General features: G+C 35.4%; 2 protein-coding genes across 2 annotated transcripts; both read right to left on the bottom strand.

The window, feature by feature from the left end:
- Window positions 1-31,898: 31,898 nt before the first annotated feature.
- LOC100714344 (large ribosomal subunit protein eL21-like) lies at window positions 31,899-32,631 on the bottom strand. The gene has a single exon (XM_063229334.1). The coding sequence runs from the start codon at window positions 32,610-32,612 to the stop codon at window positions 32,136-32,138; it is 477 nt and encodes a 158-aa protein (XP_063085404.1). The 5' UTR covers window positions 32,613-32,631; the 3' UTR covers window positions 31,899-32,135.
- Window positions 32,632-69,983: 37,352 nt separating this feature from the next.
- LOC100719924 (vomeronasal type-2 receptor 116-like) lies at window positions 69,984-125,776 on the bottom strand. The gene is made up of 7 exons (XM_013158428.2): window positions 125,611-125,776; window positions 94,846-95,002; window positions 82,369-82,657; window positions 81,185-81,991; window positions 80,172-80,399; window positions 79,705-79,828; window positions 69,984-70,900 (listed from the first exon to the last, which is right to left on the bottom strand). Exons 1-7 carry the CDS (start codon window positions 125,774-125,776, stop codon window positions 69,984-69,986), a joined length of 2,688 nt encoding a protein of 895 aa, XP_013013882.2.
- Between the last annotated feature and the right edge of the window lie 18,403 nt (window positions 125,777-144,179).

The following is a 144,179-nucleotide window of genomic DNA, read 5'->3' as shown; positions in this document are numbered from 1 at the left end:
ACTGAGATTGTATCATCCTCCAGACAAAAAGGCTACCATTGGGAAAGCAAATCAGAATACTCTGGCAAGCCTTCTTATTGTTTATGGGAGTGTAAACTGGAACAATAGGGAAACTGGTATGGACATTCCTTAGAAATCTAAACGTAGAAATTATGTTTAACTGCATTATAACTTTCTGAGTATCTTCTCAACAGGGTTACAGACAACTTCAACCTATATTTATAGCCACAAAATTGAGGATTGCTAAATATATCTAAAAGGATATGTCTATCAACAGTTGAATGGATAAAGAAAACAAAATATTTAAACAAAATATTTTACTACTCTGCTGTAAAGAACGATAAAATAGAGTAATTTGTAGAAAAAAGGATGGACCTTAAGACCATGCTATTAAGTAAAGTAAATCAGGCATATTAGCTTAAAATAATTTCTCCAAAGTGCAAAACTGGATATAAAGTGAGAAATAAAACACGGGGAACAGGAATGGTTAGGAGAAAGAAAATAGATATAGATAGATAGATAGATAGATAGATAGATAGATAGATGATAGATAGATAGATAGATAGATAGATAGATAGATAGATAAAATTGAAAAGGGGAAGGGGACAGTGAAGACAGAATGGAGATGTGTTATTTCTTTGGACTCACTCCCCACAACAAATGTAATCACTGTGTACAGAGAGCACATACTATAAAATTAAAATTAAAAAATAAGCATTTTTTATTTTGAAATAAAAAAATAAAATTATAAACAATTTCCCAGCCCAAGTGACTGAAATTAGAAAATTGAAGGTGGAATTATCTAAATATTGCTATTATGCTCAACATAAATGAAATAGACTGTCCAACACATTCTGAATCTGAAAGGTTTTACAGATCAGTCACTTTATAAATGACAGAAGAGTAATTGAACATGGTGGTGCACTTCTGTAATCCTGGCTCTGATCTGGGGGCTGAAGCAGGGTTATTGCAAGTCAGCTGGGACAGTTTTACACTGACAAGTGTCTGTAGTAAAATTTTAAATAAAAAGGCCAGTGATAAAGTTCAAATGAAGACCTGAGTTTCCATCATACTACTGAAAAAAGTGTACCTGCTAGTAATTAATTTTTAAAATTAATTATTCTTACAATTTAGATAGAGAAAATGATCAAATTCACCATAAAGAATTTGAACCTGTATGTGATGTATTGTGATCCTTTCCCCACTGTGGTCACGTATATGTGATATATTGTGATCCTTTTTCCCCCAACATTCTCCCCTCTATGCAATCCCTCTTCTCTTCCTTATTAACAAAGTTTTGTTTTGATTTATCCATCTTTCATTTTTAAATTTTATCTTCTTTCCTTGATTGAAAGCAAACATATAGAACACAATTAGAGTACATTTTCTATAAAGTTCTCATTGGCTTGCTGTTAATACTGAAAAGAGTATTTGAGCAAAGATGTATCCTGGAGTCACTACAAAAATTAATGTTTTTTAAAAATTATCTTCACATTTCTGCAAGGAGGAAAACAATTTGCTTTTCAAACATGGACAGAGTTTCGTGTTCTCAGGTAATTAATGAGAGACATTTAACCTCACCAGTATTATCTTTCTACAAGAACAAATCTTTCAAATCTTGCAATCCCAGTTGACTTGCAATCACCCTGCTTCAGCCCCCAGATCAGAGCCAGGATTACAGAAGTGCACCACCATGTTCAATTACTCTTCTGTCATTTATAAAGTGACTGATCTGTAAAACCTTTCAGATTCAGAATGTGTTGGACAGTCTATTTCAGCTATGTTGAGCATAATAGCAATATTTAGATAATTCCACCTTCAGTTTTCTAATTTCAGTCACTTGGGCTGGGAAATTGTTTATAATTTTATTTTTTTATTTCAAAATAAAAATGCTTATTTTTTAATTTTAAACAAATCTTTCTACACATTCATCTAATCGGGGCACAGAATGTATTGGAAAGTTTAAACTAGTTGATTTTATTACTGGAATATGTAAATGTTTATACACACATAGCATTGTATCACAGAAAATTTAAAATTAATATTTGCTAACTACAGAAGATGCTAAAGATAAAACAAAACATAAATCTTTTAAATGCAAAACTAGGTCTCACATAAAGAAAATGTCCATAAATCACAATGGTAGTGGATGAGGGCAGGCACACAGGGCTTATTCTCCTTCCAGGGAAGAATTGCATAGCAAATACTGCTATCCCTTCCTGAAAATCCTGTGATAGGAAAATTGTGGAAGTCTTTCACAGTTGACTGGGGTGATGTCCTTTGGATATTGTGGGGTGAAATTTCGTATGTTTTATATTCATGACTACATTATTTTCATTTTTTTTTCTCACTAGAGCAAAATAAGACAGATTAAGAGCTGCATAGTCAGGTACAAGAGAACTCAAAGCAAGAGCTCCCACCTGTGTTCTCCAGTGAAATCATGAATGATTCTCATTTCTCCCAGCATGAGTATGTGTTATTACACACAAAACATTGCCCATTGGGAAGACTTCCCTAAGCTGTGTGTCCAAGGAGTGTTGTGATGGTGGTGATTGTAGAGGTGGTTGTGTCCATTTTGAGAGGCTTGGTTATGTAGACGTTTGGAGTAAACACACAGCTGGCAGTGATCTCTGACAAGCTAGCACTAAAGTCTTTAACCTTTGGCCCTTGGTCTTTGCTCTTGTTCATATGTTTTTTAGGATAAATATTCCTAAGAACCTAGGTACCAAGAGCATTTTGAATAAAGTAGTGATCAAGGTAGTATTTCTGTGTTTCTGATGATATCAGTGTTATTTAGTATCATTTTGGAGATTCTTAGCCATAAAATAAATATTCATTAAAATATCAAGAAAAGAAGAATTTACTGGACTAACACACATTAATGTTTCATAAAGCAGAATATTGTCCAACTTAAAAATCCATGGAATATTTGATAAAACAAGAAGCCTACCAACAAAAAAAATGTATGAACAGACCAAAATTTAAATACATGTGAATAGTTAGAGTTTCCAATATAAATGTGCTATCTTACAGGATTTTGGCTGCACAGCATTTAACAAATTTTATAACACTGTAGGGAGATAAGAAGTCAGTGTTTATTTTATTTTATTTTTTTACTTTAAAGAGATTAAGACAAAACAGGACATAACAGAGATCAGAACAGAACAATGTAAGCAATACAGTATTTCACCACAAGACAAGCTGTAATTAACAGTAACTACCACAATGTCTCTTTCTTTGAAATAGTTGAGTATAACTTCATACACAATAGTATCAAACATAACAATACAGCATAATACAAGAGAATGAGAGTATTACAAATAATAGAAGGAAAACCAATGGCTACTATATTATCCCATTTTCCATAGAAAATTTTGATGTATTTTCACATGTAATTCAATCCAATAAGCTACAACATGATACAGTCAATGGAAACAGAAGAGCAAGAGCCTGGCAGGACTTCAGAGTAAGATGATATTATATCAGTACTTGTTACTATAATGACTTCTTTCCCTCAACTTAGTGTTCATACCATCACAGATAATGAAATCAGAAAACCAGGACAAACCCATTACAACTGCAATCATTATAAGGCTTCAAAATTATGTAATGGGGAATCATGATTACCATAAAATCTTATGTACAGTTACTATTTCTTACACTAGGGAAACTATATGGTACTTATACATGTGAGTTGATTTATTTCACTTATGAGTATGATCTCAAGTTGTGCCCATTTATTAGTAAATATCTCAATGTGATCAGTCTTTATAGCTGAGTAGTACTGCATTGTATAAAATTACTACAAATTTTTTTATCCATTCCTCAATTGATATAGACTAGGTTGTCTCCAAGATCAGGCCATTACAAACTGTGCTGCTACAAACATGGATGCCTATATGTCACTGTGGTGTGATGTTTTCAGTACTTATGGGAATATGCCCAGAAGTGGAATAGCTTAGTCGAAGAAGACTTCCAATCCCAGTTTTGTAAGGAATCTCCAGACTGACCTCCACAGTGGTTGCACTAGTCTACACTCCCACCAACAGTGCAGGAGAGTTCCTTTTTCCCCACATCCTCTGCAGCATTTGTTGGTAGTTTTCTTGATCCTGGCCATTCTTTCTCGGGGGAGATGTAATCTTAGTGTTGTTTTAATTTGCATTTATATAATGACTAACGATGATGAACATTTGCTGATTTCTCTAGGTCTCTGAGGTATGTTGGTGCTATTTTCCTTGAGGTTGCATTGAATCTGTATAGCAATTTTGGGAGAATGACAATTTTCACAATATTTACTCTTCTGATCCACAACCAAGGAATGTCTTTCCATTTTCTGAGATTTTCTTTGATTTCTTTCTTCAGTGTATTATAGTTTTCCCTGCATAGATTTTTTACTTCTTTCATGAGATTAATTCACAAGTATTTCATTTTTTTTAGATGCCAGTGTGAAGGGTGTGGCTTCTCTTATTTCACTCTCCATAATTTTCTTGTTAGTGTAGACAAATGCTACTGATTTTTGAGCATTGATTTCATATCCAGCTACATTGCTGAATTTATTTATTATGTCTAGGAGTCTTTCAATGGAGTTTTGGGGGCCTTCTATGTAGAGTATCACATCACCTGCAAATAGTGATAATTGATCTCCGTCTTTTTCTATCTTTACTTCTTTTATCTATCTCTCTTGTATAATTGCTCTGGCTAGTACTTCCAGTACTATATTAAATAGGAGTGATGATAAGTGACATCCTTGTCTTGTGCTTGATTTTAAGGAAAGGCTGTCAGTTTTTGGCCATGTAATATGATGGTGGCATTTGGTTTGTGATAGATAGCCTTTAGAGGTAAAGACCATCTATTCCAATTTTCTCTAAGGTTCTTAGGATGAATGAGTGTTGGAATTTATCAAAAGCTTTTTCTGCATCTATAGAAATGATCATGTGATTCTTACTTTTGGCTTTCTTGATATGGTGGATCACATTTATTGATTTACATATATTGAACCATTCCTGCATGCCTAGGATGAATCCCACTTGGTCATGGTGTATAATCTTCTTGATGATTTGCTACATCTTATATGCCAATATTTTATTGAGGATTTGTCCATCTGTGTCCATTAGGGAGACTGGACTGTAGTTCTCTTTTTTGGTTGGGTCTTTCTCAGGTTTTGGTACTAGAGTAATCTTTGTTTCCAAGAATGAGTTAGGAATAATTGCTTTCCTTTAAATTTCATTGAAGAGATCAAGGAATGTCACCATTAAGTCTTCTTTGTATTCTTGTAAAATTCTGTGGTGAATCCATCTGGGCCTGGGCTCTTCTTTGTAGGTAAAAACTTAATTACATTTTCAATTTCCTTGAGAGAAATTGGGTTATTCATCAGTGTTACATCTTCTTGACCCAGCTTTGGTACTTCATATATTTCTAAGAATCTGTCTATTTCCTCTGTGTTAACAAACCTATGAAAGCAGAGGTTTTTGAAACAGGTTTTGATGATCTTCTGTATTTCCACAGTTTCTGTAGTGACTTCACCTTATTCATTCCTTGTTGCATGAATTTGAGCTTTTTCTTTCCTTTTTAAAATTAGGTTGACTAGGGGCTTATCAATTTTATTTAATCTTTCAAAGAACCAACTCTTTGATTCATTGATTCTTTGGATTGTTTTCTTAGTTCTATTGCATTAATTTCCACTCTGATTTTATAATTTCCTCCCTTCTTTTGGCTTTGGTCCTGACTTGCTCCTGTTTTTCTAGACATTTGAGGTGTAATATCAGGTTGTTTATTTGTATTCATTCTGCTTTCCTGATGTGGGAACTCAGTGCAATAAATTTTCCTGTGAGGACTGCTTTCATTGCATCTCACAGATTCTGGTAAGTTGTATTTGTATTTTAATTTGCTTGTAGGTATTGTTTAACTTCTTTAATTTCCCATGTGACTCACTGATTGCTCAAGAGTGTGTAATTCAATTTCCATTTGTTTGTGGAGTTTTTGCTGTTTCTTTTATTATTAATTTCTAGTTTCATGATGCTATGATGTGATAATATGCATGGGATAATTTCAGCTCTTTTGCATTTATTTAAATATGTTTTGTGGGTTAGTATTTGGTCCTTTTTAGAGAATGTCCCATGTACCGCTTAGAAGGTATATTCAATGTTGGATGGAACACTCTGTATATGTCTGTCAAGTCCATTTGTTCACAAGTGTAAATCAGTTCTGTTATTTCTTTGCTGATATTCTGTCTAGTTGATCTGTCCCTTGTCAATCGTGGGTTAAGGTCTACTGTTACAATTGTGTTATTGTTAATGTGATCTTGCATTTCTATTAATACTTGCTTTGTATAACTGGGTGCTCTGGAAATTGGTGCATATATATTTAAGATAGTTTTTTCTTCCTTTTGGAGTTTTCCCCTAACCAGTATGTAGTGACCTTCTTTACCCCTTCTGATCATTATTGGCTTGAAGTTCACATTGTCTTCAAATAGAGTGGCCACCCCCCTTTTTTGGGGTGTTCCCATTGCAGGAAATATTGTTTTCCATCATTTGACTTTCAGTCTGTGAGTATCTTTTGGGTTAGATTGGTTTCTTGTAGATAACATATGGTTGGGTTTTGTTTCTTGATTAATTCTGCCAGTCTATTTCTTTTAATTGGTGAATTGAGACCATTTACATTAATGGTTGTGACTATTATATATTGGATTATTTTTGATATGTTACCTTTTTGCTCTTGCATCTTTATCTTTCCATTCTGTCTAGTTGTCTGCCTTGTTTATTGTTTTTTTCCTATGTGCATTTAAACTGTCTTTCAGTATTCTTTGCAGGGTTGGTTTGGTGATCATGAAGTTCTTCAGCTGTTCTTTCTCATGGAAGTATCTTATTTCTCCATCCATTTAGAAGGACTGTTTTGCAGGATACATCAGTCTAGTTTGAAATTCACTTTCCTTTAGGATATGAAATACTTCACTCCATTCTCTTCTTGACTTCACTGTTTGTGTTGAGAAGTCTGCTGTGATTCTGATAGGCTTTCCTTTATAGGTGATCTGTCTCTTCTAACAGCTTTTAATATTCTATTTTATGTTGGATTTCTGGGATGGTAATTATAATATGTCTGGGTGTAGTTTTATTTTGGTTATAGCTATTTGGAGTTCTATATGCTTCACTAATCCTAATGTCAATTTCCATTCTCATGTTTGAGACATTTTCAGCTATTACTGCCATAAATAGTCTCTTGATATCATTTGTGTTGTCCCCTTCTTTTTCATTTATCCCTATCAATCTTATGTTAGTTTTTCTTTGAGTCATCTTGCAGCTGTTGGGTTGTTATTTCCTGATTCCTTGTTATTTTTAAGAGATCTTTCCTTTCCTGTTCACTAGCTGCAATCTTGTCTTTGAAATCTGAAATTCTGTCTTCACTTTTGAGGTGGTTTTGGCAACTTTCAGTGTAATTTTTGATTTCCTGTATATCTCTTTGAATTTGCTTTATGTATTCTCTTTGTTTCTTATGTTTTTTTGTTCAGTGACTCTTTTTGTTTTGTTTCTCTGATTTTTAAACTGTGTCTGCTTTAGATATGTCCAGCCTCTCTGTCATTACTTTTATCATTTCTTCTTCTACTTTGGGATATATTTTCTTCTATGTACATGGCTCCTAGGCTTTCTTGGGATGGGATGGATTTTTTAGATTGCATTTTGGTCTTTTGTTTTGTCATTTGGCTGTATTTCCATGTTTCAAGTGTTGTTCCAAAACTTCCCCTGAACGTGTTGGGAATTGTCTCTTATGTCCTGGGCTCCTGGGACTCCTCTTATAACAAAGCTCTGTCCTTGGGCAGTGAGGCCCCTGGATTAATGGAAGGTTACCATGCAGGTTTCAGGTAGGCTCAAAGCCTCCTTAAGCTGCACAGTTCCCCCCTCTAGCAGCAAAGCTCCCTGGACCGAAAGAAGGCCACTAGGCATGGTCCAGGCAGGCCCAAATTCCCCTAAGCCCAATTTAGTGTGGTGGCAAGCTGAGAAGGCCCCAACCACCCTGAGCAAGGATCTCAAACTCTTCCAAGGATTGGATGTTGTGTAGGCATCTACCTCCTTGTTTGGCAAAGCTCCCCAGGCTGAAAAAAGGTGACCTGCATGGCCTTGGTAGGCCTCAATACAGGGTTACTCCCTCCTCCAGGTGGTGACAGTAGTGCCAGTGCTCTCTGGGCCAAGAGAAGGTCACCAGCAAGGCTCAAGCATGCCCCCATGGGTCAGCTCGGCTCCATCTTACAGGCCGGGCAGCTGCAGCATGCTCTACTGACCGAGAGAAATTCACCAGCAAGGCCCAAGCCAGCTCCCCGTGGCTCAGTTCAGCTCCCTCCTCCAGGTGACGGCTGAAGTCGGTGTTTAAATGCCACAGTGAATAAGTGAGAGGGGAATGAGAAAGGAAGAAGACAAAAAGTAAAAAAACAAAATAGAAAGATTAAAGCAAAGGTTTATAAATAAAAAGGGGAAGAGGAGTTGAAGGAAGGAAGAAGAGTGGAAAAATATAAAGAATCAAGATATGTCAGTTACAGTTGTATATTCCCTATGATTATTATTCTCATTTTACATATCCAAAATGTGCTAACATAATTAATAAAAATTTGCTTTTAAAGAAACATAATGTTCCAGTAAGACATATCAGCATCAGTGTATTTCACATGTATTAACCCTAAAAATTCTGTCAAACTCGCCACTACTCTAAAAATAGAAAGTGAGTTTTTCTATGTTAAACACCAAAACTTTAAAAGCAATATCTATAGAAGTAATTCTTAAAAATAATAAAATGATAATTTAGAAATATAAGACACATCATTTAATGTAGTATGATAAACAGATAAAATGGAAAAGTAAGACACAATAATGCAACAAGGTAGGAGAAAATGAGCTATAGGCAATTTTTATATTCATTTACATATGTATAAACATGTATACTGATTATAGCACAGAGATCATATAACAAATCACAAATAGATATGGTATTTATATGCAAAGAGTTCTGAAAATCACAGTTACATTTATGCAAAACAAATTGAGAGGTACTAAATAATTCTTGGATTAATATACTTATTTGTACACTTACACATTGGAAGCATGGTAAAGAAGAACAAAACTGTCAAAAGATAAATGACTTTTGATAATTGAAATTTCTGCTTATTTCAGGTTTAAAATGATATATGAAAAATATATAAAATGATCCCAATAAAGCATTTTAAACTATAAGACATGGTCAACTATTTTATCCTTGCACAAACATCTGAAATAATTTTGAAGTAATAAAAAGGCTTCATTTTAATGTATGTGCTAAAATATGCTGTGTATGAAATATGGTTTAGAGCAGTATAGAAATGTACATCCAACTTCATAGGTACCTATAAGTGGGTACAGAAAGTAATATATTTTTTGAAATATTTTAGTTATTAGAATCATGGCATCTCTGAATACATGGACCATAACCTCCTAGAAAATATTAAACTTATTTTTTGCAATACATTGTTGATATACAGAGAAAATATTTATGCCATTTTTTTCAAAATTTATTTTGCTTTTGCTTTTGGCGGAAATAAAAATTGTCTCATGTTTCCTTTAATACTTCTTCCTAGTGGGTAAGTCAGCCTGGTAATGAAAAGCTTTTGGAATTGAAAGGATGATCTTTTCAGTCACAGGCCAGGTTTCTTGTAAGTAGGTATGAACCTGGGCCCACAGAATAGCAGACTGATTCCCTGAGCTGGTGCTAATTGAAAGCAGAGAACAACAGAGAGAGAGAGAGATGGTAGCTTCTCCACTTCTCCCAAAATAGGAATGCACTTTCTGTTCAGCATTCTTGAAATCTGAGGACACTTGCTAGCTAATCAGTTTCTGGTCTTCCATTGCCTTCAGAAAATGCATGACCACAAAGGAGTTCCCAAAGCTAGACTCCCCAGGTTTCTTTCCATATCCTTCACTGTTCTTGTGTTGTCTCTTCATCATGTGCATCCAGGGACCTCCATCCTCCTCACTGGCTATAAAATCCCTTTGGTCGCTGCAGCATTCAGGAGTCACAGCAGGTTCTCCTAAACAGGGAAAAACCCCATTTTAGTGTTGCTTAGCCCAGGCTTGTGTTCTTATTAAATTAAATCCTTATCATTCTCAACAAATATAATGCTTATTTTTTGAAAGCTTTAAAGTCCTTGACAGTAGAGTTCTCTGATCCACCCACTCCATATTCCTATCACTCTATCATTGCCTGAAAAAAAATTCCCCAGCAGATAACAGACTCTCATAGAATATCACATCGGTAAGGACAACATATAACAGAGCTTGGAAAATTATGTAAAAAATTCACGCCTGACACTTACAATATCACCTACCTGTACTGTCTTGTTCTGGAGTCCTGGGTAGAGTGGGTTCTAAAATTCTAGTAATATAAAAGGACTTTGTCTCCAAAGACATGATATCATGGGAAAAAGTATCCAGGAACAAAAGTATCAGTTGGCATTTGTACATGATGATAAATATGGGAAAGATACAGACACCATCCATGGAGTTGAGAGATCAGTATTTCTTACCATTGAGATCCTTGCTTCCAATGACAGGATCATATATGGATGGCTTCAGCATTTGATACAACTAAATCAATAATTTTGTCAGTACCATCCCCATATCACATAGTGGACACAGTAAATCTACTAGTCTTCAGAATCTGCAAAATCCTTTAATTACATCCAGATGCAAGAATAATGTTATAGTATTTGAGAACAGAGAATGCCCATATGTGCATGCGAAGAAGAATCAATCTGGAGGGTGGAAAATCTCATGGATGAATTTTTCCTTATGCTTTACCTGGCATGGTCAGAGAGGCCAGAGATCATGGAGGACACACTGTATAAAGCCATGATATGCACATTATGTGAAAAGGAAACAAATATCTACAGTGGCCCCTGGGAGTAAGTTTATGAATAGAAATGGATGCTCAGTAGTGGTATAAGACATATTAATCACTGTTAAATAAAATTAGAGGGTCAAGGATTGTATCCAGGGCATGCACTATTTCCAATGTATTTTAGTCCTTTATTTTAAAATCTTTTATGCATTCAAAAGTCACATATAATGTTTGATAGATTATCTCTCTGGTTTTATTCTATCTAAAAGAGTTCTCTTTGCTTTTTTGTTTTCCATAAAAAGGAAACAATGATACCAGCCAATGTATGTCAGATTGTATCTTGATGATTCAAATTAAACATAATTTGGCAGGAAAAATCCACAAAGTTGTATATTTTGTACTTTTATCATATTGTTGTATACACTTCATTTCATTTCTTTCTAAGTGATGTTAAATTTGATCACTTTTTAATCCTTATTGCAGAGTTATAAATATGTTTCTTTTCATTTTGGCAAACAGCAAATTACCTGTGAGATGATTATTTGAAGGCATGTGGTTGTTGATTTTTCCAATACCTTTTTAGCAAGTGGTTTTAGTATACATTGATAATCACCACCCAAATCAATTATTACATCAAGAATTGTAAAGTTTCATGATTACCACATATTTTTATATATTTGAATCATTACTTACATTAGGGAAACCATTGTGGTAATAATGATTCCCCATTATGTGGCCTTGAAGCCTTATAAAGTTTTCACTTATTAATTAGAAAGGCTTTATTCTGGGCTTCTTGATATGGAAATATTTGAAGCTATAGTATATGAAGTTTTATCCAAATATTTCAAGGAAAAAGACAGACACTATGGTAACTACTATTAAGTCGGGTTATTTGGTGGTGAAGCACTAGGTTGCTGAAACAGTCATGCTTTGACCTGTATTGTTATATTGTTATGTCCTATTTTATCTCAATCTCTCCCTTATTGTTTAAAAAATTATGTAGTTATTTCTTATGTTTGTTTTAATTAAGGGGAAAAATTAAAAGTTAGGATATATAATAGTAACTCTTTTTGATTTCCTATTAACTTGGTTTGAAGTCCTGTAATACTCCCACGATCTTGTTTTGAGTGATTAGACTCTGTTCCATTCTGTATGATAGTATCAAGTTTGAGGGTATAGGCAACTACTTTGAAGGCAATATGATTCACTAAGATGCCAATTCTGGTTTGACTATTGTCTCCTTTGGAAGTCCTGTAATGTTTACAATGCCTAAGTTTTATTGGTCTTGTTCTCTACTGTTTTGTCCAACTTTATAATATCTAATGAGATAGACAATTATTTTTAAGGAAACAAGAGACAACGTTGATAACCATTGTTGATAACCTTGTACTCTGTTCTACATCATGTGCTATGTCTATCCTTTGTTTTGACTGACAGCTTTGTTTTGCCATATTTGACTTTATTCTCCCCCCCCCAAAAAAGTAATAAGAACTAAGGAGTAATAAAATCCAAAATGTGTAAATTTTGTTGTAAAAAAGAGAGGGGAAAAAAGAGCTCTAATGGATATAACAGCAAGTGTGTTTAGGGGTTTTAAATAGCTGACTATATTAATGTTTTTGGATCATTGAACACAGCTGTTTGCAGTCTCTCTGTTTGAATGTCCACTTTGTATTCTTTGATACTGTGATTTGAGCAACTATTTCCAAGATGATAATATGTAATCTATTAACAGGTGATTGCTTACTGTTATGTTTTTTTTTTCTTTGTAGTTCTGTATTACGTGTACGCTTACACCGCTTTGTTTTGTTTTGTGTTTTTCTCTTTTTCCTCTTAAATAAAATAAAAAAAAGAATTGTAAAGTTTCAAGTTTCTACAATTTATTCTCCATTTATTAACTGAAACTATTTTGTAATAAAAAGTCTTACATTAATTTTATCTTAGCAACATTTTTGAAAAATAATTTACAAACTCAGAAAAATTCTCCAGAAGCTAATATGCTTTTAGTAGTATCACTGCTATAGCATGATTCCTACTATATTAGGGACTTCAGTTGCACTATAAGTCAGACAGCTGCTTGGCACTGGATTCAACATAATGTCTCAGCTCCTGATTCAAAAGAACATCAGTCAGTGTGTTGTGTAGTGGCAGCTCTATTGGGGAAGGAAGAAGGAATGTTCCAGTAAAGTAAAGGGTGATGCATGCCTCAGGTTCTAACCTTGAAAACAATAGGATAAGAATATAAGAATTTATCTTCCCAGTTTCAAAAGGTGAGACAGATTACAAGGAAATTAAAAATAATTCCTGGACAGTACTTCATATATATGGGTGAGATGGACAGGGAAGCAATAGAATGGATGAGGATGAATGAGCAATAGCATAAATGACAGATGCTTAGGTAGTATCTTTCCTGACTCCCAAAAAGACAATGAATCCATGAGAAAGACACTTACAGTAACATGACAGGCTACATTTTAGGCTTTAGTTTAACATTATCAGTGAAGTAAAAATAAATAAAAAGGGAGGGACCTCCCAAATACCACATATCATCATCATCCTTGTACACACTGGTGCTCCTTCTGAGTAGGTAGGGCTGATTTTCAAAACTAAACACTAACAGGGGTTGCTGCAGGAGAAGGAAGACAATGACCATAAGGAGTATCTTAGAGAACATCTGTAGTCTATTCTGAGGGAGGAGAAATCTTCTGTGTTACCCATGTAGACACAAGCATCATGTGTGCATCTACATGAATGTGTTACTGAGGTGGACACAATTACGCCCCTAAATATTTTCAGCAAAGCCTCCCATAGGACCCAGGAGAAATTTACATCCTGGGTTCTGCATTTGAGATCTGGTGACCACGTGAAAAGCACAATTTATAAATTGTATTTGTGCATCATTCTGTCAACCGAGAGGCACCATGACTCATCCAACTCAACTGATAGCAACCTCCCAGAGGGCCACTTCCCTCTGGCAGATTTGCTCCTCAGTCTGTGTGAATAAGCCATCTGGTATGTTATTTATGGATTGCTGTAGAGGTTCATGTTTAGATGTTCACTGAAAGGGTCTAAGACAGCCAAGGCCAGCCGAAAACATCTGTATACTAAGTTTTCCAAAGTAGGAGACAGCCTCATATGACTTGATTTATTGTACCCATCAGTCTGCTCAAGTGTTTGAATTACCATAAGGTTGTTCACATGTTTATTTTTTTGGACTCACTTTGTTTTTCTAATCTAAGATTGACAACAGTTAACTTTCCTCTTAGGATTCCTTTCATAATGTCCCAAGTGTTCTCGTGTGTTGTAAAAGCATTGTCATGAACTTTCAGAAAATTTTAAATGTTTTTCCTAAATTTCTTCTGTAACCAATTGGCTGTGTAAAAGTGTGTTATTAATTTCCAAAATGCTTCTATATTTTCTGTTATTTCATCCAAGATTGATTGATTTCCATTTTCATTACACAGTGGTGTGATAGTACACATGGGGTGATTTTGATTCTTTTTAAATTATATATGCAGATTTTATAGACTACTATGTGATCCAGTTTGGAGAAAGTATTATAGGTTACAGAATAGAATATGTACTCATTGAGGATGGATGGAATATTCTATAGACAACTATCCAAGTTTGTATGTTCAGAGTTTTGGCTTAGTTCTGATATTTCTTTATTTATTTATATTTAGTTAATGTGTCTCTTTATAAAAGTGAGAATTTAAGGTCCTTCTTAATGATTTGATCTTTTATGTACAGTGGTATTGGTTTTATGATGGTAGGAGCTCTAGTATATTGTACATATATATTTGTAAGTGCTATTTATTGTTCTTTACTATTACTTCAGCTAATACATAATGACCTTGTCTCCTTTAATCAGTTTTAATTTGAAGTTTACTGTGCATGAGTTTAAAATTACTATTCCTGTTTGATTTGGGTGTTGTATTCTTCTTTTGATTTCTTGACTGACATTTAGATTGAATAAGTTTATTGAATACAACAGATGATTGCATTCTATTTTGTTATCCAGTCTGCTGCTGATCTCTGTCTTTCACTGGTGAGTTGAGGCCATTAACATTCAGAGAGACTACTGAAATGTGTTATTTGCTATTATTGTACTCTTTCTCTGTTGATGACTTCTTTGCTTTGCTTTGCCTGTCATTTTTGGTTATTTATACATTGACTTTGGTTAGTAGCTTCATTTCACCTGGATTTTTAAATCTATTCATTTGCAATTTTGATTTAGGATTTCCTGAGCACTCTTTTAGTATGTATGCACACATCTCTACATGCAGGTTTTTTCATGAAATTTAATTATTTTCCCATCTATATTAAAGGAAAGTTTTTAAAGGCAAGTTCACATGGATTGAAAAGTGTTTACTCAAACCTAGAAATATTTTATTCAAAATTCTTCTGCACTCTAAGGTTTACATTGAAAAGTCTCAAATATTGCTAATGAGTTTATCTTTATATGTCATTTCATTATTTTTATCTGAAAAGTTTAAACTATCTCTTTTCCTACTGGAAATTTGACATTTATTAAATTGCTGAAGATAGGCCTTGTTGAATTACTTTCTTTATTATAGTTGTTTGGTGTTAGGGAAGTCTCCTTATTTTCAGGTTCAAATCTTTTCTCTCATTTGAGAAGTTTCCTGTGATGAATTCTGTAGACATATTAACATTTCAATCTGTGTCATCTTCTAGTTTTTCTCTGATTCCTATTTTCTCTGTGTTGCTCTACTTAATGTCATCTAGTAGCTGCTGAGTGGTCTTCCTTGTCTCTGTGTATGTTCTTTGTTCCTTCAACTTTTACAGTTGTGTACTCAATTTTAGACAGGGTGCCTGAAATTTTCTATTGTTGCAAGTTATTAATTACATAGTTTTTATTTAAAGTATTTCTGTTTGATATCTTTCAGAGGATTCTATGTCCCTTGTGAATTTTTAATTAATATTTGGAATAGTTGTCATCTTATGCAATTTTTACTTATTTACCCCAAATCCATTTTGGGTATTTTGAGTGATATTGTTGTCAAATTTTGATTCATTTCCTCTTTGAACTCATCTTGTTTCTTCAGCTCTTCTGTAATAACTCAATAGTCATTAGCTCTCCAGTATTTGCTTTCCTCTCTATTTGTGCCCCTTGTTCTTACTTAGCATAATTGGGCGACATTAATTATCTTTTGGGCAACAAAAATCAACTCAAGTCAGCCAGTAATCCCCTACTCTGTCCCTAGAAGGCTGCTGCTCCAGTGATCTGACCCAAAAATACAGGTAGTAAGTGAGCCTGGGAGACTGACACTTTAGACATCTGATCTGTTTTCACCATCTTTGGCTACTCTTCCACTCCTGACCCGTTTCAGACCACATCTCTGCCACTTATCTACCAAAATCCCTTTCTGCCTATGACATGAGCAGGATTTGGCTGCTGTCCACTTCCCCAGTGCCATCTCCTCCTCATCCTTTCAGAATTTAGGAACACAAAACCACTCAACCCACAGTGCATACCTCTTTCCTGTGCTCTAGGTGTCCCACGCCACCTCTTAAAAGTGCCAAATTGTACATTATTCACCAGGTAGCACCACAATTGTATGTAATTATTTATGTAATGGCCACTGGAGTCTAGGCATACTGGGTTGGTTACTTTCAATTTTGGGAAGCCTCATAGCACTCATATTACAAATAGCTTATATGTTTAGTGCTGTTTGCAGTGAAATTGAGTTGGGCTTTTTTTTTTTAAATTGGTACTGGGGATCGAACTCACGACCATGCGCTTGCAAGGCAGGTGCTTATGCCACTGAGCTAAATCCCCAGCCCCATGAAATTTATACATACAATTACTTTCAGTTCTGAAAAGTAAAAGGAGTGCTATGCCATGCAGTCCTCTATGTGTTTCATCTCATCATTTCTGGAGAACAGCCACATAGTTCCATGCAGCAGCTATGAAATGGCATAAATTTCTTCTTGACTTGGGCCTGTAGCTATTGTTGCTGTGGTGTGTCATGAAACTGTGCCAAGGTGGGATCCGTTCCTTTTATTCTGATGTGTGCTGATTTTGATAAACCACTAATTAATTATATAAAAGTATCAAGTCCCCTCAAAAATTACATTTATTTTTAACAAGCATGTTCTAGGTAAAAATCAGATATTCCATTCTTTTTCTAAAGTAGAATTTTCTTTACTTCTACTGTGTAAGAATTTGTACAGTCTTGTAAGAAGTGGCAATCAATTTGTATTCAATTATAAATGAAAAGAACAAATGTCACTTTTTCTCTGCTAGAATGGCATGGAGGGACATTTCATCCCATTTCCATGACTTCTCTACAAAAACAACCTGTTAGGGTATTGGAAATACTAGAATGAAAGCAGTAGTTTTTGTCTTACTTTCCAGTGTGGAATTTATCTTGGTATTCCTGTAATGCAATGTACACCATAAGCTACACACAAAATGTGTCTCTTTTTTCTACATGAAATGAAATTTGTTCTAGTTCAAATGGCTGAGAATGTTTGTGAGTTTCTCCAGAATATTCTAGAAGGATTTCAAGGGAAGTAACTGGGCCCAAGGGTTCTGTTTTAGCAGTAGCTACTTCAGATTTTGTCTTGTTTCACATCTCAGTATCAATTTTTTCTTCTGTAACATCATATTCATGATCCCTACCTACTTCATAGATTTGTGACAACTCAATGAGATGGAATGTAAGAAAGGCCTACAAAGGCTGTGCTTTTGGAGGCAGGACAGACTGGCTCTTCCGATACCAATATGGCACTTCAGGTGCTGTGGAGGAAGTGCCCATTTCTCCTTCTGGACCAGACTTGTAGAGGGTATGTGGCTTTGTGCATTGAGCCCATTTGTGTTTTAGTGCCATAGTGCCCCTATGTATGTAACACAGGGCATAGCCTGTCCATAGCTTGCATCAGTTGTGTGGATAGAGACCAAGTTCTTACAAAGGAGTCTGCTGAATGCCTTTCCCAGACATTTTCAGCTCCTGATTCCCTAGGTTTCAGTGGAGCCAGGCTCCTGCCCACTGTTCTGTGTGAAGTGACAAACTCCTATGTAAAGATTACACTTGTAACTCAGTGTATCTGCCTGATGACTCCCAGGTCATCCTCTTGTTTCTCTTGACAATCCAGGAAATCCAGAAAATGTCCCTCAAATTTCCTCATCTTTTTACCCTTGACATATGGAGTGGAAGACAGGTCTGTTGAGTTAATCAGTGTTTGAAGAAATGGATGCCTTTTACCGTGAGGAAAGTGAAAAGGGTCACCATCCCCTTGGGACAGTTAATTGGGTCACCTTGAATATGAAATGCCTAACAGATTAGATTAGCACAGTCTTGCATGTGTCTGGATGAGGGAAGATTGAAAAACTACCTTGAATGTAGTGGCATCGCCCAGTAGACCTATAACTTTGATGGCATAAAAGCAAAAGAAGGAAGTTTCACTTTTGCTACAGAAGAGGAGAAGGAACTTTGCCCACATTTTGGGCATCCATGTCCGTGCAGACTCTGGAGTCTTCCTGTACAGAACCTCTGCCTCCTAATACATACTCACAATGGATTCTGCAGTGCACAGCAAGTTTTTCAACTTTGAATGGATTCTCTTCAGTCCAGGGTGCAGATGGCCTTTTGCATTTTCTCCCCTTGTATATAATGTTTTATGTTAAATATGTTCTAATATATTAGGCCATTTCCATTTCATTCAGCTGTTTTTACCCATGCATTGTATGGCTCAAGAAAAAGGCCTGTTTTCCACCATTCTTTCTCGTCTCATTTGCATTTTCTTTACTATACTCAAGTTACATTTCTCATTGCTGGGACAAAAAAAAAACCCCTTGGCATCGCAAGTTAAAGAAGGACTTTTATTTAGTTCATAATTTGCATGTATGTTTTTTTTTTATGGGGAGGCAATGGGATCCTAAGTCCATCCAAGATGGCAGTTTGATCCAGCCCGCAGGTCAATCCATGGGGCAACCACCTGGAGGAGGAATGGAGATTAACACAGACAGGGCAAGAGACAAAGAGAGTTGGAGACAAGTTGAGGAAGTCCAATGAAGTCTCGTTTATTGAGGAAGTGGTCACAGCTTTTATAGGGCAAGGGCAGGCCAGTGGGACAGGAAGAGGCTATGTGGTGATCTATGATGGGTCATCATCATGTCTGTGTATGTGACATGAGCAGGAGAGGATCATGGTTGATGTAGGTGCACTATGTGCCCATACAAGGGAGAGGTGGGGAAACAGCAGTGGGGCGGTCGTGCGGCTCCCTACATTTCTTCTCTTTTTATATATTTTTTAATCAGGAGTATGGCAGGCCCTATGAGGACAGCACCTTTCTTGGGTTAAGGACCTCTTTACATGAACCCAACCCAGCCTTACCCATCATGGGCTTGCAGGACATCAGTTGGTCCTGTGCCTGTCTTAGGCAGCCAATGGTGTGGCATGTATGTCCTAGTTGCCTGTCTCTGGCTGCCTGTCCACTGTCTCAGGACAAGTTAGGCCATGTTGTCATATGGGCCACTTGTGGGAATTCTTTCCCAGTAGGTTTGTTGATCTGCCACCTCCAGCTGGTGATAGTGTACCTGAATGGGCTTTGCCATAAACGCATCTATCCAGCTATTAACAAGTGTCATGATCCTCTGAAAAATACAAGGACCCACAGAGAGGAGAAGCAACAAGGAAGCTAGGGGCCCAGGAGGGGCACTAGGTAGAGGAAGAGCCCTCCCCAGAGTGAGGAGAAGGGGTTAGAGGCCATCTGCTGTTTTCTCAATTTGAGCCGCTCTTCAATTTCTTGAAGTTTTCCACGTACGATGCCGGATTGGTTAACATAGAAGCAAAATTTTTCCTGTAAGGCAAGACAAATTCCCCCCTGTTCTGCAGTTAGGAGGTCTAGCCCTCATCTGTTTAGGAGGATCACCTCTACCAATGAATCTAGTTGATCTTGGAGGGTCCGTATGGTGGTGAACAAGGCCCAGACATCTTTTGACAGATGGTTGGAGATCTCAGTGTACTTATCTAGGGCGACACCCAATCCAGCTGTACTGGTGGCTAGTGCCCCAGTGACACCCATTCCTATCAGAAGTGGGACAAGAGCCACCACTTGTTTTTGGCGGCCAGAGATGTAGGTAAACTCTGGTATGGGTATAGGCTCTTGTATGGGAATTATATCAATATCAGGCAAAATGACAGCTAGCATACATATTCTTATGACCAATTGGATGGGAGAAAAGGGTAAGCCAGATTGGCCCCACAGACAAACACTTGTCCTGAGGGGGTCATAAGGGATCAGTATAATAGGTGGTTTGAGAGCAATTGGGGGACATGAGGGGGCCCATATCAATGATGGATGAGTCATTTGCAAAAGGGCCCTGAATACACGGGGCAGATAAATTGGCCATTATCACAATTACCATCCCTTTTTGAGTGGGAAAGGAGTTGTTTTACTGTACACCCCTGTTGTGCAGCAGCCATAGCTAGACCTTGGTGATAAGCAGGTCCTATGTCTGCACACAGGTGTATATAGCTGGATAAATCCTCTTTCTTTTTATGAGTCTGGATTGTGGCTTGGAAAGCTGATGTTACATTTTCATAAGCTAATTTTTTTTTTATCAAGGTGGCATTTGTTTCTGCAGTGCTGAAAGGCGTTCAGCCACCTGTAGGAAGCAGTCAACAAAGTCTGAAAATGGTTTCTCAGGCTTTTGTTTAATTTGGGTAAGGGTGGAAGTCAGTTCACCTCTGGAAGAGAGCCACTTTTAAGCCCTAGTAGCTGCCACATTGACTTGTGCGAAGAGGCCGAGATTATATCTCATTTGGGCCTCTTTTGTATTGAAATCTCCAGTCTCCATAGGGAGGGTCCAAGGGTTTTGTCTAGCAGCATTATCTCTGGCAATATTTTTACATTGGTCAAAAAACTCAGATTTCCATAATAGATAATTACCTCCCAAGAGTGTGGCCTTAGTTTATTTATTGGGAATAATCCAACCCTGGGTCAAAGAGTCTAAGCCTGAGATGGTGAATGTGGCATTGGGACCATTTTGGGTGACTGCTGTTTTTAATTCTTTTAGGGCCACCACTGTAAATGGTGTATGGGTCCTGATGACCTGTGGTGCTGGTGGCGTGGCACCATTTTGCAGCTGTGCAGCACCATCTTGGGGAGGCACATTTGTCTCCATCACTGGAAATGCCATTTTGGGGAAGGGCCTACCCTGATGTGGCAGAAGTTAAGCACGTGCCATTTTAGAAGCTGGCACCATCTTAGAGGTGGCATCCAATTGGCCCATCTATAAAGTTTGGTGTTGCAGAATGAGTCTTTGTTTTTCTTGTTCTAATTGGACCTGTTGTTGCAAGTCATGAATTTCTGACTCTAAGTCAAGAAGCGCGGTTGGTAGAGGGGCTGGACAATTTGGGTGTCTTATCATAGCAAGTGGGTGGTTTTATCAAAATGGGGGCTATGATAGGGTCCGAGTGATATTGGCTGGCTTCTTCTGCTAATTGTTCCCAATTGACCTCTTGTAAAGGAGCGAGGATGGGATATAGAGAGTTGTGGTGGGCCTTCGGTGATAGGGGCTTGGGTGGCGGTGAGCTGCCATTGGAGCTTTTTTAATATATCATTTGCCTCCTTGTCAGAGGGGCAAGAGACTTCAGATTTGTCTCCTGAGGGGAGCAATGTTGGCACAGTGGAAGAACGTAGGGCAGCTTCACCTTGGGTGATTGTTTTATCAATTTGAGGGTCTCGGCAGTGCTGTGTAAGTAGCTCCAAGATTAGGTTACAGTAGGCAAAGGCCGTAACCAGGACCTTTTAGGGCCAAAGATCTGATAGTAATCCTTTAATGCATCTCCTACTCTTACCTTTTTGCATCAATAGAGCCCTCTAAATGGAACCAAGGACAAACCTAATGAATAAATTGAAAATATTGTAATAAATCTTTTTCTTTAGCCTTAATTCTTCTTGTCTTTAACGCCTTACTTAGGCCTCCCACGAAAAGTTTATGATCACTTAATGCTTGACCCATGCCGGAAAAAAAGGGGAAAGGATCACTGTCCACTTACCATGACTTGGGCAGCATGGCAGGCTCCTGCATAGCGTTGGTCACAGAACTCTTAGTTTCCTTTGTATGCACACATCCCTGGATGGCTCCCTCATTGGATCTTCCGTGCCAGATGCCCCACATTGGGTGCCACTTGACCTGGCCCTTGGGTCAATCCATGGGGTAACCACCTGGAGGAGGAACGAGGATTAACACAGTCAGGGCAAGAGACAAAGAGAGACAGAGACAAGTTGAGGAAGGCCAATCAAGTCTTGTTTATTGAGAAAGTGGTTGCAGCTTCTATAGGGCAATGGGGGGGGGCGTGGGACAGAAAGAGGCTATGAGGTGATCTCTGATGGATCCTCATCACATCTGTGTACATGGCGTGAGCAGGAGGGGATCATGGTTGATGTAGGTGCACTATGTGCCCATACAAGGGAGAGGTGGGGAGACAGCTGCGGGGTGGTCATGTGGCTCTTTACAGCAGTTCACTAGAACAAAGTGGCCATGACACAGGGCCTAATCTGGGTTTTATCAATATCCCAAGGGAGAAATACCTCAGGGATGGTAACAAGGAGAGTGATCAGAAACACCTGAATGCTATGAGTGCTTCAGAGTGGTGGGAAATGTGTGACTACCATTACTGCTATAAGCTGGGCTAGGTAGAAGGTCTGAGATCACCTCTGTGATATGCAAAGAGCAAGAAATTCAGAAAGAAAGAGCAATCTGCATAACATAACTGAGGTAGTACCAATAATTTGGGATTGATGCTTCAGTTCTAATGTAAAATCCTTTTTACTCTGGGAAGTCACAGCCCCTTTCTCAAGGCTTGGTCCCAGCCAGCAGTGTGGATAATGATTCTCTATCTTGCCTGGCTCAACCATGTTTTTTGGGGAGTTACTGAGTGGTGAAACAGCATCTGTCACCTTGCTTCAAGGACTACACATCAGCTCTTCAGCTAATCTAATTTATATTGTTTAAAGCTAGTTGGAGGCACAAAGAAATAGTCTAGCCAGCTCTGTATATTTCAGTACATGGTGATAGGGCCAAGAATATCCAAAGTGGAGGTAGTTGTTCTTTTAAGGAGAGGTAAGAAAAGTCACGCTGGTGGTTCCCCACAGTTACTACCAAGGAATATAGAAAGGCAAACAACTTTATTTATGCTGGTGAACTGATGGGACTCTTGGTTCTAAATCATCCGTCCCACCCTGGGGTTGATAAAATATTTATATGTGTTATGATATGTGGGAGTTTTTAAAGAAACCTAGCAGAAAGTGCTAAGAATATTGAAAACAGGACTTTTAATTGTTGGTTATACATTGTCTTGTCATATAGTGCTAAGCGGGTTTGGCTCAGGCAAGTTAATTTGGGACATTTTATCTTATAGTAGGCTAGGGTAAGTGGAAGCAATCAGTTGCTTAAGACTGAGCTTAGTTGTATCTGGGTGATATCTCCATGAAACCTTGAAATGGATTAGCATAACAAGGTGCACTTTGATCTGAGTTACATTTATCCTACATGCTGCAGCTGGCATAGCAATGCCAACCCTAGCTGAGTTTTATCACTTTCTAATTATGGAAACAGGCTGCATCTGCCATTTCTAATCTTTGACTATAGTGGCAAGTTTAAAAGCTTTAACATTTTTAAAATTTACTTAACAGTCACAATTTCCTTTACACTCCCAAAAAGTGACCAGAAGAGATAATATATTCCCATTTTCAAATGAGAAAACAGAGGCCATGGAGTTAACGAGCCTAAAGTCAACCCACTGTGAGCAATGATGACAGATGGGGAACCAAGGTGTATTTGCCCAGTGGGCCTGCTTTGGACCCAGCTGGCTGCATTCATACACTCATCAGGCAAAAGTCACACTGGTAGCAGTTGAATGCGCTCTCTTGACAGAAACAGTTTTGACAATACTCAAGACCTTAAATCAAGGAATTCTTTGTCAGTCAGAGGGCTTGAGATGGAGTTGTGAGACAGGAAGGCAATGAAAGCATCACTGAGAAAAGTAGCTGCCAAGGCTGGATCTTGAAGCCCAGTTCTAGCTTGTATCTAAGAAGGTGACCACAGTGAATAATATTTCTCTTCAAATAGTCCACTTTCAATCTATATAATTGTCGGGAATGATGTCACTAACTGGAAGCTTCTGCACACTACAGTGCAGAAGGCCTAGCACATTCTGGCAACCAGAAGGTGCTTCACAGATATTTCTTTCTTTCTACTCCATTACTCCCACAACCTCTGTTATGCATTCCTCAAAATCTTGTGTTTAGAAGTTGATTACATCATGGAACATTGTATTCAAAATGTCTTTAATGCTTATAAGTAAAACAAACCTTGAGATTATTGCACTTAGACAATTACGAAAATTACCTTTCATTACAAGGACTTTTGAGGCACGGAATCTACTGGAAAACTGGTAGAACTTCATTTGGTGTCTTCTAAGGCTTCTTCATCCTTTGTTATCCAGGTCACTAAATGATTGTAGGAAATTCAAGTGTAAAGTGTCACACCATCTCTTGATGTTAGAGACAAAACTCCATGCCCTTTCCTAGATTAATTGATAAGCAGCTCTCCAGTGGGTCAGGCAGAGTGCATCTTTGTAGCCATTAAATGGTAATCATTGATATAACTGCAAATCCTGCCCTGCTGTCTTAGGAGTGTCTTGTATGATAACTCAGTAAATGATGTGTGTTTGGGAAAGAGGGATTTGTAGATGAAAGGTGTTTCCTGAACTATTCAATGAAACACTAAAGTTATTCTAGTAATATGATAGAGTAGAAAAAACAAAAAAACAGAGAAGCATTGTACCTGTACAATTTATTTAAACAAAACTTCCATTTGACCATTTTAAGATTAAATTTAAGAGATAAATTCCTTATTTACTTGGTATTCATATTATTGAGCTACAGAATCAATGTAGTCACTTGTGTTCATTCATTTTTAATGCTCTCAATGTTTGTATTGTGTATCAAAAACAAGGAACATATAAAATGAGGAAAATTTCTTATATTCATGAATATTTGGTTGCTATTTTTTGATTAATTAAGTTGTTTGAATATTATCATTCATGCTTTATGGGGAAAATAAATGATTGTTTTAAAAACTAAGTTCAATTTTTTGGTATAGTAAGGTAGATTTTCAACTGGAGTTTCTTTCAAAGAGATTTTCTAAGTGGTTCATTCCCACTAGTTATTCCTTGGTGGTCTACTAAACATTTGTCTTTATTCAGACAGTGAATGCATATGACATTTAGATAATTTACATTTCTCTTAAAAATTCAGTTTGAGAGTTCTTTTACAATGGATAATAATTTTTCTGTGTTTCAATATGTCTATAATATTTTAATTGATCAGTCCATCTGTAAAACTTCATTTACAACAATTTATTTTGTAATTAGAATACAAATTATGTGTGTGCTTATTCTTTCAGCCTGAAGTTCATTTTTTATGTTTCTCTTTTGAGACAGGGTGTCACTAGGTAGTTCAGGTTGGATTTGAACTCACTTTGTAGCCCGGACTGGCCTCAAATTTGCAGCAATTCTGTTTCCATAGCCTCCCAACCCCAATCCCAGCAGTGATTTTGAGCATGTGCTAACATACCCTGATAGGAAGCTCATTTTGATGTACTTCATAATACTTAGTAGATTCCCAAAAGTGCTCAGTTTTAACATGGCTTAATTTCTTAGTATGTCTTCACACATTCTGTAACCATCTTGTTTTGATTCTGAAACCCCTCCATTCCTTGCTACAGAATTTTTAGCCTTTCCTTCTGCAGCAGAGATTAAAAACGTCTCCAATTTAGTATCTTTGATATGAAAATAGAAACTAAATTCTTGGGGCTGGGGATTTAGCTCAGCGGCATAAGCACCTGCCTTGCAAGCAGGCAGTCGTGAGTTCGATCCTTGGTACCGATAAAAATGAAAAAGACAAAAAAAAAAAATTAAAAAAAAAAAGAAACTAAATTCTCTTATTTTGTAGAATTTTTTGAAAATTGTCCATTTACTCACTCAGCAGCCATTTTAACAATAATATATTCTGAAGTTTCAGTTTTGTTTTGTTACCTTGATTGGCTTTAAAAGTAACTTGAGGCAACTGGTCAAGCACAGTTCTGAATGTGGCTGGGTGGGCCATGGCAGAGTGATCTGAGTACTTCACCTGGTGTTTATCACCTTCTCTGTGGTACTGATACCATTTTCTGGTTTCTATGCATTATTAATTCATAAACTTTATTCCTCCTTCTCCTTCCACCATAATGTTCCTGCCTTAGAAACAGCACACCATGGACTGAAATAGCTTAAAACATGGGCCAAATTAAACCTCTCCTTTAAATTGTGGCTGCTAGGTATTCAGTGAAGAAAGAAAAATAGGAAATGTAATGTGTGTTTTGAGGCTTTCTGGATTATTTCCTGAAAAACAGTATTGTGTTCTAGCATGGCATTTCTTAATATTTGTATTATGGAAGTTGACTAGAATTCAGTTTGTTGTCATAGTATAAAAGCATAAATAGTTTTAAAATTTTTAAAATTTATACACAAAAAGAATGTGTCATTGCAATTTCACTGCTTTCCTAACAACTTTCAACTTTGCCTACATGTGACAGAATTTATCAGTAGGATTTGTGATGGAAATAATTTTTCTGTGAGGTTATGCATTCAGAGCCTATGATGAGACCAGGCATCAAAGCCTCCTCCCTTGGCCAGGGGATTACACATCAAACAGGAGGCCATTGCAAACCACAGAGATGAAGAACATCAAACTTTGTATTCCTAGTGCCCCACATTGGCTTTTACAGCATCCACAACTGTCGGAAGTAATGATATATTGCTTAACCTATTTAGTCTAGGATATTTTTATTGTCAGTCTCTGTTGACTAAGATTTTCACTCATCCCCCATGAATATAAGAAAGAGCAATCAGAAAGAAAGTTTATGCTAGTGGTTGTGGCACATTCCTATAATCCCAGCATTCAAGAGGCTGAGGAAAGAGGTTCACTGCAAGTTAAAGACCACCCTGGGATTTATTCTGAGTTGAATATGAGATTTTACTTTTTAATTAGGCCCTGTCCCCTCCAAAAAAGAAACAAAATAGTGTGAAAGTAGAAGTTATGCTTTTATCCCTTCAATAGTCATATAAAGAATTATTGTCTCCATAGTTATTTTTTGGTTGATGCAGCACTGTTTCACTGTTAAATAGTACTGCATTGTGCATGCTGAGGAAATAATGGTGCACACGCTGATGGAAATCCTTACATCTGAGGAGTATTCACCCATGACATAAGAAATAAGACAGAAATAAGAATAAGTGTGACAATCATTGCCCTGTTCCATCTGCATTTGTTGTCTTGATTGATGGAATTGTTACCCCAGCTACTTGGAATGCTGAGTGCAGTTTTTTGTTGTAAGCTACGCTGCTGGATGAATCTAGCAGGAAAGAGATGCTATATTCAAGGTAGCATCTCCTACCCAAGGCCTCAACAAAAGCTAATCAAGCAGAATTTAAAAACTTGAGCAAATTACCATATCCTGCAATAATTTCTAAATTGCATCTTGCCTCCTCAATTCCTTTCCTTGCTAGGTTAATCAGTACCACTTCACCTCAGGGGAGGGTAATAGGTCAGGTTATCTGTTGGTCTCATTACCCTATATCTATTCTATTCCACTTTTCTGATTCCCAGAGTATATCACAATAAGTTTCTTCCCTAGTCCTTCAGTATCAGGGAGCCCATTCACATGTAAGAAAACTGCAGTTAGAATCTTATTATAGTGTTAGAAAAATTAATTATTTAATGTGATTATGTGTGGCAGCATGGTCATTAAACAAAGAAATGTAAAAGAAAGGAAGGAAGGGAAAAGACATAAATGAGAAAGGAATAATCCCACAAAAAGTAAATCCCATAATATCAGACAACTAATCACTGGACCTTGTATCAACTTTAGAAAATATATTGTGATTTCACCATCTATAATGTAAAAAATATAGACAGAATAATTCAATAAATCCAAATATTAGCAACAACAGATTTGACTCTCAAAGTACAATGATGCAAATATTACAAATATAATTCATAAAGTCATGTTAAATTATTTCACCAGATCGAAAGGAAACACATACCCAGACACCCACAGTGACACACACACACACATACACACACACACACACACACACACACACACACACACACACATATAGTCCTGTATTGAAATATACAACAGTGATGAAAACATGCAGTTGACTCCAGTGCAATTGGGAAAACATCATAAGCTCCCTGAAATGTCATAGGACACATAATGTTTGAGGAATGTTATTCAAATGATAAAAATACAGTGCATCCTAAGATTGTCCTTCTGTACAGAGCTGAGAATCTCACATTTCTTCTGTGAAGTTGCTCAGATTATCAAGCTCACTTGTTTTGATATCCTAGTTGGATAATATACTAATACACATTGCAACTTACATCTTTGATGGTGTTTCTGTGTTTGGAATTAGGTTTTCTTATATTATCATTCTGTCATCAATCTTGAGAATGCCATCATCAGAAGGAAGATATAAGGCCTTTTATACCTTTACATCTCTCATTTGTCTCCTTGTTACATGGGACAGGTTTTGGCATGTACATTAGTTCTACAGTAAGTGATTGAGCCCAGAAGACTGCAGCACCTTAAGTGATGTATTTTGTGGTCCTTAAGTGGAGAATCCCTTTATCTATGGTCACAGGAACACGGACATGAATTCATCTTTGTGGAAGCTTATTCGTAGGATATCTTCTCTTATATTATATGTTATTTGCTTTGTATGTGTAAGATAACTTAAAATTTAAAGGTTCTGTGCGTGCCAAAAATGGCACCACACAAAATGACTCGAAAATGTAATACTAAAGGGCATTATATCTTTGATTCAAAATTGGCTTTTATCTTTGGTAGTTATCTGATATTTTAAACATAGCTTCATTTCTAAATATAAAATTTTTTGCTTAAGCAAAGCAAAAGTTGAACGATCACACTAGTTTTTGAAATTGTGTGTGTGTATGTGTATGAGTGTGAAAGTTCTGACTAACACAAATTGAAGATGTTGGTGAACATAAAGCATAGTATTTCAATAACATTTTCACAATATGAAAATTTGTTCTAAGTCATGTGACTGGGATCTTTAGAATTATATTATCTAACTAGTTCTACTATGAGCCACATGAATAATATTGTGCCCTATGAATCTAAGAATGAGACCTGATACTAGAAAATTATATCATTCTGCATTAACATATTATCAAGAATATTCAATGTGATTAGCTATGTGTCTGGCATAATTAGATGACATTACTACTTTGAGAAAATTGTGGATTTTATCACTGATGACATCTTTAGTTCTAAGAAAAAAAAAGAACCCTAACACTAAAAGACTCAGACTACATTTTTTACCTTTCATGATAAGGACCTCAGAGATAAGGGATGTGCTGGAATAGAATAGGGACCATTCTTGTGTGAGGTGAAATCATTATGGACCTCACTCTCATGCAGGCTGCCAAGGAATTACATCAAAAGCAGGTATCATATATTACACTCTGATATGAAGCTGAGACCGAAAATTGTATCCTTTCTCAGTTGCACTAAGAAATTCTTCATAGGTCAAGAGATTCTGTAATATCTTAAGTCTTGGTATTAATTGCATATTCTGATACTTTTTTATAGAGTTCTGATTATCTTACTTGATAAATCAAATAAAAGTAAGCATCTGAAACAAATTTTCAGAGGAAGCACTTTTCTTTTATTACTTGGATAGGTTTGTATTCTAAGATGAACAGAAGAAGAAAAAACACTAAAGAAGAAGAATTGTAATCAAGCACAATTGAGACTTCCAGTAATGCATCCTCAGTATTTGGTCAAAATTTCATGTAAAAACATCATATTTTTTGAACTGTAATGCAATTTATGCAGCTTCTATAGGTCCACATGTATTTTATTAAATAAATTTGCTTCTACTTGACCTTTTAAAGGTTAAACATGTAACCTTTATGTTTATAAAGGTTGTATCTTTATAATTGTATATCTTTATGTTAGTTGTAATGATGTGTTATGAAAAAACTCCATGATGGCGTTTCGAAGTTATTCATTTATTTTCAAAGTCCTCCATATTTATGCTATGTAAGACATATAAAAATTAATAATATTGTTGAAATAGTGTTAACTATGCTTCCGTTATTAAAAATAAATGTGTATTGTTTGAATATCCTCCCCCATGTTGACTGAGGGGAAATCATTGTTTAATAATTGGAGTGAAATCATTGGCAAAAACACTGCAACTTTTAACTTTGGGACTTTTCTAAAGACATTTCCTAAATGTGAGAACCAATTTATATGTCAGATAGGCATTTCTGGTTTTCCATACTATCCTTAAAATTTCTTACTGCTCTAACAATTGTGTAAGGCAGCATTTAACTAACTTCATTTATGGTGTTTGAGACATCTTAGTCTTTTTATATATTATGGGGCATTTATTTTACTCTGTTTTTGATATGAAAATAAAATGCACATAATATGTCATTTCAAGTAAACTGTTTATGTATTTCAAAAAATTAATCAAAGTCTGTATGGTGGTGCATGCCTGCAATCCCAGAACTCTGGGAGGCCGAGGAAGGACATTTGTAATTTCTAGCCTATCCTGGAAATTTAGCAATTTAGTGAGAGCCTGTCTCAGAATAAAAATAAAAAAGAGGAATGCACCTCAGTACAGAATTTCTGCATTTATCAATAATGTTGCAAGAAACAGTCCATGTTAATTCTTAATGTAATTTGAAGTAGAAATTCTTTGTATTTTATATATATAGCTAACATTCTTTGGGATCATGTGTTGTTTTAATATGCTTTATAATAATTAACAGATGCTTTAAGTAGATATCATGATCTAATTTGTCAATATTACCTCATTGTCTGTATTCAATAAATTTTGATATTGAAAAAGACACTTTCCATAGTAAAAGAGCTTAAGTCTTGAAAACAAACTGACATTTTTATTTGCCTTTGCTGTGAGAATCTAAATTCAGTTTATTTGGTCTTTCACAGATCCATGCATTCATTCACTGTATAGTCAACTAATATAAACATTTATGTATGAAAATGTTGTCATTTCTCAATTTCTATTCTGAACAATAGGATCTTATGTCTGTTCTTTTTCTTATATCACATCTTAATCAATGAAGTATAACACATTGGTATTGGAATGAAGATAGCTTTAATAAAAACCCATATGTTCTACAAACTTTACAGTGATAAAATTATTCTTTAAGCTGGTTAGTTGTTTCCCTGCTAGTTGTAAGTAGGACTTAGAGGAAATTACAGTTATATGAACTCATGGGTGTGGAACTCATGATGAAAGTACTGTCCTCATAAGTAAAGAAAGATATATAAAAATCCCTGCTCTCTGCTACGAAAAGATAAAGTCAAGAGGGGGCCATGTGAAAACCAAAAAGAGGGGCATAACACTGGTCAGAATTTCAGTCTTGGGACATGGCAATACATACAACTACGAGACATTAACATTTGCTCTAACTAAATTCTAGTCCTTTACTTTAAGGTAAAAGTAATGGTATCTCTGAAGCATGATCCTAGGTTTTAGTATAGAAGCATAACTTTTATGATTCAATAAAGAAAATATATTCATAAGTACAATTAATAAATTATAAAACTGCAGATACTCTAGAAGTTTGGTTCTAAGATTGACAGAATGCTTTCTGCCTTAAATTTTATGTTTTATATTTAAGGCAACAGATTCCAATTTATAATTGTATCAATTTCTACTGTGTTTCATAGCAACATAATCATTAGAGTCTCACAATTTTCTTTTCAAATTTTATTACCAAAGTTCCAGGATATGTTTTTCTTTACATGAGAGGCCCAAGAATTGAAATTATTACTCCTAATTTTTAAACTGTTATTAGAAATTACCATGACAATAAGAAAGCGTTAGTATTCTTTTTTTATTATTATTTTTTATTTTATTTTATTTTATTTTGCTTTAAACAATTTATTTAACTGAAATGACTTCCCTTTATTTAACTGAAGTGACCTTTATTTTATTTTGATATATCTCTGCCCCGTGGTGATCTTTTCCCCACTGGATCTTCAAGCCAATATAAATATTTCATAAATATTCGGCCATTTGGGATAACCTACACAATACCTCAGCAGTATCTTTCAGCAAGAAAAACACCACTGAGTTAAGACCTGACATACACTTAGCCTCCCATTAGGTGCTGAATGGCAGAGCTCCCTCCCCAGTTTATGCCATGAATTCATAGGGAATGGGTTCCAGCAATTCAGGCTCCTTCCCATTGGTCCTCACAAAGTGTGCTTCTCTGGGCGGGGCGGGCTGGCGCTTTAGTTGAACCCAGGTACCTTTCTCTTTGGCTTCCTTCTTTTTCTGATCATTTTCCTTGACACGTTTCAGGAAGCTATCACGACTCTTTGAGTGTTTAATATGCTCAATACGCACATTAATCCTCTTGGCCAGGATCTTGCCCTTAACTTGCTTGTTTACAACAATGCCAACAGCATGCTGGGTAACATTGTAGATTCTTCTTGTTTTGTCATGATAACATTTGTGTGGCATTCCTTTTTGTACAGTACCCATTCCCTTGATGTCTACAATATCACCCTTTTTGTAGATTCGCATGTATGTGGCCAAAGGAACATGCTTTCTAAAAGGCCTAGAGAACATATATCGCGTTCCCCTCCTCTTTCCCTTTGTGTTCGTCATTTTGGCGAATTACTGGAAGATGGCGGTTCCGGCCAAAAGGAAGGAAAGCATTAGTATTCTGCTTTATCCATACACTCCACAGACACAGAGAGATACAAAAAATATTATTCGATAAAGATGGCACTCCATGTACTAATGTACTTAATTAGAAACAGTATATTGAATGAATCTGACATTTCCATATTTTTGCAACATATTTTACTACATCCCAATTTATCACAAATGTTTTTAATCAACAGTATTTTAGAGATAATATTTAATTAAACATGAGAAAAAAGACATTGCTATACTATCATATACCACTTTGACATTATTAACTTCAAACACATGAAGTAATAGAGAAAATAAGAAAAGACAAAGATAGTCTCATGAAACAAGATAGCCTTCAAAATGCCACAAAATGAACTCCAAAAAAGAGAAAATTTAAAGTCTAGTATCTCTATGAATTTATGTTGACAAGGAGGAAGTTACTATTTCCAAGTAATGAGGGCTATTTTTTAGAAAATACTAAGATCTTTAAGTAAAAAATGGAAGTATGTACCTTAAGTCTTCGTAAAAAGGAACAGAAAATGTAAATACTTATTAGTCATTTTAGTGGGGACTAAGAATGGCTAAAAATCTCAGAAAAAATATTAAGAAATAAAGGATCTACACTCCTGATGGAATCTTTGTGGCAATTTTGATGCTACCAAAATAACAATCATACAATTCTGAAAAGTGAATTCAGGACTAAAGAACGCGTTAATTATTGGTCAAAACAACTAGGAATTTTCTAGATGAGAATTAGCAACCCTACAAATGGAAAAAGACCTGAAATTCTTATTCCCATTCAAATAAAGTTGCAAATAAAATTGAGTCACTGTGGATTAAAATAGTTCTGATGAACTGTCTTTATCTAGTCCATGTTCTTTTTAAAAGAATTGCTCATTTATAAAGAAGTAAATTCACAGCTTGCATTACTGGAAAATGAGAAGTGCAGTATCAAAGTAATAGCCTGTTTCTTGTCTAATAAATTGTCTAGCCATCTATTGAATAGTCCATTCCATCCTGAGTACTGTATTTTCTCTAAAGGGGAGAAATATAATTTCTCTCATGCAAGTGGAATGTCACAAATTCCTTCCTTAAAGCTCTTTTTCTGTCACTGCATATCAAATTCAATGCAAATGGATGAAGGATTATATCATTATTGTAAAGGTCAAGGTGACAGCATATAGTGGAATTCTGGACATAATTATTGTTTTAGATAATAGAATTTTCTGAATGGCTATGCACTGTGTATAAGAGAGACAGAAGTTAGGGATGCTGAAATAAACTTCTCAGCAGCTGAAAAAATGGAGTTACAGTACCAGTAATTAGGTCAGAAATGATTACTTGCCTGTAAATATTTGGGGGTTGATGTGACTTTTTAAATAGAAACATTGAATTTAATGTCTAGTAGCACTAATATTTATTGTGCCACTATTGATGAGTCATGATATTAAATGAATTGAGATACACACTACAGGTTAAAAGCATAAAAATATGTTAGGTAAACACAGTGGACGGTTAGAAATATACGTTAAGAATTCAAAGCAGAGTTTATCTCTCGAAAAAAAATTAAACAGTTCTTAGACTGTGAGCGAACACTAAAGATGATTTCAAGATTTATTACAAAGACTGAAGGGAACTATAGGAGAGAAGGAGTATGCACTGAATCTGGAAGCAATGACCATGTTTTCAGGGTGACAGGACAATACAGGCACAGTAGAAAAGACTGAGGCCCAGTCAGTATTGATATAAAATATAAACACTAGAGCATAGGAAAAGATAAGTGAAGAGCATTTCAATAATTGAGAAAATGAGTCACTGTTAATAACATGTAGAAACGGGAAGGAAGAAAAGTTAATTCCTGGGATGAATGTGGCAGAGGAGCTTGGCAGTTCTTTAGGGGAAACACAGATCTGCTGGAGCAAATGCTACTTGGATTGATCTCAGAAGGACACATTATTTCTTTTAGGAAATAGTGTAAACAGTGCACAAATATGAGGTTTGGCCTCATATTTAGAAGTATGTGAAGTTCAGAGTGTTGTTTTATTTTAACTAATACATATCAGTGGCACATATTAGCAGGACTAGTGTCATATTTCCGCCATATGCAAACAATGTGCATTAATCAAATCCACTCTCCTTTTATCTGTCTTGTATCCCAATCTTCCCAGCCTCTAACTGTTACTGTTGTACATTTATGTAAACTTTTTAAATTTCACATATGAAAAATAAAATATATTACTTGTATTTTTCCATGGATTTTATTTTGCTTGATACAAAATCCTCTGGTTCCATTTGGGTTTTTTTTGCAAATAATAGAACTTCATTCTTTTTTCACTTTTCTTTGTTCTTTCTTTAAGATGTATCCAGTGATATTGAACTCACTATCATGCATCTATTGGTCATTTGCACTTTCTGATGAAGAGGTGTCTATTCATTTCAGATGTCTATTTCTTGATTGGTTCTTTATATTTGTGGAAGTTTAAGTTTATGAGGTCTTTATATTTTCTAGATTTTAGTCTGAACTCAGAAGAGTAGTAAGCACACATAGTGCCATTCTGTGGGTTGTCCCACACTTTCTGTGCCCATCAACAGATGAATTAAATTTGATGCATTTTAGGCAAATGAATGAACCTTGAAACCATAATTTTAGATAAAATCTACCAAACACACAATATTACACATCACATTGATTGTCATGTGAAAAACTCAGTGTAAATATGGATTAAAATAATGAATAGATATTAGGAAGTAGGAAGAACATTTTTAACTGGTAAACCAAATAGGAGATGAAGCAGAAAGGAAGGAAGTATAGCAAAAGGGAATTAAATAAAACAACAGAAGTAAAACAGAGTTTTTCAAATCCTGAGGGAGAGAAAGTTAGAGGGAGAATAGAAATAAACAAAAATAGTAGATATGATATATACATGTACATCAGAGACCCTGGGAAAGATCCCAATGTTCTGTTTGGTGATACAATACAAGGTTGCAAAGAAAAATTCATAAACAAGATAAAATGGGGAACTTGGATGGTCAATGCTTGAAACAGCAAAGACCTGACACAGCCAGATGCATCGCATTGATTGTACAAGTTATACAATGGGTTGATGAGGCCACATACAGTTGATACATATAAGATACAGATGCAGACAGACATTATAAAGGAAGGAACTGACATTCTTGCATCAACAACAGAAGAGATCAGGAATAGGTCATGGTTAATGATGGACTCATTTCTCAAAGGAAATAAACTACAGTTTTGGAAAAGGAATTTGAGAAGAGCCACTTGTCCTTGGCTGCCATATGATCTAATATCAGAGACACACAACTTCATGGCCCATAAAACCAGTTTCCCTGTGGTGCTGTGTTGTAGTCAGGGGTTGTACACAGAGAACAACTAGGATTAGGACATGGAGTTCATAATATTTTTATAATGGTCACTGGAAGTTAACACAAGAAAGTGCAGGAAATCTATCCTCAACACCAAAGACAAAGATTATTTAGCCAAGAGGCTAAACCCCATGGCAATGTCCCACGAGAGTCTAGATAAAAAACCCAGAGCTCAGGACAATGCCTCTATGAGTCCAACTGGAGGTCCAGAGCCCATAAAGACTCATGCAAGTCTCTTTTATGGATCCATGCTGGGAAGACCCAAGGGTCAGCAGTAGAAGCCAGAAAGTCTATGCCAGCAGGATGAAGGAACTGTGCTAGTGGGATGAGGGTTCTACACTGGAACCAGCAAGTCACACTCACAACAAAGACTGGGGCTGTCCTGAAAGGCAACAAAGCTCTCCTCAGCGACACAGAGGCCCCATGCTCTTCCTCCAACAAGCACAGTCAGGTACATGCCAGGAAGCAGCATGAAGAGTTCATCCTGGAGAACAAGCAGCACATGTCTTCCCCTCCAGAGCTAGGAAACAATGATCGATGTGAGAACCAAAGCTTCTCCAGGAGAACCAACAGCTCAGACAGCAACTTGTAGAAGAACCCACAATGCCTCCTTAATGCCTCAACCCTCTCAACACCTCCCTTCTTCTCCACCTATTTATCCTGGCAACTCTCTTCAGGTGGAGCATCTTCTCTCAATGCATGCTGATGTAATCTGGCTAGTGTTAAGTTGACCACCAGTTCTCAAACCATGACATGCTGACAGGGAGAAAATGGTTATAGCCCTCCACAGTGCTCTCATGAGTCATGAGGGCTTTGATCTGAATCACTTCTTAAAACAAGCCAATAATGGGATTAACACTTTACTGCCCTCACTGCTTACAGCCTGTTCTGAGTATAATCAACGGGGTGGACTCCTGCACATGTACAAATTCTCTATAATAAATTAAAGCATTAGGTACTAGTAACAGGTCCTAATTTTAAAAAGAAACATGATGTTTACACACGGTGTAATACTACTGTAGCAGAAGGAAAAGTAAACTTCAGTCATTTTGAGGGAAATGGATGCACCTTGATATCACATTCTTAATGAAGTAAATCAGACACTCAAAGTTAAATATTTCATGGTTTCTCTCATATCAAAAAACCACATTATAAATAAAGAACAAAATAAATGGTAGATAATTAGAAGTAGGGAGGCAGGTATTTCTCAAAGGGGAAGAGGGCAAATAGATGGCAGGAGAAAGCAGAGAGGGGGAGAGAATTGGGTTTAAAAGGAATTAAGATGTGTCATATGCAAGTATCAACTCCCCAAGGAGTGTAACCATAGTCTACATGCAACATACTAAACATAGTTTAAAAAGATGAAAACTACAATCAACTAGTAACTGTGTCATTTCTCTGTCAGTCTTCACAGTGATATCACCCTTTTACTGACTTCTCCACAGTCATCTGTATTTTAAGTAACTGTAATTTTACATTTGTGTGCTACTCAGATAATTCAGAATAAAGCAATTCTATGCAAAGATTCTTTTCCTAAAGGAGTAATATTTGCCATTTGTCCTTTAAGTCAAATATTCACAAGTGAGAGAGTTTGGATGCAGACAGACCACTTGGAAGAATATCTTCCAACTCATCATAGCGATGTCCTCCAGCTGACTCAATGGAAGTTGCATTTTCTGCTGACTAAAGGAAAGTCACTTGGGTTTCTGCCTCTAGGCATCATCTCTAGGTATAGCAACTGCATCTGCTACAGTCACCTGTAGACTTAAGGACAACAAGCCTTCAGGCATCCAACTCATGGAGGAGTCAATAAAATACTGCTCCTAGCTTGAGAACATTAGTCACTTCTGAAGTCCTTGTAAGAAAAAACAACTCTATTGTTTGAATATATGAAAACTAGAGTCCTTTTTATGACTTATAATATCCTTACTCATGAAATTAAAATCATAATTATCTCACCACAGAGATCATCTGTCTATGCTAATCTTTGGAGATAAAGTAGTTTATGTTGGACACTAACATTGTCTGAAAGGGATATTGTTTACGAATCAGCAGTCCAATTAATTGCCAAGTTGGGAACTTGAAAGTGTAGCATCTTTTTGCACTATTTGGGTGCTCTAGAGTACAAATGGAATAGTTGCTATCATGCAAGACTGAACCATAAAAACACCACTAAGACAGCCTACAACTTATCAGGAACTAAACTGAGCACATAAACAAGCAAGAAACTGCTCATGTCTTGGTAGTCAGGAATCACAGTGAGAATGGAGGAGCCATATACAAGAATGAACCATTCCAGGTTACACTCCTAGTAACCCTCCTACAATCAGACTCCCCCTCCTAAGAGCACATTTAGCCCCTGAATACATCAATGGATTATTTACTAAAGAGTAGGACCCTTCACCTTTCAAACCCCTGAGTCTCTCATGGGACATTTTAGATCTAACCTGTAAGTTACTTACAGTGGACACTTAGGTCAAACGTGAATGAAACCACATGGAAGAGAATTTTTCTACTGATGAGTTCTCATAAGGCTTCTTTCATCCCTGTTTCTCAAACTGTAAACAAATGGGTTCAACATTTGCAGGATCACAAAATACACCATTGAAGCCACTGTGGTCTTCCTAGGTGAGTTAGTTACTGCAGCATGAACGTACACCTCAATAAGTGTTCTGTAGATTAAGGAGACCAAGGCTTTATATTTTCCTCCTGATGATGGCATCTTGAAAATAGAAGATACAATGCATAAATATAACAAAATGATTCCACAAAGAGGAACACCAGCAAATATGGAAGCTATCAACTCCTTGATATCACATTCTTGATATCCTTGATATCACAACACAACAAGAAGGACAGAGAGGCAGTGTGTCACGATGACTGTACCTCAGCGGGTGGCACATAGTTACAGCAGTCATAGGCTGTAAGTAGGAAATATTCCAGGAACTCTGAAGTTAAGAAAATCCAACCTGTGTGAGGCAGCCTTTGTAAGTGTTGGTCTGACCATGTGTTTTGATGTTCATGAGCATCTTTGGCATTGTAGTTGTGCTTATACAGATATCAGTGAAAGACAGGCTGCAGAGGAAGAAGTACATGGGGGTGTGGAGGTGGAGTCCAGAGGTGACAGCCTGGATGATCAGAAGGTTTCTTAGGACACTGACTAAGTACATGGCCAGGAATAGGCTGAAGATGATGGGTTGTAGTTCTAGATCACTATCAGCCCCAAAAGAAGGATGGTTTGGTTCATAGCTTCCATGTTCTCTGTTCATCTATGAAGGCAAATAAGGAGAGAGATTAGAAATCCATGCAGATAAACTTGAAACTCATATACATCATCCTTGTGAGCCATGCAGTCTGTTCTAGTGCCTAATTCTAACAGATTCTGGGGAAAAATTTGAATCACAGTCTCATTGTAAAGGAACTTCTTCCATTAATGAGATAGGCAGCAAGAATATATATGCATACCAAATAAAATATGAAATTGGAGACACAACAAAAGGAGGCGAGACAGAAAAACAATACATTAGTGTCCAAAAGATGGAGAATTCCTAGAGAAAATTAGAAAATCAGTCTTGCTAGCAGAATTGACCCTGGAAAGCAGAGTTCTTCATTTTCTGGGAAGCAGAAAAGCAGCTATGAGTGCAAAGATTATTTGATGGCACATTAAACTCAAACATTCTGAATTTCATGCTCAAGCCATTTCTTTTTTTGGAATACAACTGTAAATGGAAGAGAAGTGGAGGTGTACTAATTTACCCAATGAGAGCTTCCTGACGGATTTTTTAATCCTCTGTATGTGATACTCCCTTTACAATTTACACTTCACCAACCATACACAACATTGTACATCATAAATCTGTACAATTTTATTTGTGCAAATACAGTTTATTTCTGCAAAGCAATTTGGGCTAAAAAACACATAAGAATATTATCATAATGAGAAATGAACAAAGCAAAATAGCCAGAACAATGATGGGTAAGTGGGACTCTCTCTTCATTTCTCTATATATAAATGAGAAAGAGAGAGAGAGAGAGTGCATCAAAATGTGTGCATCAGTTAAAGGAATATTTGTACAAATGTTTTAATATCAAATTTATTGAGACATCATTAAAATAATACAACATACGTGTGACCTTGACAATTATAAGATGTTATAAAAATGGTAGTCATTCCAGTATGGCAGAACTCTCTTCCTCGCCTGGGGTCCAGGCCGTGGTTCCCTGTCGGGACCAGTGAGTGCAGCTGAGGTGCGGAATCCCATCCCAGTCTGGGGGAACTCTCTTCCTCGCGTGGGGGCCAGGCCATGGTTCCCTGCTGGGACTAGTGACTGGGACTGAGGCATGGAATCCCATCCCAGTCGGGCAGAACTCTCTTCTGCACCTGGGGGCCAGGCCACGGTTTTCTGCTGGGACCAGTGAGTTGGGCCTAAGCATCTAATGCCATCCCAGCCTGAAGGAACTCTCTCCCTTGCCAGGGGGCCAGGCCATAGATTCCTGCTGGGAACAGTGTGTCTGACTGAGCCACAGTATCCCATCCCAGCCTGGTGGACCTCTCTCCCTCACTTGGAACAACACTTGAAGCTCAAAAATATAGGAAAATGACAAAACAAAAGACCAAAATGCAACCTCAAGCATCCAGCACATCCCAAGAAAGACTAGGAGCCATATGCATAGAAGAAAATCCATGCCACATACCTGAAATACCTGAAATAATAGTAACTGAAATAAAGAAGCAACTCTAGGAAGCCTTAAAGGAATTCAAACTAGAAATAATCTCTCAGGTAAAAGAAGAAATTATAAAAGAAATGAAGGAGATGCTAAATATATCTAAAGAAGACACAGTTAAAAAAATTGGAGGAACTAAACAAAAAGATAGAATCCCTGGATGAACAATAAAAGAAACAAATAGAATATATAAAGCAGATGCAAAGAGATATACAAGAAATCAAAAACTCCATCAAAAGTTGTAAAAACCACCTCAATGAATCTGAAGATAGAATTGCAGACCTCAATTACAAGATTGCAGCCAGTGAACGGGAAAGGAAAGATCTTTTAAAAATAACAAGAAATCAGGAAACAACAATTCAACACCTTCAAGATGATGCAAAGAGGAAAAACATAAGGGATAAATGAAAAAGAAGGGGGCAACATAAAGGATGTCAAGAGGATATTTAGAGAAGTAATACCTGAAAACTTCCCAAACAAGAGATTGGAACTGACATGAAGATCAATGAAGCATATAGAACTCCAAATAGCCATAACCAAAATAAATCTACACCCAGACATATAACAATGGCCATCCCAGTAATCAAACAAAAGAATAGAATATTAAAAGCTGTCAGACAGAAAAGACAGGCCACTTATTAAAGAAAACCTATCAGAATCACAGCAGACTTCTTAGCACAAACAATAAAGTCAAGAAGAGCATGGAGTGAAGTATTTCAGATCCTAAAGGAAAATGATTTCCAACCTAGGCTGATGTACCTTGCAAAAATGTCCTTCAAAATTGATGGAGAAATAAGATACTTCCACGACAAAGAACAGCTAGAAAACTTCATGATCATCAAGCCAACCCTGCAAAGAATACTAAAAGACAGCCTAGATACATTTAGGAAAAAACCACTAAACAAAGCAGATAACTAAACAGGACAGAAAGATAAAGATGCAAGAGCAGAAAGATAAAATGTCAAAAATAAACCAGTATACAACAGATCTAACCATTAATGTAAATGGTCTCAATGGACCAATTAAAAGAAACAGACTGGCAGAATGGATTAAAAAACAAAATCCAACCATATGCTTTCTACAATAAACCCATCTAACCCAAAAGGATACTCATAGACTGAAGGTCAAAGGATGGAAAACAATACTTCATGCAACAGGACCCCCCCCCCCCAAAAAAAAGCGGGGGTAGCTATTCTGTTTGCAGACAATGTGAACTACAATAATGATCAGAAGGGATAAAGAAAGTCACTACATACTGGTTAGGGGAAAACTCCAACAGGAAGATATAACTGTCTTAAATATATATGCACCCAGTTATATAAAACAAGTACTAAAAGAAATGGAAAATTATATTAGCAGTAACACAATTCTAGCAGGAGATCTTAACAAACCATTGACACCAATGGACAAATTAACCAGACAGAAAATCAGCAAAGAAATAAAAGAACTAAATGGCACCCATGAACAAATAGACTTAATAGACATATACAGAGTATTCCATCCAACAACAACAGAATACACATTCTTCTCAGCAGTACATGGGTCACTCTGTAAACTAGCCCATATTAATCCACAGAACACATTTAAATAAATGCAAAAGGGTTGAAATTATCCCTTGCATGCTATTGAACCATAGCACTATGAAATTAGAAATTAATGATAAAAGATACTTCAAAAATCCCACAAACACATGGAAACTGAATAACACACCCTTAAGTAACCAGTGGGTCACAGAGGAAATTAAAGAAGAAATTAAACAATACCTACAAACAAATGAAAACACAAATACAACTTACCGGAATCTGTGGAATGCAATGAAAGCTGTCCTCAGAGGAAAATTTATTGCCCTGAGTTCCCACATGAGGAAAACAGAGTGAATACAATAAATAACCTGATGGTGCACCTCAAACATCTAGAAAAAGGAGAGCAAGTCAAGCCCAAAGCCAAAAGAAGAGAAGAAATTATAAAAATCAGAGCAGAAATCAATGCAATAGAGACTAAGCAATCAAAAAAAATCAATGAATCAAAGATTGGTTCTTTGAAAGAATATATAAAATCAACAAGCCTCTAGCCAACCTAATTTAAGAAAGGGAAGAAAAAGCTCAAATTCATGCAATAAGGAATTAAAGAAGTGAAATTAATGCAGACCCTATAGAAACACAGAAGATCATCAACACCTATTTCTAAAACCTCTACTCTCAAAGGTTTGATAACACAGAGGAAATAGATTCCTAGAAGCATACGAAGTACCAAAGCTAGGTCATGAAGAAGTAAAACTACTGCATAACCCAATTTCTATTAATGAAATTGAAAATGTAATTAAATTTTTACCTTCAAAGCAGAGCCCAGGCTCAGACGGATTCACTGCAGAATTCTACAAGAAATACAAAGAAGACCTAATGCCAACACTCCTCAAACTCTTCAATGAATTGAAAGGGAAGCAATCCTTCCTAAATCATTCCTAGAAGCAAATATCACTCAAGTACCAAAACCAGAGAAGGACCCAACTGAAAAAGAGAACTAGAGACCAATCTTCCTAATGAACACAGATGCAAAAATCCTCAGTACAATATTGGCAAATAGGATGTAGCAAATCATCAAGAAGATCATACACGATGACCAAGTGGGATTCATCCCAGGCATGCAGGAATGGTTCAATATACATAAATCAATAAATGTAATACACCATATCAATAGAGCCAAAAGTAAGAATCACATGATCATTTCTATACATGCAGAAAAAGCTTTTGATAAGGTCCAACATATATTTATGATAAGAACCTTGAAGAAAATTGGAATAGATGGTCTCTAACTCAATATCATCAAGGTCTTCTATGACAAACCAACAGCCAATATCATACTAAATGGCCAAAAATTGAAGGCCTTTACTTTAAAATAAGGTACAAGACAAGGATGTCCCTTATCACCACTCCTATTTAAAATAGTACTGGAAATACTGGCCAGACCAATTAGACAAGAGAGAGCAATAAAAGGTGTAAAAATAGGAAAAGAAGAAGTTAAATAATCATTATTTGCAGATGACATGATACTCTATCTAGAAGATCTCCAAAACTGCATTGTAAGACTCATAGGTATAATAAATAAATTCAGTAATGTAGCTGGATACAGAATCAATACTCAAAAATCAATAGCATTTCTATACCCTAACAACAAAGTCACAGAGAGAGAAATAGCAAAGGCCACCCCCTTCACACTAGCAACCAAACTTTAAATATTTAGGAAGTCCTCTCAAGAAAGAAGTGAAAGAACTATACAGGGAAAATTATAATACACTGAAAAATGAAATATAAGATGACCTCAGAAAATGAAAAGACATCTCTTGCTCATGGATAGGAAAAATAAATATTGTGAAAACGGCCATTCTCCCAAAACTTTTATACAGATTCAATGCAACACCGATAAGAATACCATCAACATACATCTTAGATCTCAAGAAATCACTCCTAAAATTCATCTGGAATGAGAAGAAGCCTAGAATAGCAAGGACAGTTCTAAGCAGCAAAGACAAGGCAGGAGTTACCACAGTCCCTGACTTGAAGTTATACTACAAAGCAACTGTAGTAAAATCAACATGGTACAGGAACCAAAACAGAGCCGAAGATCAGTGGAACAAATTAGAACATACAACCACAACTACAAACACACTCAACCACCTTATCTTTGATAAAGGTGCCAAACATGTTCACTGGAAGAACGACAGTCTCTTTAATAAATGATGTTGGAAACACTGGCTTCCATATGCCGATAACTAAAACTAGAACCATGCCTATTACCATGTACTAAAATAAAATCTAAATGGATCAAAGATCTAAATATTAAAACAGAAACACAATCTATTGTAAGACAAATTCACTAAAAACCTTAAAGACATAGGAGTAGGAAGAGAATTCATGAACAGGACTCAAACCACACAGGAAATACTTCCCAAAGTCAATAATTGGGATCGCCTCTTATTAAAAAGTTTCTGCACATCAAAAGAAATCTCCAGCATAGTGAAAAGAAAACTCACAAACTAGGAGAAAATCTTATTGATCTGCCCCTCAGGCAAAGGACTTCTGCCCAAAACATATAAAGAATAAAAAAATCAGACCCCCAAAATTCAAAGACCCCATTCAAAAATGGGCATCTGAGGTGAATAACAATTTTCAGATGAAGAAATACAAACGGCAATTCAATATATGAAAAAATCTTCATCATATTAGTGATTTGAGAAATACAAATTAAAACCTCACTGAGATTTTGTCTCACTCCTGAAAAAATGGCCAAGATCAAGAAAACCAACAACAACAAATGCTAGAGAGGCTGTGGGGGAAAAATGAACTCTCCTGCACTGTCGGTGGGAGTGTAGACTAGTACAACCATTGTGGAGGTCAGTCTGGATATTTCTCAGAAAGCTGGGACTGGAAGCCCCATTTGATCCACCTATTCTACTTCTAGGCATATTCCCAGAAGAACTGAAAGCATCATACTACAGTGATATATGTGCACCCATGTTTATAGCAGCACAATTTGTAGTAGCCAGGTCTTGGAAACAACAGAAGTGTCCATCAGCTGAGGAATGGATAAAAAAGTTGTAGTATAGGTCTGCAGAGGAGGAGCTGGGCAGATCTGGGGTGCCCTCACTGGCCTCTCTGTGTGTCTGGAGGACTCTGGATATCTGCGCCCAGACTGCTGGAGTTCCCTCAGGCTTCCAGGTGCAGTGAAGGAGAGAGGTGGGTTTGAGGCTTCCACATCAGCCTCCCCATTCCCGGCTTCACTTGGAGACCTGCTGAGCTCCCCATAGGTGGGCTGGCCCACACTACCAGCCTAGCCCAGCCTGTTTAGCTGCCGCGCCTGGCCATAGGCCTGCAGAGGAGGAGCTGGGCAGATCTGGGGTGCCCTCACTGGCCTCTTTGCGTGTCTGGAGGACTCTGGATATCTGCACCCAGACTGCTGGAGTTCCCTCAGGCTTCCAGGTGCAGTGAAGGGGAGAGGTGGGTTTGAGGCTTCCACATCAGCCTCCCCATTCCCGGCTTCATTTGGAGACCTGCTGAGCTCCCGATAGGTGGGCTGGCCCACACTACCAGCCTAGCCCAGCCTGTTTAGCTGCCGCGCCTGGCCATTGGTCTGCAGAGGAGGAGCTGGGCAGATTTGGGGTGCCTGCATCAGCCTCTCCATGTGTCTGGAGGACTGTGGATATCTCTGCAACCAGGGAGGGTCCACAGGTTCCTGAAGCACTGTGGCCTGTGGTGAGTACCCTAACCCGGCTGCGATTGAAGAAATGTGGAGCTTCCAAGGGGCAGGTGGGTGCACAGTGTCCCTGAGGCCCAGCTTGTCTGGAACTGCGGAGTTCTGAGCAGGCAGAGGAGGGCCACTGGTTCTGTAGGCCTAATGGCTTGGGGTAGCGTGGCGCCAGAGTCTCAGTAGCTCCAAACATAGAAGGGGATTTTCAACAGATCCTGAGGAAGCTTTCAAATAACACTTGAAACACAGAAATATAGGAAAATGACAAAACGAAAGACCAAATTACAACCTCAAACCTCCAGCCCATCTCAAGAAACCCTAGGAGCGATGTATATAGAAGAAAATATATCCCATCCACCTCATATATCGGACACAATAGCCACTGAAATTGACAAGCAACTCCAGGAAGCTTTAAAGAAATTCAAACTCGAAATAATCTCCCAGATAAAAGAAGAAATGATAAAAGAAATGAAAGAGATTCTAAATATATCTAAAGAAAACACAGATAAAAAATTGGAGGAACTAAACAAAAAGATAGAATCCCTAGACGAGCAATATAAGAAACAAACAGAATACATAATGCAGATGCACAGAGATATACAGGAAATAAAAAACTCCACTGAAAGTTGTAAAAACCGCCTTAATGAAAGTGAAGATAGAATTTCAGACCTTGAAGACAGGATTGCAGCTAGTGAACAGGAAAGGAAAGATCTTTTGAAAATAACAAGGAACCAGGAAACAACAATTCAACAACTGCAAGACGATGCAAAGAAGAATAACATAAGAATGATAGGGATTAATGAAAGAGAGGGAGACAACATGAAGGATGTCAGGAGGATATTTAGAGAAGTAATAGCTGAAAATTTCCCAAGCATGCGATCAGAAACTGACATCAGGATCAGTGAAGCATATAGAACTCCAAACAGTCATAACCAAAATAAAACTACACCCAGACATATAATAATCACCATCGCAGAAATCCAACACAAGAATAGATTATTAAAAGCTGTCAGAGAGAAAAGACAAATCACTTATAAAGGAAAACCTATCAGAATCACAGCAGACTTCTCAGCACAAACGATAAAGTCAAGAAGAGCATGGAGTGAAGTATTCCAGATCCTAAAGCAAAATGCTTTCCAACCAAGACTGATATATCCTGCAAAACTATCATTCAAAATAGATGGTGCAATACGATACTTCCATGACAAAGAACAGCTGAAGAACTTCATGAACACCAAACCAACATTGCAAAAAATATTGAAAGACAGTTTAGATACACAAAGGAAAAAAGCACTAAGCAAAGCAAATAATTAAACAGAACAGAAAGATAAAGATGCAACAGCAGAGAGATAACATTCCTACAATTAACCAGCATCCAACAGTAATAACCATTAATGTAAATGGTCTCAATGCACCAATCAAAAGAAACAGACTAGCAGAATGGATCAAGAAACAAAATCCAACCATATGCTGTTTACAGGAAACCCATCTAACCCAGAAAGATACTCACAGACTGAAAGTCAAAGGATGGAAAACAATTCTTCATGCAGCAGGAATCCAAAAAAAGGCAGGAGTAGCCATTCTGTTTGCAGACAACGTGAACTTTAAACCAACAATGACCATAAAGGACAAAGAAGGTCACTACATACTCGTAAGGGGAAAACTCCAAGAGGAAGAGATAACTATCTTAAATATATATGCACCAAACTCCAGAGCACCCAGTTATATAAAACAATTATTAACAGAAATGAAAACTCAAATTATCAGTAACACAATTGTAACAGGAGACCTTAATACACCACTGACACCAAGGGACAGATCAACCAGACAGAAAATGAGCAAAGAAATAACAGAACTGAATCACACCTGAGAACAAATGGGTTTGATAGATTTATACAGAATGTTCCACCCAACAACATCAGAATACACATTCTTCTCAGCAGTACATGGATCATTTTCTAAAATAGACCATATATTATCTCACAGAACATATTTAAGCAAATGCAAAAGAGTTGAAATCATCCCTTGCATATTATCGGATCATAGCGCCTGAAATTAGAAATTAATGACAAAGGATACTGCAAAAATTCCGCAAACACATGGAAACTAAATAACACACTCTTGAGTAATCAGTGGGTCACAGAAGAAATTAAAGAAGAAATTAAACAATACCTAAAAGAAAATGAAAATGCAGATACAACTTACCGGAATCTGTGGGATGCAATGAAAGCCGTTCTGAGAGGAAAGTTTATTGCACTGAGTTCCCACATCAGGAAAACAGAATGAATACAAATAAATAACTTGATGCTACACCTCAAACAGCTAGAAAAAGAAGAGCAAGTCAAGCCCAAAGCCAAAAGAAGAGAGGAAATTATAAGAATCAGAGCAGAAATCAATGCAATAGAGACTAAGAAAACAATCCAAAGAATCAACGAATCAAAGAGTTGGTTCTTTGAAAGAATAAATAAAATAGATAAGCCCCTAGCCAACCTTATTAAAAAAAGGAAAGAAAAAGCTCAAATTCATGCAATAAGAAATGAAAAAGGAGAAATCACTACAGACCCAATAGAAATACAGAGGATCATCAACACCTATTTCGAAAACCTCTACTCTCAAAAGTTTGATAACACAGAAGAAATAGACAGATTCTTAGAAGCATATGAAGTACCAAAGGTATATCAAGAGGATATAAAACTGTTGAATAACCCAATCTCTGCTAATGAAATTGAGAATGTAATTGGGTCCTTGCCCACCAAGAAGAGCCCAGGCCCAGATGGATTCACTGCAGAATTCTACAAGAAATATAAAGAAGACCTAATGCCGACACTCCTCAAACTATTCAATGAAATTGAAAGGGAAGCAATCCTTCCTAAGTCATTCCTGGAAGCAAATATTACTCTAGTACCAAAACCTGAGAAAGACCCAACTATAAAAGAGAACTATAGACCGATCTCCCTAATGAACACAGATGCAAAAATCCTCAATAAAATATTGGCAAATAGGATCCAGCAAATCATCAAGAAGATTATACACCATGACCAAGTGGGATTCATCCCAGGAATGCAAGGATGGTTCAACATATGCAAATCAATAAATGTAATCCTCCATATCAATAAAGCCAAAAATAAGAATCACATGATCATCTCTATAGATGCAGAAAAAGCCTTCTATAAGGTCCAACACTTATTCATGATAAGAACTTTACAGAAAATTGGAATAAATGGTCTTTACCTCAATATAATAAAGGCCATTTATGACAAACAGCCAGCATCATACTAAATGGCCAAAAATTGAAAGCCTTTACTTTAAAATTGGGTACAAGACAAGGATGTCCTTTATCACCACTCCTATTTAATATAGTACTGGAAGTACTAGCCAGAGCAATTAGGCAAGAAAGAGAAATAAAAGGGGTAAAGATAGGAAAAGAAGAAGTTAAATTATCATTGTTTGCAGATGACATGATACTCTACATAGAAGACCCCCTAAACTCCATTGAAATACTCTTAGATACAATAAATAAATTCAGTAATGTGGCTGGATACAAAATCAATACTCAGAAATCAATAGCATTCCTATACACGAACAACAAAATTACAGAGAGGGAAATAAGAGAAACTGGACTATTCACATTAGCAAGCAAAAAAATGAAATATTTAGGAATTACTCTTATGAAAGAAGTGAAAGACTTATACAGTGAAAATTATAATACACTGAAGGGAGAAATTGAAGATGATCTCAGAAAATGGAAAGACATCCCATGTTCATGGATAGGAAGAACAAACATCGTGAAAATGGCCATTCTCCCAAAACTGTTATACAGATTCAATGCAATCCCAATAGAAATACCATCAACACACCTTATAGATCTAGAGAAATCACTCCTAAATTTCATCTGGAACCAGAAGAGACCTAGAATCGCAAAGGCAATTCTAAGCAGCAAAGACAAAGCAGGAGGCATCACAATCCCTGACTTGAAGTTATACTACAAAGCAACAATAGTAAAATCAACATGGTATTGGAATCAAAACAGAGCTGAAGATCAGTGGAATAGATTAGAAGATACAACCACAACTACGAACACACTCAACCACCTTATTTTTGATAAAGGAGCCAAACAGGTTCACTGGAAGAACGACAGTCTCTTTAATAAATGGTGCTGGAAAAATTGGCTCTCCATTTGCCAAAAACTAAAGCTAGACCCATGTCTATCACCATGTACTAAATTAAAATCTAAATGGGTCAAAGATCTGAATATTAAAACAGAAACACTAAATCTATTGGAAGACAAAATAGGTAGAAACCTTGGAGACATAGGAGTAGGTAAAGAATTCATGAACAGGACTCAAACCGCACAGGAAATACTTCCCAGAATCAATAACTGGGACCACTTCTTATTAAAAAGTTTCTGCATGTCAAAAGAAATCTCCAGCATAGTGAAAAGAAAACCCACAAACTGGGAAAAGATTTTAGTGAACTCTCTCTCAGACAAGGGCCTCTTGTCTAAAACATATAAAGAATTAAAGAAACTCAGACCTCCGAAATTTAAAGATCCAATCCAAAAATGGGCATCTGAGATGAATATGCAATTCTCAGATGAAGAAATGCAAATGGCAAATAAATACATGAAAAAATGCTCATCATCATTGGTCATTAGAGAAATGCAAATTAAAACCACACTGAGATACCATCTCACTCCTGAAAGAATGGCCAGGATCAAGAAAACCGACAACAAATGCTGGAGAGGCTGTGGGGAAAAAGGAACTCTCCTGCACTGCTGGTGGGAGTGTAGACTGGTACAGCCTTTGTGGAGATCTGTCTGGAGATTTCTCAAAAAGTTGGGACTGGAAATCCCATTTATTCCAGCTATTCCACTTCTAGGCATATTCCCAGAAGAACTGAAAGCATCATACCACAGTGATATATGTGCACCTATGTTTATAGCAGCACAATTTGTAATCGCCAGATCTTGGAAACAACCCAAGTGCCCATCAACTGAGGAATGGATAAAAAAGTTGTGGTATTTCTATACAATGGAGTATTATTCAGCTATAAAGAAGGATCACATTGAGATATTTATCAATAAATGGGCGCAGCTTGAGACCATACTCATTAGTGAAATAAATCAATCTCTCTTGTGTGAATACCGAATAGTTTCCCTAATGTAAATAATGATTCAAATATATAAAAATATGTGGTAATCATGATTCCCCATTAGGTGGCCTTGAAGCCTTATAAAGTTTTCACTCATTAATTAGAAAGGCTTTATTCTGGGCTTCTTGATATGAAAATATTTGAAGCTAGAGTATATGAAGTTTTATCCAAATATTTCAAGGAAAAAGACACTATGGTAACTACTATTAAGTCAGGTTATAAGGTGGTGAAGTACTAGGTTGTTGAAACAGTCATGCTGTGACCTCTATTGTTATATTGTTATGTCCTGTTTTATCTCAATCTCCCCCTTATTGTTTCAAAAAAAATTATTTAGTCATTTCTTATGTTTGTCTTAATTAAAGAAAAAATTAAAAAAAATTAGGATATATAAATAGTAACTCTTTTCGATTTCCTATTAACTTGTTTTGAAGTCCTGTAGTACTCCCACGATCTTGTTTTGACTGATTAGACTCTGTTCCATTCTATATGATAGTATCAAGTTTGAAGAAATAGGCAACTACTTTGAAGACAATAAGATTCACTAAGATACCCATTCTGGTTTGACTATTGTCTTCTTTGGAAGTCCTGTAATGTTTACAATGCCTAAGTTTTATTGGTCTTGTTCTCTACTGTTTTGTTCAACTTTATAATATCTAATAAGATAGACAATTCTTTTTAAGGAAACAAGGGACAACGTTGATAACCATTGTTGATAAACTTGTACTCTGTTCTACACCATGTGCTATGTCTATCCTTGGTATTGACTGACAGCTTTGTTTTGCCATATTTGACTGTATTCTCCCCCCCCCCCCCAAAGAAAGTAATAAGCACTAAGGAGTAATAAAATCCAAGATGTGTAAATTTTGTTGTAAAAAAGAGAGGGAAAAAAAAAGAAAAAGAGCTCTAACGGATATAACAGCAAGTGTGTTTGGGGGTGTTAAATAGCTGACTTTATCAATGTTTTTGGAACATTGAACACAGCTGTTTGCAGTCTCCCTGTTTGAATGTCCACCTTGTGTTCTTTGATACTGTGATTTGAGGAACTATTTTCAAGAAGATAGTGTGTAATCTACTAGCAGGTGATTTCTTACTGTTATGTTTTTTTGTTTTGTTTTGTTTTGTTTTGTTTTGTAGTTCTGTATTGCATGTACCCTTACGCCGCTTTGGTTTGTTTTGTGTTTTTCTCTTTTTCCTCTTAAATAAAAAAAAAAAGTTGTAGTATTTTTATACAATGGAGTACTACTCAGCTATAAAGAATGATCATATTGAGATATTTATAAATAAATGGACGCAGCTTGAGACCATACTCATAAGTGAAATAAATCAAACTCACATTTATAAATACCGAATAGTTTCCCTAGTGTAAGAAATGATAAGAATACATAAAAAAATGTTGTAATCATGATTCCCAATCATATTGGTTTGAATCCATATAATGTTTTCACTCATTAATTGCAATGGTTTTAACCCGGGTTAAATTCGATTTTAGTATCGGTGATAGTATGGATAGCTATTTTGAAGAAAACAACACATCATAAATGGTAGTGCTGATTTAATATCATCTTGTCTTGAAGTCCGTTCAAGCTGTTGTACATTTGTTTCTACTGGTTTTAACATGTTGTATCTTACTATATTTTACTATATGCGATAGTACAAACAAAATTTTTTGTACTGCAAAGAGATAATATAGAAACCATTATTCATTTTCTATTAGCTGGTTCTAAATACCCTTAATTCTTTCATTCTCTTGAATGGCTTCACACTGTCTTGATTTGCTTGATGCTATAGTATATGAAGTTATACTCAAATAATTCAAGGAAAGAGGCACTATGGTGACTACTATTATATTAAATTATCTGGTGGTGAAACACAATGATGCATAAATTGTTCAGTTCTGACCTGTGTTATTCTCTTATAATGTCCTCTTTTATCTCAATATCCACCCTTTTTAAAAAATTAATCTATTTTTTCTAATTTTTTCAATTAAGGGAAAACTAAAGTAAAAAAATAGCAAGGTATATTATAGTAACTTTTTTGTCATATTAACCTGTATTGAACCCCAGTATTGCTCTCCCCATCTTTTTCTGTCTGACTTTACTATACTGTATTTTGTTTGATAGTATCAAGTTTGAGGGTACAGGCAACCACTCTGAAGGCAAAAAGATTTTCTATGATGCCCTTATGGTTTGACGATTATCTTCTTTTGAAGTCCTGTAACGTCTCCAGTGTAGGTTTTATATGTCTTGTTTTGTACTGTTTTGATCAATTCTATTATACCTGATGATACAGGCAACTTTTTAAAAAAATAGCAAGAGGTACAATGGTAACCATTTTTGATCATCTGGTATTCTATTTTGGCATCATGTACTGTGCCCATCCTTCTGTTCTAACTGACTCTGTTTAGTCACGTTAGGTTTTATTCTCTTCAATAAAAGTAATAAGAACTGTGGGAGTAAAAAGACCCAAAAAGTGTAATTGTTATTGTAAAAAAGAGAGGAAAGGAAGGTGGTCTAAGGGACGTAACTGCATGTATATTTCGAGTGTAGGATAGAAAACCATATTACTGAGTTTTTGTTGGATCATTGAACGGAACCGTCTGCAATCTCATTGTATGAATGTCCACTTTATATGCTTTAATTTTATAATTTGGACAACTGTTTCTAAAATGACAATATGTATCCTATTATTTGGTGATTTCTTACTGTATACTTTTTTCTTGAATTTCTGTATTACTTGTACCCTTTTACTGCTTTGGTTTTTATTTCCTTTCTTTTTTCTCTTTAAATAAAAAAAATAAAATGGTAGTTATTAGCCTCCAGGCATTTGTAAGCATGGTGAATTGCTGAAGTGCATATATGTTTTTATATTTTATATAAACTGCTGAAGTATTTTCCATATGCAATAATGCATGCACTTTTTGGTCCTCAGAAGGAAATGTTCAGGTAGAACAGCTTAATCACAGGAACAAAGCAGAGAACATTTGTAAATGTATGTATGCAGACAATAATTTCTGTACTGCAACTGCTTCTGGGAATCTTGGTTATTCAGGAAAATAGAGGAGAAAACATATATAAACTACAACAATATTGATTTGATCAGGAAATGTGATATTATATATAAAAATTAAAATTAATAAAGAAGACATGAATCACCAAATCTATTAATGTATATTCTTAAAGAGTTATATGAAAAAGTCTATACCATGGCAACATTTTAAGTACTTTAGAATCTGCCCTGCTATGCATATTAACAGTAAGGATGATGTATAGAGAACAAAAACTTCAGAGAAAAACACAAACTTGGCCCCACAGAAGGAAATAATTCATGGCTTCATTACATTGCTTTATTGTTTATGTGTTTATAGAGGCTAACTAATGCAGCTAGCATAACAAACTTTCAAAAACCAAAATTTTTTTTCATTCTCTGGAGAAATTATTGTGCAATATAAATATCCTCTGACAATTTATATCTTGTTTGGTTCTATTTTTCCACAAAATAAAATCTGCAAATATATCATCTTTTAAAATTTCTAATTAAAAAGGTCCTACTGCATATGTTGTTTATAATTATCATACATAAGTGATTTATTTTTATTAATGTTAATATATTTAGTTCTTTTTGAATTTTGACTATATCTAGAATATTTCACAATATTTCCACTTTGACTGAGAGGTATTATGGTTACTGAATTTCAATCTCTGTAGATACAATTCAGATCCATACCCGGGGGCCCCACCAAGTCCCAGGTGGCAGACCTTTAGATAATAAATGGAATTAAGAACCAAAAGATGAATTCTGCATGCTTATTTTATTGCTTCATTTTGAAAGACTTGAAGTTGGCCTACTAAGACACAACATTCTTAGTTGTAGAAAGAGTGGACACGTGGTCATATGTTGTTGTTACTATTATTACATTGTCTCTGCTTATTCTGTCTAAAATATTGGGTGGCTTCAGAAAGCAGAACATCAGTATTGGGAAGCCTCAAGGAGAGATTCTGCACCTCCAGCTCCTTTCCCAGAGTCCTCCCAGTGCCCTATATATAGAACAAAGTTTTCTATACAGTCAAAGTTTAATGAATTCAAAATCAATTAAAAGACAAGATTATTTTTATGGAACAAATTCTGTATGTGTCAAAGTTATTAGGATGAAATCTCATCTCTAATACTGCATCTAATAACCAAACCTGGAGTTGGTTATTTTAAAAAGTAATTAATTTTTGGTCATTAGAATGAGTCCTAATTCAACACGATGGGAGTCTTTACAAGAAACAGGAAATTAATACACAGACACATACTGAAACCAGTGAAATGACACTAAGAGAAGACAGCCATATTCCAGCCAAGGGGAGACACTTCAACCCTACCTGAAACATGCTCTGGCAATTACAACCCCCTAGAATTGTGAAGAAATAATTTTTTATTATTAGCTGACTTGTTAAATGGTATGTTGTTACAGTATCTCCAGAAACTAAGCCACTGTACTCATTCTCGCATCTCCACCAAAATATTCACATAAATGTTGAAATCTTGTGAGTCACCTTGTTTAAAAATAGCATGTTTTCAGTTAAGAAGAAAATGGTTTCTCTGGTTATGAAGGAGGAACAGGTGAACCGCAGAATAAGAGCTGAATGAGTACCAGTAAAACTAAAAATGAGAATGTCAAGGTGACAGAAACAGACTCATGGGAGGCATTTCTCTCACCATCTTGTACATGTGATGTTCTCACTGCTTTCCATGGTTAAATTCAATCAAAGATCTCTGTTCATCGTCAAATGATTGACTGAGGAAATTGGTTACTTGTAAGTTTCACCCAGAATGAGTGAAACTGGTTGTATAGATAGAATAGCTGGTCTTAGGAAGGGTAGTCTCACCAAATAAACAGGTTGTCTAGATCAAGAAGAAACATCGCTGGGAGAACCAGCAGCTGTAGCTTCCAGACTGGTAAAACTTTTGACTGAAGTTTTCTCTGGATCACTCCTGCAGTCTCTGTACCCCAGGGGGGCTCAATATCCAATGCTCCTCATTAGACCAGAAAGATTATTACTACTCTGATCAAACCAGTGGTTGTCCCTAAAGACCAGCTCCACATAGCAAAGGACTCAAAGAGTTGGGTTTCCTGACTCCTGAGTTCAAGTCTATACCATTCAGTTCTGTCAATTTCTTTTTTCAACTCCATTCACATCCTTTTTACTATAACAGCTTGAAATTTTCTAACCAATCTTAACTTTCCATCTTAGCTTTATATGTTTATTAAATCATACAATGAAACTTAATTTGAGATACAGAAATATAGCTCACATATATATTATACATTTATAAATATAGCTAAAATATATTCTTGTTTTAACAATAGGCTTCTGTCACTGAAATTGCTTGCTTAACAAGGAATCAATACAGTATGTACACAAGGAATAAATGTAGTACGACAATATTCAGAACAAGGAAATGATCAAAGGAACCTCCAACTTTATAACTTTGTGTTATTTATATATCGATTGGATGCAATACTCTGATATACCACAGTACTGTACTTTACAATACAATCAGCAAAAATTATAATCTCTAAACAAGTTATACTGTAAACAAAAGAGATTGAGGTCATGTAAAGAAGATGTATAGAACTGTACAAAAATACAAGTTGCAAGTCTGAAAGATGGGCTGCAAGTATGAAGAGACATTGTAACACATGAGTTGTTAAATGAGAGGTGTTTTTATTTAAAAAGACATTGTGCAGAATTCTTGAAGAAATGAGTGTAGGCAAAGATTTCACAAATAAAACACTATTTCAGGGAGAATACTACAAAGAATCAACAAATGTGATCTCATCTTGTTAAAAAAATAACTTTTACACTGCAAAAACTCAATGGAGTGAAAAGATACTTGGAAAAATATAGCTAGTTGTCCCTCACACAAAAGACTAATGTTGAGAATATATAAAGAAATAAAAGACAAAACCTCCATGTTTAAAGATCTAATTCCAATATTAACATCTGAGATGAATAGACATTTCCCAAATGAAGAAATACAAATGATAAATAAATATTTGAAGACATTGTCAACATAACTGGTCACTTGAGACACATATTAAAGCAACTCTGAGACTGATTCAATATCACCTCATAAAGAATGGATATTATCAAAAATTAAGCAATAACAAATGCTAGAATGGCTGTGGAAACAAAGGAATGCTTCTCCGCTGTTGGTGGGAGTATAGAATGGTACAACCGTTGTGGAAATCAGTGTGAAGCTTTCTCAAATCTCAGATAAGAAGTCCCATTTGATTCATATATTCTATTTCTCAGGTGTCTTCCCAGAAGAACTGAAAATATCATATCACATCAATAGATGTACAGTGATGTTTATAGCAGCACTGTTTATAAGTTAAAACTTGAAAACAATCCAAATGTTCATGAACTGAAGAATAGGTTAGAAAGATTTTTTTGTACATTTTTGGTGTGTTTTTCCTTTTTATCAGTACCAGGGATCAAACTCACGACTGACTGCTTGCAAGACAGGCGCTTATGCCATTGAGCTAAATCTTCAGCACCCAGAAAGATTTTTATTTACACAAAGAAGTATTATTCAGCCCTAAAGAAAGATAAACTTCAGACATTTTTAGGTAAATGGATACACCATAAGACTATAAAGTAAAATGAAACAAATTAGACACAGATGTGTAAATATTGCATTGTCTCCTTGTGTGAGAAACTGAAAGAATAAATGTACAATGCATATTGTGAAACAAGAAAATTGTTCAAAAGGAAATAGAAACTAGGGAGGGGGAAAGGGAAAGAAGAAAGGAAAAGAGTACATGGCAACAAAGTTCTGTAAATAAGGACTGGAAGAGCAACTGAAAGGAAGAGAGGAGACTGTGAAAAACAGAGAAAGAAGAAATATCATGCGTAGGTAGAAATTCCCTATGATGAATGTGATCATCATGCATATTTAATTGTACCAGTATACTTAATAAGATGAACACATAAATAATTAAGAACAGACATTTGATACAATCAAATCACAAGTTTATCAATGTTTCAGTACAACATATTTTGAATATTTTAGTTTATTTGAACTCATATGAACAGGAAGTGAAATTACAGTGATGTCAAGGAACAAATTTTCAGGGCTTTCCCATGTATGCTGAATGAGTTTTGTAAGGTGGATTTCAAAAGGTGTAAAGTTAGAGTTGTACTAGAATTACAGATTATTTTCAACACAGGAATACCAAAGCTCTGACTTTAATTTCTTAAAACTACTAAGTCAATATACTTGCTTGTATTTTCACTCATACTTTTACTTCTGTGTAGTACATGTTAATTTAAAAACAGTGAAACAGCCCCAAACAAAGCCTTTTTAAAAGTCATAATTTGATAGCTTGTTCTGAAACACACATGAAGCTGAACATAATGAAAACATTTTAGTCCCAAGAAAAGAGAACTCTGAAAACATGGTGATGTTCAAGAGCATATATGAAAAGAATAATAGTTTTTAAAACACTTTGTTATATTTAAAGTGCTGATTTCTTCTTAAAGCATGCTGCTTGAGTGCTGACATGATCCATGGACAGCAGTCAGGGCCACCATGAGAGACTACAGAAAGGAGCAGCAAAACTGTCTGGAAGCACTGGAGTCCATACACCCTGACTCCTTCCCAGAAACTCGAGTTGTGACCAATGCTTTCAGTATTATCAGAGAATCCACTTATCTTCACCATTACTGTGAAATCTGAGGCTGAAGGAAATAGTAAAATTGTCCAGATTACCTTCAAGATTATGTACAGTGAAAAATACCCAGATGAAGCTCCTCTTTGTTAAACATTCTCCTATAAGATAATGATGACATAGACATTTTAAAGTTATTAGTGGAGAACCATCATTGAGGTCTTCTGGGACCAGGAGTCCATGTCCAGCAATCTTAAGTCATTTTGGAACTCTCAGTGAGGTCTGCATGGCCGAGAAATCTGCACCCAATGACCTGTAGGCATACAAAAACTTTAGTAAGACCTGCTGGGAGTGGAAGTCCTCCAGAAATGACATGAAGGCATCTGGGAAATTTTAGTGAAGTGTATGGGGATTGAGTCTGCACCCAGTGACCTAAAGTCATCCAGAAACCCTCAGAGAGGTCTACAAGGAAAGGAAGTCCCCTCCCAGTGATCCATCCATACGTGGGAACAATCATTGAGGTCTATGGAGAACTGAAGTCCATTACCAGTGATCCACAGTCATCTGGGATCCCTCAGTAAGGCCCACGGAGGTTGGAAGTCTGCAGAGTGACCTAAAATCATCCAGGAAGCCTCAATGAGGCACACAGGGATTGAGAATCTGTGTCGAAAAACATTCAGTAATTCAGGGGTCTTCGTGAGGCTTCAGAGATTGAGTCTGTACTCAGTGACCCACAGTAATCTGGGAACCTTCAGTGAGAACTCCAGCAACTTGAAGTCCATGCCCAGTAACCTATAGTCACCCAGGAAACCTTGGTGAGGTCCATGAGGAATGGAAGTACACCCATAGTGACCTGCCCACACCTGTGAACCATTTCTTAAACACATAGGGATTCCATGCTTACCTTAGTGCCCTGGGTCATCCAGGCAACCTCAGTGAAACCCACATGGACTAAGGGTCTGCTCCCAGCATCCCATAGTTTTCTTAGTAACCCGAGGGCACTAGAAGTCTGAAAACAGTGAATTGGCTCCACTGAGAACCACCTCTGAGACCCTTAAGACCCTTATTTGTCAATCTATCTGTCTGATTTACATATATTCTTTTTATTTCAAGATTTGTATAGAGATTCACTAAATGTTAAATTGTGCTATTCATAGTGGAAAGTAAACTGTTGCAAAACCTGAAATTCAGCAAGCACAAAAATTTTCCACAAAATAAATTCCTGCGATCCTGAAACATTTTAAAATATAAAAATAATAAGTTTAATACAAGTAAATTGTACACATTATACACTGAGATGTATTGCAGATTGGAAAAAATGTAAATTATGGGTCATTTTCCCTACCTAGAAGCTCATATCTATTTCTGGTTAGTCATGATTTATGTAAAAATATGTACAATAAGCAAATGCCTAGTAAATCATTTTTTAAATACCTGGCGAACCATATTTTCTTTCCCTTAATATGTAAAACAATTTTTCCACAAATATGAGAGAGTTACTGATGAAAGGAAAGTCATCTAATAAAATTTTCTTCACACAAAATAATCAAATATTAAGAAATGATAGGGCTATATATCAATTTGTCATTTATTTAACCTCATCTAAGGCCAATTGTTCAATGAAATGGTAAAGCAAGTATTATTTTCCTGAGTAACTATTGAAAATGCATATTATTTTTGTGTATGCAGTTTGATAATATGCATAAGATAATTTAAAATAGCTTTGAACACAGCCATTTTTATCTTTAACCTTTAGCTTTCATCACATAGCATTTTTCTAAGTGTTACAGATCTATTGCCCTCTTTAAATAACAGCAGATATTAATTAGAAATTTTGAAGAATGATCACAATGAGATATTTATAAATAAATGGACACAGCTTGAGACCATATTCATAAGTGAAATAAATCAAACTAACATGTATAAATAACAAATAGTTTCCCTAGTTTAAGAAATGATAAGAATAGATAAAAGTATGTGGTAATCATGATTCCAAATTATATTGGTTTGAAGCCATATAATGTTTTCACTCATTAATTGGAATGGTTTTAATCTGGGTTGTTTGATTTTATTGTCTGAGATAGTACAAATAGCTATTTTCAAGAAAATAAGACATCATAATAGCTAGTCTGATTTAATATCATCTTGTTTTGAAGTCCCATCAAGCTGTTGTTGGTCTGTTTACATTGGTTTTAACAAGTTGTGTCTTATTATATCTTAATATATGCAATAGTATAAACAACATTTTTATAGGCAAAAAGATAATATAGAAAACATTGTTCATTTTCTGTTAGCTGGTTCTAAATACCCTGTAATACTTTCATTCTCTTGAATTGTTTCACACTGTCTTGATATGTTTGATGCTACAGTATATGAAGTTATACTCAAATATTTCAAGGAAAGAGACACTATGGTAACTACTATTATGTCAGGTTATCTGGCAATGAAACACAATGATATTTAAATTGTTTGATTCTGACCTGTGTTGTTCTGTTGCTATGTCCTCTTTTATCTCAATCTCTCCCTTTTTCTTCTATCTTAAAAAATTAATTTATTTTTTCATATAAGGGAAAACTAAATTAAAAAATAGCAAGATATAGTAACTTTTTTGTTTTCCTATTAACCTGATTTGAACCCCTGTATTTCTCTCCCCATCTTGTTCTGACTGATTTTACTCTATTCTGTTTTGTTAGTATCAAGTTTGAGGGTATGGGCAACCACTTTGAAGGCAATAAGATTTACTGTGATGCCCATTATGGTTTGACTATTATCTTCTTTTGAAGTCCTGTAAGGTCTCCAATGTAGGCTTTATTGGTCTTGTTCTGTACTGTTTTGTTCAATTCTATTATACCTGATGATTTAGGCAACTCTTTTTAAGATAGCAAGAGGCCTAATGGTAACCGTTGCTGATCACCTGGTGTTCTGTTTCTGCATCATATACTATGTCCATCCTTCTGTTCTAACTGACTGTGCTTTGCTTTGCCACACTTTTTTTCTCTTCAAAAAAGTTATAAGAACTGTGGGAGTAATAAAACACAAAATGTGTAATTGTTATTGTAAAAAAGAAAGGAAAAGAAAGTGATCTAAAGGATATAACTGCATGTATATTTAAGTGTGTAGGATAGAAAACCATATTACTAAGTTTTTGTTGGATCATTGAACAGAACTGTCTGCAGTCTCACTGTATGAATGTCCACTTTGTATGCTTTAATTTTATAATTTGGACAACTGATTCTAAGAAGACAGTATGTAATCTATTGACTAGTGATTTCTTACAGTATATTTTTTTCTTGAATTTCTGTATTACTTGTACCCTTTTACTGCTTTGTTTTGTTTCTCTTTAAATTAAAAAAAAGTAATTTTGAAACAGCTCAAAATGGATGAGGATTGAGTTATAATAGTTAAATGGATGGAAACTATGAAGGCATAAAACATAGCATGAGGGGCTGGGGATTTAGCTCAGTGCCATAAGCACCTGCCTTGCATGCAAGCAGTCGTGAGTTCAATCCCTGGTAGATAAAAATGAAAAAGACCAACAAACAAACAAATAAAAAAAAACATAGCATGAACACCTACAATATTATATTATGTAAGGAAAGTAAATTTATGAAAAAAACAGAGGCAGAATATTGCTATTTTGACTCTATTTATACTTCTGTGCAGCAGAGCCACGAAATTATCAAGGCTGTGTATAAATATTATAGCAACTACATTTTCATATCTGAGCTATGTGTTTATTTAAAATATTAAAATCAGGCAATTCAATATCAGGTTCCCATGAAATATATAAGTAATTTATGTGTAAACATTTTTATTTTCCAAAAATTCTTTCCTTTATCCTTCTAATTTTAGCAGGAATAAAAATTCTCCTCAGAGTCCCTAAACTCTTATTCCTGTTAGATACATCATCTTCAAAACAAAAAGTAATCAGTATTGCAAGTGTGGTGTTTTTTGCCACAGACAAAGCTCACAGTCCCGTGGTAAAGACAAGGGCTAACTGCAAAAGCAGCATGATTGTTTGAGCATATGTGTATACAGCAGAGGCCAATGGAAGAGTAGGTAGCTCATCCTGTCCTTCTAGGAATACAAACAGACTCCACATCCTTGAACTCTTCTTGAAATCTGATAATGCTGGCTATCTGATCAGTTTTTCATTCTGCACTATACTCCCATGATGTCTGATCACATGGTGCTGTATTTAGTTAGATTCCTCTTGGACAGGCTTAACTAGACTCTCTCATTATCCCCTGTAATACTTAATCCAGTGACCTCTGTACCCTTGGTTAACCATGAATGCACATTAACATATCCCACATTCATAGTGAACTTTACCAAACTGTACAAATTTCAGTGGATTCTATATTATAATTATTCATGTTTAAATAAAAATCCTTCTTATAATTTTCAGTGTGACACCAGTAATTAATTCTTACATAGTGTTTAGGAGATTTCCAGCAGAGTTCTTTGAGTCAAACACTCAAAATTAGTTGTGACCTGTAACTAATAAGAAACACTCACTAACACGTAGCAGAGTCAAACATTAATATTGAGCACACTGGTAATGAGCATTTTTGAAAATAATGGAAGCACAATGTACACTCAGGGTGTAAACACAAATGTCCATACTTCCAGCTCAACAAACTAAAGCAAATGAAACTCATGACCCCAGGATTTTCTGGTAGCATAGTCAGCATAGTAAGTTCCAGCCTTAAAAGTATACAAACATGGAGAAAATGTCTAGAAATAAAAATAAAAGCACACATATGGATAATTCAAGGAAAGTGAGATAGGTAGAGATGCCATCTGTAGAATGAAAAGGGTCAAGGTCCTTATTCTGCTCACCCAGTTCCAAAGTAAGATACAGCTTTAAAATGACTATGTTTCAGCTGGCTAATTCTGGGGTCTGGATTTATAAATAACAAAAATGTCTATAACTAAGATTAAAAAGATAAAATAAATTTTAATATAGAGTTAACACATACCCAATTACACAGAAGAAAAAAATCACAGAAACAAAATTACATCACTAGATCAGAAGAGTTTCATATCTTACGGTTTTCAGACTTCTGATTGAAATGGGTCAGGACAGAGTGTGCTCACTATGGATGCAATAACAAAATCATTCTACAAGTGAAGTCCTTAAATTCTGCATCAGAAAAATGTGACAGCATCCCAACTTTGTATGATCCAAGGTAAAGAGTCTGTAACCCCTGAGAGCTAGTAAAGTACCTGAGACAACAAACATCTGCATCTTCCAGACTTAAAAGGAACTCATTCGTAGGTTGTCAGGCTAACAGTGAGCTTCTGCTCATATCAAGTTGTCCATCTAGCATCTGAGTCTGTAATTCTTAGACCAAGGGACATCACTGTGTTATGATCAGGGAAGATCGTTGCGCATTTAATTTTAACATGGGTAGCTGCCACAGCAACACTGTAGGGACACCATCTTCTATAAGTCTCAATCAGTCACTGTTCCAATGACATTTCCATTTCTTACAAAAGAACAAACCATTTACTAGAATTCCCTGGCTCTTTGGAAAATTCATTATATTAAAACAGAAATGTTAAATCTACAGGAAGAAAGAATAGATCTAGGTCTTAAAGACCTAGGTGTAGGCAAGGCTTTCATGAACAAAACATACCTTGCATGGGAAATGCTACGAAGAATCAGCAACTGGAATCTCTTTCTATTAAAAAGCTTTTGCACAGCAAAATATATCAACAAAAAAATCAAAGACAAACTACAAAGCGGGAAATATTCTTAGCCAGTTGTACCACAGACAAAGAACAAATTACTGCAGCATATTGGAATTTACACAAATAAGAATCCCAAAATTTAAAGACTCAAAAATGGGTATCTTAGATGAATACCCACTTCTTAAAGGAAGAATTATAAATGGCAAACAAATATATGAAATAAATTTTTCCACAAGATTTTGATGCATAATTCACTCACCCTAAAACTGACTTCTTTAAAAATGAGTACATTCTCACTTTTTAATTGATTCATAAAACTGAAATCACCACCATTATGTGATTTCAGAACTTTTCGTGTTCCCAAAAGGATTCCTACTCACCATTATACACTCACTGCACATTAAGTTTGCAGCCAGATTTCCACCAGCATTCTATAACCACCACTCATGGTTCCAATTTTTGGATTTACACATTCTACAGAATGTAGTAGGATTTACCTATGGGATTTACACATTCTACAGAAAAGTACATGGACTTTTATGTGTGATTTCTTTTATTTTGAGAAATATTTTCCAGAGTTACCATGGATTTTGTTTGCCATCAATACTGTTTTCTTTTTAGATTACTGCATATTTGTTATAAACAGTACATATTACTACATTCTTTGTGTCTTTAAAAACCTTGAATGAGGGTAATTTTCTTCCTTTAAAGAGAAATAAATTCCAACACATGGTATGACATGGCATGGAATTACCATACTGTGTTAACAAAAAGCAAACCAGTCACCAAATGACAAAAAACTACATGGTAATTTTCATATGAAGTGTCTGCAGTACACAAATCTATTAATAAAAGAAATAGAATAGGTGATTCCAGTGATTGGAGAAAGGAAAATGGAAACATTATTTCAGATAGCATATAGAGTTTCATCGCAAGATGAAAATGAGTGCTGGAGACTAATAATAGACACCATATTAATAAATTGCAGACACTTAGAAAGAGGCATGGAATGGCAACCGCACTATGCTCAGCACAACTTGTCAGAGTTCTGAAACTTATCTCAGGTTCAACTATATACTTCATAGGAAAATCCAGATTTAGGAAAACACAAGGTAGTTTATCAAGAGTCCTCCATCATTTATATCCAATCACCTGTGATATTCAGTGAGGCCCCTCATCTCCCACCTTCTAACAGATGATGTCTAATCTCCCTGGTTTGTTTGTTCAATAATCTTGATATTTGTTCTACCAAAAATCCAAGTGAACTCCTGATTCTTCCATTTAGCAACTGTTTTTTCATAGATCCCCAACTTGCTGCTCCTTGAGTATAGATTTGCAGTACTCATGGTATTTTCAAAGTTGAGCACAATAGAAAAATACTTAAAATCAATATCCCAGACATTAATACCAAAAATTATTAAAGTCTGTTACAGAAAAGAAACAGATCACCAATAAATGTAATTAGAATTATGGCTGACTTCCCAACAGAAGCCCTCAAATCAAGAAGTGCTTTAAATAATGTGTTTCAAATCTGAAAGAAAACAACTTCTATCCCAATTTGATTTGCTTTTCCAAACTATTTTTCCAAATTAATGGAGAAATAGGATGGCTTCATTGTTGAGGAAGTTAAATTAGACCAGCGTGATAACAGCCCTCTAAATAAAGAAACCTATCACAAGGAGGAAATAATCCCTAAGGGAAGGTGAATGCTGTATGCTTCAAATGATGTCAGTCCTTATCCATGTAGTGTTTTCAGCAGCAAGTTATCACAACTGTGCTGAGTTCTAAGAGGACAATAGAAAATGTAGTAACTCTTTATTTATCTCAATGATGCTAAGCCAGACAGTGTATGTGTTATATAAATGATTTCATTTAATTCTACAAACATTTTGGTGCTATTAACCTCATTACAGAAACTTTTATTGCTGATTCACTGGGGACCTTTGAAAACACTGCTGAATCTCTCACTGTAGGAAGACCCTAAGGGTTTATAGTCATGTCTCTGGGAGTCCGTTCTCTGACTTTGGAGACAAGAGCGGCATCTACCAGGAAAGCATAGAGAAGCAGCAATGTGCATCATTGCTCTCCGCATAGCTTCAGCTTCTCCCTAGACCCGTGGCTCGGCTGCTTCCCCAAAGGCCACATCTATCAGAGTCACTATTTCTTCTATCCATGGCTTGGAACACTCTCCCCAGAGGCAGCTCCATTGTTAGTTGTCATTCTGTATTCACCACCCCAGATTCTCCTGCTTCCATTTCTGTCCTGTGTTGTGAACTCCAGAGAGTTCACCTATTACTGAGTGAATTGTTCTTCTTGTCCTTTCCATTCTAAAATCAAGGCCATGTCTGAATCCCTCATCCTGGTTTCCCAGCCCCCAGAACTGTGCCTAAAGACACAAGTGTTTGAGAAATGACAGTTGAGGAGAGGGACTAGGTTCATGTTGATTGGATCAGAAGTGCGTGTGTGTGTGGGGCGGGGGTGGACAAGTTTCATGCAGTTTTTACCTCTACTGAGCAAGAGAGAGGAAGACATTCCTCCAGGCTGGCTGCATCCCCAGAGTAGGCATCTCTTTCTGAGGGCCCAGGAGTGTGAGTACAACCTAAGATTCACTCAACAATCCTGTGTCAAACCTTGGGAAGAAGTGTGGGGAGGGAGTCATGAGGATTGAACACCATGACTTTGAGATAGGACATTGGTCAGGCTTGAGACATGCTCTCTGGATTTGAAGGCTTTCAGCCAACCTTGTATCATTTGGTCTCAATGTCCACATCTGTAAATCTGGGAGAATGATGTCCACAACTCATGGTCATTTTTCTGCTCTAAAGTGAGCTAATTTCTAAGTAGTGAGCATTTTAGAAGACATGGTCATATCTTTTATGAGCTGAGATTTTGGGCCCCTTCCCATGCCTTTTTAGCAGGAATGACACAGATGTCTCCTTATCATCCACCCAGATAACTCACAAGGTACTTAACTACCATCCTCACAGATAACTCACAAGAGACTTCTGTAATGTTTTTCAGGAAATACCTGGATGGGTGAGATGCCACAGGTGACTGAGTATCTGTCTTAGAGTAAATCTTAGGTTAGGTGGGGAGGAAGTCAGCTGAACACCCACAAATTCTGGGTTGGCATTCTGGCTTTGCATGAAAAGTCACTGCATTTCTCTAAGCCTTAGATTTCCATCCTAATCTGATCTACATGAAACAGATGTGAAAGGATGGATTGCAATATGTGTTATTTCTCTGAATGCCATGTAAAGGCTTTAGGATACTCTTTTTTACTTTCAGTTTACTATCACAGTTTTCAACTCAGCAAACAATCCTACTTAAGAGAATTAAAATTAAATCATTTCATCAGTTGTTACGAGTATCAGTTGAATGTCATCTCTTGACAGAAACAACTTTGAGAATAGTCAGGACTTTAAATCAAAGGTACACTTTGCCAGCCATGATGCTTTAGATATAGGTATGGGCCAGGAAGAGTCTAGGTTGGGCAAGAAGGAACTGCCAAGTTTGGATCCTAAATCACAGTTTGGGCTATTTTCTAGGAGTTGTGACTTAAGTGAATCAATTTTCCTTTCAAATATTCCAGTCCAAATTTGTAAAAATGTGGAGATTTTTATCTCCTTCTGTGCACAGTTGTAAACTATAGTTCAGAGGGTCTAATATTTTTCTCATGCCAAATTATCAATCAAAAATTTTTCTTTACACCCTACTCCATTTTTCCAAAAACTTCTCTGCTGTGTTGCTCAAAATCTTGTGTTCTGTAGGAATTACTTCATGGAGACCTGTGTTCATCAACAGATTCATCCTTCAATGAAATCAGTGCAGTTATCTAGGGGGAGCTGGCAGGAGTTTGGTTACCTGGGACTTAATCTGAAAAACCGTGCCCTTGTCTGCGGGTCCTCCTTTATCTCCATGCTTCCATCCACTCATCCTTATAACCACTTTTTCAATCCATTTATTTATGGAACAGTATTCATTTCACATGCATACACAAAAATCCAATACAAAGAAGGAGTATAGTCTCTTTAATTTAACATAGATACCAATATTGAATTCAAGTATAGTCTGAAATGTGTCAGAGATCTGAGCCCTGTGACCAAGAGTATTTTTAATCAGAAGCAATTACTCAACAATATTAATGGAATTCTTAAATTTAAAAGTGAAAAATGATTCAGAAATTAAATCTGGTATGGGCACAGAGTGAGTTAAGCCCACAGAATTTTTTTGATGTTATTTTTCAGGCAGAAGTTTCAGAAATCTCTCAGTAGTCCAGGTTGAGGTCAAACTTCTGATCTCCAGCCTCATTGTCCAGCAGTGTGGGGATCACATGTGTGTATCAATATGCCCAGAAAAATCCACATATGTAAGCATTAGTATGAACTCATACATAGATATATAGTAAAGGAAATATGCAGGGAAACCATTCCCTATCACATTATCAAAACACCTTTAAAAATATCTGGGTATGAACATGACAAGAAAATTTTACTGCATACATACTAAAATGCAAGTGTACATAATACATATGCATGGATGTGATGAGTAAAATATGATTAAACAAAGTTAAGTGGAAATATTAATCTGGGAAAGGAAAAGTTTCTATTGAAATTCTACAAGTTCTTCCACAAATCATTCTATAAATTCAGTACATTGGCATCATATAATCAAGAGATTTGTACTTGTAGTTGAGGAGCCACTTCTAGAATCTTAAAAGCCATGTGAGATTCAGATGTTTCAAAAATATAATAATTAGCCTGGTTGATGCTTCTTGCCTGTAAGATCCTTAAGATGCTTCTTGCCTCAAGATCCTTAAGAATGAGTTTGATGCCAGACTGGGCTACAATGATTCAAGGCCAGCCTGAACTCCTCAGTGAAATGTTGCCTCCAAAAGATAGAAAATCAATGTAATTAACATAACAGAGTCAAGTGTAAGAAGAAAAGTATACATAGAATGATCAAAATATGCCAGATTTAGCACATAGAATGTGACATACTTTTTTCAAAAGGAAAAAAAAAGTAATGAAATATATTACAAGATTGAGAAACACTGTGAGTTAGAGAAAAGTATTTATGAGTTTTTGTTGTAGTTTTTACCAGGGATTGAACTCATGACTTCGTGCTTGCAGGGAGGCACTTATACACTGAGATAAATCCCTAACCTACCTTTTAAAGTTAGGAAATCATTGCAAAAATGAAAGGGAAGACAAGATTAAAGAAAATAGCACAATCACAATAAAAACAATAAGGTGAATTACATTATTAAAAAGAGGAAACAAAAAATATTTAGAATGAAATTCAAATTATAAAGATGGTGACTATAGTTAACAGTAACTACTATACTACAAGAAAAAAAGAGAATCCATTCTTATGGATATAACTCCTAAAAATAGTGGACTATAAGAATTCAAATATGGTTCCAATTCACTTCAGGTTCACTCTATTTCAGGAAACAAACATGTTTAATGGTAAAATTATTTCTTTCTCACAAAATGTGTTCTGCCCCTGATCTCAGTCAGAGAATTTTTCTCTGGCCTTAACAAAATAATGTAGCACTTAGGAACAAAGATGCAGCCCAGCAGCCCTGCACTGGAGGCCAAGATGGAGAAGACTTCCATGGCCACCATCACCTTCCCCCTGCGGCTGTGGTATACAGGAAAGAAGGTGACCCACACACTACAGAACACCAGCATGCTGAATGTCAGGAACTTGGCTTCATTGAATGTGTCAGGCAGATTCCTCACCAAAAAAGCCACAGTGAAGCTGACCAGGGCCAGGGAGCTTAAGTATCCCAGGACACAGTAGAATGCAGTGAGGGAGCCCTTATTACACATGATGATGACATGACCATGTTCAGAGTGTGCATCTGTGTCAACATAGGGTGGATTTGTCCCCATCCAGACTGCACAGAGAGTGAATTGGATCAGGGTGCAGATGGGGATGATGTAGTTAGGTGCCCCTGATACCAGGAACTGCCTCATCCTTCTCCCTGGAGTAGTGACTTTAAAGGCTAGCATCACAGTAATTGTTTTAGCCAAGACAGTGGAAACAGCCACAGTGAACACAACTCCAAATGTGGTCTGCTGGAGGATGCAGGTGGCTGTGTTGGGATGGCCAATGAAGAGCAAGGAGCAGAGGAAACAGAAGATGAGGGAGATGAGCAGCGTGTAGCTGAGAGCCTGGTTGTTGGCCTTGACAATGGGAGTGTCTTGGTGCTTCACAAAAATCCCAAGGACAGCAGCTGTGAGTACAGTGAGAATCAGGGCAGTGCCAGCCAGAGCTTTTCCTACAGGATCTTCATAAGCCAGAAATGTTACAGATTTTTGAAGACAATGATTTTGCTGAGCATTGGCATAGTGATGTTCTGGACACTTTATACATTGTTCCATATCTAGAAGAAAATAACTTTTTCATTTGTGTAATTTTATGATTTCTTTGTTATTCAGAGACCCATACCCAAAACAAGATGGACTTGAACTATCCTTTTGCTTTATAACTATTTGTTGATTATGTATTTTTTCAATACTTAGGATTGAACACAAATTTTCCACTCACATATATTCCTTGTATAAAATTTAAAATTTAATTTTCTTGAAATAAGATATCCTTAAGTCACTTTACTGCCAAGCCTTTGCTCAGATTTAAAAGGCAATTGCCTCAGTTCCTTATACTGTATTCCAGACATGCGCCATGATATCCAATTTTTTCATTCCTTTATAGAAATAAAATCATAGGAATGTGTATAGAGAATAGCTCCTAAATGATATTGAGTGAATAACTAGAATAACAGCAGCACTTAGCAGTGGTATTGTTATCCTTTTAAATCAAACATATCCATAACAGTATATCTTTATTTTTTAAATTGAGAAAGGATATATGTATCTAAATCAAAGCTTTATAAATGATTGCCTTGGATATTATTTAATGAGCAGTTTCATATTAGGAAACCAACCTAATTTGCTAAGTCTCAGGGAAATATATATGAATAAAAATAACCAGTGTCAAATAATGCCATTTTTGAACCTCTCCGATTGTGAATATAATTTATGCAAAATTCGTGTTTAATTAAAATTTCAAGGTACATTTAAAAGTTTAGTTCTAGCAGCTGGCAGGGTCCTGAATTCAGGCCAGGCTCCTGAGCATGTGTGGGTTGAATTCTAGCACACAGGGAATCTTGGAACATCACTCCCAGTTGATAAGACCATGCCCCACATCTGAAATCACTGGATGATGGACAGGAGGTCTCTGTTAGACTAACTGGTCCATGCCAAGTGAAATGGAAGCAGTTGGAAGTAGCCAGAATTGAGCCCCGGTCCCTGAACATGCATGGGTTGAATCCCAGCACACAGGGAAGCCTTGGAATGTGGCTCGCAGGCATTAAGTCCATGCCCCACATCTGAAATCACTGAAGAACACACAGGAAGTCACCACAGGCCTTACTGTTCCAGGTCCAGTGAACTCCAAGCAGCTGGTAGGAGACTGAATTCAGTTCCAGGCCCTGAATGTGCACAGGTTGAATTCCAGTGCACAGGTAAGCTCTGGTCCATTGCTCTCAGATTGTAAGACCATGACCCATATCAGAAATCACTGGAGGATGCAGGGGAAGACCCCATGATCTTAACTGGCCCATATCTAGAGAACACTAAGCAGCTAGTAGGGACCTGAAATCAGTCTTGGGTGCTGAACATGCACAGGTTGAATCCCAGCACACAAGAAAGCCATGCATCATGTCCTAAACACAGGAAGACATATGGGAGTCCACATAGGCCTAACTGGCCCATGCCATGGGAACTCTAAGGGGCTAGCAGTTGCCTGCAGTCTGCCCCAGGAGCCAAAAGAGGGCTAGGTGATTCCCAGTGCATGGGGGAAGCTTTGAAACAGAGCTAAAAACCCAGACAATTAGGAAAATAACAAAATGAAATATCAAAATTCAATCTCATACTTTCAGCCCAAGCCAAGCAAGTCTAGGAGACATGAACACAGAAGGAAATATAAGAAACAACTCTGGGAAACCAGAAAAGAACTTAAACCAGAAATAGTTTCCCAAGTAAAAGAAGAAATGATAAATATAATGAAAGAAATGCTATACACATCTAAAGAAGACATAGTTTAAAAAATTAGAGGAACAATGCAAAAGTATGGAAACTCTGAATGAACAATATAAGAAACAAACAGAATTCCTGAAGCAGATTCAAAGAGATATACAGGAAATGAAAAATTCCATCTAAAAGTGGCAAAACTGCCTCAATGAAAGTGAAGATAGAATTTCAGACCTTAAAAACAAGGTTGCAGCTAATGAATATGAAATGAAAGATCTTTTTAAAAAACAAGCAGCCAGGAAATAACATTTCAATAATTGCAAGATGATGCAAAAGAAAACAACATAAGATTGATAAGGATAAATAGAAAGGAAAGTGATAATGCAAATGATAGCAAGAGGATATTTACAGAAGTAATAGCTGAAAAGTTCCCAAACACAAGAATGGAAACTGACATCAGGATTAGTGAAGCATATAGAACTCCAAATAACCACAACCAAAATGAAACTACACCCAGATATATAATAATTAACATCCCAGAAATTCATCAAAAGAACAGAATATTAAAAGCTAATAGAAGAGACAGATCACCTATAAAGGAAAACCTATAGGAATCACAGCAGATTTCTCAACACAATGTCAAGAAGAGCATGGAGTGAAGTATTTAAGATCCTAAAGGAAAATGACTTCCCACCCAGATTAATGTACCCTGAAAAACTATTCTTGAAGATGGATGGAGAAAAATGATACTTCCACAACAAAGAAGAGCTGAAGAATGTCATGACCACCAAACTAACATTGAAAAGAATACTGAAAGACATTCTAGATAGGCATAGCAAAAAAAAAAAAAAAAAAAAAAAAAAAAAAAAAAAAAAAAAAAAAAAAAAAAACACTAAGCAATGCAAACAAACAGATTGGAAAGGCAAAACATCAACAGTGGAAGGACAATATATCAAAAGTAAACCATTATGTATCAGTTGTAACCATTAATGTAAATGGCCTCAATTAACCCATGAAAAAAAAGAGACTGACAGAATGGATCAAAAAGCAATATCCAACCATACAATGTATACAAGAAATCCACCTAACAAAAAGAAAACTCACAGGCTGAAATCAATGGATGGAAAAGAATACTCCATGCAACAGGACCTCTCAAAAAAGAATGGGTAGCTGTTCTGTTTGCAGATAATATGAATTTCAAACCAAGTATGATTCAAAAAAATAAAGAAGGCCACTACATACTAGTTAGGAGAAAACTTCAAGAGGAAGAGATAACAATCTTAAATAGTTATGCACCAAATTTTGGAGCACCCAGCTAAACAAATCAACATTAACATAAATGTAATTTCAAACAAGCAATAACACAATTATAACAGGAGACTTTAACACACCATTGACACACAGGGACAGGTCAACTAGGCAGAAAATCAGCAAAGAAATAACAGAAGTGAATCATATCTGTGAACAAATGAACTTATTAAGCGTATACAGAGTGTTCCATCCAATAACATCAGAATATACATTCTTCTCAGGAACACATAGGACGTTCTCTAAAATATATCACATGCTAGCAGATACAACATACTTAAGTAAATGCAAAAGTACTGAAATTATCCCATGCATGTTATTGGATCATAGCCCCTGATATTAGAACATAATGACAAAAAAACATGGAAATTGAATAATACAATCCTGATCAATCAATGAGTTACAGAAGAAATTAAATATGAAACTAAAAAAACATTTACAGGCAAATGAAATTACAAATACATTTTACTGGAACATGTGGGAAGCAGCTTTACTGGAACAGTGAAAGAAGACCTCAGAGGAAAATTTATTGCAGTGAACACCCACATCAGGAAAATAAAATGCACACAAATAAACAATCTTATGCTACACCTCAAACATCTAGGAATAAAAAGATCAAATCAAGCCCAAAGCCAAAAGAAGGGAGGAAATTATGAAGGTCAGAGCAGAAATCAATGCAATAGAGATTAATGAAACAATATGAGGAATCAATAAATCAAAGTCCTTTGGTCCTTTGAAAGAATGAATAAAATTGACAGGTCTCTAGCCAACTTTATTAAAAATAGGAAAAATACTCAAATTCATACAATAAGGAATGAAAAGAGGAAAATCACTACAGACACTGTGAAAATACAAAATATTTTCAATAATTATTTTGAAAACCTCTACTCTCATAGGTTTGATAACACAGAAGACATGGACAGATTAATAGAAACATATGAGTTAACAATGTTGGGTCAAGAATTTATAAAACTGTTGAATTGCCCAATTTCAATTAATGAAATTGAAAATATAATTAAATCCTTACCAACAAAGTAGAGCCCAGGTCCAGATTGAGTCACTGTGTAATTCTACAAGAAATTCAATGAAGATTTAATGCCCAAACTCCTTAAACTCTTCAAAGAATTTGAAGGGGGAAACAATTCTCCCTACCTCATTCCTGGAAGCAAACATTACTTTAATACCAAAACCTGATAAATACCCAGCCAAAAAAGAGAACTACAGGCCAATCTCCTTAATGAACATAGATGCAAAAATTCACAATAGAATTTTGGCAAACAGAATGCAGGGAATCACCAAGCAGATGATACACAATCACCAAATAGGGATTCATCCCAGGAATGCAGGAATGGTTCAATGTAAGGAAATCAATAAATCTAATCCACTGTATCAAGAGAACCAACAATAAGAACCACATGATCATTTCCATAGATGCAGAAAAAGCTTTTCATAAGGTCTAACACTTATGATAAAAACCTTACAGAAAATTAGAATAGATGTTCTTTACCTCATTAAGATAAGACTCATCTGTGGCAGACCAACAGCCAGCATCATATTAATTGGCCAGAAAATGAAAGTGTTTACTCTAAAATCAGGAACAAGACAAGGATATCCATTATCACCATTCTCATTCAGTATAGTGCTGGAACAATTAAACGAGAGAGAAATAAAAGGTGTAAGGATAGGGAAAAAAGATGTTAAATTATCATTATTTGCAGATTACATGATACTCTACATAGAAGACTGCAAAAATTCCTTTGAAAAAATCCTAGATATAATAAATAAATTCAGTAACATAGCTGGATAAAAGTCAACACTCAAAAATCAATAGCATTCTTTTTCACTAACAACAAAACCAATCAGAGATACATAAGAGAAGCCACACAACTTATAACATCCAAGAAAATGAAATATTTAGGAATCAGTCTAACAAAGGAAGCAAAAGATCTCTTCAGGGAAAATTATAATATGTTGAAAAAGAAATCAAAAGGACCTTAGGACATGGAAAGCCTTCCCCTGTTCATGGATAGGAAGGACAAACATTGTGCAATCCCAATCAAAATGCCAGTAGCATACCCCACAGATCTAGAGAAATCACTCCTTAAATTGATCTGGAACCACAAGAGATATAGAACAGCAAAAGTAATTCTAAGCAACAAAGGCATGGCAGGAGACATCACAATCCCTGCCTTGATGTTGCACTACACAGGAATTGTAATAAAAACAGCATGGTACTGGAATAAAAACAGACTAGAAGATCATAGATTAGAAGATGCAACTACAACTACAAACACAGTCAGCCACCTTATCTTTGATAAAGGGGCCAAAATCTTCCACTGGAAGAAAGATAGTCTCTTTAATAAGTGGTACTGGAAAAATTGGCTCTCCATATGCCAAAAACTAAAACTGTACCACCAAGCACTAAACTAAAGTACAAGTGGATCAAAGGTTTAAATACTAAAACAGAAACACTAAATTTGTTGGAAGACAAAGCAGGAAGAATCTGAAGATATAGGGGTAGGTAGAGAATTCATGAAAATAAATCAAACTACACATGAAATACTTCAAAGAATCAATAACTTGGATCATGTCCTTTTAAAGAGTTTTTGCATGTTGAAAGAAATCTCCAGCATAGTGAAGAGAAAACCCACAAGGTTGGAAATAAATCTTAGTAAATGGTCCATCAGACAAAAGACTTCTGTCTAAAACATATAAAGAATTTTAAAAATCTGATCCCCAAAATTCAAAGACGCATTCCAAAAATGGGCATTTGAGATAAATACTCAATTCTCAGATGAAGAAATACAAATGCAAAATAAATACATGAAAAAATGTTCAGCATCACGGTCATCACAGAAATGCAAACTAAAAGAGCCCTGAATTTCCATCTAGCTCCAGAAAGAATGGCTGGTATAAAGAAAACGACCAACAACAAAGGTTAGAGAGGCTGTGGGGGGGAAAAGGAACAATTCTGCACTGATGGAGGGAGTGCAGACTGGTGCAACCAGTGTGGAGGACAGTCTGGAGATTCCTCAAAAAGTGGGGGTTGGAGATCCCATCTGACCCAGCTGTTCCACTTCTGGACATAGTTCCCAAAAGAACTGAAAACATCATACCACATCAATATATGTGCACCCATGTCTATAGCAGCACAATTTGGAATAGCCAGATCTTTGAAACAACCTAAATGCACATAAACTGAGGAATGGATAAAAAGGATGTGGTATTTTTATACAATGGAGTACTACTCTGCTATAAAGTGAATAGATGCAACTTGAGACCATACTCCTAAGTACAATAAATCAAAGTCATATGCGTAAATTCCATATAGTTTCCCTAGTGTAAATAATGGTAAGTGTACATAAGATATATAAAGCTCAATAATTATAGTGAAAAGATAAGAAAATGCTTAAAAGGGGAAAATAATATCTCAGGGAAAATGAGGAAAAAGAAAAAATATTTAAAACTATATAAATACACAGGTTATCTAAGATGATTGTGCTACAAACTTTATAAGTTCTTGGAACAAAATAGTTAACACTCATAGGATGAACAGTTGTGCATAATATTTGTATGGTGATCTGAGGAACTCGAACATCATTATGAAAAATAACAACTCTAGTTATGCTCATACCACCTTATTTTGAAGGCCTATATTATCAGTGTTCTGGGCTCTTTGCTTTTGTTGTTTATGTGTTTTTCATTTTGTGTTTTTCTAGGAATTTGTTTTGTTTTGTCTTGTCTTGTTTTTCCCTCTTATACAGGAAAGGATAGGTATACATGTAGAGACTCATGCATACCTAAAACTTCTAAAAACTTTATGAGGATTGATTATATAATGTATGATGTAATGAATAACTACTTTGAAGAAAAAGAGACACTAAGGTTCCCAGTGCTGATTCTGTAGCATCATGATATGAAATTCAGCAATACTATTATTTGTTCAGAGTGATTCTAGTCTGTTTTGTTTTGTTTAATTTCAGCATACATGAAAGTATGGACAGCTATTTTGAAGACAATGAGAGACTCTATGAGAATCACTGTTGACTTCCCTATTGTCTGGTCTTCAACAGCATCCTGTTCTTATCAGTTTTATATTATTTTGTTTTGTATGAATTCTTTGTATGTGAAGATATGGAAAACTATTTGGAAGAAAACAAGAGACAATATGTGAGACAGGGAAGCTCTCCTATTGTCTTGCTCTGAAATATGTGTCTTTTACATTGTTTTCTTATGATCTATTTTGTTCTGTTTAATTTTACTATTTGAGCAACTATTTCCAAGATGATAATATGTAATCTATTTACAGGTGATTTCTTACTGTTATGTTTTTTTTTTTTGTAGTTCTGTATTATGTGTACCCTTACACTGCTTTGTTTTGTTTTGTGTTTTTCTCTTTTTCCTCTTAAATAAAATTTAAAAAAAATTAAAAATCAAGCACCCAAAATTCAAAGACACAATCCAAAAATGAGCTTCTGGGATGAATACACACTTCTCAGATGAAAAAATAGAAATGGCAAATAAATATATGAAAAAATGTTCATCATCATTGATCATTTGAGAAATGCAGATTAAAACTACACTGAGATTCCATCTCACTCCAGAAAGAATGGCCAAAATCAAGAAATCAACCAATAACAAATGGTGGTGAAGCTATGGGGAAAAACACCCTTCTCCACTGTTGATGGGAGTGTATGCTGGTACCATCACTGTGGAAATCAGTGTGGAGTTTTCTCAAAAATCTATGGTTAGAGTTCCATTTAACCTGGCTATCCTGCTTCTGGAATTTTTCAGAAGAACTTAAAACATCATACTACAGTGAGATATGTGCATCCATGTTTATAGCAGTATAATTTGTAATAGACAAATCTTGGAAACAACCCAAATGCCCTTCAAATGAGGAATGGGTAAAAAAGTTGTGGTGTTTTTATGCAATGGAGTACTACTCAGCTATAAAGAAAGATTGCATTAAGGATTTTATAAGTAAATGGATGCTTAAGAAAATACTCATAATTAAAATAAATCAAACTCACATATGGAAATATCATATTGTCCCCCAGTATAAGAAACTGAAAGAGCAAATAAGATTCCAAATCTACAATTAATATTGTGTAAAAGTAAGAAACTGCTCAAAGGTGAAAAGTCACTTGGATAGAGGAATGAAGGAAAGAAGGTAGGGAACATGAAAAAGACATAAATTTGTATATGTGTATACATAAGATAACTAAGATTCTATTAGTACTTGGGAAAGGACAGTTATTACTCATATGATTAAATCAATTTTGTATGTCTATATTTGGTAATCTGGTAATCTAAGCAACCCTTTTGAAGCTAACTATATGAATTTTCAACCATTGTTAAATTCCCATCATCTTGTTTTGAAAACTTCGTATTTGGGGGGAGAATTTTGTTTCTTGCTTGTCTCTTTTCTTTTTGTTTTTCTTTTCTATGTATTTTTTTACTGTTAAATAAATAATTTTTTATGAAAGAAAAAATAAAAAGTTTAGTTCTGGTGTCTATCAAAATGATTAATGGATATATAACTACATATTTAATGATTTTAAAGTGGGACAAATCAATTTTCAAAATTTTCTCTCTGAGTGACATAAATGAGATGTCAAATAAAATATCTAATTCTAATTAAGACTGGATTAAAGGAAAATAAATTGCACTGCAGTTCAAGGGGAAAAGTGCGTATTCCATCCAGATAATAGCACTCAATGTAACAAATAATTTGATAAGTGAAGGAAAAAAATTCATTGATGTTCTCTGCAAAATTTTCCACTTTGTGGATGGATAGAGTGAATACAAAATAGAATGACAAAGTGTCCGCAGGTCATGCTCTTACCTGTGTCATTGGTGATCTCGTTGCCTGCACAAGGGGTGCAATCAAAACAACAGGGAGCCTTTCCCTCCTGAGGGCTTTTTCTAAATCCAGGAATGCAACTCTCACTGCACACTGAGCGGGGAGTCTAAAAACATTATAGAGTGGTTAGTTCTTATGCTTTTACTTACTGCTGCAGATCTACATGTATAAACTTAATTTTCATACACACATAAATAAATCTACTTAATTGAATGCCAAATTTTTTTATAAGATGAAACATATGTACAAAAATATAGTTAAATAAATGCATGTTTATCTTACTCATCGTAAAGCTGGTAAATACTATTATTTCAAAATGAAAATTGTGTTTTTCAATTTCCACATGAGCAAAATTTTTCCATTTCATGAGCAACGCTTAAGGCACCACTCTGATGATTATATATTTTATGCATGGTTAGGGAATTGGGTCATGATTTGATCCAACACACCTCTGTAATTCCTGTGGTCCACTCTATCATATTCTCAGATAAAGTCATTTTTTGACCATTTGGTGCAAGTGGAGAAAATGTTCCTACTTTAACCTTAAGTCTGAGGCCTTCTGGAAAATTCCAAAAATTGAGAATATCGTATTCTGAATCCAGTTTTCTTCTATCATTCAAGATCACTTGCTCTCCAGAAGGATTGCTAAATTGGATGTTTTTCAGAAAGGGATGCAGCTAAAAGAGACACATCATTCAGTTTGAACAAAAATCCAGGATAAAGACAGAAAAATACAGATAAGAGAATTTCCTAAAGTCTCTTAAATTTCTTTAACATGAGGCAAATTGAATACTTATATCTATCGAATTAGAACACATCAATACTTAAGGACTAAAATGTCACCATGTTCCATAAAAGTCAGTCAGTTTCCGAACAGATATTCTATTCAACCCCATTTAAATAAAAAGTACAGTTGTGTTAGGCAAAATACTAGAATATGGAGCCAAAACTTCTAACAAACACAGCTTCACAAACACTGACTATTCCCATAACATTCCCATAACAATATTGATGAAACTATTCCCATAACAATATTGGTGAAAATGTTCACCAATATTGAAGAGTTGGCAGAATTAAGTATAAAATACCTACAATATGTACATTGTATACTTTAATGCAATTTAATTTTATAAATGATGACAGGTTATCCTATTGTAGTTTATGCATGTCATGGGATATGTTTGGATATGTTTGGGCATGGAGCTGATATCCTATAAGACAAAAGCAATGAGCCTACTTCCTGTTTTCTCCTCTTTGGCAATGGCTCTTTTATTGAGGATCATTTCAATAATTATCTGAAATAATTATTCTGAGTTCAAGAATTATCTCCTTAACAGTAAGCGTGACATAGAATGTCTTCTATTTGTAGAAATTATTCTAATATTATTGGGTTAAACATGTAGAAAAACTTGGAAGAGGCACCTTAATGACATTGTATGCCATCCAACGAAAGACACTTTACCTCCCAGTGGGGAAACATCATCACATTTCTATTTTTCACTGGTGGCCTTTGTACATCTTCAAAAAGCATCGCATGGAGGGCATGGGCAACAGCATACACACCATTGTATATATTGTAGCTCCCATCACTCATGGCTGTGTCAAAACTATTTGGAGGCAACCAAGCCACAGAGGCATTAAGTGTACAGTTCTCTAATGCACAGTCAGGTTCAGAGAAGGAGCAGTGGAAATTCTTGTACCAATACATAAAGAGATAAGAGTCTTCTGGATATTTGAAAGGAGTGGCTTCCTTGACAAAATTTTTGAAACCTGAAATCTCTTCATGGTGGTGTGAAAAACCAAGAACCCCATGGAATGTGTCAAGTACAAAATTCCTCCCACTCAGGTCGGCATGCCATTGTGAGTTTGTCACCCAGACTTTCCAAGTCACTGAGCTTTGTACTATGTTGTAGTGTAAATCATTTCGATTATCATTATCATAGTAAATAACCACTACATTGACTGATGATGTATCTGCAGTAAAAATATCATGTTTCTGTATGACTGAGAGATATGACACAGTCACAGTTGAGACCATTTTCACAAAAGCTACACAGATTCCATGCCTGTCTATCTCAGCTCGCACATCCGAGAGAAACTGAAGACCCTTATGGTCTGCTGTGATGATCAGGCCCACCCAGGTCCAGTGGAAGTGAAACATCAAGGTCACTATGCCAAGGGCCAAGTACGTGTCCTTTGGGGCCACCTGATGGAGAGAATGATACTGGCCCCTGTCAGTCAGTGTAGGATCATAATCTCCAAAGGTAACCTAAAACGAAATGAAAATTGAAAGAAAATTCTGAAGAATTTCAAGGGAAATCACAGTAGGTGAACTGAACCATACAAAGTAACAATTGGCAATTGTACAAAGAGACAAATGTATTGATTTTTATTTCTATTATCTCACTCCTGAAATACTTTTATAAATTTTAAAATAATGGACTGAGACTCCAGGGAGTATCATTGCTTTCTTTATCCAATGAAGAAAAGTAAAATGTGGGTAACTCTATAAGTAACTATATACATGATCTTGTGTCACTTTGAATGGTGCTAATCTGAGCCTGATTTTTAACCTTGTATACACCTAGTAGTTGAAATACCAGGGATGGATATGCTTCCATCATTTCTTATATGTCCAATCCTCACCTGTGGAAACCTGTAGAGTTCTAGCAGTGGTCCAATCTCTGCTGAGGTTCCCCATGACATTTCCATCAATACTGCTGCACACTTGCTTTCTCTCCTACATGTGTAATTAGGAATCTTATATTGTCCAGTGAGCAAGATGAAGGAATTCTCTAGTATCTTCCAATGACTATAAAGGAAATTATGGAACTCATAGCCCAGAGAAATGTTGGGTAAAAGCTGAGGATTCCTGTTGATCTCCTCTATGGCAAAAGTGAAGGCCAGGTAGGACTGGTAGTTGTTGGGCATAAGCCTGCATAAAGATCATACAAGTCTTTAGGGAAAATACCCAGTCAATGAAAATCTTCCAATGACATCCAATGCCACTTATGAACTGCATGATTCTACTCTTTTCACACATTCACATAATTAGAACATAAGTGTGAATGTCATCATATTGGAAGTTTCATTTTTGAAGGCTATTAGTTTCAATGAATTTCTCATGAAGTCATTTAGTTACCTTATAAGATTGAAGGAAATGTTGCTTCACAATTTTTTATGTGAGAACCATTGACCAAACTTTCACGCATAAATTAGGAAGCAGATTCTCTCTTGATTTTTTCTTAGATTTAGAAACTGTTAAAAGTATGGCTGATTTACACACACAGTTATTGACCCATTTTTATGCAATTGGCTGAGAAATGTGAAATCATAAGAATAAGAAATCTGCAAACTACTTCTGTCTTTGAAAACATAAGCTCCTATAAAATCTTATAATTTATAGTTGATGTATTTTTATTAACTTTGGCTTTACACAGGCCTTTTACATCTGCATGTATATAGAGAAAAATTTTTGGTATTAGTATGGGGAATCAAACTCATGACCTCATGCTTGCCAGACACAAACTTATGCCACTAAGATAAATCCCCAGGCCCCATAGAGGAAATTTCTTGAAAAACACAGAATAAGTTAACATTCATTATGAAATTTGTAAATGGTATTTGGCATCAATATGGAAGATCACTGTATATATTAACACATCACTTAATTATTTAAATTACAACTCTGATCTGTTCACAAATCTGACGCTCTTTTAAGTCAGAAATTTTTAAGACCAAGAAAAATAATACTTAAACACAATTTTGCTGTAACTAGATAAATATCCTGTCTCTGAGACTTGCAATGAGATTACATAAACCTTTGCTCCATCAAATTTCTGCATCAGCAACCCCTAAAGTCTAGGAAACTCCACTACGTGAGAAGAAATCATGAAAATGTAATGGATTATTAGAGAGAAGCAGCATAGAAAACAGGTATGTAAAAAACTCAACATTGTAAAATTTAAACATTTTCATTTTATACTTTAAAGTATAAAAATAAAATAAAGGCAAGACTAAAATTTGTCAACATGCTCATACCAAAAAACCCGACCCTCTTCCTCTTACTCACAGTTTTGTGTAAAACTAGTCTCTCAGCCAATGACACACTGTTACCTTTAGCTAATGTAATAGCTGAAATTTCAAGAAAAATAAAAGTTTGATTTCCTTTTATAATTTTTAATTCTTCTACATTTTGATTCTTATTATTAAACTTGAGGATGTTCATATCTTTTTGATACTTGCAATGTGACTGGTAAAACACATATTTTTAAAGTTTTATATCCTTATGTAGAATAAGTGCTGTGTCTCCCACACACTTGAAAAAAATCTGTATTGACCTATATCCCAGTCTCAGAGCTTGCATTCTCATTTCATATTTTAAGACTCTCCATACTTAGTTTCATAATGTTGCACTAGTTGACATTCCTATATGTTTCCCCTTGTATGAGAAACACAGATAAAAGTAAGTAGCAAAATGAAAAACAGATAGTAGAATGTAGTGAGACTGACATTTGTCAAACTAAAAGGAGACAAAACAATGGAAGAATGAGGGAAGAGAGAAAGGCATGGACCTTGAAAGAAAGTAACTGAAATATGCTACACACATGTTCAAACTCCACACGAGGAAGGTGGACTTTATGTGCTACACATATGGGCTAATTAAAAATATTCATTAAAAGTATAAAAGACTATATGCTTAGAGTATATACTTTATAACTGGTCTTATATATGGATCTCATAAATTAGATGTATTTATTTAACTTTGAAAGATTCTATTGCTACCCAGAAATTATAATTTCCTTCAGGCAGGATTGTTGGAAGCCTTGATTCATGGACATGCATTTTCTATTTGTACTACTTCTCTTATTATACCTTCAAAGTTAAATTCCTACTCCTTAAGATCCTGAACACATATGGTAATCTTTTTCTCCTTTGCTATTTAAAGGTAAGTGACCTAAAATTGTTGTGATATTTGAAATCATATTTGGTATTTCTTTGTTATAATTTGAACCACCATACTAGTCTGAATGGGTCATATATTTTTCTTAGTTTTTGTTTGGAATTATGATTTTTATTGAAATTTTCAGAAATTTAAACAACTATAATAGATGTATTCTGACTGGAGTATGCATAGTAATGCCTTTCTAGTTACTTCTGTGTTGTGTCTTTGAGTTTTTTATATTTGTTTACATTTTAACACATCTTTTGTAAGCAGGAAATATGAAACTTTGTGACTTTCTTGTCAACGTGAACCACAAATTCTTAAACAAATTTGTAGTACTTACAATTTGTTAGTATAAATATGATTTCTTTGTTGATACTGTGTATATTTTAGTCTACATTTTCAGATAACTTCTAAATTAACTTTAGGTTTATAAATTGATTTATTCTTTTTTTATTTCTCTCTATCCTGTCCTTGGGTAAGTTATCTTCTGTAATATGGTGGTGAACTTTCCAACTATAAAGGGCAGATGATCATCCCCTAATGAATTCCTCACTTCACATTTATGGAATGCAAAACATCAGTGTACATCTCAGCAATCCCACTGTCTTACTAACACCCCCTCAGGAGGTTCCCATTCACAGTAATGTTTGAAAGTTTAATGAACTGTTTTATGAAAAATAATGATTGAAAAGGAAACAGCTGTTTCTAACACTGTCAATGTGCCCTTCAAAATGTGCGTCATAAAAACTACCTGCAAGGAGGAAAACTATAAATGCAAAATTATCATTTTTAAACAATTTAATTTTTCTAGATTATGTTCATTTGGAGACAAAGGAAAAATTGGGCAGCATATTCAGGTTTTCATTTAACTTTTGGCTATTTCCAGGACAAGATTTCAGATTGTAGTTTTGTAACAGGTATTCCATTAAAATTTTTAATTGTTAAGAGAGACCCAGACTCACCACGCTAAACTCTTTTGGCAAAATGCATTACAGCAGCCACAGACTATTAGTCTAAAAAAGCCAAAGAAACAACAAATCATAACACAATAGTTTTGTGCAGAGAGTGATTGAGGATGGAGATTCATCACACATGTGGAGTTAAAAATCAGACCAGCCATGATAACAGGTAGTGAACATAGAAAGCTACATAAAATGTTTTTACAACTGTGAGAAGGCAAGGGCCCAGGCCAGCCTGGTGAACAAGATGCTAGGCAGAGAAACTGACATTTATATTATCTTTCTGAATGTAGAAATAAATGCGCATTTCTTGGTTCCTATCAAGAGAGAGGACTCCACCTGACCTCAACTTCCATGTCTTTTCTTTATTTTCCCAACCTTTCACTGTCTTTCCCCCTGGGAATATTGAGTGCTCTTCTGGTAAGCAGCAATTAGCAACTGAAGCATGGGCTTATGAGTGTAGGGAAACATCACTGTGCATGCAAAAGTGAGAAGTGCATTGGTAGTGGGTAGTATTCATCATGGAATGAATGGACAGTAAAATCATCAGGTGTTAAACTTGGATCAAAAAATGAGTTCACTGTGGTCAAAGAGTGATATACGTTGAAAAGAAGCCAAAAAGAGAAATAGGCTTAAGAGAAGCCAAAGATATAAATAAGCTTAGGAGAAATCCAAAAATAAGTAGGTCTACAAGAAACAAGAGAAAAAGAAATATATTGATTTTATCAATTGTTAAACATGGGGCAAACAGGTTCTCAAGAACCCCAAATGTGTATGAAACTGTTTGTCATATTCTTAATTTATGTATTTATTTTATTTCTGTGGATTTCTATTAAGGAGTGTTTCAATGATTGTAAGTTTGTTAGGACAATTATAAAGGATTTGGCTCAGAGTATCATTTTAAAATCAAGTCTAGTGGGAAAAAGATGACAGAACAACACCCACCCTAATGACCTTAACTGATCTAGAAGGTGCAATTCCCACATTCCAAGTTCAGGGAAGTTTTGCTAAACCACAGGCTCTGATTTCTACCTTTCATAAAAGAGTCATCCATTATGTTAATTTTTCCATATTTGACCTTTGAAAATACAAATAAATGATGTGAAAAGGCTTTAATAGCCTCCAAAATAAGGGCAACACTTACTGAGATGATTCAAATCAGTGCAGACTTTGGCCTTTCATATGTGCAGGGGGGCTACCTTGGCTGCAGCTCTCAGGTTTTTTACCTACCTCCTCGAGGAAAGGGAGAAAACAGATTTACTTGTTTCAGACATTTGCATAGAGGTTCTAAACATTGGCCCTGGCTCCCATGTTGTGGGATACACACTCTTGAACTTTTAAAAGTGAGATGGAGCTGTGGGAGACACAACAGTCCTACCAAACAGTAGGGGTGCCACAACATGGACAGCTTCTCTAAGATGGCATGGCCCTGTTTGACACTAGTAGTCTTCTTGTGGTTGGGAAGTAATTCATTCCTGATTAGTGGTTTGCTAATTGTTTTAAAAATACTTTCAAAAACACAACTTCAAATAACCAATACAACAGTCACTCTGTAAAACTTGTAAAAATTCAAAATTTGGTTTTCATGAGCTGATAACATGTAGGTGATATCTACCAGCACATCATTATCTCACCAAAACTTTGTAGTAAGTCTTGATGTTTGTCAGTGTAAATTCTCAAATGTTGTTGTTTTGCAAAATTTTTATTTGCTTCAAATCCACAGTTTATGTAACTCTATATTTATTTAGTAATTTTGCTTTCTTATATTAATTTTTAGTTTTCAATACACTGACAGTACACAGCTTGATAAATTTCTTGAGTTTGCTTATTTCCAAAAGAAAAACTATTAATGTACATACTTAGCAGAAAGTTAAAACAGCATAAGAAAAAAAAAAACCCACAAATCTATCTGGATTTCTAAGACTTTTGAAAGTATTTTTTTAAACAGGGAGAAGCTAATGTTTTTCCTGTCTAATCACTTCTCACAAACATTCCTGATGGAGAAGAAAATGAAACAGCTCTACTGAGCCTGGAGCTTGACCCATACAAAAGGTGGTGGGAGAATCATATTATAGTACTAATATAATGTAATGTTGATGGATTTAGTACAGTTTCTTCGGGAGTGTTAACCCTGTGTTTTGATGTTCAAGCTGTGAGATGATAAAAATAAGCATGTTTTAGAGTCTAGGAAGAGATTTTAAAAATGTGTCTCATTACCAAGTTGGCAAGGTGGGAGTGGAATGATTGCTATATTGCATGAACTTGAGAAGTTTAGAAGGTTGGTTGAGTGACTTGGCTGCGGGTATACTGGAGTGCTCACTTTGTAAAGATCATTATACAGTGCATGAGGAGGGCACAGAGGTGATGTTCCTACCTTAGGTGGGTGCCCAGCCTACAAAGTATGGGGGTAAAGGAGGTTTATGCTTTCATTACTTTGCTCTTGCTGCTTTTACTGTCTTCCACTGCCATGAACTGTTATTCCCTCAGATGCAATTTAACAAGCTTTTGTTTCCCATGCTACTGTAAAAGTGCTTCTACCTTATACAAACAGTTCCATTCAACCCTGTGAACAGGCTCAGCAAATTGTTGTTGAACAATGTTTCTCATCATAATACATCTTCCCTCATTCTCTATGAGGGTTAATCCCCAAATAATATACTCTGATTGTCTCCAGAAAATGGATATCATTCACATTCCTGAGTTTGGATCTTCATGCTGCACCCATGTTTCAGTAGGCACTTCCTCAGGATTTAATTTTGCTTTTGATAGCACTGGCAAATTTGCTACATATGTCATTGCTCACTGCTTCAATGTCTTTAGTGCACTTGGGTGCCCTTAACAAGCTTGTTTGCTCATGGGCATTTAAGACTAAAATTGGCCCAGAATATACAAATGACACTTGCCAAGTATTTTTTTAAAAATTTGTATATTTTCCTTACCATGTGAATTCCTAATAACTTTCAAGGTCTAGAAATTGTTAAACGTGCTCACAATAAGCTCAAAATTCCATTAAAAAGCAAAAGGAGGAATCCTTCCTTACCAAATGTACACCTCATAATAGACTTCACTTGGTAGTTTATGTTGTTAAATTTTAAAATCCTACTAAGAATGAGACTACAGAAGCTTTCAGGTAAAAGAAAAAGCTAGGAATGATCCTTTGGAGATAACTTCATATTAGACAGTGGAAAGGACAAAGTACAGGGATAATTTGAGCTTGAGAGTGTGTTTGTGTCTTTTTAGAGAATACTGAATGGCCTATGTTGGTACCATGTCATGAGATCTGGCTTTATCATCAACTCAGGTGTGGAAAAGAAGTTGATGTCATCTTTTAAGAAGTTGAGGCTGAGTCCTATGACTTGCCTCAGAGACCACTCTACAGTGAATAAACAAGGATGGAACTAAACTAACCTGGGACCAGTTGAAAGAATTGATCCAGAATGCCCAAGATATGGTAACTAAATACAGAAATTAATGGTCTGAATAATTGGTAGAGTCACTGGAGTTAACAGAGTGGTAGTTATATGAAATAAGGGGACATTAAATTTATCAATATTTTCTCATTTAAAAGAGGAAAAAACCACAGAAAATGAAAACAAAGTCAAAACAAGATGATAGAAATTCAACAAGTTAATTAAAAGTTTGTGACATATTACAGATAATTGATTAAAAGGATTATTGTATATCAAAGTGTAAATTCAGGTGTGCTAAAAATGTCATCATGATCATTATACTTTAAGGTATATGGTTGCAATTTCTAATGTCCTTTGTAAAACATGTGTTAACATTCTGTAAGTATAAAATGTTAAATAATCCATGGTTAGTAGAAAACAATAGTTCCATTTTATGTTCTAACGTGCTTGATATTTAGATAAGATAATGTTAAACTTACTGCCTCTACTATGCTTGCTGTTATCAATTCTTCCTTCTGGATGTTCAACACCCGAAAGTTGGAGAATAAAGAGCTATAATGATAGATGGGCTAAGAGGATAACCATATTTTGTCCCCAGCTCTCTAAGGTCAATGAAGTCCCAGGATATAAGTGAAGGTCAGCTGCAACATTCCTGTGAGTCCCTGGTATTGTGACTAAGTTTATTTTGGGACCATGGAGGAATATGAATAACAACATGTGTGTCTAAGGAGAGTCACGAAGAGAAAAATCTCGCAACTTTTTATAGAAAGAACTTGGTCAAGCAATGGCTGTGAGTCATCTAGATGGCTACCATTGATGGAAGTACTAAAAAGTGTTATGCATGCTTCCAAGGAAATTCTTGAGGAGAGTTAATGGAACTTCATAGATAGCAAGAGATTATGCATGGTTCCAAGGAAATTCTTGAGGAGAGTTAATGGAACTTCATAGATAGCAATTAATCTCTTGCTATCTATGAAGTTCTCACTTTAACTTGATTTGAGCATCCGCCAGAAAAGTATACCCACAAAACATGTAAAAAGTGATGTACTAATAAGTTAGCTATGAAAGAAACTAAAATCACTAACAGTTTGTGAAAATTGCCAGCAACACTGCTGACTGACTACTGTTATGGATTAGTGGATGGCTCAGAGGTAAATTGAAAAATGAAGTGACTTAAAATCCTTGGGATGAAAAAATCTGGCTTAAATGTGTACATTCACAAAAAATGAAAAACATTCAAAAAAGAAAAGAATCCTGTCAATCCACAGAATCCTGTCAATACTGGTCCTCCAACTTCAATTAAAACTACTCCTAGCTTGCAACTACAAAACATAAAAGGGACAGACATAGAGATTGACTGAAGCTGGAGACTGATCAAATATGTGTGACTAATGCAAGGCCAGACATGAGAACAGGGAGACCCCCTAAGAAAAGCACATAAATAAGCTGTTTTGATTCTAAGAAGGCAATAGTTCCTGGGCAGAGGGGCTGAAATCGACATCTTTATTTTGTGTGTATAAATAAACATGCTACAGTGCTTGGGCAGTTCTCTTTCTCCCATCAGGAAAGAGGGCTGCACCTGGCATGCAGCTTTCATATTCTTCCTCTATTTTCCCACTCTGTTTCTGTCTTTCCACATGGTAACATCAAGAGCTGGGCTGTTACACAGTACGATGATATCACTTTTTAAACAGAGATTGTGTTTTCACTATTAGGTCTAAACTCGATAGTAATGTAAATAACAATAACCACTCCTCTTCATTAAATATCTATATAGAAATTATGTGTAATGTTAGCCTTGATTAATTTTACATGAAGAGATCACAAAAATAATTTATAAAACTAAAACTTGATACCCTCAGTAAAGAGAAAACCAATTAATATAAATTAGATTTTATTTGAAACAACTAGATACTTTCAGGTATAAACAGCCAAATAAATACTCACAAGAAATAGATTTTGGTTACAAATGGAATTTCTGATTCAGTAGTTTATTGAGCATGTAAGAAAATGTAAAATACTCTTTGCTAAATAACACACACACGATGACACTAAGAATCCTTGTTAAATTAAAAAAATTGAACCACTCAGACAATGTAAAAATCAAAAAGTCACTGGGATGAATTGCTGTTAAGTCACACAGAAAGTAGGAACATTGAGCAGAAAATAGTAGAGAGGATCTCCAGACATCTGGACAGAAAGGGTAAATGGAAAGAAAAAGCCTGCTCTGATGGAATTGAGTAAGCACTGTGTTTCTTGATAAATTGATAAAATGGAATACATGGGAACATAAAGTAAGATTTCAAAGCAAAAGAATCAGAAGTGGTAATTTTAAAATTTAAGAGAAATTAATTTGAAATTAGAAACATACAATCAGTGCAAAGAACAGTATTCAGTAGATTTGTTTCTACTTTAAAATCATTACAATAGTTATTTTTCAGAAAAGAATGATAAAGTGAAACAATTTTAGGAAAAAACAATAACAACAATAGGTAAAATCATGAAACCATGAACAAATTCTTGAAGACTATTTAAATTTCATCACATGGATTTTCTTAAGTAATATATTTCAATATTTACAGTTAACATAAAGTAACTTTGAGTGAACACCATGAAAGTAAATTTAAAATAGTACATTCTTGCCATGCATTTCAAACAGCTTGGATGAAATTTCTACTATACACTGATCCTGAATTTTTTGATGAAGTAGTTGCTTCTAAAACATAGAACTACATTACAGGCAAGAATAGTGTACCTGTAATCCCAAGTTATGGCACACTGAGGAATCAAGTTGAGGCCCACTGTGCAGCTTCATGAATTACAAAGCACCTGCCTCAACCGAGTACAAATGATCCCAGGACAGGCACAGCATGAGGACCAAGGGTTCAATGTACAGTGCTGGATGAAAGAAAATTTGCTGCACAAGGATTTTATGTATAAAACTTGAATAAAAACATTAAGGCAAAGGGACTGTTTTATAAAGTTCACATGAGCTTGTTATAAATAAAAATGTCAGTATAGAATTGACTTAAGTAGATCATTAAAGATTTGATAGGTTTTAAATATTCTGATTTTTCAAGGAGCAAAAAGAGTTTATTGATTTATACACACTTTTTAATGGTAATAAACATTTATTTCCTGTTGAATGCATCATTTAGAAGAAATATTTATTTAATATTATTAATTCATTGAAATTCAAATAGAATTGCCCTCCATATTTACCCACCAGATGTGGTACCATGGATGATGGAAACATCGATCTGCTTAACTATTTTGATAATGTGTGAATAAGATTGTAAGATTGATATGATAAACATATATAAAAATCATTTGATAAATATTTAAAGATAAAATTAAAGATAAAGGGAAAACTCTTTCAAGGAAAACTTGGATTTTGCTTAAAGAATAATGAAGTGAGCCACAAGAAAGATAAGTGAAAGTCAGAAGTAGAATCTTAACCTCATTCCAGAGGATTCAGAGCAGAGAGTCGCTCAATTAATCCCCTTTTAAAAGACTTTTTGTACGTAACACTGTACATATGCAGTTGATGAAGTATTAAAGTTTTGAATATTTTGGAATGAAGCTTTTAAAGAATCTATACCTCAAGAGCATTTTCAGTGAAAAAAGTAAGTAATACAGTACTTCTTCATTGGTATTAGGGTGACACAGTGCTTTAAAGGAGATTCTAAGCTTAGGAATAAATATTCAGAATACTGATAGAACAAAAGGAATTGAAGGGAGGTCAGACATTGCTATCCCAAGCAGAAAAATATTGCTAACATAAGAAAGAAATGAAAAATCTGTTATCAGATCCAAACAAAAACAGTTTAATCTTTTAAAATAAGAAGAACACGTTCTGCAATATGATTGAATATACCTATACATATCTATACCTATATCTATAACTATATCTATATCCGTATCTGTATGGATTATCTGTAAATATTTTTATTCCCAAAAGTTCTTTATATTTCTGAATCTAAAAGTAATGAAAACTCTAATGAGGGCCTAAAATCTTGTTCCTGGTGGATACATGAGCTTGCCTGGGCATGAAAACTTTTTGAAGTTCTAGTGTGTTCTTTTCCCCAAAAAGAGAGATCAGAGTGCCAGAGTGTAGAATACAACCAATTGCAAAAGCAACCAGATTCCATGAGCATGTGGAGTGACAGCAGAGATAAAAAAAGAGTAGGCAGCCTCTCATCTGTTTGAAGGAAGAGAAATGGAACTTGCATCTATCATCACTGAATTACTTTCAAAATTTTATTACTCTCCATGTCTGAGCGATTTCTCATTGCCCAGTACACTCAAGTGATATGTGATCTTGCTGACCAGGCTTTGGTTAGAATCCTGTAAGATAGGTATTAGCCAGATTGCTGTATGTGGTCCTTCCTTCAAATTCCATTCAATGCCCTCCATTCTTTTTTTTTTTTAACTTTAACCTTTCACTATACCACCCATCATTTAGATTCTGCTTTTCAAAAGCAAATCACAATTTTTGTATACTGAGGGTTGTGCCCTGATCAAATAAAACTCCTAAGATTTTCAATAAGTGCCATGAGTAATTAATACTTTCAGTACATTTAGAGCATTCTTTTTTGTGTCAACAACCTAAAAACCTTCTGGTCTGTCACAATCAGAGAAGAAATTCGTAGCACCAGCTATGATAATCAAAGCTTGCAAACAGCACACATTGATAATTACATATAATACATGTTGGAAAATTATGGAAGAAAGAACACACAGGAAGAGAGTAATGACAAATGTCTGTAATGCTAACCACTCAGGAGGCTGGAAGAGAGGGAATCTTGGAGCCCAGGAGTTTGTTGCTAGCATTAAATCTGTAAACATGTGGAAAGTGTCTAGCAATAAATTGTAAGAAACATTTGGACATTCTAAAGACTATGAGATAGGCAAAGACTCCATTTACAGAATACAAAAGCTCTAATCCCTTATATTGCCACTTCTGCTCCCAAACATAGGTAGCTGCCACTCAATCCAGCATTTTATAAAACATACAGTCAATCACTCTTTTTATGGTATGTCTTTTCTCACAAAAGCACAAGTCATTTTCTAGAATTCTTTGACACATTGAAAATTTCATTATTTAAATACACATTTGATGATGAAAGTAGAAGTGATATGGTGGTAGTTGAAAACCTATAATATACCTGTATCAAAGTGAGAAAGAATCACATTGGCGTAGAAAATCTCACATCTTACTCATCCCTTATCCTGGCCCTGCCTGCAGTTGAAGGAGTAAGGACCCTTCTCTGGTATGAGATACTTACTTAGAGTTTAATTGTAGGACAATTGAATATCTGTACCAAGAAATGTCTTCAAGCAGGAAGGGTAGCAATACTATAAAGCAATCAATACTAATAAATTGAATTTCATGTATAATTAAAGAAATATACACAGGCCCTTGATTGTATAAAGGGACATTTGGCCAAAGTCACTTCATACTCACATTAGTCCATTCCAAGGGTTGGAATTGATTTGCTACAAAACATCACTTAATTCCATATAGGGGCTTCTCAGTAGGAGGAAGGACAATGACCATGAGATGAAGTGGAAAACTGTGTATCTCAGGTTCCAGTACCAAAAGAAAGAATCTCAGAAAACAAGACAAGACTCTCTTCCCAATTCAAATAATTAAAGCAAACAGGAAGACAATTGCAGTACTGTTTCACACATGTGAGTGGGCAAGACAGATAGCATTATGCAGAAAACTGATTATCTGTCCACAGATGCCTAGCCAGCATCCGTCATGATAACTATAAAAAGCATAAATGAAGAAGATACTTACGGCTTGATATAGAAGTTCTGGGTAGGTGTTATTTCAGTGACACCAGTGTAGTACATATAGAAATACAGTGAGAAAAAGCCTCCAATCACCACATCTCCATCCTTGTGCACACTGGTGTTCCTTTGCTGAAGGCAGGCTTCATTAATGAAAGTACACACTAAAATAGGATGTTGCAGAAAAAGAAAGTTAGCAATCAAGGGAAACATCTTAGACACAGACACAAACTTCTGGCTTCATGAAGAACAGTCTTGCAGCACTGGTAAGGTATAAATGTGTGGATTCAGCCAGGTATGTATGTATATGTTTGTAACCCAGGTGGATACTCTGATGCCCCTGGCTCCTGTCAGCAGTGTCTGCTCAACATCCCTAGAGAAATTTGCTACCACTGCACCCTGGGCTCTACATCTGAGGTCTAGTGTCTAGAAGAAAAACACAAGACATAAATTATCTTTGAATGTCATTATATCTTCCTTCCACTTAACAAGATTGTATTCAGTTCCCCAGATAGCAACATAACAGGAGCCACCTCCTCCTAGGTAGATTTACTCTTCTGCTTTTTTCAATAATCTGTCAAGCATTGATGTGAACAAAGGTGTTGCTAATGATTAAAACTAGAGGATTAATGTTAAGTTTTTGTTGCAATAGTTTGAAAAACACCAAGCTCATGGAAGAAATATCAGGCCTTGTGACTTCCAAAGTGAAAGATTGGAAGTTAATAACTGACAGGCCTATGGTCAAGAGTTACAACCACAGAACATTCTCTGTATAGCTGTGTTGTCTGTGTACCAGTCACATGAGCTGAAACTCACAGTTACCCCTGTTCTCCATTCCTTGGAGAATTATTACACCACTGCCAGAAAATCCAAATTAGTAACTCAAAATCAGTCCAGAAAAAATGCATTTTTGAGTTATATAACTTATCCTATTTTCTGACACCTTCATTTTTCCAAATGTCTTCATGACATGGCTTACCACATTATTATGATCTATTTCTAGTCTTACAAATGTGATTACTTCCAGTATTTAGTTTTAGTGAGAACAACATGCTGTGTGATGAATTTCTTTATAACTTTCACTCTAAGTCAGAAGATTCAAGCTGGAAACAACTTCTGCTTCCTAGTACACAACTTTTAAAGAGCACAGACACACAAGCAAGAGTTCCTGGCAACAGGTCAGTTAATTTTTTAGGACAGAATGATTTTTCTTAATATATTATAAAAAATATTTCAATAAAATTTCCTTTTGCATTCATCAAAATAAAAATAATATCAGCATGAAGAATATCCTCAGCATGGACTTAAACTTTATGCATCACAGTTATCAATGTAGGCTTATTGTTATTAATATTGCCTTATTAATGTAAATAATAGGTAGTATGCTGAAGGTGGGAGAGATCTTATTTTTATTTTTAAACTAAATGTTTAAAAAGTAAGGTTTGTTAGTTTCAAGGAAATTATATTTCCTCCAATAAAATGCACTAACCCCACTGTCTTCATTCACCCTTGAAAAGAAGCTGTAAAAGATAAAGTTATGATAGAAGTTCAAAATACTCAGCTTGTAAACCCTTAAGAAATAATGAATGTACCTTCTCTCATCGATTTTATAATGGTGATATGACCAAATAATATATTGAATGTATTAGTTAATCTAAAGTATGTAATAAGAGTTTTAACTCAAAATATTTATGTTTATTAATCTGGACGTTGGATATGATATGCACTAAAAGAAATATGCTTAATTAAACAAGTCTTCTTCATATATTATATAATATTTTAATGCTAAGTAGTGTCCTTAATAGATAATTTTACCTTATGATCATGCAAACAATCATTATTTTGCTGATGATAGCATTTAATGTCTTCATTGAAGAGCTCCTCTTGCCTCTGCCTCTCTAGCAGGGGCTATATAGAAGCATGACAGTGCATACTGAATCTCAAAATGTATTATTAAAAGTGGTAATTTCTTTCATGCAGCTCAAACCACCTATATTAAAATATTACCAATCTTTATAGAATAAACAAAATTTTATGGAAAATGAGATAATATAGTAGTCATTGTTCATTCTATTATTTGGTTCTGAATGCCCTGTAATACTTTCATTCTCTTGAATAATTTTATACTACCTTGTTATGTTTTATACTATTGTATGTGGAGGTATGCTCAACTATTTCAAAGAAAGAGACATTATAGTATCTACTCTTAATAGCCAGTTGTCTGGTGGTGAAGTGCTGTGTTGCTTACATTTTTCTGATCTGCTTTGTTCTGTCCTCTTTTGTCTTAATATCTTTAAAATAAAATTTAAAAAATGTAAAAAGAATAAGACAAAATAAAAATGAAATACTACCAGTATCTAATCAAAAAGGGATTCATTTGATTCAGCAATATTTAGAAATCAATTTCAGTGCTGTCTGAAATTCTATAACACAACTTCCATCCATTCTTTCTATGCATTTTTGGAATGTAGAATGCAGCACACTTGATTCACTGGAATAAATAAAAATAAAATTGCCGTTGTAAAATAAAGTTGCATTTGGAAAAGCACAACATTTTGAAACATGGTGGAATATCTGTTGCATTTTTACTTTGGCTTTAAAGGTGAATGTTATACAATCAAGATACACTCTGGGAAAACTCATGAAGATAACTTGGATTCTACTTATGTACCAAGAAGTAAATTTGTGAGTAAATCATACAACTTTTAAAATCTCCATGAGCAAGAGAAAGATATTATTAAAAAGTATAGTTTTTGGCACAAAATTTTTCTTACACACATACACTAAAATAACCAAATAAAGTTCCAAAACTGATGTATTTCCTTAGAAAACACATGCATTCCAAATTTTACTGATCTATATATCAATCGAATATTACATAACAAAATGATATATCTATTGTATTTTTATACTAAAGAAATAGAGCATAACCCTGAATATGCTCCTTACTTATACTTTGTAGAGTGGTGCTATGTATCAACTCAGAACAAATACATTTGATAAATTATTTATCAATAATTACAAACTAAACTCTACTGACTGGAGAGAGAGAGAGAGACAGAGAGAGACAGAGAGACAGAGAGACAGAAAAACAGACAGAGAGACAGAGAGAGAAAGAGAGAGTTCAAACCTAAACATTCAGTAAGGATTGGGAAGTGCACTAGTAGGCAACATGGAACTTTGGAATACAGTGATTTATTTCAACCCCCAGAAACACGTAAATTTGTAAGAAAAAATTTTTCTATTGCCCAAACTCATGCAATATATCAACAAAATGCTATATTTCAAGGAGTAATGGACTGTTTATTTGTTTGTCTAAAATAAACAATAAATGATTCCTTTCAAGATAAGATTTTTCACATGTGCATCTTTTTTACCTAAAATGTCTCAAGTTTATTATACTTTATGGCAGAGTAGTACTCTACTGTATACAAAAACCATGTTCTCTTCATCCATTCATCCATTGATGGGCATATAGACCCTTTCCAAGATTTAGACCTTGAAAATTGTGCTTCTGTAAACAAGGATTAAGCATATATTACTATGATATGATGATTTAAATATTTTGGACAGATAAAAGGATGTATCTTTCAAGCATAATTTTAAATGAGGTTAATCAGACATAAATATTTAAATATCATGTTATTTCTCTAGTGTGAGAAACTCAAAGGAAAAATAAGGAGCATAGATATTGAGAAGTAGGAAGGAAACTTTTAAATGGGAATGGAAAACAGAAGACTGGAGTTTGAAGAAATGGGAAGATGGATAAAAATTTTAAAAATAGAAAACTGGAAAGCAAAATTTTGCAAATGGATGGAAAAAGAAATATTGAGGGTAATGAACAGGAAAAATAGGAAAAGAATCAAGAAATATTATGTGTAGGTACAAATTGCTTTTCTTGAATGTGATCAGCATGTATGCCAAAATGTGCTAATCAAATTAATTTAAAAAGATTTTTCACATGTGATTGAGTATCCTTTCTGAAAAGTTTTCAAAATTCAGTATAATTCCTGAAGGTCAGTTTTAAAGAGGTTTTAAAACTTTATGTGTCATGATCAAATTGGTTTCATACCATTCCTAAAAGAATGGATCAACAAAGTTTTCCATAAATACAAAAATATAGACAACTCTTGACAATCTCTAGGATGCAGAAAACACACTTCATAACATTAAATTTTCTTTTATAATAATAGTCTTAAATAAATTATGTATAGGAGTATGTTATTTCAACATAGTAATGGATGTGCACCTGGTAATCCACAACCAACATCATACCAACTATTGAAATCTGAAGACATTTTATCTAAAATTTTAATGAAGATAAGTCTGTTTACTAATAGACCTGAATCAGCATAGTGGTGGAATTTCCATTTGAACAAGAAATTAACAAAAAAATTAAAAGATGTTAAAACATAAAATGAGAAACTCAAGTCATTTTTCCTTATAATATGATTCTATTCATAAGATTATAAAGTACCTATACATCTTTGGAAATCAAAATTTCTGTAAAGTAACATAATACATAATTATGATACATATAGTGATGCCTTTAATATATACCAATACCGTGATGACTGAAAAGAAAACAAGAAAAGGGATCCAATCCACTAGAAAAAAGATACAAATCCTAATAAAAAACATTAAAAGTCTTTACAATAAAAGTGTTAAATATAAAAGAAAGAAGTTGAAGAATGAAATAGAAGATAGACTTTTCATGTACATAGATTGGGAAAATCAATATTTTTAAAATGGCAATTTTCCTCCTAAATGAGGCAATGATTCAATGCAATAACACTTCACAGGATTAGGGAAAAACCCTAAAATACAGTTACAACCTTAAAGAAAGGAATAAAAGAACCTGAAGAACCAAAGCAATGCTGAGTGAAAGGAGCAGTCTTGGAGTACTCAAAATCTATGACTTAAACGTTATAGAGTCATTATAACAAAAGTGCTTTATAGACATATAAATAGATATAGACGGTGGAAGAGACTAGATGTCATAGAAATCCATATGTGTATCTTTAGGCAACCAAAATACACCAAATCACACATGCAATTAATACATAGATGATTTTGTGAAAATTAGACTTCTACAAGAGGCCAACAAAATTAAAGTCCTATCTGTTACCTGGAAGAAAAATCAGGACTCAGTGTATCCTACCGCTGCCGGCCACCCCCCCCCCCATGTGGAGGAAGAATTTCAGTCTCCACCCCTGCTAGACTGCTGGGTTTGCCAGTACCCCTCAGTGCACCTTCACTGCCACAGCTGCACAGTGCAATGCAACACACTGAGGGGGCCACCAAGCTCTGCCCTAGCTCATGTCACTCAGTCTGCCTGAGTGACTCAGCATCCCCAACCATCACGGGCCACCCTGTCGCATGGAGGGAGAACATCAAGCTCCACCCCTGCTTGGCCACTGGGTTTGCAGGCACCCCTCAGTGCATCCCCACTGCAGCTGCTGAGCAGCTTTCTGGCTCAGGCTGCTGAGCCATGCTACTGACCCAGTACATTTCTCCCATATGCTGACCCATAGAACAACCACACTAACCCTGGCTCAACCTTATGCCCTTGCTAACCTCCCCATCTTTAGACCAAGCACTGCTGTGAACATTGGCTCCCACTCTCCTTCGCAGAATCTTGACACCGGCAGTGCTGGTTTGATGGGAGACTAGGTGGTCCTTATCCCAGAAAGAAGATTCTGGTAAGTACTGGTCAATATGTACCCAACAATCAGGCTGACATCAACCACACAGTAGGACTCTGGGACATACACAGTCCACAGTTGTGACTATTTTGATTAAATAACCAGATATTGGCCCTGAAGGTGAAAATGACACAACAAAAAAACCAAATGTAATCTCAAACATCTATTCCATCAGGTGCCAGAGCAGGTGGCGGTGAAATGGAGGACTTTAAAAGTCATACGCCTGAAATGTCTGAAAAGATAGCAAATGAAGTAAATAAACAAATCCACCAGGCTATAGGGGAAATCAAATTAGAAGTAATGTCACACATAAGGACAGAAATAACAACATTAGTAAAGGATTTGCTCAACATATCTAGGAAAGAAATAAAGAAAAAAAACTATAGAAGCATGGGAAATTGATTGAAACTTTGAATGAACAATGGGAAAACAAGCAGAATCCATGAAACAAATTCAAAGAGATATCCAAGAAACAAAAAATTCTATTGAAAGCTGGCCAAACCATTTAAATGAGGCTAAGATAGAATTTCAGACCTTGAGGACAGGATCACAGATAGCAACCATGAAAAGATAGAACTTCTAAACAACAAAATAGCATGAAATAACAATCCAGCAGCTCCAAGATGATGCAAAGAGAAACAATGTAAGACCAATAGGGATCAGTGAGGATGAAGGAGACAATGCAAAGAACATAACAAAGCTGTTTACAGAAGTAATAGCAAAAAATTTCCCAAACGTGGGGGAAAATCTGATATACAAATTAGTGAGGCATATAGAATTCCAAATAGTTATAACCAACATAGATCTACACCCAGACATATAATAATTAGGACCCCAGACATACAGCATGAAAACAAAATACTAAAAGATGTCAAAGAAAAGATACTACTCACCTATTAAGGGAATCTAATAGAATCACTGCAAACTTCTCAGCTCAAAGTTTCAGATTAAAGTGAGTTTGGAGTGAAGAATTTCAGCCCTAAAAAAAAAAAACTGTCAACCCAGACTGATGTACCCAGAAAAATGATCTTTCAAATTTAAGGGAGAAACAAGATATTTCCACAACAAAGAATACCTGAAGAAATTCATGTCCACCAAACCAACCCTAGAAAGAGTTCTGAAAGACATACTAGAAAGTGATAAAAATGACAACAATCTCCAGAATAACAACAGAAAGAAACTACCAGGCAGGACAAGAAATTATACAAGGGAGAAAACCAGAAAACAAACAATAGGAATATGACATGGAAAGTCTATCCAGTACATATAAGTGATATCCATAAATGTAAATGGGCTCAATTCACCTGTCAAAGGAAGCAAGTTGACTGAGTGGATAAAGAAACAGAACCATACAATGCTATACACAAGAAACACATTTGACTCAAAAAGAAACTCATAGACTAAAAGTCAAAATATGGAAAGCAGTATTACATGCAACAGGACACCAGAAAAAAGCAGAGGTAATTATTCTGTTTGCAGACAAAGTGAACTTCAAACCTAAAATGATGAAAAGAGATATAGAAGGCCACTACATGCTCGTAAGTGGAAAACTAGAAGAGGAACAACAAAGAATTATAAATATATATGCACCAAACAATGTAAGACAAACACTAATGGACATGAAAAACCAAGCACACAAGAGCAAAATTGTAATAGGAGAACTTAACACCCCACTGGCACAAAGAGATAGATCAACTAGACAAAAAGTTAGCAAAGAAACAAGAGAGCTGAATCACACCTGTGAATGAAAGGGTTTAGTGGATGTTTACAGAGTGTTCCAATCAACTTTATCAGAATATACATTCTTCTCAGCTGCACATGGAACATTCTCCAAAATAGACCATATGTTAACTCATAAAACATTGTTAGGTAAATGAAAAGGGAATGAAATTATCCCATGCATAATATCATATCATAGTGCATTAAATTGGAAATCAGTGGCAATCAAAACTGCAAAATCTGTGTAAGTACATGGAAACTAACAACGTTCTAAACAACCAGAGGGTTACAGGTGAAATTAAAGAAGAAATAAAACAATACCTACAATACAACAAAATACAGACCTGTAACCTATGGGATGCAATGAAAACAGCCCTAAGAGGAAAATATATAGCAATAATAGTCAAATTAAGAAAATGGAATGAGCACAAATAAATAACCCAATGTTACATCTCAAGCTCCTAGAAAATGAAGAGCAACTCAAACCCAAAGCTCATAGAAGAGAATAAATTGTAAATATTAGAGCAGAATTTAATGCAATTGAAACAAAAAAAAAAACAATATGAAGAATTAACTAATCAAAGAGATGGTTTTTTGAGAGAATAAACAAAATTGACAAACCTCTAGCCTACCTTATAAAGAAAAAAGAAAAAAAAAAACTCAAATCCACACAATAATGAATGAAAAGAGGGCAATTACTCCAGATCCCATGGAAATTCAAAATATCATGAACACCTACTTTGAAAATCTCTACTCACAAAGGGTGGAAAACACAGTGGAAATGAACAGATTCCTTGAAACAGGTGAACTACAAAGCTCAATTAAGAACATATAACAATCTTGAATATCCCAATATCAGCTACTTAAATTTAAAACATGATTAAAAACTTACCAACAAAGAAAAGCCCATGTCCTGATTGATTCATGGCTGAATTCTACAAGAAATTTAGAGAAGATTTAATGCCAACACTCCTTAAACTCTTCAATGAGATTGAAAGAAAATCAGTCATCCCTAAATCATAATTGGACGCAAGAATTACCCTAATAACAAAATCAGAAGACTCAACCAAAAAGCAGAACTAAAGACCGATCTCAGTAATGAACATTGATGCAGATTCTCAATAAAATACTGGAAAATAGAATGCATTAAATAATCAAAAGTTAATACCCCATGACCAAGTGGGATTTAGTCAAGGAATGCAGGAATGGTTCAACTTATGCAGATCAATAAATGTTATACATCACATCAATAGAGCCAAGAATAAAATTCACATGATCATCTCAATAGCTGCAGAAAAATCTTTGGATAAAGTCCAACACCTGTGGATGATAACAGCCCTAGAGAAACTTGGAATAAATGGGAGTATCTCAATCTCATAAAAGCATTTTATGACAAACCAATAACCAACATTATACTAAATGAACAAAAACTGACAGCCCTCACTCTAAAATCAGGAACAAGACAAGGATGTCCACTATCACCACTCCTATTCAACCTAGTTCTAGAAATATTAGCCACAGCAGTCAGAAAAGAGGGAGAAATAAAAGGAATAAGAATAGGAAAAAAAGAAATTAAATTATCACTATTTGCAGATGACATGATACTCTACATAAAAGACCACAAAAACTCCATTAAAAGACTGCTAAAGGTAATAAATAAATATGGTAGTGTATCTGGATACAAAGTCAACACTCAAAAATCAGTAACATTCCTGTACCCAAACAAACAAACAAACAAACAAACAAAAAACTCATTGAGAGAGAAATTATGGAAATATGACCTTTCACAATAGCATCTAAAAAATCAAATATTTAGGAAGCAACCTAACATAGACTGTAAAATATATATATGCTGAAAATTATAATACTCTTAAAAAGGAGATTGAAGAGGATATTAGAAATTGGAACCATATCCTTGCTCTTGGTTAGGAAGAACCAACATTATGGAAATGGTCATACCCCCAAAACTTTTATACAGATTCAATGGGCTGGGGGTTTAGCTCAGCGGTATAAGCGCCTGCCTTGCAAGCAGGCAGTCGTGAGTTCGATCCCTGGTATCGATAAAGGGAAAAAGACAAAAAAAAATCCCAATCAAACTATCATCAACATACCTTACAGACCTAGAAAACAATATTCCTAAAATTCATCTGGAATCATAAGAAATGTAGACTAGCAAGGGAAATTCTGGGCAACAAAGGGAAGACAGGAGACATCACAGTTTATCTCTTGAAACTATACTACAAAACCACAGTAATAAAATCAACACTGTAATGGTAAATAAATAGACCGGTGTATCAAAGGAACACATTAGAAGATGCAAACACTACTACAAGAATACTCAGTCAACTTGTATTTCACAAAGGGGCCAAAGATGTTCACTGGAAGACGGATAGCCTCTTTAATAAGTGGTGTTGGAAAAATAGGCATCCCACATACCAAAGACTGAACATAGACCCATGCATATTACCATATGCTAAACTAAAGTCAAAATGGATCAAGGATGTAAACACTAAAAAAGAACCACTAAATCTCCTGAAAGACAAAGTAGGTAAAAACCTTGAAGACAAAGGAGTAGGGAGAAAATTCATAAATAAAACTCAAACCACATGGGAAATACTTAAAACAATCAACAAATGAGGTCTCACATTACTAGAAAGTTTTTGAACTTCAAAAGAAATCACCAAGAAAGTTAAAAGAAAACCCACAGAATGGGAAAGAACTTTCGCCAACAATTCCTCAGAAAAATGACTTATATCCAGATTTATGTCCAGGAATTATAGCATCTCTTTATATAAAGAGCTGAAAAACATCAAGTCCCCAAATTCAAAGACCCTCTCCAAAAATGGGCATCTGAGATGGACAAACAGTTCTCAAATGAAGATATACAAATTACAATTAAATATGTGAAGAAAGGTTCACCATCACTGGTCATTTGAGAAATTCAAATTAAAAGAGCATTGATATTTCATCTCACACCAAGAAGAATGGCTGCCATCAAGAAAACAACTGATAACAAATATTGGTGACAATATGGGAGAAAAAGGAATTCTTCTCCCCTGTTAATGGGAGTGTCGACTGATTCAACCACTATGGAAATCAGTATGAAGATTTGTCAAAATCTAGGATTGCAAGTACCATTTAATCCAGCTACTCCACTCCTTAGTTTTTTTCCCAGAAAAACTGAAAAGGTCATGTCACAGAGATATATGTGCACCCATGTTCATAACAGCACAATTTGTGATAGCTAAATCTTGGAAACAACCAAAATGCTCATCAACTGCAGAGTGGATAAAAGTGTATTTTTACACAATGGAATACTACTCAGCTATAAAAAGGATGATCTTGAGGCCTTCATAGGTAAATGAAGGCAACTTGGAGATATCCTCATTAATGAAATAAAACTGACAGACTATTGGGATACAAAAGTATAATAGATACTGTGAATGCAAAAGGGAAGGAAAGTGCTCTAAAGATTATAAACATATTTACAGTGTGTAAGGTAGATGATCACTTTACTGAAACTTTGTTGGAAATTGAACAGAAGTATTTGTACTATTACTGTTTGAGTGTCTAACCACTATTTGTGTTTTGATTTTGTGACTTTGGCAGCTATGTTTTAAAATGACAATGAGAAATGGAAGAATTAGTGATTCTACAATGATAAAATATTTTAAATTTGGTATTGTTCTACACTTTTTCCATTTTCTTTAATATTATTCTCTATATTTGAAAAAAGTGAACAATAAGTAATATAACAACCATTGATAAATTTCTTTCATTCTGTTTTGAAGACCTATATTATTATTGTTTTGAATCTGCTGTTGCTGTTTATTCCTTTTGCTTTTAGTTTTTCTTGTCTGACTTTTCTCTTGTGTAAATAAAAAAAGGAAAATCAACTTAAAATGTATAAAAGACATTAAAGTTATAACTGAAACTTTGTAATTACAAGATGACACAATAAAAGCAAATATAATCTGGTAATATGTATGGGGCATTTTCAATTATTTTGCATTTACTTTAGCAAGCTTTATGGTATAAAATGTTGTGCATTTTGAAAAATGTCCCAGACACCACTGAAAAATGTATGCATTCTGTTTCATTTGTGTAGAAGTTTCTATGTATTAGGTCCATTTATTCAAAGGCTTTGTACAACTCAGATATTTTATTCTTGACACTTTTGTATAGATGACTTTTTATGTATGGCATTGTGGGATTGAGATCTGCCACTCTAATAGTATCACTGTTTATCCTATCTTTTATGCCTGTAGTGATTGTTTTAGAAAGATATGATTGTTTTGAGTGCATTTTAGTTTATAAAAGATATCTGTTTATGTGGATTTCTTCCATAACTGCTTTTCAATACCAACTATCTGATACAAGGAATATATCTATTTACATATGTATAAAAATAAATAAGAGTACATACAAGTCATTTCTCTTTTTTAATTCTGACTTGTTCCATTGAAATGTAAAATTTTAAAGTTTTAAAAATATTGTGTTTAGTGATACAATTTTTTTCAAATTTTCATAATCTAGTTATGGATTACTTTCACTAACTTCAAAGAATTTTTATATTGAGAAAACTCTAAAATAAGTTTTGCTATTGCCAGGAAAACACTTATTTTCATTTTTAATGAGAGTAGTATGAATTTCAATAGAATTTAATGGTGAATATATATTTTTATGCTTTCATCTTCTTTGATAAAATTGCATGGTTTTATTCAAGTTTCCAGTACAAAATTTTTAAGTTTGTCTCTGTTACATATATATCTCTCATAATGCTTAATATGAGTGATTCAAAGTTGGAATTTGACAACTGCACATATATTTACTCTTTGGCTGAGTATTATACATTTTTGTCTCACTAGTCCTCTTTAGATATTTTAGATTTCTAAAGTGAACCATCTACTTTATGAGTTACGAGTATTGGCACCACTATATTTTTCACAGCTTATTAATTTTATGGATTAAGAATTCTAGAGAAGTAGTAACCAACTCTCATGCAAAAGCCTATTATATTTTGGACTTTTTTCATTTGAAATGCTCTTTATCAACTTATTATTTAAATATAACTATCACACAAGATCCAAAGAAGGTTACAGTGCATCCCTGGTGTGGTATATATTGTTATTAATAGAAGATTTTTAGGAGAACATGAGTGGACATCAACCACAATGAAGGACCATCAGAGACACACTACCAATAGTTGTGATTATTCGGATTAGATAATCAGATACTGGTTGAGAAGGCAAACATGTCAAAATGAAAAAGCAAAATTCAATCTGAAATATCTATTCAGTCAGGATCAAGAATAGGTGACAGCAAGATAGAGGACTTTTAAAGTCATCCACCAGCAATTTCTAAAAAGGTAGCAAATGAAGTTAAGAAACAACTCATTGAGGCTATTAATATCACAGCAGACTTTTCAGCACAAATTAGAAATAATTCCTTGCATAAAGACAGATAACCTTAATAAACAAGTTGATCAACATGGCTAGAGGAGAAATAGATTTAAAAAAATACAGGAGCATGAGAAACTGATTGAACATTTGAATGAACAATGTAAAAAACAAACAATTTATGGCACAATTTTAAAAAGATATCCAAGAAACACAAACTCTATTCAAAGATGTCAAAACTGTTTAAATGAAGCTGAGGACAGACTTTCAGACCTTGTAGACAGGATCACAGATAGCAACCATGAAATGATAGAACTTATAAAAACAACAAAGTAGTATGAAATGACAATCCAGCAGCTTCAAGATGATGACAAGAGAAACAATATAAGAATAATAGGCATCATTGAGGATGCCAGAGACAATACAAAGGACATAACTAAATTATTCACAGAAGTAATAGAAGAAAATTTCCCAAACATGGGGGGAAAATCTGATACACAAATAAATGAGACATACAGAATACCAGTCACAACTGACATAAATCTATACCCAGACATATAATAATTAGGGTCCGAGACAGACAGCAAAAAAAAAAAAAATACTAAAAGCTGTTAGAGAAAAGATACAACTCACCTATCAAGGAAGTCCCATTAAAACCACAGCAGAATTTTCAGCAGAAACTCTCAAGTCAAGAATAGCTTGGAGTGAGGAATTTCAAGCCCAAAAATAAAACAAATTTCAACACAGACTGATGTACTCTGCAAAATTTTCTTTCAAATTTAATGGCAAATCAAGATACTTTCATGACAAAGAACAAGCCAAGAAATTCATATCCACCAAAAAACCCTAGAAAAAGTATTGAAAGACATGCTAGATAGAGATAAAAATGAGGACAATCTCCAGAACAACAATAGAAAGAAACCAGCAAGCTGGGCAAGAAATTAAACTAGAGAGAAAAGTGGGAAACCAACAACAGGAACACAACACAGCAAAGCCAAGCCAGCAGATATCATTGATACCCATAAATGTAGATGGGCTCAATTCATGTGTCAAAAAACCAAGTTGATAGAATAGATCTTGATACAGGATTACATAATGTGCTTTATACAAGAAACGTATCTGATTCAAAAAGAAACTCATAGATTAAAAGTCAAAAGATTAAAAACAATATTCCATACAACAGGAACCTAGAAAAAAGCATGTGTAGCTATTCTGTTTGCAGACAAAGTGAACTTCAAATTATTTAAAATGATTAAAAGTCATAAATAAGGCCACTATATACTTGTAAGTCAAAAACTGCAAGAGAAGGAACTAACATTTTTAAATATATATGCACCAAATACAGGAGCACCCAACAATATAAGAAAAATACTTACAGCAAAATACAGGTCTTTAAAAATCATACAACAGAAGTCTCTGAACAGATAGCAAATGAAGTAAAGAAACAAATCAATGAGGCTACAGAGGAAATTAAATTAGAAACAATGTCTTACGTAAAGACAGAAATAACGTTAGCAAATGAGTTGATTGACAGCTAGAGAAGAAAGAGATTAAAAAATACAGGAGATGATATGGACTGAAAAATCAAATATACAAACAGATACAGGATATGAAAAATCAAATACCCAAAATCACAATTATAATAAGAGAGCTTAACACCCCACTGTGACAAAGAAATATATCAACTAGACCAAAAGTAAGCAAAGACATAACAGAATTGAATCATACCTGTGAGTGAATGATCTTAGTGGATGTTTACAGAGTGTCCCACCCAACCACATCAAAATATACATTCTTCTCACCTGGGATATTCTCCAAAATAGACTGAATATTAACTCATGAAACAGTCTTAAGTAAATGCAAAGCTAGTAATATTATCCCATTCACAATATCTGACCATAGGGCACTAAAATTGGAGATCAATGGCAAAAATACAAAAATTTCATAAATACATGTAAATTTAATAACAACTTTCTGAACACTCAATGGGTTACAGATGAAACTGAAGAAGAAATAAAAATACCTACAATAAAATGAAAATACAGGTAAAACCTACCATAACCTATGGGATGCAAAGAAAACAGTCCTAAGAGGGAAATAGATAGCAGTAAATAGTCACATCAAGACAAAGGAATGAACACAAATAAATAATCAATGGTACATCTCAGGCTCTTAGGAAAAGAATAGCAAGTCAAACCCAGAGTTCATAGAAGAGTGGAAATTGTAAAGATCAGAGATGAAATTAATGCAATTGAAACTAAATAGCAATACAATGAATTAATAAATCAAAGAGATTTTTTGAGAGAATAAAAAATTGATAAACTTCTAGCCAACTTTATCAAGAAAAAGAAAGGAAGAACTCAAATCCAAGCGATAGGGACTGAAATGAAGAAAGTTATTACACACCCCATGGAAATTCAAAAGATCATGAACATTTACTTTGAAAGTCTCTACTCACATATGATGGAAAACAAAAAGGAAATGAACAGATTTCTAGAAACATATGAACTACCAAAGCTCAATCAAGAAGATATAACAATTTTAAATAATCCACTATCATCCACTGAAACAAAAAAATATGATTAAAAGCTTAGCAACAAGGAAAAGCTCAGTTCCTGATGGATTCACAGCTGAATTATATAATTTAGAGAGTATTTAATGCCAATATGCTTTAAATTCTTCAATGAAATTAAAATAGAAGCAGTCCTCCCTAACGCGTTCATGGAGGGAAGTATCACTCTGATACCAAAACCAGATAAAACCCCAACCAAAAAGGAGAAATATATACCAGACTCACTAATGCACATTGATGCAAATGTTCTCAGTAAAATATTGGCAAATACAATGCAGCAAATCATCAAAAAGATTATACAGCATGACCAAGAGGGATTTATTGCAGGAATATTTCAACATATGCAGTTCCATAGTTGTGATACACCATGTCAACAGAATCAAAAATAAAAATCACATGATCATCTCAATAGATGCAGAAAAAACATTTGATAAAGACCAAAACCTGTTTATGATACAAACCATACAGAAACTCAGAATAAATGGTATGTACCACATTCTCATAAAGGCTGTTTATGACACACAAACAGCCAAAATTATACTGCATGGGAAAAAACTAAAAGCCTTCACTCTAAAATCAGGAACCACACAACGATGTCCACTATCACCAATCCTTTTCAAAATAGTGTAGAAATATTTGCCAGAGCAATCAGAGAAGAAGGATAAATAAAAGGAATAAAAATAGGAAAAGAAGAATTTAATTTATCATTATTTTCAGATGACACAATACTCTACATAGAGCCCACAAAACTCCATTAAAAGACTACTAGAGGTAATAAATTCAGCATACAAAATCAACAGTCAAAAATCAATAGCATTCCTGTAGACAAACAAAATTTCACTAAGAAAAATTATGAAAATATCTACTTTCACAATATCATTCATAAAAATGAGATACTCAGGAAACAACCTAACCAAGAATGTAGAAGACCTATATACTGAAAATTATACCACTCTTACAAAGGAGATTGAAGAGGATACTAGAAAATGGAAGAGTATTCCTTGCTCTTGGTTAGGAAGAACAAATATTGTGAAAATGGTCATATTCCTAAAGCTGTTATACAGATTCAAAGCAATCCCAGTGAAAATACCTTTAAAATACCTTAGAGATCTAGAGAAAATATTACTAAAATTCATTTGAAAACAGAAGAAACCTAGAATAGCAAAGGTGATTCTGGGCAGCAAAGGCAAGGCAGGAGACATCTCAATTCCTGACTTGAAAGTGTACTACATTGGCACAGTAATGAAATCACCATGAGACTGACAAAGAAATAGACCTGAAGATCAATGGAACAGATTAGAAGATATAAATCCTACTAAAAATACACTTAAGCACTTTATATTTGACAAAGAGTCTAAACATTTTCACTGGGAAAAAGGTAGCCTCTTTAATAATTGGTATTGGAAAAATTGGCTTTCCACATGCTGAAATCTGAAAATTGACCCATGCCTATCAGCATACACTAAAGTCAAATGGAACAAGGATCTATATATTAAAACAGAAACCCTAAATCCACTCGAGGACAAAATCTTGACATAGGAGTAGACAGAGAAATCATGAATAAAATGCAAACTGCATGGGAAATAGTTCAAAGAATCAAAAACTGGAACCCCATATTATTAAAAAGTTTCCACACTTCAAAAGAAATCACCAACAACATGAAAAGAAACCCCACAGAACAGAAAAGAATTTTAGCCAACCATCCCACAGCAAAGGACTTATATCCAGAACATATAAGAATAGAAAAGATTCAAGCACCCCAAATTCAAAGACTGTCTCCACAAATGGGCATCAGAGATGAACACACAGTTCTTAGATAAGGATAGACAAATGGCAAATAAATATATGAAGAAATGTGCACCATCTCTAGTTATTTGAGAAATGCAAATTAAAACAGCATTGAGATTTCATCTCACCCCTCATCCATGGCCGCATCAAGGAAACAACTGATAACAATGGTTGGCAAGGATGCGGGGGAAAAAGGAACACTTCTCCACTGTTGCTGTAACCACTGTGGAAGTCACTATGGAGATTCCTCAAAAAAACTAGGATTGGAAGTTCCATTCAATCCAGGTCTTCTCCTCTTGGCTATTTTCCCAGAAAATTTGATAAGGTCGTGTCACAGTGATGTTTGTGCACCCATGTTCATAGCAGCACAATTTGTGATAGTTAAGTCTTGGAAACAATCAAAATGCCCATTAATACAGAGTGGGTAAAAAAAAGTGGCATTTTTATACAATGGAATACTAGTCAGATATAGAAAGGATGATCTTGATGCCCTTATAGGTAAATGGTGACAACTTGAAAATATACTTAGAAGTGAAATAAACAAGACTCACATTAATAAATTTCATATTGTATATTAAGTGTAAAAAACAATAAAAACTGATAGAGTAATGGGATAAAATGCAAAATAGACATTGTAAAAGTGAAAAGGAAGCTTAGTGCTCTAAAGGATTTAATGGTATGTGTAGTGTGTAAGATAGATGACCATATTACTGAATTCCTGTTGGATCATTAAACAGAAGGGTTTGAACTGTCAGTATTTGAATAGCTAGCCACTTTTTGTGCTTTGATTTTGTGACTTTGGTAACTATTTTTAAGATGAAAATGTGTAATGTATGTATCAACAAGGAATTTTATGATGTTATTTTTTCAATTTTGTATTGTTGTTACTTTTTTGTTTTTCTTTTTTGCATTTTTAAATTTTCTTTTCTTTCTTTGTTTGAAAGAAAGATAACAATATGCAATATAACATCCATTGTTAAATTTGTTTTATTCTGTTTTGAAAACCTATATTGTTATTGTTTTTGTTTGTAACTTTTGCTTTTTGTTTTTCTTTTGTGATTTCTTTTTTCTTTTTAATATAAAAATTAATAAAAACATTCAAAGGAATAACCACACTCAAAAAACAAATATTAAATCTAAAAGCCTGTTGGATGAATGTGTGAGTGATTGAGTGTAATGTGCATCAGAATCAGTAGGCTGCTGCGTCTGTACACCAAGATGGGAAGAACTTGTTACGATGGCTGACTGGACCCTCACCTGTGATTCCATGGCAATTGACATGGTACAATGGAGGCCATGAACCCTGGTGTGTGTGTGTGTTTGAGGGGCACCCAAGATTTGCTTGCACTGTCATTGAAAAGTACACAACACACATGTAGGAGGTGACAGATAGGAAGATTAACCAAACTGCAGAAAAAGACTTTTTTTTTCTGAGATTATGCAGTTAAAAATGAAACCAACCACTTTCTGTGCCTGAAAGAAAAAAAATAGAGGCCCATTCTTCCTGATAATTCCACCTGGGCACTCTTGTAGAATTCTACAGTTGTTGCCCACAAGTATAGTGTCACTCCCTGCTCCTGACTTGTTTGCTTCAATTTTACTGTCAATTGAACTGGTTTCAAATTGCCATGACCTTAATTCAGCTTCACAGGCCCTACTTCCAGAACATTCTTCCTATCCAGATCAGAACACATCATTTAATGCCTACCCAAGATAACTGTCAGCAATTTTTTCCTTAGTTCCACATTTTGACTGAGGAAAAATTGGATTACAAACTCGGACAAATAAGTAGCCATGGTCTTTAATAGATCACTTTTCCTGGAAACAATTTTATTGAGCTCACCGCAATCATGTCAAAAATGGGGGCAAAGTGTCTCTCAACTACTGTTACTCAGAAACATAATAAACTAAAAGCATTATAAAATAAAAGCATGTTCATAACAAAATCCACTCTGATAGAAGACCATACAAATTAGCTATAATTATAAGGGCTATATACAAAAAGTGTCCCCCTCCATCTGCTAGACACAAAGAAAACTGAATATCCAGGCCCACTTAAAGCTGAACCAGTCCTCACTCTGTCAGACCTGGATGGATAGGATAGAATAAGCTCCATCAGACTGGGCGCAAAAGTGCACGAGGACAGTGTAAAAGTTGAGGGCTGGTTTCTGAGTTTTCTGGTTGACAAAGGAACAGAATTTCCTGCCTTCAAAGGGGCTTTCTTCCTCTAAGAATTACCATCATTAAGGTGATGGGGACTTTTGTCTCTCGTCCTTTGTGCCAAGCATGAACTTGCAGTCTCGGAGCATCTCACAAAACATGAAGTCCTAGACAAGCCAGTTTCATATTGCTTCTGCAAAAAGACCTCTTCTTCATATTGTAAGTTAATATCTCCTTTGTATGAAGACAAACGGCCTCTGTCTCATTTAACCCTTAACTTAAAACATTGATTTTTATATGAGAGGAAGATGACACGTACAATATCCTTAGACAGATAACTGCAATAGTGAATTTTAGGAAACTGTCTTCCCGGGCTATGAGCCAAGATTCATCTCTGGGCCTGGTTATCAACTATGCTGCCCCATAATGCCTCTTTCTTTTAAATAGTTGAGCATACCTTCACATACAATAGTATCAAACATAACAAAATGAAAGTATTACAGAGTGTTCAGAACCAAATAATAGAAAATGTACAATGGCTACTATATTATTTCAGTTCCATAAAAATTTGTTTATATTATCACACATTAAAATTCAATTAGATGCAACATGATAGAACCAATGGAAACAGAAGAACAAAAGCATGGTAGGACTTCAAAGCAAGATGATATTAAATCAGCCATGGCTGTCATCATGTCTTACTTTCCTCAAAATAGTTGTTCATACCATCACAGATAATAAACTCAAATCAAACAGAATAAAACCACACTCCTCAGTTGATGGACCCTTAGGTTGTTTCCAAGACCTGGCTAATACAAATTGTGCTGCTATAAATATGGGGGCACATATATCACTGTGGTATGATGTTTTCAGTTCTTCTGGGAATATGCCTAGAAGTGGAATATCTGGATCAAATGGGACTCCCAATCCCAGATTTTGGAGGGATTGCACCAGTCTATACTCCCAATAACAGTGCAGGAGCATTTTTTTTTCCTCACAGCCTCTCCAACATTTGTTGTTGGTAGCTTTCTTGACCCAGGCCATTCTTTCTGGAGTGAGATGGAATCTCAGTGTTGTTTTAATTTGCATTTCTCTAATGACTAATGATGATGATGAACATTTTTTCATGTATTTATCTGACATTTGTAATTCTTCATGTAAGAAATGTCTATTTATCTCTGATGCATAGTTTTGGTTTGACTCACTGAACTTTGGAGGTCTGAACTTTTTGCAATTCTTTATACGTTCTACACAGAAGGCCTTTGTCTGAGGGACAGTTCACTAAGATTTTTTCCCAGTTTGTGGCTTTTCTTTTCACTATGCTGGAGACTTTTTTTGACATTAAAAAACTGTTTAATAAGGCATGATCCCAGTTATTGCTTCTGGGAGGTATTTCCTGTGCAGTTTTTCCATGAATTCTGTACCTACTCCTACATTTTCAACATTTTTATCTATTTTGGCTTCCAATAGATGCAGTGTTTCTGTTTTAATATTTAGATCTTTGATCCATTTCGAAGATAGTTTAGTATATGGTGATAGGCATGGGCCTAGTTTTAGTTCTTTGCATATGAAGAGTCAGTTTTTCCAGCACTGTTTATTAAAGAGACTGTTCTTTTCTGTGTGGTTGATATGTCCCTTGGTGTCAGTTGTGTGGTAAGTTCTTCTGTTTTGATTGTGTTATTGCTTATTTGATTTTTGATTTCTGTTAATACTTTCCTTGTATATCTTGGTGATCTGTAATTTAGTGCATGTATATTTAAGATTATTATCTCTTCATCTTGATCTTTTCCCCTATTATGTAGTGACCTTCTTTATCTCTTATCATTCTTGGTTTGAAGTTCACATTGTTTGTGAACAGAGTAGCTGCCTCCCCTTTTTTAGGGGGAGAATTGTTCCTGTTGCATGAAGCACTGTTCTCCATGCTTGGACTTTTAGTCTATGAGTTTCCTTTTATGTTAAATAGGTTTTTTGTAGACAGCATATAGTTGGATGTTGTTTCTTGATCCATTCTGCCAGTCTGTTTCTTTTAATTGTTGAATTGAGACGATTTACTTTAAAGTTTATAGCTGTTATATATTGGTTTATTTTTGACATGTTATATTTCTACTGTTGTATCTTCACCTTTCCATTCTGTTTGTCTGCCTTGCTTAGTGATTTTTTCCTATGTTTCTAAAACATCTTTCAGTATTTTTTGCAGGGTTGGTTTGGTGATCATGAAGTTATTCAGCTGTTCTTTGTCATGGAAGTATCTTATTTCTCCATCCATTTGAAGGATATCATAGCAGGGTACATCAGTCTAGGTTGGAATTCATTAACCTTGAGAATTTGAAATACTTCACTCCATGCTCTTCTTAGCTTTTTTGTTTGTGTTGAGAAGTCTGCTGTGATTCTGATAGTTTTTCCTTTGTAAGTGATCTGACTTTTCTCTCTAACAGCTTTTAATATTCTATGCTTATGTTAGACTTCTTGGATGGTGATTATTATATATATGGGTGTCGCTTTATTTTAGTTATGGCTATTTGGAGTTCTATATGCGTCACTATTCTTAATGTCATTTTCCATTCTCATGTTTGGGACATTTTCAGCTATTACTTCTGTAACTAGCCTCTTGATATCATTTGTGTTGTCCCCTTCTTTTTCATTTATCCCTATTAGTCTTATGTTATTTTTTGCAGGTGTTGAATTGTTATTTCTTGATTCCTGGTTATTTTTAAAAGATCTTTTCTTTCTATTCACTAGCTGAAATCTTGTCTTTGATGTCTGAAATTCTACCTTCACTTTCGTTGAGGCAATGTTGTCAACTTTCAATAAAATTTTGTATTTCCTGTATAATTCTTTGTGTTTCTGCTTCATGTATTATGTTTGTTTCTTATATTTTTCATCCAAGGATTCTATCTTTTTGCTTTGTTCCTCTAAATTTTAACTCTGTCTTCTTTAGATGTGTTCAGCATTTCTTTCATTCCTTTTTAGCATTTCTTCTTTTACCTGGAAGATTAATTCTAACTTGAATTCCTTTAAAGATTCCCAGATTTGCTTCTTTTTCAGCTGCTATCATTTTAGGTGTATCATTTCAGGTGTATGGCACGTGTTTTCTTCTATGTACATGGTTCCTAGGATTTCTTGGGATGGACTGGAGGTTTGAGCTTGCATTTTGGTGTTTCATCTTGTTATTTTACTGCATTTCCTTGTTTCAAGTGATGTTTCAAAGCTTCCACTGGGCATTCTATGATATCTTCAGATAAAGTCATTCTTTGGCCATGTGGAGCAAGTGAAGAAAACATAGTTCAACCTTAAGTATAAGGCCTTCTGGGAAATTCTAAAAATTAAGAATATCATACTCTGAATCCAGTTTTACCCTTGGTCTCTAGTAGAATTAGTAAATCGGATGTTCTTCAGAAAGGAATGCAGCTAAAAGAAACACATCATTCAGTGTGAAGAGATAAAGACTGAAAATATGGATCAGAGAAGTACCTAAAGTATCTTAAATTTCTTTAACATGATGCAAATTGAATACTTGAACCTATTGAATTAGAGCACGTGAAAGTTTAAGGACTAAAATGTCATTGTGACCCATAAATGTTAGTCAGTTTCAGAAAAGATATTCTATGCAAGCCCATTTAAATAAAGTGTGCAGTAGTGTTCAGCAATAACATCAAATGAGGAACTAAACTTATATCACCCACAACTTTTATTTTGTTTCTATTCTCATAGCATGTAACAAAAAATGACTTAATCCACATCTGAGGAGTTGGCAGAATTAAAAACAAATACCTACAATATGTGCCCTGTGTGTTTCTATACCATTTAATTTCAGAAATGACTACATGTTGTCTTATTGTAGTTTAACCATGTCACAGGGCCATTTTAGGTAGGCAATGCATTCACATTCTATAACACAGAAGCAGTAAGCTTGGCTAAAGTTTCCTCCTCTATGCTAGTGTCTCCTTGATTGAGAGTCATTTCAACTCAATTCAAGATTTATCTCAACAATAAGTGTAACATACAGTGTCTTTTATTTTGTAGAAACAGTTTTAATATTCTTGGCTGAAACAGAGTAACCTGAGAGAGACTCTTTGATGACATGTCATTCTATCCAAAGGAAGACACATTACCTACCAGGGGGCAAATATCTTCACTTGTCTATCTCTCTTTGGTAATCTTTGTAGTTCTTCAAGAAACACCACATGGAGGGCATAGGCCACAGTGCACACACCATTGTATGTATTGATGCTCATAACACTCATGGCTAAGTCAAAATGATTCAGAGGTAACCAAGTCAGAGAGGCATTAGGTGTACAGTTCTCCAATGCATAGTCAGACTCATGGGAGTAACAATGGAAATTCTTGTACCAACATATAATGAGATAAGTGTCTTCTGAAAAGGGTAGCTTCTTGGACAAAATTTTTGAAGCCTGAAATCTCTTCATGATGATGTGAAAAAACAAGAATCCCATGGAATGGGTCAAATATGAAATTTCTCAGACTTAGGCCTGCACACCATTGTGAGTTTGTCATCCAGACTTTCCAAGTCACTAAATCTTGTGCTTGTTTGTAGTTTACATTATTTTGACTATCACTATCATGGTAAATAACTATCACATTGATTGAAGATGTAACTGTGGTCAAGATATCATGCTTCTGTGACATATCCACAGCAGAGACCATTTTCATAAAGACTGAACAGATTCTGTGCCTGTCAATCTCAGTTCTCACATCCGAGAGAAACTGAAGTCCTCTATGGCCTTCTGTGTTGATCAGACTCAGCCAGGTCCAGCAGAAATAAAGCATCAAGGAAACCTTGTGAAGGGCCAAAAATGTGTCCTTTAGAGCCACTTGATGGAGAGAAGGATACTGGCCCCTATCAATCAGTGTAGGATCAAAATTACCAAAGGTAACCTAAAATGAAATTAATTCAAATACAATGAATGAAATGAAATTTGGGCGAATTTTGTGGGAAAGCACCGTAGGTGAACTGAAGCATAAGTAGTAACAATTGGCAATTGTACAAGGAGAAATATGTGCCAATTTTCTTCCTATTTTACCTCATTCCTTAAAAACTTTTTTGAATTTTAAAATAATGAACTGAGACATCAGAGCATATCATTACTTTCTTCATCCAACACAGAAAAATAAACTTTGGGTAACCCTGTAATTACCTGTGTAGAGAATCTTGTGCATGGTACACATTGAATGATGCTAATCTCAGTCTCATTTTTTACCATTATGTTCCTATTAGTTGAAATACCAGGATAGGATGCACTTGAATAATTTTGTGTCCCACCAATCCTCACTTGTGAAAATCTGAGTTCTATCAGTAGTCCATTCTAAGCTGAGGTATCCCGTGGCATTTGTCAGTACTACTGCACACTTGCTTTCTCTCCTACATGTGTAATTAAGGATGTCATTTTATCCAGTGATCAACATGAAAGAATTCACTAGTATACTCCAATGACTGTAAAGGACATTATGGAACTCAGCCCAGAGAGATATTGGGTAAAAGCTGTGGATTCCTGTTGACCTCTTCTATGGCACAAGTGAAGGTCAGGTAGTTCTGGCAGTTGTTGGACATAAGCCTGCAGAGAGGTGACATAGACTTTAAGGAAATGATTCAATGATTATCTTAAACTTCAGCCCACTTCAGTCCAACATCATTTATGACCTGCATCCTTCTGTTCTTTCCTCACACTCACACTCAATAAGACAGTGTAAATTTTACAGGGATTCAGATTAAGTTAATAGAAAACTAAGAATGATTACAGTAATATATCCTGCTATTTTTGGGATATCTTTCTGTGCCCTGAAATCTAATAGAAGTAGACAAACTGGAACAGAATATAATCAGACTAAACATAGCAGTGAGAATAATGTGAATTTTAAATCCTGATACTGCCTTCCTTTAGACAATTCCTCCCCTTTCAGTTTCACAGGGAGCATTGTACTTACTAAATTCTTTAGTTTTTAGACTGAGGGTGCAACTTGCTATTTGCCTACAAAGTTCTGAACCATTTTACTCCTGGGCTTAATCTGAAATTGTATTCATTATCTACAAAGATCTCAAGGTTTTCCTTCATTATAGCTGAATAGTACTCTTCCGCACAAAATTATCATGACTTTCCAACGTATCTGCAGATGTTGGATGAATTGCTCCTATTTCTCTTTGGTTCTCTGTCACATAGAGCACTGTTTTCTCATATTTGACTTTCAGTCCATAAACTCTTTTAAAGGTTAATTGTATTTTCTATACAAAATATCTTGTTGGATCCTATCCACTGATCTACTCTGCCTGTGTTTCTTTTTGTCAGTGTATCAAGGCCATCTATGTTAGAGATTATAGCTAACATTCTCCGCCTCATTTCTGCTATTGTATTTTTCTGCCATTGGTTGTCTACATTTTTCCTTCATTACACTGTCTTCCCCATTTATTGAGGCCTATGCCACTGTTCCTGTAATCCTGGTGTTTTTTTTTCTCTCCATCTAGAATATCTTTCAGTATTTCTGTAGGATTGGATTGGTGGTCACGAACTCTCCCAGTTCCTCTTTGACAGGTAAGTATCTTGTTTCTCCATTAATTTTGAGAGACAATTTTGCATTATACATCAATCTGGATTGGAGGATTTTTTTCTTTTAAGACCTGGAATAATTTGCTTCAAGTTCTTGATTTGATGATTTGTGTTGAGAAGGCTGTCATGCTTTTGATGAGTTTTCTTTTGTAGATGATCCCTTTCTTTTCTCTGGCTTTAATATTCTGACCTTCTGATGTATTACTGGAATCTTGATTATTATATGTCTGGGTGTAGCTACATTTTGGTTGTAGGTGGCTGGAGTTCTGTATGCCTCATACATCTGAATATCATTTTCTTTTCCTATCATTGTGAATTTTTCCTTAATTATTTATGTGAATAGCCTTTGTATTTCCTTTGTGTTTACCCCTGCTTCTTCACTCACATTTTTATTATTAAGTTATAAATCCTTGTGTCATCTTCTAGCCTTTGTATTGTTACTGCCTGTTTCCTTATTTTTAATAGAACTTTTCTTTCATGATCACATATTTCAAATCTATCTTCAAGTTTTGTTTATTTACCTCTACTTTCTTTCAGGCAATTTTGCCAACTTTCAATGGAGATTTTAATTTCCTGGTAATCTCTTTGAATCTCTTTGAATTTCATGCATTCTAGGTATTTTTATGTTCTAAATCAAATGTTTCTCTCCCTTTTTGTGGGAGATGTGTTTCTCCCATCTGTGTCTTCTTGAAAGATGCTTAGCATTTATTTTATTAATCTTTTTATATCTTGCTTTACTTGTATTAATATTTCAGTTTTAAGATCATCTATAATGTTACAGAGCTATTTCTAACTGATGTTGTGTATAATATTGCATGTTTGCTGCCCTCAATTTTTTCTGTACTCATACCTCTTGGACTGATATTTCTTGGGATGGGGATGGGGCTTTTTAAATTTCTTTCTCTTGTTGTGTTTCTGGTTTCCTCTGTACAGTTGTATGGTGGAGTTCCCAGCCCCTTTCCTTGTTGGTTATGGTTCTTCTGAAGTGCTAGGAATTTCTTCCCTTTCCAGCTTTCTGTTGATCATTGAGGTACAAGCAGGGGTGATGTAGGCTTCCCCCACTCCCGAGTCATTCAAGAAGTAGTTACCTTCACCACATTAGTGCATGCCTCATGAACATTACCAGCTCAGGACAATTTCAAGGACAATTTCATCCCTGGATATTGGATTCTTGCCATTGGGGTGACTCAGCCCAAGCAGATCCCACCAATCTACTCTGGTCAGGGAACAACCTGTTCCTTGTTTAGGCCCTTCCTGCCCAATACCAACATGTCACTGCTGTTCCTTGTTTAGGCCCTTCCTGCCTAATACCAACATGTCATCCAGTTAGTCACTCTTTTCCTGCAGGAGGGTTAAATTCTTAGTATTCACTGCAAGCGGATTATTGCCAATCTCCACACTGGGTCTGTTCTCTGTTGGGTTTGCTAACTCCTGAATTCAGCACAAGTGTGGCTCCCATGTCACATTTCTACTATGTAATGATCATTGATCAAACTGTCACTCATAAACTAGGAAGCAGATTTGCTCTTTCTTAGCTTGTGAAACTATTAAAAGAAAATGATTGCTGATTTAGGAACCCAGTTATTTATCCACTTTTATGCAATTGGCGGAGAAATACAAAATCACAACTAAAAGAAAACAATCAGTAATTTGATCTGATTTTGTGAGAATAGGATTCCATTAAATCTTAGAATTTATAGTTGGTACAAGTGAATTAACTTTGGCTATACATAGGCCTTTTACATCTGAAAGTATATAGAGGAAATTTACAAAAAAAAAGGAAAGTTGGCATTCATGTTGGACTTTGTAAATGGTGTTTACATCAACATGGAGGACAATTGCATGTAATCACACATGATTAATGCTTTAAATTACGACTCTGATGTCTACAACACTGTTGTACTCATACGTTGGAAATGTGTAAGAACAAGAAAAATAATTATCAAGCAAAGTTCTAGTGTAACAAGATAAATCTCCTATCTCTGAGACTTGGAATTAGGTTACCTAAACCTCTGCTCCATCAAATTTATGCATCTTCAATCCTGAAATTCAAGAAGACCCCCACTAACTTCAGATCACTAAATGAGAAGAAATCATGAGGATGAGGTGGAACATTAAAAAAAGCAACATGGAAAACAGGAATGCATAAACCTCAACATTGTAAAGTTTAAACATCTACATTTTAAAATATAAAAATGAAAGCAAAACTAAAATTTGTACATGTGCTTATACCAAAGAGCCCTATCTTCTTCACCTTACCAATAGTTGTATGTAAAAATAATCTGTCAGCCAATGATATATTCTTACCTTTACTGTCCTGATAAATGAAATATGAAAAATAAAATTCTCTACCTCCTTTTACAATTTTTAATTATTCTACATGTTGATTCTTGATTAATAAACAAAGATATTCACGTATTTTTGATACTTGCTAAGTGAGTGACAAAACATATATTCTTACTGTTTTATATGCTGATTTAGAATGAGTGCTAGGTGCCCCACACACTTGAAAAGTACTCTGTTATTGACCTATATGCAATTTAAAAGTATTCATTCTCTTCTCAGATTTCGGGTACTCTACATACATATTTTCATAATGTTGCACTAGTTTACATTCCTACATGCCTTTTTTTATATGAGACACACAGATAAAAAGATAAAGAGCAAAATGAAAGATATAAAATAGAAGGTACTGAATAGATCTTTGTAAAACTAAAGGGAGATCAAACAATTAAGGGAAGGTGGAAAAGGACAGTCCTTGAAAGAAAAGAATTTCAATATGTTAAACACATGTTCCAACTCCACACAAGAATTGTGGACATTATGTGCTACACACATGAACTTAAAAAAGAGCATTCATAAAAAGGTATAAAAAGATTATGTACTTAGAGTACATACTTTAGTATTGGACTATGTCTTTTGTAAGGATCTCATAAATTATACATGTTTATTTAATTTCAAAATATTCTACTAATACACAGAAATTATTGTTATCTTGAGACAGCATTTTTAGAAGTCTTGATTCGTGTACATCTATTTTCTATTTGTACTTCTATGAAATTAATTTCCTACTCCTTACTATCATCACAGACATGTCAGCTCTTTTTTCCTTTACTATTTGAGGCAATGTGACCTTAAATTAGTGTGATATTTGAAGTCACAAGTGGTATTTCCTTGTTATAATTTAAAGCACCATACCAGTCTGAAAGGGTCCGGCATTTTTCTTGTTTTGTTTTGAATCATGGTTTTTATTGAAACTTCCAGAAATTAAAACATATCATTGAAGTATTCTGACTGAATATGCATAGAAATGCCTTTCTAGTTACCTCTGTGTTGTGTCTTTAAATATTTCATATTAATTTACATTTTAGAGAACTCCTATAAGTAGGAAATATGAAAATTTGTGAATTTCTTGTCAAAATTGACCACAAATTCTTTTTTTAAATTTTTATTTAAAGAAAGGTTAAACAAAAACAGAAAATAGGTAGAAATAGTACATACATTCAGAAAAAAAAAACAGTAAGAAATCACTAGTTGATGTTGTCGTTTTACAAATAGTTGTTTAAGGTACAAAAATGGAACATGTAAAGTGGGAATTCAAACAGAGAGACTGCAAATGTTCTAATCAACTGTCCAACAAAAACTTAGTAACATGGTTGTCAATCCTATACATTTAAACATGCATGCCATTATCCATATCTTCATTTATGTTTAGATTAAACAAACTAAAGCAGGTTAAAATTATTCTGAACAAAGAATAATACTATTGCTGGATTTCATATCATGACACTCTGTGATCAGCACTGGGTACTGTAGTGTCTTCTTTTTAAAACTGAATTTAAAGAAAGCCTAAAAAACAGAAAATGGGTAGAAATAATACATAATTTCAAACCAAAATGAACGGTAAGAAGTCACTAGTTGATGATTACAGATTGTCTTCTTACAAATAGTTATTCAAGATACTAAAGTGGAACATTTAAAGTGGGGATTCAAACAGTGAGGTTGCAACCAGTTCTGTCCAACTAACCAACAAAAACATAGAAATATGGTTATCAAACCTATACACTTAAACATATATGCAGTTATCCATATATTCAATTATGTTGACTTTGAATAAACCCAAGCAGGTTAATATCACACTGAACAAAGAATAACACTATTGCTGGATTTCACATTATGACACTCCAGGATCAGCATTGGCTATTTTAGTGTCTCCTTTTCTTCAAAGTATCTGTTCATTTCATCAATTGTCATAAGATCAGTTCTCATAAACTGTTTATAGATTCTACACATGCATGAGTCTTAACATGGTTTTTTTTAATTTTGAAAGTAGTAAAAATGCTACAGCACAAGACGGAACAAAGCCAATTGAGACAATGCAGTGAAACTGGTACAGGATTTCAAAGTAGGATACTGGGATAGTAGTAATAAGTACTATTGTATATCTCTTTAACTTAACAATAGCTGTTCAGTCAATTACATATTGTAAAATCAAACCAAAAATAGAACATTATAAAACCAATTGAGAATACTGAATAGAGCAAAACAAACATAACAAAACAGTGAAAAAAACCTATGCCTTCAAACAGAAGATAGAAGGAAATCCCCCATAATTGCTATAATGCATATGGTCATCCTCTCAAGAGATGTTAAAACATCTATCCCCAGGAGCTAAGGTGGAAGGGGGGCAGGTGGAAGAAGGGTGCTTGATTTTTAGCTCATATGGCAGTAGGCTCACAGGTAATGGTTATTCTCTAGGCCCAAGCTGCAGGTGCTTACCAAGAGTGCGGGTGAATAAGCTGCTTGAGTCCCTCCATTGCCAGATCTCTGAGCTCTGTTATCCTCCCGGCCCGCTTTGCACATGCTTACCAAGAGGGTGGGTGAATAAACTGCCCGAGTCCCTCCATGGCCGGATCTGGAGCTCTGTTCTCCTCCTGGCCGCGTTGTGGATGCATACCAAGAAGGCAGGTGAAGGAGCTGCCTGAGTCCCTCCATGGCTGGATCTCTGGATCTCTGTTCTCCTTCTGGCCAGCATTGCAGAGGCTTACCAAGAGTGCAGGCAAACAAGCTGCCTGAGTCCCTCCATGGCCGGATTGCTGGAGCTCTGTTCTCCTCCTGGCCAGCATTGCAAACGCTTACCAAGAGTGCAGGTGAATAAGCTGCCTGAGTCCCTCCATGACTGGATCTCTGGAGCTCTGTTCTCCTCCTGGCCCGCATTGGGGATGCTTACCAAGAAGGCGGGTGAATAAGCTGCCTGAGTCCCTCCATGGCTGGATCTCTGGAGCTCTGTTCTCCTCCTGGCCCATGTTGCGGATGCATACCAAGAAGGTGGGTGAAGGAGCTGCCTGAGTCCCTCCATGGCCGGATCTCTGGAGCTCTGTTTTCCTGGCTAGCATTGCAGATGCTTACCAAGAGGGCGGGTGAATAAGCTGCCTGAGTCCCTCCATGACCGGGTCTCTGGATCTCTGTTCTCTCCCTGGCCAGCATTGCAGATGCTTACCAAGATGGCGGGCAAATAAGCTGCCAGAGTTCCTCCATGGCCGGATCTCTGGAGCTCTCTTGATGACAAATTCTTAAGGAATTCATAGTATTAACAATTTATAATAATGAATATGATTTTTGTGTTTATTATGTACATTTTACTCAATTTTCAAATAATATCTGTTACTTCTAGCTTTAAATATTGATTTGTTCTTTTTTATTTGATTCTATTTGATTAAGTTCTATTCTCCAATTTAGTGGTGAACCTTCAATTAGAAATTGCAGGTGATCATTCCTTTAATAATTCCTTACTTCCCATGTATAGACTGAGAGAAGTCAGTGCAGATCTCAGCAGTTAACTAAGACCCTCCACCAGGTTCCCATTCACAGTAAAGTTCAAAGTTTAATGAGCTGTTCTATAAAAAAAATTTGAAAAAGAAAATAGTTGTCTCAAACACTATTAAATGTGCCCTTTAAATCCTGTTAAATAAGAACTACTTGCAAAAAAGAAAAGTAAAAATGTAAAATTATTATCAAACAATTTCATTTTTTTTGCAGATTATCTGCATTTGGAGATAAGGGAAAGATGGGGAAGCATATTGACATTTTCATTTAAAGGTTGGATATTTCCAAGATGAGACTGACAATTGTGGTTTTGTAATAGGTGATCCATTAAAAGTTCTTTTTCTTTCTTTCTTTCTTTTTTTTTTTTTTTTGTTGGTACCAGGGATTGAACTCATGATCGCTTGCTTGCAAGGCAGGTGCTTATGCAGCTGAGCTAAATTCCCAGTCCCAAAAGTTTTAAAAATTAAGAGAGACCCAGATTCATCATGCTAAAATCTTCACGTAAAAACCACTACAGAATGCACAGAGTATTAGTAAAATACAAAGTAAACAAAACAAAAAAATAACATAACAAGGTTGTGGAGGGAGTGGCAGAAGCTAGACATTCATCACAGATGTAGGTTTAAAGTGAGGCCAGCCCTGAAGACAGGGAGAACCCAGAGAAAGCTAAATAAAAAAAATTGTTTTTCTCCTCTGAGATGCCAAGGGGACCAGGTCAGCCTGAAGAACAAGTTGCTAGGCAGAGCAGTTGAAATAGATATTATCCTTGTTAGTATATAAATAGATGTACATTTCTCTTATTTCTCCATCCCCTTTCTCTCTTTTGCCCTGGGAATATGAAGAGCTGCATTGGTAAACAACAACTGTTCCCTGAAGCATAGACCTAGGTAAGAAGAAAGAGGGTGGTGACAGTTGTCATTGTGCATGGAAAAGTGAGGATAAGAGTCTGGAAGAACATGGTGGATAGATAGCAACAGCCTCGGAGGCTCTCTGGGAAACTGCACTTGAAATCTAGAAATGGTGCTGGGCAGGAAGTCCCAGGCAAGGGGGGATATTCTTTGCTGACACAGGAATGAACTCAATTAAGAGAAACCATCTGGAAGTGCAATCCTGGTGATACAGCAGGCACAGATAAGTTCTCAGCACAGAAGCTGGACCCGCGCCACTGGAAACTGTAATTTGAATTACCTGCAGCTGCTGTTGCATCCCAGTTGGCACAGTGGGGAGAGAGGCATGAAAGCTCAGAGAGTGGGAAGCATTGAAAGGAGTTGGGAGTGGGACTGGCCGGGTACCCTGCATCAACCTGTGGTGAGTGAGCGAATTGAGACCCTTCCATAGAGAAGAAGGCTTCAGCGGAGGACATACTCGGACCAGGCAGACTTCCTGGAACGAGAAGCTGCAATGACTTCAGTCACATATCCCCCTCTCAAGCAGATTGGTGGGGAGTGCCTGGCCTGTGAGACGCCGCTGGCTGAGACCCAATAGGCTAGTCCAACTCAGGTCCCAGCGTCTGGAGGTGTGCCCTAGCAGTGAAGCCTGCAGTAGGTTGACCTGGAGGGGTGGGCCCAGCATAGGCTGGCCAGGTCTGTGTCTCTCTGGTGCCTCTGCAGTGGGCAGGAACACCTAGCCAGTGCAATTCAAACAGACTGTAGCTGACAGGAAAGGAAGCTGGGCTTCCTATACACACTTAAATAAAAGGAACAACAAATATGGGAAGAGGGAGCAACAAGAAAGGGTCCTCGGCCCACAATCCTGAGACACATGCAATAGCAGACACAGCACCAATAGACATAAAGTGCTATCTCCAGAGCCTCATAGACGAGTTCAGGAATGAAGTTATCAATGGCCTGAAGCAAGACATAAGCAGAATAGTTAGAGACATGCTAAGCACCGCCCAAGGAAAAACATGGTGAAATGGAAGAACAAAAAAAAAAAGGGGAGAATTGTTTGATGGAGAAGATAGAGAAAACAGAATACATAAAGCATGTTCAAAGAGATTACCAGGAAACTCAAAACTCTGTTGAAAACTGGCATAACAGTTTGAAAGAAACTAAAAACAGATTATCTGAACTGGAGGGCAGATTTGTAATATGGGAGCATGAAATGAAAAACTTCTTAAAAATAACAACAACAACAACAAAAAACAAAACAGCAACAATACAAAAACTAGAAGATGATAAGAGGATCTATAACTTAAGAATTAAGAACATAAGAGAAGAAGTGGGGACACAGACAAATGGACTACAAAAACTATTCAGAAAAATAATCCAAGAGAATTTCCCTAATTTGGCAAATGTTAAAGATACTCAGATTTATGAGGCATACAGGACTCCAACCCAAACAGAGCTACACCCAGGCATATAATAATCAAAATTCCAGAAATCCAATATAAGAACAGAATACTAAAGCTGTCAGATACAGGAAACAGATCATTTACAAGGGAACACCCATCAGAATTACAGCAGACTTCTCGGCACAAACCATCAAATCATGAAGAGCGTGGGGGGAAATAATTCAAGCTTTGAAAGATAATAACCTCCAGCCAAGATTGATATATCCTGCACAACTGTCCCTAGAAATTGATGGAAAAACAAGGTGCTTCTAGGGGAACTTGCAACCACTAATTCAACTCTACAGAGAATACTGCAGGATAGTCTAAAAAAGGAAAATACCAAGATTCCAGAAATAGTGGCAGAGAGGCCACAGTGAATGGAGCAGAAAACGAAATGAAGAAGACAAACTGACAACAAACGACAAAAAAAAAAGAGCTCAACAGAAATGAGGCAGAGAAGATCGGAAGGTAGGAACAGCCATTTTGGAGAAAACAAGACATCATAATAGCTAGTGCTGATTTAGTATCATCTTGATTTGAAGTCCCATCAAACGTGTATTCTTCTGTCTCCATTGGTCTTAAAAGGTTGTATCTTATTGGATTCTGTTATATATGATAATATAAGCAAAAACTTTTATAGACAAGGAGTTTGTATAGAAACCATTGTTCATTTTCTGTCAATTAGTTTTAAATACCCTGTAATAATGTCGTTCTCTTGAATGGTTTTACAGTGTTTTGATACGTTTGGTGCTACAATATAAGAAGTTATACTCAAAGATTTCAAGGAGAGAGACACTATGGTAACTATTTCTATATCAGGATATCTTGTGGTGAAACACTATTTTGCTTAAATAGTTATGATTTGACCTGCGCTGTTCTGTTGTTATGCCCTCTTTTAGCTCAATCCTCCTTTTCTTTAATCATTTACTTTTTTCTTTTAATTAAGGGAAAAACAAATAAAAATTAGCAGCATACATTATAGTAACCTACTTAGATTTCCTATTAACTTGATTTGAAATCCTGTATTGCCCTCATCATCTTGTTTTGACTGATTTTCCTCTATTCTGCTTTGCTTGATAGTACCAATTTTGAAAGTATAGGCATAACTGTGAAGACAATAAGAATCATTATGATGCCCATTCCAGTTGACTATTATTTTCTTTTAAAATCCTGTAATGTCTCCAATGCTTTGGTTTTATTCTTTACTGTTTAGTTCAATTTTATAACTGCTAATTCTTTTTAAAATAGCAAGAGGCAGTATGGTAAATATTGTTGATCACCTTATATTTTGTGTTTACATTATATATTATGTCCATCCTTTTGATTTGACTGACTCTGTTCTGATATGTCACATTTGGTTTTACTCTCTTCAAAAGAAGTAATAAGAACTGTGGGAGTAATAAAACCCAAAATGTGTAATTGTCATTGTACAAAAGAAAAGAAATGAAAGTGCTCTAAAGGTTATAAATGCATATATGTTTAAGTGTGTAAGACAGATAACCATATAACTGAGTATTTTTTGGATCATTGAACAAAACTGCACTTGCACTGTTTGAAAGTCCACCTTATATGCTTCAATTTTGTAACTTGAACAACTATTTCTAAGATGAGAATATGTAATCTATTCACTAGTGATTTCTTACTGTTTATTTTTTAAATTTTGTATTACTCATACCCTTTTTCTGTTTTTTTCCTTTTTCTCCTTAAATAAATTTTAAAAAGTGAGGGTAAGTGCATTGGTAGTGGTTAATGTTCATCACTGGAATGAATTGATAATAATATCATCAGGTGTTAAGCTTGGGTCAAAATGGGTTCACTATGGTCAAAGGGAGATATAGACTTAAAGCCAAAAAGAGAAACAGGCTCAAGAGAAGTCAGATAGAGAAAGAAGCTTGGGAGAAGTCAAAAGATGAAATAGAACTACAAGAAAGAGGGAAAATATGTACTGATTTTAACAGTTGTTAAACATGGCACATATAACCGTAAATGCATATGGAACTATTTCTTATGTTCTTCATTTCTATGTTTACTTTATTCCTGTGGACTTGCATGATGCAGTGCTTCAATGTCTGTAAGTTTGTTGGGGCAATCACAAAGCATTTGGCTCAGAGCATCTTTTTAAAAATTAAATGGGAAAAAGATGACAGAACAACAGCCACCCTAGTAACCTTAACTGAGCCACAAGTGGCAATTCCCACCTTCCAGGTTCAGGGAAGTTTTATGATATTAGAGACTGTGATTTCTACTCTTCAAAGAAGAGAGTCATCCTTTAAGTTAATTGCCCAATACCTGGTCTTTGAAAATATAAATAAATGGTGTGAAAAGGCTTTTAGAGCCTACAAAATATGGGCTACACTGACTGAGATGATTCAAAGTAATGTAGAATTTGGCCTTTCATATGTACAGGTATTATTGGCTGCAGCTATCAGTCAGGTTTGCACCCCTAGTGGAAAAAGAGAAAGCACATTTACTTCTTTCAGATGTGGGCATGGAGGTACTAAACATGGCTGGGCTCTGCCTCCCATGTACTAAGGTAAACACCTTCACCACACTTTTAAAAGGGGCTTGGAGCTGTGGGAGCCACAACAGTAATGCCAAACAGTAGGGGTGGTACATCATGACAGTTTCTCTGAGATGGCATGGCCTTGTTTACACAGCAGCATCCTAGTGATTAGGGGGTATTCATTTCTGATTTGTGGTTTGCTGATTGTTTTAAAAAATACTTCACAAAAGACAATTTCAAATAACCAGTACAACAGTAACCCTGTAAAACTTGTCAAAATTCAACATTTGGCTTTCATGAGCTGACAACAGCCTGGTTCCAGCATATCATTATCTCACAATGACATTGTAATATTCTTCATATCTGTCATTGTAAATTCTCAAATTCTGTTGTTTTTGAGAATTGCTGTTTATCTCAGGGGTATTTGCTTCAAACTCATAATCAATATAACTGTACATTTATTTGGTTCTCTTTTGCTTTCTTAGATAAAATTTTAGTTTTCAATACACTGACAGTATGTATCTTGATAAATTTCTTGTTTGTTTATTTCCAGGAAAAAACCATGTAATTTTCTTGTGTATTTCTTCTTTTGACTTCTCCTTTTTTTCACTTCACTAGGAAGTGAAAAGGCCCTAAGAAATATAACCACACAAAACTCTCTGGACATCTTCAGGCTTTTGAATTTTTTTCAACAAGGAGAAGGTGATGATTTTTGCTCCTGTCACCAGTTCTCACAGATATCCCAGGTGGTGGAGAAAATCTAACAGCTCCATGAAGCCTGAAGCATGGCCCACACAATGGAGGTGGGAGGAACAATGATGTTGGTTTTCACTGCAAAGGTGAAATACTATAGTTATATTCTCATATAACATTGAAAGACTGAATACTGGCTTTAAGTATTGTTAAACCTGTGTTTTACGTATAAAAAGTTAAATAAATACTCAAAAAGATAAAATTTTGATCACAAATGGATTTTCTAATCAAATAGATCATTTGATGTGTATGAAAATACAAAATAAATTTTGCTAACTGGCACACACACATTCAAACTCATATTACTCCTAAATTAAAAAATACATTGGATCACTAAGATAATGTGAAAATTAATAGTTGTTGTGATCAATTGCTGTTAAGTCACATGGACAGTAGGATCATTGAGCAGTAAGTAGTAGCAAAGATCTCCAGACATTTGGACAGAAAGGGAAAATGGGAAGAAGAAATATGCTCTAAGGTAATTGTGTAAGCATTTTGTTTCTTGACAAATCAATAAAAAGGAAGACTATGGGCACAGAAAGTAAACTTTCACATCAAAAGAAGCAGACACAGTGATTTCAAAATATAACTGAAAGAAGTTTGAGATTAGAAACTAATACACTTAGTACAAATAACAGTATTCAGTAATACTGTTTCTACTTTAACATCAATAAAAATAGGTATTATTAAGTAAAGAATAATAAAGTGAAACAATTTCAGGAAAAAAACCAATAACAGCAATAAGCAAGGTAATAAAACCATGGGCAAATCTTAGAGGGTGATTTAAAGTTCATCACATCGATTTTCTTAAGAAATATATTTTGATATTTATAATTAAAGTAAAATAACTTGGAGTGACCACAACAAAAGTAAACATAAAATTGTTCATCCTTTTCTGTGGAGTTTCAAATACCTTGAATAAAATTTTTACTATATACTGAGCCCCAATTTTTGGACAATTTGTTGCTTCTAAAACATAGAATTAAAAGTTGGCATGTATAATGCAAATGTATTCCCACCTCACAGGACACTGAGGACTCAAGCCGAGGACAAGCTTATGAAGCTTCATGAATTGCCAAACACTTGCCTCAAAATAGTAAAAGTGATCCCAGGAGAGGCTCAACAGGAAAACCAAGGGTTCAATGCACAGTATTGAATGAAAAAGATTTACTGCACAAGGATTTTATTCATAAAACCTGAATACAAAAACTAAGAGAGGGACTGTTTTATTAACTTCACATGAGCTTGTTATAAATTTAAAAATTTAGCATATAATTGATCTAAATAGGTCATTATAAATTTAATATTTTAAAATATTCTAATTTTTTCTAGAAGCAAAACAAAATGCCTATAGATATACATACAACTTTTAATGCTAACAAGCATTTATTTCTTGTAGAATGCATTTCTTTAGAAGTGTTTCTATAATTATTATTCAGTGAAACTCAAATCAAATTGCTCTCCACATTTACCTACTTGATGAGGTATGATGAATGGTAGGTTAGCCTTCTTTAACTGTTTGATGATGTACATATAAGCTTGTAACATTACAACCATGGATAAACATAAAATTAAAGATAAAGATATTTGATACCTGAAGGTAAAATTAAAGGTAAACTCTTTTAAGACAAAACTTGGATTTTTCTTAAAGAATAATGAGTCACAAAGAAAGATAGGTGAAGGTCAGGAGAAAAAGTTCTAGAGGATTCACAGCAGACAATTGTTCAATTCATCCCCTGCTAAAAGATCTTTTGTGCAGAACACTATAAAATGCTATTGATAAGGTGTGAAAGTTATGAACATATTAGAATGAAGCTTTTAAATGAAGCTGTACATCAAGAGGAACTTGAATGAAAAAGTGACCAGTACAATACTTCTGCATTGGTATTCAGGTGATTTAGCACTTTATAAAGACTCTAAGCCTAGTAACAAATATTCAGAAAACTGGTAGAGCAAAAGGAATATCAGGAATTAATATCACATGAAGAAAAATATTATTCACATAAGAAACAACAGAAAAACCTGGTATCAGATCCAAAGAAAAGCAGTTTAATCTTCTAAAATAACAAAAGCATTTCCTGCAATATAAAGTTGAATATATATATATATATATATATATATATATATATATATATCAGATATTGGAAAATATTCTCAGATAATTAAGACTGTTTCTCTGTAAATACTCTTTAAAAGTAAAGAAAACTCTATAACAAGGCCCCAAAATCTTGTTGCTGGTGGACACATAAGCCTGCTTGAGCATGAAAAGCTTTAGAAGTGGAAGTATACTCTTCTCATCATAGGGAGGGAATCATAGTATTTGAATCTAGAACAGGGACAACTGTAAAATCAGGCAGGTTTCCTGGCTATGTAAGGAGAAATCAGAGCTAAAAGGAAGAGTGGATGGACCCCCATATTCTCCTAGGAAGAGAAAACATACCTAAATACAATGTTCTGGAATTATTCTTAAATTTTCGTAACTCCCCATGTCTGATTACTTTCTCATTCCTCAGTATACTCAGAGGATTTGTGATGACGCTGATTAGGCTTTGGGAATGACCCTGTCAGCTGTGTATACCCAGACTTATATTATCTCATGAGGTCCTCCCTTAATGTTCCCTCCAGTGTCCACTCTTTTTTTTATTTGGCTCTAAACTTCCACTCTCCCACTTACCATTGAGATTATGCTTTTCAAAAGCAAACTACAATGTAGTTGTTTGTATACTATGAATTGTGTACTGCTTAAATAAAACATTACTTTCAATGTTGTGTGAGTAACTCATGTTTTCATTGGTTTCAGGACATTCAAGAGCATGCCTCCCTGTGTCAACCATTCAAAAAGTTCTTCTGAAAAATTACAACCACAGAAGAAATTCTTAGTATCAGTTATGATAATCAAAATTTGGAAACAACACACATTGATAATAATACCTGATACATGTTGGAAAATTATGGAAGAAAGATCACAAATGCAGGGTATAGTGACAAATGTCTATAATTCCAGTTACTCAAGAGGCAGAACCAGAGGGAATCATGAGGCCCAGGAGTTTGCTGCTAGCATAATCAACACCACAGAACCCCATCTCAGTAACTATGTAACCATGGAGAAAATGACTAGGAATAAAAGTATTAAAACATCTGTATTCTAAGGAGTATTATATAGGCAGAGACCTTACCTGCAGCAGAAGAAAGCCCTAATACCTTATACTGCCACCCCTGCTCCCAAGTATAGGCAGCTGTCATTTATGTCCAGCATTTCATAAAACACACAGCCAATTACTCTTTCTATTTTTTCCCACAAAACCAAAAGTCATTTGCTAGAATTCTGTGACACACTGAAAATTTGATTATTTCAATGTACATTTGGTGATGAAATCAGAAGTGATATGGTGGTAGCTGAAAACACAAAGTATATCTGTATCCAAGTGATAAAGAAGCACACTGGGAGGGAAAACTTCACAACTGACTCATCCCTTATTCCTGGCCCTGTCTGCAACTGCAGGAGTCAGAGTCCTTCCCTGTAGGAGATACTTACCTAGAATTTTTCTGAATGGCTAAGTGCATAACGGCACCAGGAAGAGTCTTGAAGCAAGAGCGTAGAAATATCTGAGAATAATCAGTATAATAAAAGGAATTGTATGCAGGAAGAAACGTTATAAGGCCCTCTATTGTAGAAGGGGACATTTGCCAAAAGTCACTTAGTATTCACATTGGTCCATTTTAAGGGCTGGGATTCATTTGCTACAGACCATCACTGACTGCCATGCAGTGGCTTCTTGGTAGGTGAGGATACTGGCTATGGGATGATGTGGAGAGTGGTATCTAACTCAGGTTCCAGAACTCAAAGCAAAAATCTCAGAAAACAAAGGCCCTATTCCTGCATTCAAAATATTAAATAGTGCAAGAAAAAAAAAATAGTCCTATTGCATAAACATAGGTGGCCAGGGCAGGAATGCATTACTAGCAAAACTAATGATCTATCCATAGATGGTTAGCCGGTATACATTCTGATAGCTAGAAAAAAATAAATTAAAAAGAAACTTGTGATGTGACGTACAAGTACCCCACACACAATATATGAACAATACCAGTGTAATACATATAGAAATAAAAGAAGAAAAAGCCTCTGATCACTATATATCCACCCTTGTGCACACTAGAGCTCCTTTGTTGTTCATCTTAAAATTTATTTAAAGAAAGACTAAACAGGTGAAAAACATGGCACCTTGCTAGGAAGCTGGATAGAGAATCTCTCCAGAGAAAACAGCTCAGATGCTAGAATCTGACAACATGGAGAAGGCCAGATGGTTGGAGAATGATTCTCACTAACCCAGAAGGAAACCAAAGGAAAAAAAAATTAGGAATTGGAAGGAAAAGCATGGATGGAAGCCTGAAGCCCAACACACTCACTGAGACCAGTTCCATGCTGTGCTGGGAGCAGCATGGAGGCAGATGGTCCAAGATTTCACTGAAGCCATGGCTGCCAATAACGGGATTTGGTGAGTCTTGGGCCCTTGGCAGGAGGATGTGGCATGGTGTGGAGTGGAGCCAAGGGGGAGAGATTTGTTGGCTCTCTGTGAGTACTAGAAATGGGCTCCCCACAGCATGAGTGGCTGGAAGACATCTTGGAGTAGATGTCTACTCCAGAGCCTGGCACCACAGTGGTGTCAGTTAGCCACCCCTAGCCCAGAGAGGATTGGTGGGAGCAGCTTGGGCTGAACCATGCCACTGGTCGGGAACCAACAGCCAGGGGCAAAACAGTTTTGACCCTGTGACATCCACCACAGTACAGTGTAACTTGCTGAAGGCACCTGCAGATTGACTGGTTCACAGGGGATGGGCCAGCGCACAGCATCACTTTGCTCACCTCAAATACCAGAAAACTGGAAAGAGCAGCAAGTCCCCAGTCAGCACACTTTAGAAAACTGTAAGGAATATAGAGAGGGCCTAAAAAGTTCTCTAAAAACCTGTCTGAAAGAAACCTGAAACATGACAAGAGCAAAAGAGAAGACAAAATCTCCAGGCATTGACTCTGGGAAAGTAAGCCCAAGAGAGGTAAATGCAGAAGAGAACCAGTCCAGCAATAATGCAGTATTAGCCATAATATGAGCAGACATAAAGAAATAAATTCATGCCATCATAGATGAACTTAAAACTGAAATTCTAACTCACATGAGGCAAGAAATAAAAGGGTTGATTAAAGAAATGCTCAGCACTTTGCAGGAAAACACAGAAGGAGAAAGGGAGGAACCCAGAAAAGTAAGAGAAACCTTTGGTGAAGAATATAAACAAAATCTGGAATACATGAAACAGATCCAAAGAGACTGCCAGCAAACTAAAAGCTCCATTGAAAGTTGGCAAAATGCCTTGACAGAAACAAGAGTTAGCCTTTCAAAACTTGAAGAGAGATTTGCAATCTATGATCATGAAAGAAAAGACCTATTAAAAATAATTAGGAACCAAGAAGTAACAATTCAAAGGCTAGAAGACGACAAAAGGATATATAACTTAAGAATAAAAAAATGTAAAGGAAGAAGCAGGAATAACCACAAACAAATTACAAAGACTATTCACAGAAATAATTAAGTAAAACTCCCAAGCATAGGAAAAATAAATGATATCCAGATAAATGAGGCATACAGAACTCCAGCCAACTATAACCAAAACAAATCTATACCCAGACATATAATGATCAAGATTCCAGAAATCCACTACAAGAATAGAATATTAAAAGCAGCCAGAAAAAAAGTAGATCGCCTAAAAAGGACAAATCATCAAAGTAACAATTATCAACTCAAAAAATTAAATCAAGAAGAGCCTGGGGAGAAATATCCCAAGCCCCAAAATAAGATAACCTCTCACAAAAATTGATGTATCCTGAAAATCTCTCTCACACACTTAAAGGAAAATCAAGATGTTTACAAGACAAAGAGGAACTTGGCCACCAACCCAACCCTACAGAAAATAATGAAGGATATTCTAGAGAGAAAGAGAAAAAATACCAGGATTCCAGCAACAGTGGCAGAAAGACCTCAGTGAACAGGGAGGACAGTGGAATAGAGAAAAATGGACAAATTATAGCAGAAAAATAGAATAGCAGAATTGAGGCAGAGAAAGGGTATAATTTTTAACATAGATAGCATAGATACACTAACAAGATGAAACAAGGCAGAGTAGATTAAGAGGCAGGATCCATTGAGATACTTTGAATAGGAAATATATTCAACCTGAGAGAAGTTTAATAAACTGAAAGTCAAAGATGAGAAAATGAAGCTCTAAGTGATAGGGAATCAGAGAGAAACAGGGACAACTTCTCCAGTAGCCACAGATAGGTTGGAAAGTTACAACACTTGTGTAGAGTGTAGAACTACAAAGCTAGAAGGAAGGAAAACCTTGTGGCTTTAGTAAGCAAAGTAGTACAGCTCAAGATCAAGCTCAGGGGTAAAATGATTCAGTACTACTCAGATAAATAATGGGTTGACCCCCAATCTAAAAACCAAAGGAGTTAGTGGGACCCAATATATAAAAAATATCTTGAGAAAGGGAAAGGTGAGGAATTGCCTGAAAAGGAAGGCAGAGCAGATTGTTAATAGTGTATAAGGATTTAAAAGCCACAGTAGTCTTATCACTCTGCTTAGTTTGATTTTATTTTGTTCCAGTCAGTCTACTCATACCAGATTTGAGGGCACAGAAACCTAGCCCCAAAATAGCAGGCTATACCATGGTAACTATCCTTAATTTCCTATTAACTTATACTGAAACCCTGTATTACTTATATTGTCTTACTATGACTGATCTTATTTGAAGTTGGTTTGTTAAACTGCTGTTTTTCCTTCACTGATTTTATTCGAATTTGGTATGCTTGATGGTGACGAGCCTAAGAGTAGAGGCAACCTCTCTGAAGATGACAAATTGTAATAACATACCAATACTGGTTTGATTATTAACTGCTTTTGAAGTCCTACAATGTCTCCAAAGTTGTTTTTATTAAAATAGCTATGTAATGCTAAGTTCATTTATTATGTCTGATGATGTGGACAACTCTATTGAAAATAACAAGAGAAAGCATAGTAACTACTGTCGATCACCTAATAATGTGGTTTTATATGTCTTTTTTCATTTCACGTTTTTCTAAGTAATTTTTTTGTCTTGTTATGATTTGTTTTCCCTATAATACAGAAAGGATAGATATACATGTAGAGATTCACACATGGGGAGAATTTCTAAACAGTTTAAAGTAACAGAGTATATAATGCATGATGTACCAGATACTCTGAAGAAGAAGAAGAACACTAAGAAACCCAGTGTTAACTCTGTCACACTATGTTATAAAATCTAGCAAAACTATTATTCACTTTTCAGAATGATATTAGTATAGTCTCTTATGCTCAATGTCAGCGTATGTAAAGATAAGGACAGCTACTCTGAAGAGAATGAGGGACATTAATGCAGTCATTATTGACTTCCTAATGTCAGGGCTTGAAGACCTAAAAAGTCTTCATCAGAATGTTATTATTAGATTAGTTCTGTAATGCTCAGTATGTGTTCAGCGCATGTGAAGATAGGGACAACTATTTGGAAGAAAACTAGAGACAATAAGACAGACAGTAAAGATCTCCAGTGAACTTGATCTAAATCCATACTTCTTAAAATTGCTTCCTTAAGATTTGTTTTGTTGTGCTTGGAGAACTGTGGAGTTCTAAGCAAGCAAGCAGGCGCCCACTTTCCCTGGAGCCCAGCCTGTTTTGGATCCTCGTGCCATCTGGGTGCAGTGGAACAGTTAGGCGGGTCTGGGGTGCCTGCATCCGCCTCCGTGTGCATTTAGAGAACTGTAGAGTTCTAAGCAAGTGGGTAAGCACTACCAGTTCCAGAGGACTGGCGTCCAGGGGTAAGTGCCCCACACACTTTCCCCTGAGTCCAGCTGGTTCGGGACCCTTGAGCTTTCCGGGTGCACTGGAACATCTAGGCAGATCTGAGGTGCCTGCATGTGCCTCCCTGTTCCGGCTGTGCTTGGAGCACTGTGGAGTTCTAAGCAAGCAGGTGGGTGCCCACTTTCCCCAGAGCCAGCTTGTTTGGAGAACTGTGGAGTTCTAAGCAAGCAGGCGAGCACTACTGGTTCCAGAGGCCAAGTGGCCTGGGGGAACTGGGTGCCATAGTCCCAGGAGCTGCAGGCATAGAAGTGAATTTCCAACCAACCCTGAGGAAGCTTTTGAATAACACTTGAAACACAGAAATATAGAAAAATGACAAAACAATAGACAAAATTAAAATATCAAACCTCTAGCCCATCTCAAGAAACCTTAGGAATGCTGTATATAGAAGAAAATATATGCCACACACCTCAAATATCAGACACAATAGCAACTGAAATAAACAAGCAACTCCAGGAGGTGTTAAAGAAATTCAAACTAGAAATAATCTCCCAGGTAAAAGAAAGGATAAAAGAAATGAAAGAGATGCTGAACATATCTAAAGAAAACACAGTTAAAAATTGGAGGAACTAAGCAAAAAGATAGAATCCCTAGATGAGCAATATAAGACACAAGCAGAATACATAAAGCAGATGCACAGAGATATACAGAAAATCAAAAATTCCACTGAAAGCTGTAAAAACTGCCTCAATGAAAGTGAAGACAGAATTTCAGACTTTGAAGACAGGATTGCAGCTAGTGAACAGGAAAGGAAAGCTCATTTAAAAATAACAAAGAATCAGTAAATAAAAATTCAACAACTGCAAGACAATGCAAAGAAAAACCATGCAAAGAAAAACAACATAAAATTGATAGAGATTAATGAAAAATAAAGAGATGACATAAAGGACGTCAAGAGGATATTTAGAGAAGCAATAGCTGAAATTTCCCAAACATGAGATCAGAAACCGAAATCAGGTTCAGTGAAGCATACAGAACTCCAAGTAGTCATAACCAAAATAAAACTACACCCATACATATAATAATCATTCCCAGAAATCCAACACAAGGATATATTATTAAAAGCTGTCAGAGAGAAAAGACAGACCACTTATAAAAGAAAACCTATCAGAATCACAACAGACTTCTCAGCACAAACAATATAGTCAAGAAGAGCATGTAGTGAAGTATTCCAGGTCGTAAAGGAAAATGATTTCCAAAGTAGACTGGTATACCCTGAAAAACTCTTATTCACAATTGATGGTGAAATAAGATACTTCCATGACAAAGAACAGCTGAAGAACTTCACGATCACCAAGCCAACCCTGCAAAAAGTATTGAAAGACAGTTTAGATACACTTAGTAAAAAAACCACTAAGCAAAGAAGATAATTAAACAGAAAAGAAAGATAAAGATGCAACAGCAGACAGATAACATGTCAAAAATAAACCAACATATAACAGTTATAACCATTAATGTAAATGGACCAATTATAAGAAACAGACTGGCAGAATGGATCAAGAAACAAAATCCAACCATACACTGTTCACAAGAAACCCATCTAAACCAGAAGGAGACTCACAGACTGAAAGTCAAAGGATGGAAAACAATATTTCACACAACAGGAATCAAAAAAAAAAAAAAAAAAAACAGCAGGAGTAACCATTCTGTTTGCAGACAATGTGAACTTTAAATCAATAATGATCAGAAGAGACAAAGAATGTCACTACAAACTCATTAGGGGAAAACTTCAAGAGGAAGAGAAAACTATCTTAAATATATCTGCACCAAATTTAAGAGCATTGAGTTATATAAAACAAGTATTAACAGAAATGAAAAATCAAATTATCAGTAACACGATTGTAACAGGAGACCTTAACACACCATTGACACCAAAAGACAGATCAACCAGACAGCAAATCAGCAAAGAAATAGCAGAACTGAATCACACATGTGAACAAATGGACTTGATAGACATATACAGAGTGTTCCATCCAACAACATCAGAATACACATTCTTCTCAGGAGTACATGAGCCAATCTCTAAAATGGACCATATATTAGCTCACAGAACATATTTAAATAAATTCAAAAGAGTTGAAATTATCCCTTGCATATTATCAGATCATAGCACTTTGAAATTAGAAATTAATGATAAAAGATACTGCAAAAATCCCACAAACACATGGAAACTGAACAACACACTCTTGAGTAATCAATGAGTCACAGGGGAAATTAAAGAAGAAATTAAACGATATCTACAAGAAAATGAAAATGCAGATACAACTTACTGGAATCTGTGGGATGAAATGAAATCCTTCCTCAGAGGAAAATTTATTGCAATGAGTTCCTACATCAGGAAAACAGAATGAATACAAATAAATAACCTGATGATACACCTCAAACAGCTAGAAAGAGAAGAGCAAATCAAGCCCAGAGCCAAAAGAAGAGAGGAAATTATAAAAATCAGAGCAGAAATCAATTCAATAGAGACTAAAAAAACAATCCAAAGAATAATGAATCAAAGAGTTGGTTCTTTGAAAGAATAAATAAAACTGATAAGCCCCTAACCTACCTTATTTTAAAAAAGGAAGAAAAAGCTCAAATTTATTCAATAAGAAATGAAAAAGGAGAAATCACCACAGACTCTATAGAAATACAGATCATCAACACCTATTTCTAAAATCTCTACCTTCAAAGGTTTGATAACACAGAAGAAATAGACAGATTCCTAGAAACATATGAAGTACCAAAGTTAGGTCAATAGAATGTAACACTGCTGAATAACCCAATATCTATTAATGAAATTGAAAAAAGTAATTAAGTCCTTACCTACAAAGAAGAGTCCAGGCCCAGACAGATTCACTGTAAAATTCTACAAGAGATACAAGGAAGACCTAAGGCCGACACTCCTCAAACCCTTCAATGAAATTTAAAGGGAAGCAATCCTTCATAAGTCACTCCTGGAAGCAAACATTTCTGTAGTACCAAAATCTTAGAAAGGCCCAAATAAAAAGAGAACTATAGACCAATCTACCTAATGAACACAGATGCAAAAATCCTCAATAAAATATTGGCAAATAGGATGCAGCAAATCATCAAGAAGATTATACACCATGACCAAGTGGGATTCATCCCAGGCACGCAGGAATGGCTCAACATCTGTAAATCAATAGATGTAATCTACCATATCAATAAAGCCAAAAGTAAGAATCACATGATCATTTCTATAGATGCAGAAAAAGCTTTTGATAAGGCCCAACATTCATTCATGATAAAACTTTACAGAAAAATAGATGGTATTTACCTAAACACATGGCCATCTATGACAAATCAACAGCCAGTATCATACTAAAACGCCAAAAATGGATAGCCTTTACTTTAAAATCAGGCACAAGACAAGGATGTCCCTTATCACTGCTCCTATTTTACATAGTACTGGAAATACTAGCCAAAGCAATTAGACAAGAGAGGGAAATAAAAGGAGTAAAGATAGGAAAAGAAGAAGTTAAATTGTCATTATTTGCAGATGACATGATACTCTACATAGAAGACCCCCTAAATGCCATTGAAGGACTCTTAGATATAATAAATAAATTCACTAATATAGCTGAATACAAAATCAATACTTAAAAATCAATAGCATTCCTATACACTAACAATAAAATCACAAAGATAGAAATAAGAGAAGCCATATCCTTCACATTAGCAACTTAAAAATGAAATATTTAGGAATTACTCTTATGAAAGAAGCGAAAGACCTATACAGAAAATTAAAATATACTGAAAAAAGAAACTGAAGATGATCTCAGAAAATGGAAAAACATCCCTTGCTCACGGATAGGGAGAATAAATATTGTGAAAATGGCCATTCTCCCAAAACTCTTGTACAGATTCAATGCACTCCCAATAAAAAATACCAACAACATACCTCACAGATCTGGAGAAATCACTCATAAATTTTATCTGGAGTGAGAAAAGACCTAGAATAGCAAAGACAGTTCTAAGCAACAAAGGCAAGGCAGGAGGCAACACAATCCCTGACTTGAAGTTATACTACAAAGCAACTGTAGTAAAATCCACATGGTACTGGAATCAAAACAGAGTCAAAGAT

Source organism: Cavia porcellus, unplaced genomic scaffold (assembly GCF_034190915.1).
Source record: "Cavia porcellus strain 051 isolate PalLab524CR breed Dunkin Hartley unplaced genomic scaffold, mCavPor4.1 scaffold_18, whole genome shotgun sequence".
Taxonomy (NCBI): domain Eukaryota; kingdom Metazoa; phylum Chordata; class Mammalia; order Rodentia; family Caviidae; genus Cavia; species Cavia porcellus.
This window is presented reverse-complemented; position numbering and strand designations above follow the sequence as displayed.

What these genes read in the sequence shown, in the direction of transcription:
- LOC100719924 (XM_013158428.2), bottom strand. Translation starts at nt 125,776, where the DNA reads ATGCTGGCCAGAAGGAGAACAGAGATCCAGAGATCCAGCCATGGAGGG. An exon ending in TGATGTTTCCCCACTGGGAG is followed by an intron (nt 80,400 to 81,184) that starts GTAAAGTGTCTT and finishes TGTCTCTTTTAG; the next exon opens with CTGCATCCCTTTCTGAAAAA. An exon ending in GGACCACAGGAATTACAGAG is followed by an intron (nt 79,829 to 80,171) that starts GTGTGTTGGATC and finishes TAATGTTTTTAG; the next exon opens with ACTCCCCGCTCAGTGTGCAG.
- LOC100714344 (XM_063229334.1), bottom strand. Translation starts at nt 32,612, where the DNA reads ATGACGAACACAAAGGGAAAGAGGAGGGGAACGCGATATATGTTCTCT.